General features: G+C 40.5%; 1 protein-coding gene and 1 pseudogene across 9 annotated transcripts; both read right to left on the minus strand.

The window, feature by feature from the left end:
- Window positions 1–1455: 1455 nt before the first annotated feature.
- On the minus strand, window positions 1456–119562 carry ABL2 (ABL proto-oncogene 2, non-receptor tyrosine kinase). Of its 9 annotated transcripts, none has more exons than XM_004761997.3 (13): window positions 119082–119560; window positions 30299–30361; window positions 28916–29086; window positions 23662–23957; window positions 20329–20601; window positions 19138–19222; window positions 17825–18002; window positions 17012–17196; window positions 15661–15813; window positions 14744–14833; window positions 11887–12060; window positions 11106–11339; window positions 1456–10796 (listed from the first exon to the last, which is right to left on the minus strand). In XM_004761997.3, the coding sequence occupies exons 1-13, from the start codon at window positions 119236–119238 to the stop codon at window positions 9616–9618; spliced, it is 3240 nt and encodes a 1079-aa protein (XP_004762054.1). In that variant the 5' UTR covers window positions 119239–119560; the 3' UTR covers window positions 1456–9615. The 9 variants fall into 9 exon arrangements, with proteins under 9 accessions (XP_004762054.1, XP_004762055.1, XP_004762050.1 ...); XM_004761998.3 differs by lacking the exon at window positions 119082–119560 and adding an exon at window positions 36017–36401; XM_004761993.3 differs by having other exon boundaries at window positions 1456–11339; window positions 119082–119562.
- On the minus strand, window positions 77213–80473 carry LOC106006744 (annotated as a pseudogene).
- Window positions 119563–119864: the final 302 nt, after the last annotated feature.

The raw sequence follows: 119864 nt of genomic DNA on the forward strand, positions 1-119864 counted from the left end.
TAAAACTGCTGTCAGCTGACACCACACTCCCAAGCCAAGGTGGGGCCCAGCCCCTGGCCCCACTAGTCCGCACAGCCCCAGCGGAAGTCTGCTGTTGGTAGCCAACACTTGAGGACCTCCCACGGGCCCCGCATGCCCTGTGCTGAGCACTTCATAGCCATTTCATATCATCGTTAACGCTGACTCTGGTGATGAGGAAATCGAGGCTCTGAGAGGGAAAAGATCATGCACGGAGTCTCAGAGCTAGTCAGTGGGCTGGAGGGGCTCAACCCAGGCATTCTGCCTCCAGCTCCCACGCTTTTGTGACTTGTTCCTACAACAGATTTCCTCAGCTGTGTGGGATGTTACAAATAATACAAAAGAGGAAGAAAATCACAAGGGAAGGTTCTCCTCCAGAAACTCTAAAACAAGATTTCCCAACTAAACCGAAACTGGGCAGGAGGAAAGGACTGCAGGGGGAGTGCGAGCGGGTATGCAAGGGGATGGTGAACAGCCCTTCCAACTGAACCTTACATGTGCGCTCCATGAATACAGCCTACTCCGACCTAATTACAGTGGTACTTCTAAAAGCAATGAATGTTTTTTAAAAAAAACATTAAGTCAAGCAAGAGTAGGATGTTCCGACATTCTATACGTGCTTTATTAATGCTACTTTGGCTCAAAACTTTTTCAGAAACAAGGTGCCTGGGAGACTCAGTTGGGTAAGTGCCTACCTTCAGCTTGGGTCATGATCCCAGGGTCTTGGAATGCTGCTCTGCCTCTTGTGATCTGTCAAATGAATAAATGAAAAAGCTTTTTAAAAAAATACCTTTCTGGGGCACCTGGGTGGCTCAGTGGGTTAAAGCCTCTGCCTTTGGCTCAGGTCATGATCCCAGGGTCCTGGGATCGAGCCCCGTGTCAGGCTCTCTGCTCAGTGGGGAGTCTGCTTCCTCCTCTCTCTCTCTGCCTGCCTCTCTGCCTACTTGTAATCTCTGCCTGTCAAATAAATAAATAAAATCTTTAAAAAAAAAAAAAACCTTTCTAAAAAACTAAAAATAAATAAAAATTTAAAAATACCTTTCTAATAACACAATTGGCACTTGGATAGAGTAATTAAAAACACACACACTTACACTTTTTCAGAACCTATTTGGAGTGTCCCCAGAATGGACTCAGAGAATTAAGTCTCCCTTCACAGTCACCGTATGTTAGATACCCACATGCACATACACACATTGCCCACCGTATGTACCTGTTGGGCTCCACTGATGCCTTTGGCCATTTCCAAAAGGTGTACTCCATCGAAGAATGAGCATTCACTCCCACAGAGGACAATCGAAACAATGTGCCAGAGGGCCATTGCTAAAACCAGCTTCTTTACCTTACAGACTTCTATTTTCCTGTGGGGAAAGATCCATCCTGCACAGATTCCCTCTCAGTTAAAACTGTAGGAGAAACACTCCAATTAGAAGCCACTTTGCCAATAAAATATTGCAACCTTTATTTAAAATAAAACACAAGTTGGCAAGCCTTGTGAGACAACAGGCAGACAGCATTCCCCTTTCAAGGGCCTCATTTATTTACATCAAGTTTAACACTGTTAGCAGTTCACAGTCAGACAACAGGGTGAGAGAATTAAATTAGAAAAACAAAACACCTGAAAATATATTACAAGAACAAACACCTGACAACACTGGTAGTGTGACCCATGATTGATGTGTTTTCAATGACATCCCGTATTGTCTCACTGTGTCCCCTCAGCGGTAGGCACAGTGCCAGGCCCTCCAGGCCTCACCCCCGTGCACCCACCACGCATACACCGGTGGAGTGTGACCTTTGGTATAAACGCTAAACAAGTTTTAAAGACTGAATCATGGGTTTTAGGATAAAGGTTTGTCAACAACCATAAAACGTTCAAACTTATTTTTGACAAGCATTAAAACTGGGTTTCTCCACTGATAGTCATTACAGAATCAGATTGCAAGAAGGGAAAGTGTGGGGTCTACCCAGGAGACGGGGGTTCTGAGGATGCATACACAGCTCAGTCAGCCTACTTGTGGCCAACACACCAAACCAGGGCACAGTTTCTGTTCACCGTGGGGAAAGATCTGAGTGACTCCCCTTTCACCGACTCCCCTCATTTTTCAGCACAACAATGGTGCAGGTACAGAATGTGGACAGAACACGTACCCTTCTACACAGATCTGAGAGATGAGCGTTTTCAAACATATACCCTAAAGAACTCTGAGTACCTCATTGTCTTTTCTAGTTTCTGAATACTAATTTCTCCCAAGGACAATTGCCCTAACCATGGTGATTTCTTAAGATCACAGAAAATCTCTCTCATAACGGAATTCCAACAGTGGCCACAGTGAAAAATGGCTTGTCAAAATGGAGGCAAGCTGGCTAACCTGGCCCTCGCCTACCAGAAAAATCTGTCTCCGGGCATTCTTGCCAACTCTCAATACATGGTATGGTGCTTCTTAATCATGCAGAACAGTATTTGGGATTCAACAGTGAGGACCCTTTATAAAGCCCTACATGATCCTGCAAGATCTTCTGAATCAAGAAGAAATTTATTTGGCATACCTGTGTTACTGTTGTGTCATGACTGATGAAAACTATCCTTACATGTGGAATCTTTATTAACCCATTCTCCAACTGAATTTTATGCTGCTTAATTACAGCATCTGAAATGCCTATCCTGAGGCTCAGAAAAAAAAAAAAAAAAAAAAACCAATAAGCAAGCTTCAACAATATGGACTATTTCCTTTCTTGAAGCCCACTGGTGTTGGACAGTTCATCGCCACCATGTCCTGAGGAACTGACTACAACCCTCCCAGACCTCAAGCCCTGTGTGTACAGCTCAGCAACTTGGAGGGATAGGCAGGACCCGGAAACTTGCTCTTCTGAGTAAAATGATGAACAAAGGTTTTCACAGAACACATACAGAGGGCACGTATGGGGTGTAGTCTGAGGACAAAGTGGAGGTTAGGCTTTCGACTTAAAGGAGACACACTTTCCTTCCGATGGGTTGCAGGTTAGATCTGTTCACATGCCATCTGTGACCTTGGGCCGTACACATACTGTGCTCAGTATGTGTACTCAACAATGGGAAAGTTAAAGGATGTAAGTTCTCTAACAGATGTAAACAGTTTCAGATTCCTAACTGTGCACAAGAGCAGAGATGTGCACTTGGAGGGAGGGAAGGGTGCATGGAGAGCAGCCTTCCCCCAGCTCACCAAGCGGGCTGGAGGAAAGTGCAGTCTGTCACATCAGCACCCTATGGCAGGGTGGAGGGGGGGTTGGTGACAGCTCAAGCAGGGACTCTCACTGACTGTGGCATTGAGCCACCACCACCCACCTAGCCCGTTCTAGCTCACTAATTGTACACCATCAACCCAGCTTACACGTCCCTCCTCCACAAAATGCACAAAACTCATCTTTGAAGGCACAATTCTCAGAGTGACCTTTACCACTCCAAGTCATCCTAGAATCAGGATGACCTGCCTTGGCCTCCTCACCCAGGGAGAAGCACGCGGTCTTCCTACCCTATCATAGGGTGGAGACTTCCCTAATGTCCTGCTCTTGGGCTCTAGGGTACAGAGTCAGAAATGAAGGAAATACCACTTAACACGTGTTATCTCAAGACAAAACCTACATCTTCTGTATGGCATGAGAAACAACAGCCCCAGAGCAGGTAAACTCTTTTTGGACACTGCAGTAAACTTCAAGTGAGACAGACTTGGATGCTGTCTTAGTCACCTGGGTAGACGCTCTGCACAGGTGGCCCATTGCACAGCCCGGAAATCCACCCACACTTCCTGGCAATACAGGAGGACAGGGAGCGGCAGCGAAGTTCTGGCAGTACCAGGGCAGGTAACAACAATCACTGCTACTCCGGCTGCTTGCCCAAAAAAGAAAGCCTTGCATTTGAATTTTTCAATTCTGGTAGTTGGAAAAGTGGAATTCTGTCCAAAGATTTAACTATCCTGACTATTAAGAGTGGGACAAGCTTGAGAACCAGCCCCAGACCCCTCCTCTCTGACTAGTGAAGCTAATGGCCAGTGGCAATTTCCTGGGTTGTCACACGGAAGGGACAGGCTTCTGTGGGGCTGCCTTGGCCTACCTTTGTCAGAAGGGTAGAGGCCCCCCTGAAGCTGTCTTTCCCTCTCTCTTTCCTGCTCCCACACATCCCAAACCAAAGCATTTACAAAAACCTGAGCTACTGGCTTGACAGAGCTGAGACAGAGCTGTAGATAGCTAAGGGGAGGGGGGTCCTATTAATTCATAAGAAGAAATATACATCCACCTACATAAGAAAACTGTCATAACAAATGCTTAGGACTAGAAATGGACCCAAATCCAGGTAGAACAAGTTAATGCCAAGCAAGATGATGAAACCCAAAAATCGTGATGAACAAAAACATAGACAACCCTGTCGGCCCAATGCAAACTCCTGTAGAGACAGAGCCTGATAGTAACAATGACATTAACAGCAAAACTGGAAGTGAGAGGTCAGAATGTAGTGTAGCTGTAACTCAAAAGTGGCCACCAATGCAATTTACTCTGGGGTATTTTATAATCTAATAGGCAAATTGTTTGGCTACTCATTTCAGAAACACACACACACAGATGATGAATGTCAAGCTCATTTCGAACTGGCAGGAAATCCTAGAAAACTAATTCCCAAAGTGCACTGGTTCTACAGCCATCTGATCCCACCCCTCTCTCCTCCCCTCCCAAAGCCCCCAACAAAATCACACTGGACATCAGTTTAAAAAGACACTGTCAACATCAACAGGTACGAGTTTGCGCCCACCTTGTTGGGATGCTGTCTGAACACGTTGTGGAAAAATGGTCAAGGAAGAGAGGGCCTCAATTCTTCCTGAGTCAAGATCCCTGGAAGAGCTGCTGTATTCCAGAGTACACATTACTACTTTTTAATGATTACAACTGAACCAGAAATTTGTGGGCACCTGGGTGGCTCTGTCAGTTAAGCAGCTGCCTTCGGCTCCGGTCCTGATCCCAGGGACCTGATCGAGTCCCTCATTGGGCTCCCTGCTCAGCGGGGAGTCTGCTTCTCCCTCAAACCCTCCCCCTGTTCTCTCTCTCTCAAATAAATAAATAAAATCTTTAAACCAGAAAGTTGGTCCGCAGTTTTCTGAAGTAATTCGGCTGAGCTACAATTTTAGCAAAACACTTACTATGCCTGCACATATTCATTTAATAGTTTCCTATTTACAAATGTGGTAAGTCATGGGGTGATTACTTATATATGTGCATTTTCTGGTCTCCCACAGGCAAAAGCCTATTAAGTCAATCAGCATCTAACCGACTGTTTGATCTTCTGAATATAGACAGTAATAATACAACCTTATAAATTACATTTGATACTTTTCTCAAAGTGCTTTCATATATATTACCTCATAGTCATTAAAATGATATGGAATAAAGTTTTATTTTAAGAAAAAGGAATGTAGGACTAGGTTTTTTAAAAATCAAGTTGGTATTTTTTTATTACAAAGTGCAGACTACTGCTGTGTTGCCAGGTCTGTCCAAAAGAATGACCCCACACATTTTTCTAAATACTGAGCTCTACTGAATGCCTGCTTCACTGGTGTTGCCATGACTCAACATTCAAGACCCGTAAGGTCAGAGAGTGCCAGGCGCATGTGCTTTAGAAAGTGTGCAGCACTGTGCAGACTGATTGTCTATCTGAGCCGCTTTGTTTTGTTTTGTTTTGCAGTATCTCACAAGGCAGCAGGAAAGGTGGAAAGACCCCACAACCAGAAAGTCCAGAGACCTGAACCCAATATAGCTTTGGCTCTGCCACTAACTAACTGAGACAGTGGGCAAGTAACTTCATCATGCTCTCTTCCAATTTCTGAAGCTGTGATGAAAAGGGCTGGAGTCCTGACAGTGTTCAGACAGTACAGGGTGTCTAAAACACCTGGAGGGGTTCTCAGCTGGGACCTTACCCCACTGGGAAGTCTGGTCTTGGGTAAGCCAATGCATCAGACTGTTTTAAATGCCAGGGATTTCATTGCCCATCCCTGGCCAAGACTCACCAGACTGAGTGTTAGTGACAGCAGGAGCTGCGCCCGCTTACGGAGTGCTCGTTAGTGCCAGGCACCAAGCTGAAAATCTCACATACATTATCTCACTGAATCCTTACAACAACCCTGAGGTAGTTACTATTATTATCCCTGTTTTCCAATGTGGAAACTAAGGCTCAGGAAGGTTAAATGACTTGCCTTCTAGACTGGCTTCAGAGTCTCAACTCTTAATCACTATCCTTTAAAACTCCAAAGCTCCATGACTTTAGTTAAATAAACATGGGCTATATGTTTTGTTAACAGGGCACTATCTTACTAGCCAAATTTCAATTGCATTGTAAGAAAATTCTAATTTAAACCCAAAATACAACTGGCAAAGGATCTCTAATGATATCAATGAACAGGGGTTCACTTGGAAAAACACCGAATGAATTTCTCAGGGCCAATCTTTTTTAAGGCTATTATCTCTGAAAATCACAATGGAAGTCTGTAGGAAAATATACACACTTCAATTTTACACAAAGCCTTTTAAGAAAATACTTCATTGTAAAGCATAATCAAGATGTATTCTACACAAAACACTGCGTTTTAAGGTAAGAAATCTACACTGAAACCCTGTTATCCAGAGCTGAAAGGACGTAGGCGGTGCCAGCCCGAAGGTGCGCACATGTATCAGCCACGTGAGAAAGTCGTCAAACTCTTGCAGAAGGCCTCGTGCTCCTGGCTTTGCTTTTAAAGACGACTACGTTTTAAGTCTTGGAGAAGCAGTTTTCTCTGCTGTGAATTCAAACTTTTAAATTTACATAAGGTTATTTTAAAAATCGAATCCTTTTCTATTAGAAAAAGGAGCAATCTAAATGATATTTTTAGAGTAAGTTGACAGTGCCTCTTTCACTTGACCCTGGAGTCCCACACAGTTCAAGCATCATGTGGCTGGGCTGTGCTACAATCGTTCATGCTGCTCTTGACAGTGTTGAGAAAAAGCAAATTCATTTCATGAACTTATTGAGCACCTACTACAGGCAAGACAGAGCCAGGTGCTGCCCCTGAGTAAGACACTGTCCCCGTCCTCAAGACTGTTCTGCCATGAGAAAACCAGGGAGCTTACACACACTCAGTAGTGTTCCTCCAAGGCTTATTTTCAGAGCTCTCAAGGAAAGATCCTTTGCTTTTAAAAAAAAAGTCCCCTGAAAAAACGCAATTATAATTAACCCATCAACTTGCATCCCACAATGACAGATAAACTTAAAAAGCAGCATAATACTCTATAAAGTTTTAGCTTTCCCTGTCCCACCCTTAAAAAAGGCTAATGGCTAAAACGATTTCAAGTTCACAGAAATGACTGCTGAAAGGGAGTGGCAGAGAGTGGGAGGACCACGGAGGACCACGGGCCCATGTTCAGATTAAAGGGAACTCGTCTCCTCATCCACCTACCACAGGAAGCTCTGCTGGATCGCTAGCGGCCTGTGCTGCCTGTTAACCTCTGGCCACGGCTCATCCACACCCTCCCAGGAAGGCCCGGGATTGTCTCCTCCCTTCTTACCCTGCTCCTGACCTGGGCCTCCTTCAGAGCAGCCACAGTAAGAATCAGGGTTTTCTGTCTAATGAAAACTGAATTTCCTCCTTGGTCAAAGATGACGAACTCTGTCCAAAACACAGTTTTTCCTCCTTAGTATTCTAGCCCAGTTAGGATCATCTCGGCACTTCAACATTTCCATGACTGCTACTGAGCAAAGAAGAGAATGCAAATCATTCAACGTAACAAGGCTGCACTGAAACAGCTCTCAAAGGGATAGAGCTATACACTTATTTGCAAATAGCCCTTAAGAAGATGAAGCATTACCTTCATTCAACAGATTAAGAGATGGGGCTGTGGCTTGACAGTGGATCGATGACAGAGCCAGGAAGAAAAATCACAGGCCATCAGTGTTCAATTCTTATCTTCCTAAGTTAATATTCCTTTGGGAAGAAAATAATGTATTTATTCTCTTGTATCAGGTTCTCCTTGGGCAGGTGTGGGAGGTGGTTGTAAAGCTTTAAAAAGAGAATGAAGTGTTAATTAAAATTAGACCTGATATCAAGGATATTAGTAATATCTAACTGATTAGGTTCAGTTCATATGATCTTAATTAGCTTCCATAACAGTAACTGAACAGAAAGGAAACGGCTCATTTTTCAAGGCAAAACACATTTGGGGATTAAGTCATTAGGTTTCTAGAATTTAATCAGTGTTTCCTGGAAATGACCTGCCCCCTCAATTACGCATTTTTCAAGGAGAGGTGAAATGACAAAATAAATATCAAAGAGTGTTCCCAATAAGATTATTTACAGATAAGCACAACAACAAGGGGGAGGAGGATATGTGAGATGAGAGAAGCATAGGAGAATAATTTGGGGTGATTCACTTGAAATCCACAGAGAGTGAGAGAATGTTTTTCCTTATCCTATACCTAGCCTGAGTCTAAGTTGATAAGGGAGGAGAAAGGTACAGAGAAATGGTGATTGGGACCAAGTTAGCCTCTCAAAAACTCTTGTCACAGACATCTGAACCTCGCTTTTGGATTCCAAGAAGGGACCTCCCTCCCTGGTATTTTAGCTGATTAAAAAAAATACAGAGCTGCTCAATTCCTTGGCCAGTATGTTGGTATGCAGGGACACCGTATCAGAAAAGGATTTCCAAGAGAACCTGTACATGACCACTATTTTCAAAATCAGCATTGGTGAATGCCCCGAATACTGCCAGAGATAAAGGAAGACAGCCTGCTCAGCGCAGAGCAGAGAGGAACCACGAAGGTCTACCCCCATGCCTATGATTTATAGATGGGCACCAGCAAGTAGAAACCCAATCCTGGTCCATCAGGAAATCACGAGACTGGGAGAAAGGACTTCTGCTCATCAGTGGAGAAGATGTGAGAAGGAGGTTTCAATCTCCCTGACTACTTCCTAGCATTCTTTCACTTCCTGCACCAACTAGCACACCATGGGGGAGAAGATGGGAGCACACCCAGCGATCTGATCTGCAGTTCCTACTACTGCAGGGAGCTCTGCAGAAACAGCTGCGCTCAGCAGCCTCAAAGAAAAGGTCCCTTGGTACATTCCCAGCTTTCCCTTCTTCTGTCCCACCCCATTCACTTGACGAGGTGGAGTGACATTACCAATAGTACCTAGTGGAGCCGCAAGTCAACCCTCCTGTGTGGCACAGCCAGTCCCCGAGCAGGCGCGGGCCTGCAGCCCTGCCGAGAGCAGCCCCACGACATCACCGCGCAGCATCCTGGGTAGGAGTGGCCTGCACTGGGTTCTTCGCGGCCTGACATACACACGTTCCCTGATGTCCCGGGGCACCTTCCAATCCTGTCCACGACTGCTCCGTCCCCATCTCATTTCCCTGTACTACGTGTTTTGTTTTTTGTTATTTTTGAGATGAACCTGTAAACGTGAGAACTCAGAGATCTGAGGTACTTCACATAAACACACTCAAGTATCAGTCTTTCATTTTTTGAAAACAAGAACACAGGAAAACAAGTCCCTCCCCCTCTCCCTCAGAACTGTGAGCATCTTCCCACGAGGCTCACAGTGGCTACCTCTGCACCACATCGCTGATCTCCTGCACACATGACAATAAGTTATTAAGGACAGGGTTGGCCCCGGGCACCCCAGCAGCGGCCGAAGACACCTGCAGCTCCTGCAGACTGAGTTCCAGTTTGCTCACAGCCTCTCGGAAGGCAAATTTGTTGCGCGTCTGAGGGATGCAGTCCACATAGCCTGAGCAGTAGTCAAGGAGCTGGTGGCCAGTGTCCACCAGCTGGCTGTTGGGCACAGGTTCTGTGATGGCACTGGACAGTAGGTCAGCACATTCCAGCAGGGCCTCTTTGCTGATTTTGTCTGCTGAGATTTTCTCAGCCGCCTGTTTGGTTTTTCTCAGGGCCACTTTAGTACCTGCTGTGCCATTAGCCATTTTGGCTGGCGAGATGGAAGATGTGGGCAGAGGCACTTGAGGCGGAGGCATCACTGGCCTCCCGGCTTTCCCACCGCCAGGTACTGCCCCCGGAGCGGCCTTTTTCCCTCCGTCCTGTGTTTCTAGTGCGGGCTGTCCTGCAGTAGAGGCGGTCGGCTCTTCCGTGGGGTCTGAGCACAAGGACGGATGCTGCAGTAGTCTCATCACTGGGGGTGGGGGTGGGGCACACTTTGGTTTTACCCGTCGGGGTCGGTCCTTGTCTCCAGAGGATGTGACCTGATGCTCAGATAAGAGTTTGAATTTATTGCCCTGAGAGTCTGTGCCAATGAGCTGCACGTCAGCAGGAGTGTGCTTCAGAGTGGGTGAGATAAGGACTGGCACTTTGTGGTTGTGAGTGGTTGGGAGGGCTGCTGCAGCCTTGGCCGGAGAAGACCAGCCTGTCTGATCGCCGTCCTCTGGGACTCCAGCCATGCCGAGTCGCGCCCCACCATTCCTCTCCTTGCTCTTTGGGGCAGCTGCCACTCCAGCCACCCCCGCCCCTGGAGAGTCCTTCTCTGTAATGGCTGGATCCCCAGAGGGGGTTCTGAGAGGAAGAGCCGCGGCTCCTCTGGGCAAAAGTTTGGCTTTTGGTCTCTCCCTGCTTGGAGCAGCACCTTCCTCTGATTTTTTTGGAAGCATGTCATTGGCCCTGTCCACATTCTCTTCTGGCTGAGAAGAGGTGGACACTGTCCTTTCCAGCTGGAGTTTGGACCTCTGGCAGTTCCTGGGAAGGGTCATTGCCATCCTATCCTGCTCTGGAAGCCCTGAGGACATGGAAGATGTAGAGTTTGACCTTGGAAAAGGCTTGGAAGTGTCATCAATGGCTGTGGGTTTCCCCGCTCGTAAGCCCAGTGTCTTTTTGATTAAGCGTGGTGTAAAGAAGCCTGTGATGCCAGACCACCCGCCCCCAGCGGTGCCACTGCCCCCGCCCCCACCGCCATCGTCATTACAGAGGTTCCTCTGCGCAAAGCTCCCCCCATAGCACTTGGGTGGCACCAGATTCGCCTCTTGCTGGGCAGGAGTGAAAGAGAACCCATCAGCATGCTGCAGAGAAGCAACAGATGAGAAGTTACCCGTGAGCTCATATTTCTTGTGGGGTTGATTCTCCATTTCTCGGAAGGAGCTGCTGCGTTTGGGGGGTGTGGGAGCATTTCTCTTTTTCATGAAGGAGCTGAAGAAGCCTCCCTTTCTGTCTCTGGTGAAGCATGTCTCTTTGGCATCTTCCAAGAGGCTGCTGGGTGACTTGTCTCTTTGTTTTCGAGGCAGTGCTGGGGACCCAGTGGGGGCCTGTGCACCTCTAAGGAACCCTGAAGAGAAACAGCCAGTCAGTAATGTGAAAGACAAACAGTGACTCCATTACACTTGAGTAAATAAGGTTACATTTTAAGAGTTTTTTCAGGATCTCTTAAATGTCAGGCATTAGCAGGACTCAGAGAAAACTAATAAATACAATATCACCGATAATACTATTTCACACCGATGAGTGTCCCAAATACAGCATGGGCTATAAATGCAAAGGAACAACCCGCTGATTTTCACCTCGGCATCTGTCTTTTCTCTAAAAATGACAGCACGCCCTGGCCTCATCTATCAGGCAGTTTTTGCCAGAACTGTAAGGACGGTAAGCGGCTGGGATTCGGGAGCTGAGGAAAGAGAGCAGGAGGCTGAGCTGAGCAGCGGACGGAGAGGTCAGGACTAATGCCAGCACTGGGGGGCTGAGCCCAAGAGCAGGATCTGTTTCAATGCCGGCCGCTCTCTCCTCAGGGAAGACGGGCAGCACAGTGGAGATAAAGCATCATCCCCAAGGTTCTGGAAACGAAGACAGTTTGCTGCTACCCGCCTAGCGACCAATACCTGGTGCTGAACTAGAAGCAGAATTTTCTGTGGCGTCCTGTGCCCCTTCGATGTTCTCCTTGTTCTCCACCTGTTTCTTCAGCGTCCGGGTCTTGGAAGGAAGTATAGGCAGTCGGGGCAGGTATGGAACAACAGATGAGGAGGAGGCGGCTCTCCCAAGCTCCTCAGCTACCTCTGTGAAGACAAGGGTACTGATAAAAAACCATTTTGTGACACAGAAAAGGTTTTCTTCTCAGAAAAGATATACAACGGAGAAAAAAACTGGAGAAAAGAGCACTCAAATATGTAATGGAATCACAGAGTACGGACTCTTCTACGCCAGGCTTCGGTGGTCCAACATTGAGCATAGCCTCATCCACGGTGTGATCTGTGGCGGGGGCTTTCTCTCAGGGTGCATCGTTCAAATGTGTGACTCAAACAAAATGAATCTATCTCTCTTTTACGGGTATTTAGGCTGCTTCCAGTTTGGGGCTACTGTAACTAGGCCACTAGGAACACCTGGCTACGTGTCTTTTGCTTCAGAATCATACGTGTATGTCTGCTGGGTACATCCCTAGGAGCGGGACTGGTGGGTTACAGGGCACACAACACTCAGCTTCGCTGGGTCCTGCCAAACTGTCTCCCAAGACAGCTGTACCAATCTATACTCCCACCGCATTGTGTAAAAGCTCTGGTTACTCTGCATGCTTGCCAGGGTTTGGTATTATCCGTTTTGGGGGCTCGATTTTAATTTTAGCCATTCTGGTATTGGTATATGGTGGCATCTCACTGTTCTATTTTGGACTTCTCTGATGAGGAGTAATGTTAAGTAAGCACGGTTTCACAGGCTTTCAAATCATTTGGCTAGCCTTGTTTACTGAGTGCTTGCTCAGAGGCTGAACAAAGGCGACAGATTTCTGGAGTTATTTTCATTTTTAGGTTGCATCTTACCCAAAGAAGGAGGGTAGATACATTTGATTTCATGCAAATGAAGCAAATGAGGCTTGTGAAGAAGTGTTCACCCTTTTGAACATGGCTATGTGTTTTGTGGCTCCTACTGGGGCAAAGGCATACTTTAGTATTCATTCCGGAACAAAAATGAACCAAATGAGAGCAATTAAATTTCTGGGTAACTATTTCAAAAATCGGCTCCCTCACAAGAATGGGTACATGGTACATAACCCAAGCCATGCCACCGAGACTCTTTTCCTACACTGCTATATACAGCAGCTGGCAGAGAGACATAAACTATGAGGATATGACCTCAAGGATGCTAGCAACTGTGCCCCACACCTCTTGGAAGATTCCAAGGATGACATCAATGCAGAGTCAAAAGAAAAGTGATACTGCGTGGGAGAGGCTGTGGAAGGAGGAAGTCCCAAAGCTACTTGAGTCTGTGGCTTCTACTGACTTTGAACCAAACCAGGGTTTGGTTATGAGCAAGTAAATCCTCCTTTTATTGCTTTAGAAAGCTTGAGTTAGGTTTTTTTCCACTCACAACCAACCAGTAAGTACATCCTTTTAAGGTAGGTACTGTGTCTTATCTCTGTTTCTTCAGTAATGTGCTTCCCACAGATTAAACGCTTAATAAAATGTGGGTTAAATAATCATATATTTGTTTAGCAATTTTGAATTGCAGTTACCTTTGAAAACGGTTTGAAAATGGTTGATTTTTTTAAAAGGATAGAACATTTTCAAGAGAAACAAATACTTAACTAAGGAGTCAAAAGAAGTTAAAAGTTGACACAGAAGCATCAAAGAAATGGAGCCTGTTATTTCTACCACTTGAATGCCACATGAAGTAAAGCACAAAGAGGAAAGAAGAAGGTCATGAGGGGCAGCTACTCAATCTGGCCCAAAGGCTGATGTGCACAAGTTTGAGCTAGCAAAGTACTAGGAAGAAAATACTTTTCATTCAACTTCAGGGTTGTACTTTTCCCTTTCTTCTTGTCCAAAATGATAAATAGCTAATGGAAGACAACAAAATTCAACTTGCCTGATTTCCTCTTCTTGTATTTTAAAACCTGAACTTAAGTCATAAGCTCTTATGCTCAATTAGGAAGTAAAGAAGAAATTGGAAAAATATGTGCAAAATTCTGGAGCTATACTAGAGAATCCAATCAGCACACATAACTAAGAATTCTGTTTTTAGCTCCTAGGAATAGGCTGTCTCTGTAACAAGTGTACTGTCTCACTTCAGCACATATAATTGTTAGAGGCACTGTGATACTGACGATGGAAGCTGCCTGTATGTGCCCATACATGCGTTTTTCGGATATGAAAAGGGTTCTCACTGTTCATAGCTTAACATGCTCGTTTTTAAACTATTTTCCATGTCAATATATCTAAGAGTATCATTTTAAATATTCAATTATATGAATATATCAATTAGCCCACTGGATTTTTAAATTGTTCATTTTTCAATATTAAAAACTACATGCTGATGTAACATCCTTGTAGCTAAATCTTTATTCACACCCTTAATTTTTTCCTTAAGATCTATTTCCAGAAATGAAATTTCTGGATATTGCTTTTATGATTTGATTCTGTCTTTGTAGGTATGGTTCACGGAGGCAGAATATTCTTCCTACTCATTTTTAATTCCCTTCCATATATGGTTAAGTGTTGGTGGTTTAAGAACTACCCAACTTCTCTATGATGAGATTGAATTTCTAATTAAAATACAATTTCAATATTAGAAATGAGCTTGAGACATAGAGACACATTTAAAAATAGCAAAACAGAGGGCAAAATAAGAATTAACGAAGGCCAAGAATTAATTCAGTCCTCTGAAATAGAGTCCCAAACTAGAGGAGTCTATCATTTTTGCTATGTTATTATGACCCCTGCCACCACCAATAACCTGCCAGAGTCCCACCTTCAGAAATGCTGGAGTCATGGAACATGGTTTCAAAAGCCTGATGTGTTTCAGCAAAAGACGGCCGGTCAGCAGGGCTCCACTTCCAGCCTGTGGAACAAAAGAAGGAAGTGCTGAAAGCTTCTTGCAGAAACTAAATACCCGGGGGCACACCTGCAAGGGAGGCTACTGAGGCGGAGGTACAGCAGGTTCACAGTGAGCAAGGCAGCTGCTTCTCAGTTCCAGACTCAGGTGTAATAAACCCACTTCCCAGGGCTGGTCCTTCTATGTAGCCCCAGCTTCTGTTTTTCTTCTATAGGGATAAAGAGGGGTAGAGAGATGGTTTATGAAATGAAAAGTTGTTTTCTACTGGGAAAATGAAGGGCATGATGAGACCTGTCTTCAAACTTCTTCTAACCTTACAATCAGCTGTCCATGTTCAGAAATATAACAGGATATCAAAAGGAGGAACTTAAGAGTTCACTTTGACAAAAACAGGAGTTTCTTATTAGCTTTATCATATAAGTGGGCTGGGGAAATTTAGTCAATATATGGGCCATGGATGACTGTGTCAGGATTCCAATTAAACTTGATGATTTATCATATATGCCAACTGGATGATCAATGATCAACCTTTTCTTTTCTTTTTTTAAAAGATTTTATTTATTTATTTGAGAGAGAAAGCATGAGTGAAGGTGGCGGTGGAGGGCAGAGGCAGAGAGAGAAGCACAGAGGCTTGATCCCAGGACCCTGAGATCATGACCTGAGCTAAAGGCAGAAGCTTAACTGACTAAGCCATTCAGTGCCTGACCAATCCTTTATATGTCAGGAGGCTGGAGTCAACCTCACACTGAGAGGAAAACGGTTTCTTATTTCTTTAATCATCCTGAATCACTGACTTAAGTCTTCAAAATTAAAATACGAAAGAAAACACTCACATGCTCTCATAAGTTCATAAACCTTAGGGGGGCATCCTTCAGGTTGTTCCATTCGATATCCTTTCTCCAGTAGATCATACACCTGAGACAGGTCAATGCCTGGATATGGTGACATTCCATATGTAGCAATTTCCCACAACAGTACCCCAAAAGCTGCAAAGGGGATATAAAAAAAGCTGAATGTTTCTTCTGATTTGTTATCTATTTTATACTATTAGGTGACTTCTCTTTCAAGTTTTGGATTAACATCCACACTGTTACAACATTAGTAAACTGTTCTAATTCTTAGTAACATTCTAATTTTTACAGCTGAACTTGTCCTAAGGTATCTGCCACAAAATGATTCAGATAGACTGTTTTCTATAAATTTCCCAATTTTTTTTTTAGGATTTTTTATTTGACAGAAAGAGCACGCTTGAGCACACAGTACAGGAACAGGGAGGGAGAGAGAATCCCAAGCAGATTCCGCACTGAGTGCGCGCAGGGCTTGATCCCACATCACTGACACACCAAAATCACAATCCAAGCCAAAACCAAAGAGTCCGACGCTCAACCAACCGAGTTACCCAGGTGCTCCATTAATTTCCCAATTTTTAGATTTAACTGTAGTGAGGGAGAATAAATTATGACCATAAAAAGTCTGGGACAGAACCAAACTACTCTTAGAACAATTGATGATCTATTTAATGAGTTCCAGGTATTAGATCAGCTAATACTGAAGGAGTAAAATAGAAAATGGACTCTTTTAAAGTCAGAGGGGGAAAAAAATCAAACTAGCAAAGAAAATTTGCTTGATTTTGTCACACATTATTTCTGAGTTTGAGATTTCTGTAAAAAGTGACTCGCCATCTTTCAACTATTTCTGTTGGCCTATAACCCAAATTTCTAGACTTGTTCAGTCCAAGAGCCTCTGCTATATTAGACTGCTTTCCAGGGTAACAGAAACAAGATGAGTTAGTTACAAGGACAAACTCTAGGTGCAATTCCATCACGCCTTCCTTGAAGAGAAGAGGCTACTCTGTGTCACAGCACTTCGAAAATGAGCAATAAATTTAATATAGAAAACAGGGACTTTACAAAGAGAAGATCAGTAAAATTCCAATGCAATCCAAGATCTAGACTGTGAGCTCTTTGAAAGTGAGGACTTCCCCCCCACACTTTCCTCTTTACACTTCTATGCTAAGTGCCTAACACAATGCCTGGCAGATAATAGGTATTTAATAAATCCTTCCTGAATTTAAAATGGGGGCCAAGGCAGAGTTTACTGATTGCATAAACGAGAAGCTCTAAAGAATTAAGAACATTAAAAACCTAAAATGACAGACACAGAAGAAGTTCCTTCCAACCTTACCCCAGACGTCAGATTTAATTGAGAAGGTATTGTAGGCAAGACTCTCTGGTGCTGTCCATTTAATAGGAAATTTGGCTCCAGCATGCGCAGTATAGGTGTCTCCCGTCATCAATCTACTTAAGCCAAAGTCGGCCACTTTCACCACATGGTTTTCTCCTACGAGGCAGTTACGGGCTGCGAGATCTCTGTGGAAAAGAGAACCCTAATGTGATTCCATTCAGATGTTGAGAAAAATGTCCATGAACAGTCTCTTCTTGGTCCTTTGTGCTGTAAACAGAGTTGGTTAAGTCCATGCTGACAGACACAGTAGCACCTGATGATAGCTGCTAACACAGGAGAAAGCCACTAATTATGTATCACTTGTAGAGTCATCTCCAAGAGGCAGCAGTCATCTGATACTAGAATAAAGCCCACTTCAGAACATGGGTTCCTATTTACCAGTACGCTGGGAGAGGTTTCAGAGGTGAGCAAAAGATGCTTTTCTACAAGGCTTTACTTTAAGTTCTTTACTAAGACAGCAAGCTATTTTTACAATTAAGCCATTAGGTAGAGCAAAAGGCTCTTGGAAATGGTCCTGGGCAAAATAAAGAGCATTCTGTTTTAAGAATCAGCAAAGGCCCATTAATACTTTAACCAAAATACTGTAGGTTTATAAACTGGAAATGACATTATAGTGGGTGGGTCCTGTAAAAGAGAAAACTGTTTTTTCTGGGTCATCTGGAAATTTCCAGTAAGATTCTCACATTCTTTTATTTGCACATCAAGCAAGGTAGCTTCATGGTTAGTCACAGGCCATAATCAGGCTTTACACACCTATGGATGAAATTCTTCTTCTCTAGATACTCCATTGCAGAGGAGATCTGAGTGGCCATGTACAGCAGGACCACCGCAGTCACCTCTTCTCGGCTGCATTCTCGGAGATAATCGAGCAAGTTGCCATACGGCATGTACTCAGTCACGATGTAAAATGGTGGCTCCAAAGTACACACACCTGATAGTGGAAGAACAGAGCTTGTTTTATTAGGATATTTCCAAAAATTCCCAAGCACTTGGACAAGATTAACAGACACATTTTAAAGTTTAGCTCAGCAGTAATCTTTTCCCTTCTTGCCACCACACTCTCCTAAAATAACAGAGCAAAGTTCAGATAAAAGTGGTTGATAAGGGAGTCCTGGCTTTCACTACATCATTCACTACATCTGAGTATCTGCCTGCTTGGGGAAAAGCATGAATTTCATAAGGGGTCAAGAAGACCAAAATGTCCTTAGTTCGATATATGCCCACGATTCCCATCCTCACCTGTACACTAACAATGTTTATCTTTAAGTAACAGCAATTTTGTGTTGAAGACCAGGTGAGCCCAGTCTGTATCATGCTTTGTAAAAAGAATGTTTCCACAGTCAAGGATTTTACTGATACATGGCAGACTCCTTGAAAAGATTCAAAATGAAACTGTCCCAAACTTCCTTTGGGACAGTATGGCTCAAGGTGAACAAAGAAACTGGTCCTCCTTTAAGAAGGGCCGAGAGTTCAGTCACTAGTTTCTCCGCGACCTGAATGGGTGAGAAGCTGTTCTGCAACAGGACAGCACCTGCTGCTGAGGAAGGTGAACCAATGTGTGTGGCCACAATTTGGAATCTGCTTCGTCTCAACAGTTCTTTGTTTCATGTCTATTTTGTAAAATATTTTTTGACAATGTTTGGTGTGGTATCATTCTGAGTATTCTTGAACCTTGATTCTGAGGCAATTACCATAAGTTGGCCAGTTTTATATATTATAATCAACCCAGGCCACTTTCCCGGGCAATTTTTATTAAAATTTTTTAAAATTAATTTATGTATGTATCTATGTGATCTCTACATTGAACTTGGGGCTCAAACTCATGGCCCCAAGATTAAGAATAAGATGCTCTACTGAATGAGCAAGCCAGGGACCCCGTTTCAGGGCAATTTTTAAACCGAGAGCCTGCTGATTAAAATTAAGTGTCATTAAAAATGACAACCACTAATTGAAGTAGATTTGTACTAGAGCTTCCACCATGGTGATACAAAAGCAGCATTTGGAAATAATGGGGTTGGGAGACAAGGACCTGTGAGGAAACCTATGGTTCAGGCAATCTTCCTCACCTAATAGTTGGACCAGATTAGGATGCTTGATTTCCTTCATCACTGCAGCTTCTTTCAGGAACTCTTCCACCTCCATGGTATCTTCCTGGAAAGAGGGAAAAGTAAGGAGGAAAAAAATAATAATAAATAAATAAATAAAACCCAGAACAGGGGACAAACCCCTATTTTAATCATTTGAGTCAACTTATAATCCTAAAACTACAGTTTTAAAAGGAGGTATCTTTTGAATATTCTAGCAGATTACTTACAGAAACTTTATCAGAACCTAATAATAGGCTCCAGAGACATCGGATTAAGAGAGTGTCTCTAAATTTATCCAATATTTGAAGTTGGAGTGAAAATTATCAGGGCAAGCATAATTCAGCCATCATATCCCATCACAACTGAGGCCTGGGAGACCTGGATGTATAACTCAGTTCTCTGACAGTTTACTTCCCTAGGTACCTCAGCCTTCCAAAGAGGAGACAGAAGAGTTAGCTGTTCATGCATTTGTCTTCCTGACAAGTTCCTTAAGGAGCAATACATGTGTGCAAAGCCATGTATACTGTCTCACACTCAAAATATGCTTAATAAATATCTGCTGACTGAAACTGATCACACTCAGGAAGCCGAAGAGCAGCCCTTACACGTGATTCGCCAGAGCTACGAGGCATATGGGAGATCTTCAGAGAATGGAATGAATGACAACTTTGTAATTAGATACTGGGACGCTTAAAGAAGGCAGTGGCATCAGAAAGAAGATTCCTTGACTATTAGGAGAAGAAGTGATCTAATCTCAGAGAGATGGGGGAGCACGAGGCAGAGAGCTCAAGGAGAAAAGAGAGAACACACAATTCTTGAGCACTGCATGAACAATGTCATCCAGCAGGGGTCATTCTCAGGAAGCAAAACAGCTTGTTTGGCTTTTATAACTTCTTTAATCCGCTCTAACCTTCCACTAAGACCTACATCAACACCCTCCAGAGACCAACCTTCCCCACATGTGGGTTTCACTGCGTCGCAATGAACAATCTGTCCCCGCACTGTCAGCAAGGGCACTGAGGTTACTCATCAATTTGCTGATGTGCTTGGCACCAGTGGGTGGAAAGTGCTCCAAAGTTAAAGAGGGGCGCGCTCATATTTCCCAGTGATTCAGCACAAAAGGGAAAAAAAAAAAAAAAGGCCTGGAAACTGTAATTCTCAGCAACCCACCTTCAACGTCTTCACAGCAACCGTAAGGCTGTATTTCTTCCAGACGCCAACATAAACTTCTCCGTACTGACCACCCCCAAGCTTGTGCTTCATGGTAATATCCGTTCGTTCCATTTCCCATTTGTCATGGATGGGGGACACACCATAGACTGTGGGCTTATTACACTTGGGCGCTGGGTAATGTAACGTTGTCACCAGCCCATCAGCCACCGTGGAGTGATGGTGCACAAGCTCTGCCAGGGTGCTAAAGCGGCTCTCCGCAGTGACGTAAACCTGGTGAGAAAGGCAGGAGAAAAGCTAGCAACTTAAAGAGAGGTCTGAAAACCTTTTTCAAAGCCCATTATTTCACTGGTCTGAAGATATGAAGATAAGAGGCTCTTTTACGGAGGTAAGTGAACGAATTAAGCGATGAGGAGAAAGGAAAACACAACTTCAGTTTAACCCTCTTTACACCACTCTTCCCAGGCAGAGTGGGGGAACGAGATTTCCAAGCTATCTTTCTGGATCATCAAGATCACTGGTCTTCGAGGGGTGCCTGGGTAGCTCAGTGGGTTAAATAAAGCCTCTGCCTTCGGCTCAGGTCATGATCCCAGGGTCCTGGGATGGAGCCCTACATCGGGCTCTCTGCTCAGCAGGGAGCCTGCTGTCTCCTCTCTCTCTCTGGCTACTTGTAATCTCTGTCTGTCAAATAAATAAAGAAAATCTTAAAAAAAAAAAAAAAGATCACTGGTCTTCGAATATGTTGAAGCAACAAGACTGTGAAACCCAAATTCATAAGATAAAGGCAGAAATTCTGATATAAGTGGAAAGGGGAGACCTGGTCTCTGAAAGGTCATGAAGTCTTGCACAGAACATAATTTGAAAACCACTGGCTTCCTTTTTTTTTGGGGGGGGGGGGGAAGGAGGAGAATATTTAAGGATCTTACAATTTTTACTTAATTAGGATGTGCTTTGAGTGGCTAGGCCATTAAAAAAAGAGCCACAATTTTATTTCAGGGTTGTTAGCAAAACAGTAGTTATTTTGTGGCAAGTAATTAAAGTATAAAAGATGAGCAGTCTTTGAACCCTATGTCCTGTGGGAGCTAACCTGTTTATTGTTTACCGAAAAAGAGATTGTGCTATATACAGATACATATTACATACAGAACTGATGATTTTTATACAGTGAACTCACCCACATAAACCTCTCCCACACCAAGAATTATAACACTACCAGCACCATCCCAGCTAAGCTATTCACTCCTTCAAAGGTAACCACTCTCCTGACTTCTCACAACTTACAATAGCTTTGCCTGCTTCTGAATTTACACAAATGGAATCATACCTCATGCACTGTTGTGCCTGCTTTCTTCCATTCCACTCTTCTTTATTGTGAAAGAATTCACATACCATAATGCCCACCATTTTTAAGTATACAATTCAGTGGGCTTCCCAAAGTTGTCCAACATCACCACTATGTAACTCCAGAACACTTACATCAGCCTTCATTATGAAGAAATCCCATATCCTCAGCAGCCCTTGCCACTCCCCTCACACCCATCCCAACAATGACTAACTCCTTTCACTCAACTTTACATAGGTGTGAGACTCACCTACGACATGGGTCAACTAACTTTTCTGCAGAGAGCCAGAGAGTAAATATTTCAGGTTTGTGGCCATGGTGCCTCTGTGCTAACTACTCAAAGCGGGTATAAGAATGAGAAGGCAGGGGGCACCTGGGTGGCTCAGTGGGTTGATACCTCTGCCTTTGGCTCGGGTCATGGTCCCAGGGTCCTGGGATCGAGCCCCACGTCGGGCTCTCTGTTCAGGAGGGAGCCTGCTTCCCTTCCTCTCTCTCTGCCTGCCTCTCTGCCTACTTGTGATCTCTGTCTGTCAAATAAATAAATAAAATCTTAAAAAAAAAAAAAAAAAAAGAATGAGAAGGCAGCCATAGACAATACATAAACAAGCGGATGTGGCTGTGTTCTAATAAAAATTTATTTACAAAAGCAGGAAACTAGGTGGGCCACAGATTTTCCTCAGAATGTACACAGCAGTATAACACTCATTTCTTGTTGCTGTATGAGATTCTATTTTATGAATATACCACAATTTATTAATTCATTCTGTTGTTAGACAATTAAGTGTTTCTAATCTGGGGCTATGACAAATAATGCAACTACAAACATCCTGGACATGTCTTCCGTACACACATGCACTCATTTCTGTTGGGTATGTAACCAGAAGTAGAGCTGCTAGGTCTCTCCTACATTATCACTTAATCTGATTCAATGTGGTTTCATCAGGGAACAGTTGTGTCTGTAGGATGATGCAAAAGAGAAAGAGAATAATTACTTCCTACTTTGTACCAGCTATTATGTTTTAAGGAAATCATTTCATTTAATCCTCATGACAATCCAATAAAGTGGGATGAGAAATTGAGGCTTATAGTAAGGTCACAAAGTTAACGAAGAGAAACGGTGGAGTTGTCCAGCAAACCAGGTCTGCTTGCTCTTGGCAAAGTCTGTGTGCTTTCCCCTACTATGCAGATCACACACAAGGAAAGAACAAATGATTCAATGTAAATTTACTGTTCCACAGAATGGACATAAATCTGTGCTTCACAGTTCAGAAAGTAAAACAGCTCCATTCTTACACTACCATTCTACAATGGTTGGTCTTTCTAACAGGTACATTGCTAAATATCCAAATTATCTATCTATACTACCCATCAATCCCAGTCTCAGAAGCCCAAATTCTTACTCTGCAAACTTTCTGGGAGAGATTACTATAAGTTTCAAAGATCCAAGGCTTATTAATTTGCCAATTCTGGGGCATGTGGGTGGCTCAGTGGGTTAAAGCTTCTGCCTTCGGCTCAAGTCATGATCTCAGGGTCCTGGGATCAAACCCCGCATAGGGCTCTCTGCTCAGCAGGGAGACTGCTTCCCCTCTCTCTCTCTCTGCCTGCCTCTCTGCCTACTTGTGATCGCTGTCAAATAAATAAAATCTTTTAAAAAAATAAAAAGGGTTAATTTGTCAATTCTGTACAACGTACTAGATGCACGTGTGTGTATGTATCTGTATATGATGATTAGAACCACTAACTTATATAGCAGTTCCCTTCACTCACCTTCAATTCTATTTCATCATTAAACTATTAATGTAGTACTGTTTTTAAATCCCATTACCATATTCTTTTGAAAAAAGTAAGGTTCCACATGCCAAATAACCCAAATTCACATCAGTGATTATTTCGTTTTATGTCTGACATAAAAACTATATTCTTTAGTCATTCTGAGTATTTTTTCTAAAAAACAACAGTCCACACCTAGAGGCAGAGCTGGCCCATCTTACCTTGCCATCTGTGGTCGTATTGATCCTGTAGTGATATACACGCCCCTCGTACCTGAGCGAGATGGACAGCTGCCCGGGGCTGCTCTCACTTTCTCGCACCAGGAAACTGCCATTGATTAGACTGCTGAGTAGATACTCTGCTGCACTGCGTGACACGGGTCCATGGTACCAGGAATGTTTCTCTAAGCTGTTCACTGGGGTGATGTAGTTGCTTGGCACCCAACCTTGTCCATTCTTGGAGCGAACTTCACTCCACTCACCATTCTGGTTATAACCAAGGACTCGAAGCTTTTCACCTAGCCATGAAGTCATCAGAGAAGAAAAGAGAAGGTGTTAGGACTTTATCTCAAGCAGTAGCAGTCTACTGTCAAACTCAGAGAAAAATCAATCAGTAACTCCTATGCCAACTTTTTTTTAAAAATTAATGAAAACAAACTTGGCTGTTCATCATATCCTGATCAACCTCTTTAGAGTGTAGCTTAAACAGAAGCAGCATAGTTAGAAATAGCCTGCTGGCATTGACTAATGGCTTTTACACCAACTAAAAATATGTCTTCATGCAACCCCATGTGTGGTATAGTACAGAGGCATACAAGGATAGAAAGGTTATGGACCTATAAATACAGAGTAGACACTGATGGTTGCCAGAGGGGAGAGGGAGGGGCAATGGGCAAAATGGGTTAAGAGGAGTAGAAGATACAGGCTTAAAGCCCTTTAGAGAATGAATAAATCACCAGGATAAAAGGTACAGCTGCATAGAGAATATAGCTGATAGTATTATACAGCACTGTGTGATAATAGATGGTAGCTACACTTGTGGTGCGCACAGCATAATGTTTAGAATAAATTACTATGTTGTATACCTGAAAGTAATGTAATATTATATGTCAACTGTACTTCAGTTAAAAAAGGAAAAAAAAAGACAGAAAGAAATGGAAAATGGAAAATGGCACAGCCTCACCCCTCAAAAATAATTCATTTTTTTTTCTCACATAACAGTCTGTCAAGGAATATATCTTATACATGGTTCAATGTTAGTAATAATCAAGGCTTTGGTATGAGAATCATGAAATACAAAGTTACTTCTAAATTTTGTTGCTTCCAGTTGGCACCGAGGCAACAAAACCATTTATGTAAAAAAACAAATAAGAAAACAAGACAAAACAGAAGCAGACCAAAGGGCTTTGGGCAATGCTTTCAGAACAAAAACTGCTGGGGGTGCTGGGCAGGTAGAACTCTCAAAGCACATTCCAGGACTCAAGTTTTAACAGTTATAGTTTCCCAACTTCCCTCCCATTTCCCAAGAATATGAGTCAGTCCTATTCATTCCTCCAAAATTAGTGTGTGGGAAGGGAAGCTGACACTGAAGCTGGAACCTAAGACAAGTTACTCAGAATGTCTTTGCTTGCTATCAACGTCAATGCCCTTGATTTCTGTTCAAGTTGTGAACTTTAAACTCACTAATATACATTTTGCCCCTGAATGTGCAACTCAGACAAAACAGGAAAGGTGATAGGTATCATTAGTAATAACTAATAACCTAAACCTTTTTTGCAGGGGGGTGGGGGGAGACTGTGGAAAAGGCCCTGGGCCCCTATCTCTGAGAGATGCACATCTTCCTACAGAGTTCACACCTACTTCTCAGTGTCGGCAGAAGAAAACCAAACCAATTAAAATCATATGGCCCACTAGCTGTCAGACATAGGCCACTGAGGAAAAGCTCAAAATCATTATTCTGGCAGTCATCAAATTTTTCCAGCAACCCACAGAAATGTTTACCATAGGATAACTTTATCACTCTCTCACCATTGACACCTGGACGTGAGACATTTAATGACAAAAACCTAGGAGTATGTACTCATACGATACACATATGTATAGAGGGACAGATAGGACTGTGTGTCCTGTGGCTGTGGAAATGCACCAGTATGCAGAGAAATACTCCCCAGCCATATCTGTAGGAAAACAAAAAACTCAATGCTACTAGAAAAGCTAAATAAAACTCGTTCCTGTGTAGCTTTCCTGTTGTACCACAAAAACCAGAAAATGTAAACATCAAGTATACCGTTGTTTCTGGTAACAGCAAGTCATCATAAGTAGGATACAGTAAAAAAAAATCCTAGGTGTTTGTTTTCCTCTCTTTTGGAAGTTAGGAGAATATCCTACTCTGGAAGTTTTGAGTACCATGGAAATTGATGAGTCTGACTAAGGGGGATGTACACATCAGCTCTACTGACAGGAATGTTGGGAGAACTCTTATTTTTTAATTCAAGCAAAAAAAAATCTTCAAAGAAGGAAGTAAAGTAGGAATCATCATTTTTCTTTTTTTTTTTTTTTAAAGATTTTATTTATTTATTTGACAGAGAGAAATCACAAGTAGGCAGAGAGGCAGGCAGAGAGAGAGAGAGAGGAGGAAGCAGGCTCCCTGCTGAGCAGTGAGCCCGATGCGGGACTCGATCCCAGGACCCTGAGATCATGACCTGAGCCGAAGGCAGCGGCCCAACCACTGAGCCACCCAGGCGCCCAGGAATCATTATTTTTCAAATATACTTTCTTGTCCTTTAAAATAGTAAGATAGCTTTAGCATGACATCACTTTATATCAATATGAACCTGACAGAAAAATCTGACATTTCAGGTTTGTTTTTTTTTTTTTAAGATTTTATTTATTTGACAGAGAGAGATCACAAGTAGGCATAGAGAGGTAGGCAGAGAGAGAGGAAGGGAAGCAGGCTCCCTGCCGAGCAAAGAGCCTGCTGTAGGGCTCGATCCCAGGACCCCAGGATCATGACCTGAGTTGAAGGCAGAGGCTTAACTGACTGAGCCACCCAGGCACCCCCATTTCAGGGGTTTTGAGACAAATCACTGTTCGCCATGAGAGAACAAGAATCCCAGCCCTTGAGCTGCACACCAGCAGCTGTCATAACTGGTAACTGAGGCAGCAACACAGTCTTGACTGGTATTTCCTTGGTGACAGAGCTATCTTGGAAAACAGTGACATGAAAAGTGTATCTAGGAAAGAATGTTCTGAGTCACTGCTTCACAAACTTCTCTCCTGAAGTATCAATAAAGGTAAAAGAGTGTGTTGTAGCCCAAAGAGACTACGCACAGTATAAAATTCTTTGAAATCCTTTGTTTTATCCTAAAACTTTGTGTAAAATTTTCCCCTGATACATAAACCTCACACACATACAAATACTATCACCATCCCGTCCCCCAAAACTACCCAAAGTTTTCAAGTAACTTGCAACTAGGAGATCACACATGTTTACTTTTCCTTCACCTCCGACACCTCCTGGCACAAGTATGTATGTATGTGCCTCCCACCCACTCTGGAACACATCTATACCACAGTTTGAGTTACAGGTTTCTGCTCTGGACTTAAAAAATAGAAGCACATAAAAATTTTATAAAAGGGTAACAATCCCTGAATGGAGGCCTATCTTAATCTGGTATATTCACCCCCATTTATTACCTCATTCTGAACCTTATAAATAAAAGGCATATGTCTGACAAATTATCACCTAAAGCACAATTTCATTTAAGTCAAAAATTATCCTGAGGGGCGCCTGGGTGGCTCAGTCCTTAAGTGTCTGCCTTCAGTTCAGGTCATGATCCCAGAGTCCTGGGATCATGTTCCATATTGGGCTTCTTGCTCAGCAGGGAACCTGCTTCTGCCTCTGCCTGCCACTCCCCCTGCTTGTGCTCCCTCTCTCTCTGCCAAATAAATAAACAAAATATTTAATAAAAAAAAAAAAAATTATCCTTGGGACGCCTGGGTGGCTCAGTTGGCTAAGCATCTGCCTTTGTTCGGCTGGGGTCATGATCCCAAAGTCTTGGGATCAAGCCCCGTATGGGGGGGGGGGGCAGTCCTTGCTCAGCAGGGAGCCTGCTTCTCCCTCTGCCTATCGTTCCTCCTGCTTGTGATCTCTCTCTCTCTCACTGACAAATAAATAAATAAAATCTTTTTAAAAAGTTATCCTGAAATATGTTCTTTCCAGGAGGAGGCTTTCATAGGTTCAAAAGAACAAACTTGGGCAGATTAGCATTCCAATCCAAGGACACAATGAGAATGGTCCATGCCTCTTTCTTTCTTTCATTCTTTTTTTTACGTTTTTAAGTTTTTATTTATTTATTTTTTAAAGATTTTACTTATTTATTCGACAGACAGAGATCACAAGTAGGCAGAGAGGCAGGCAGAGAGAGAGGAAGGGAAGCAGGCTCCCTGCTGAGCAGAGAGCCCGATGCGGGGCTCGATGCGGGGCTCGATCCCAGGACCCTGGGATTATGACCTGAGCCGAAGGCAGAGGCCTTAACCCACTGAGCCACCCAGGCGCCCCTCCTTTTTTTTTTTTTTTTTAAGTAATTTCTACACCCAATGAGGAGTTCAAACTCATGACCCCAAGATCAAGAGTCACACATTCTACCAACTGAGCCAGCCAGACGCTCTTTCTCATAGAAGTTCCACATTCTCTATCGTTGTTCAGAAACACTAATATTGAATGATTTTACTTGGTCATATTCTTAATCCTCCCTTTTATAAGAATTTTCTACCAAAATAAACTACTGCTCTCTTGAGAGTATTACTACAACAGAAACCTTTCCTATGATCCCTTTCAGTAAGGCACTTAAACAGAGATGAGAGATGGTCTCCGCCAGTGCTACTTGAAGCAGGTCCACAATGTGACAGGACACTTGCACTAGCATATGGAATCACTAGACTACTTTCTTCTTGTTGCAAGTCCTGCTCCCCCCAAAAAAAGAAAATGTCTCTAAACAAAATAAGTAGTATACCTAGTGATTAGTTCATTTACATATTGGGAACAAGTTCTATATCTTAACAATGAGGACTGGTAACGAAAGGTTCTCAGACAGGCAGTCAGCCCAGGGACAGCACTCCAAGTAGCAGCGGCTCTGGCAGAACGACTCATGTTAGCCATGGTTTCATTAGAAGGGATGTACAGTGAACCTTACCGCCATATAAGATGAATGCTGGCCTATTACAGAGAGAATTGAATCCTGAGAGTGAGAAAAGTTTAGTATAGACCGTGTGGTGCTTTTTCTAAAGTTCTTTATCTCCTCTTACCCTTAACAGGACAGATAAAGGAGACACAGGTTTTTTAAAAAACAAAACCAAACCAAGACAATGAACCCTAAAGTATTGGGGCCCAAATCACCTAATTTTGGTCAGAGGCAGAATCTAGAACAGACCCCTTTATTTCTTAACCACATGAAAACTGGAAAGTGAAGCTCACCTTTAGTGATGCTGAGTGTGTTATCACCACTGGCTACGAAATCGTAAAGTGCAACAAAGAGATTAGGGTCGCTCTCAGTGGCTCCAAGTAAGTTCTCCTTGGAGCTCCACCGGATGGCTTCATTCAGTGCCTGGGGTTCAACATCACAACTATAGGGGCGGTGCAAGGCTTCTGAAAGACAAACAGAGAAAGGAATTCACAGTAAGTTCAACGGTTAAATTAAGTTCATTTAATTCAGTACATACACAGTATTTTAGCTGCTGGCATGTGTATACTGATGGCTCCAGGCCGGAAAAGAACTGTATAATATGGAGCCATGAAGAATGAGCAAATGGCACCGTCTCCTAAACATGAGAGAAGTCTACTTGTTGAAAACGCAACAAGACAGAGAAGAGATCACAAAGGAGCATTCAGCTGTGATTCATATGCACTCAAACCAGAATCAGAAATAAACAGAAAAAGCAGGGTTTCTCAAAATGGAGGGGGGGAGAACCCCACACTCAAAAACATGGCAATTCATTTTATAAAACATATAGGCTACTTTGTGGTGGTGGTGATTTTAAATTGTTTTTAAAAATCCTCCCAAACTACCCTTCTTCACTGACTCTCTCCACACAAAACAAGTTGTGGAAAAGGTAACAGAAACTTTAAGAAATATGTACATATTTCATAAATCCGGATCCTCTGTGTACATACAGAAAAATTATAGAAACAGTGCTTCCAGAAAAAACCAAAAATACTAAAATTATCTGTTAAACAACAGAAAAATGTTTTGGCTTAATACAAATATTCTTGGCACTACAAAATACCTTTGCATTACTATGCACGGTGTATAATATAACAGCTTCCAACTGTTGTTTTTAAAAAGTTTTTACCTTATTTTCTTTTCCTAGGTGGTACATTTTTTAAAATATTTTGAGAACTTAATTGACAGCTCTAGAAAATATCACCAGCAATAGCCATTTGAGTATCTACAATGTGTAATGTTGAAGCCTTCTAAGACCTAATTCTTTTTTTACCTCGAGGCTTTATGGGTTCCTAAATTTAGTCACACTACACAAACAGGTGATCCCTATAAAGATCACCTGCTTTTTGCAGTTCAGGTCATTTACACAAAAAATACACCATGCCTTCAGCAATGATCTTCTTGATCACAGGAACTGTTTATAGTGGCTCTCTGCCACTCTCCAACTACCCACTGTGATGTAACACTTTACTATCATCTCTCTCTCTCCTCCCTGCACTCATTTTTAATTTAAAATTGACTTTACTACACCTGAAGAAGAAAAACCTTGAATCTGTGGTTTCACTTCTTTTCAAACCCACACCCTCCTCTCCATCTCTACTGCCAACACCGCAGATCAGACCCCCACCATCTCTCACCTGGACTACTGCCTCCAGTCTTGTCTCCCTCAAAGCCATCCTCCACACAGCTGGCAAAGTGATCTATTTAAAACAAAAATTTGACCAGGTCACTCTTTTTAAAATTCTTGAATAGTTCACCATCAAGCTAAAATCTCTTTAATTGCCTTCAAGGTCTTTTATGGTCAGGTCTCTACCTGCTTCTCCAGGTTACCTTCCCCCCTCCAAATTTCAAATTCTAAACTTTAACACACACCATGATGCTTCCTGCTTTTTTGTGCCTTTGCTCACGTAGTCCTGGCTACATGGAATGGGATCTCAACCCACCCGTCTTTTGACTGGCTCACATCTCCTCATTTTGTAACACTCAGATGTATTTTAATCTTAAAACAGAATTAACTTGTTTTAAAAATGGCTTCATAACAGTCTACAGACATTCCTGCGGTAGGATGGATCATAATTTTCCTAATCGGTTTAGAGGTCACTTCATCACATTCCTTCCTCCCCTTAAACAGAATGTATCTTTACAGTTTCAGAGCTAATTAAATTTTGTTTCACATTAAGAATATTATGACTGGGGCGCCTGGGTGGCTCAGTCGTTAAGCGCCTGCCTTTGGCTCAGGTCATGATCCCAGGGAACTGGGATCAAACCCTACATCAGGCTCCCTGCTCAGCGGAAAGCCTGCTTCTTCTCCCTCTCCCACTCCCCGTGCTTTTTCCCTGTCTTTGCCAAATAAACAAAATCTTTAAAAAAAAAATTATTAAAACAAATCTGAAGGTATGCCCAGATGCCCTGAAAAGCTAATGTGAATCAGATGCTCCTTGTTTAAATGCAGTTACAAGGAATGGAAACAGCTGTATTATGTATTAAGGTAACCAATTAGGCTTACCAAACAAAACACCATATTCTATGAAACAACCTCCAAACAAGTCACATGTACTGTTTTTCCTTATGCTTGAGAAAATATCCACTCTAGTAGCAAAATTTCCATGAGACTACAAAATGCCAATCTTTTATTAAAATGAAAAAAAAAGACTGCCAAAAAGTATAGAGAATATTTGTAATATATATTAGATTCTATACTGAGTATCACATGATCCTCATTAATAAATGTTTCTTGTCAATGATGGTGTTTAACATTATAATGTTTTGTGATTATTACCCTGTTTAATGATTATCAAACAGTTCAAGAACATTTTCCTCTTTTGCAACAGAAGTCCCCCTTGTTTAAGGCTATACAAGGAACAAAAATCAAGGGTAATAAGAACTTCTCTACTATCATTGACAAAGTTAGAAACAATAATTAAGCAGATACTGAAGCCAACTCTTAAATCCTAGCAGACCAAAACCAGCAACATCATACAATTATACCTTGTGAAACCCAATATATGAAAACTTTAAGGTTTACAAATCTAATAATTTTAGAGAACATCTACTATATGTCATCAATCTGAGTTTCCAAATATAAAAATTATAAATCACTAATAACACTATTTAGACTTAGAAAAAAACACTCTCTGTTCTGTCCCCAAATCTGCTTCTCTCCCACAATTCCCTATATCTCACTTAACAGCAATTTCCTCTTCTCAGCTGCTCAAGCCAAAAACCGTGAAGTTTAAATACAAACTTCTTGCTATAAGGGATGTCTGGATGGCCAGTTGGTTAAGCATCTGCCTTTGGCTGGGGTCATGGTCCCAAGGTCCTGGAATCGAGTCCCACACTGGGTTTCTTGCTCACAGGGAGCCTGTTTCTCCCTCTGTCTGCCTCTCTCTCTGAAAAATAAAATCTTAAAAAAAAAAACAAAAACAAACAAAAAAAAACTAATGGTGGCACCTGGGTGGCTCAGTGGGTTAAGCCTCTGCCTTCGGCTCAGTTCATGATCTAAGGGTCCTGGGATCGAGCCCTGCATCGGGCTCTCTGCTCAGCAGGGAGCCTGCTTCCCCCTCTCTCTCTGCCAGCCTTTCTGCCTACTTGTGATGTCTCTCTGTGTCAAATAAATAAAATTTAAAAAATTTTAAAACCTAATGATATATTTTATGTTAGCTAATTGAACATAATAAAATAATTTCTTAAGAAAAATAAATATACAATTTATTTTTTAAAAGCTAGCTATAAGATGAGTAAGTTCTGGGCATCTAACATATACCACAGTGATTATAGTTAATAATACTGTATTATCTACTTGGAAATTGGCAGAGTAGATATTAAATGTTCTTACCACAAAAAAAAGAAGTAATTATGTGATGTGATACAGGTATTAGCTAATGCTGCAGTGGTAATCATTATGAAATACCTAAGTATCAAATCAACACACTGTACACCTTAAACTTACGCAAAATGTCCATTATATCAATATAGCTGGGGGTGGGGACCAAAAGTAAAATCCTTAGAATCACTCAGGACTTTTTTTTTTTTTTTTAAGATTTTATTTATTTATCTGACAGAGATCACAAGTAGGCAGAGCGGCCGAAAGAGGGAAAGGGAGAAGCAGGCTCTCCACTGAGCAGAGTTTGACATAGGGCTCAATCCCAGGATCCTGGGATCATGACCTGAGCTGAAAGCAGCCACTTAACTGACTGAGCTACGCAGGTGCCCCTCAGGACTCCTTTTCTGCACTCACATACTACATCTAATCCGTAAGGAAACCTTATTGGCATTGCTTTCAAAAACATACCCAGGATCTATTCATTTCTCACGCCCTTCACCACTATTACCCTGTTACCACCATCATCTCTCTCCTGGGTTTCACCACACTCTTGATTTCCACACTTCTAGCCCTTGTTCTCTGTCTATTCTCAACACACCAGCCAATTTATAAAGCTTAAGTCAGATCATGTTACTCCTCTGCTCAAACTCTTTGATGGTTCCCTACCAGAGAGTAAAAAGCCGAAGGCTTGCGAGAGCCTGCAAGGCTCTTCACAACTTGTCTTGCCCATATTTGTCTATACTCCTCCGCGGGTTTACCTCATTCTGGATACTGGCCTCCCTGCTATTACCTGAACAAGGGAGGCACACTCCTGCCTCAAGACGTTTGTACTGGCTATTTCTTCTAAAACATTCCTTCCCCAAGACATTCACATGACACTTCACTCAAGTGTGTCCCTCCTGGTATAGCATTCTCTGACTACCCTATTTTAAAATGTGGCTATTCCTGACAACACTCCCACCTCCCCCCACGTCTCCTTCCCTATTTCTCTCCATAGCTCTTACTACAGCAAAGAATATAATTTACTTATTATATTCATGTATATTACCTAACTCCCCCCAACTAGAATATCGATTTTATGAAGACAAGGATTTTTGCCTGCTTTGTTCACTGATAAATTCCAAGCACCCAGAATAGTGCATGTATGTAAGAGTCTCTCAAAAAACATTTGTTGAATAATGAATCATGTGTAGTGTTATATTCACATGCTATGGTGCTATGAGAGAACAGGATAGAAAACAAAACTCTGGATCACAAAAGGTTTCAAAGAAGAGAAAGCATTTAAATTAGATGAGCAGGATCTGTGCACTGATGAGATAGCTGGCAGGCTGTCAACGCGTAAGGACATGTCTACAACATGTGACTCATCTGTACTGGAGACAAGCTCCATCAGCTCAAAGAAGGTTTGTTAAAGGCAAGTTCAGCTTAAAAACCACATTACTTGAAAAAAGGCAGGGGCACCTGGGTGGCTCAGTAGGTTAAACCTTTGGCTTGGGTCATGGTCTCAGGGTCCTAGGATCGAGCCCCACGTTGGGCTTTCTGCTCAGCAGGGAGCCTGCTTCCCCCACTCTCTCTCTACCTGCCTCTCTGCCTACTTGTGATTTCTCTCTGTGTCAAATAAGTAAATAAAATCTTAAAAAACAAACAAAAGGCAATGAGCACAATTTTATGTAAACATGAAAAGATTATTATAGGCCAAACAATACTGTGCATAGTACTTTGAAGCCAAAGTACTAAAAGAACCATGACTTGGAAAACAATCCTTTTCATTTCTCACTCCCCTTCTTCCCATCTCTGCTTCTGTGATCTTTTTGGTCAAGTCAAAAATCGTACTTCCTGGGGCGCCTGGGTGGCTCAGTGGGTTAAAGCCTCTGCTTTCGGCTCAGGTCATGATCCCAGGGTCCTGGGATCGAGCCCCACATCGGGCTCTCTGCTCAGCAGGGAGCCTGCTTCCTCCTCTCTCTGCCTGCCTCTCTGCCTACTTGTGATCTCTGTCAAATAAATAAATAAAATCTTTAAAAAAAAAATCTTACTTCCTTTCTTCTTTCTTCCCACTCATGCTTTTGTTCTCATAGAACTAAGGGTCAATTTCCTGTACAATCCGTCTGCACAGGATATCCACTTAAACACCATCCTATCCGCTAGCACCAAACAAAAGGAAAAATGTTCTGAAGACAAAAAACATCCTAACATTTTCCTAAGACCAAGAATGAACATGTATTAAATCATGAAGAGTTAAAGAACTAAATGCAGGAGAACAAGCTAAGGAATAAGGGCAAAAACAAACAAACAAAAAATCCATAGGAAAGGCAAGTAAATGTCACCATGTTATTCAGTGGGTCTAGTCTATGCCACTTTACTTGTCGGCTTAAAACAGACACAGCTGGAAGATTCAGATGCACTGTGCCCTCACAAATCCAAGCGGGAAAGCTGGGAATGGGTTTCTGGTTTTTTGTTTTTGTTTTTGTTTTTTTAAAAAACAATGTGAAGTGACTACTATATATTAGGTGCCTTAGCGGGTTGATCTTTCATTTAATCACTATTACCGAGGTAATCATGGACTTAAGATGAGACAATAGACTTGATTTTCACCGATGCAACACAGGACCCAGCTAGAAGAAATATGACTATTAAGTAAAGGTAATTTTATTACTTTTATCTGAAAGACTTGCTGAAGACAATAAAAATAAGGCAAAAACACAGAAAGAGCAGTTTGTACAAAGTAAATTATCAGGATTAAAGAAGTTAAAATCCAGAATAAGACTCAGACTCAAGGGGCACCTGGGTGGCTCAGTGGTTTGGGCTGCTGCCTTTGGCTCAGGTCATGATCTCAGGGTCCTGGGATCGAGCCCCCACATTGGGCTCTCTGCACTGCAGGAAGCCTGCTTCCCTCTCTCTCTCTCTCTCTGCCTGCCTCTCTGCCTACTTGTGATCTCTGTCTGTCAAATAAATAAATAAAATCTTTAAAGAAAAAAAACAAAGACTCAGACTCAAATTCAGAGACAATTCCTAAATTTAATGTTTAATTTTATTAAAAAACACTTTTACCAATTAGTCATTCAATAACTTTTATCATTTTAATTAGAAATTCATCAGGAAAGTAACTGGAGAATTAAATACAAACATTTTTCACTTGAGGCATTTATTTCCAAGCATTTACAAATCTGTATCTTGCCAGAATTCCACTTTATCTGATTGCTTATTCTCTAAGAAGCTACTACTTTTTAATATCTCTTTTAACAACTATGTAAGGTAGATGGATAAATCATTCAGCAGCTCTCAGTATAGCTTAAGTTCTTCATATCAAGCAAGACATATCTGAACATCACAAAATATTACATATTATTCACTATTCTTTCTTTCAGTAAGTACTTACTGAGACCCTACCTATGAAATACCAGAAACAAAGCACATAAAACTTCCCTGCCAATGAGGACAGTTAACAGTAGAGAGAATTTTTCTGAAATCTCCATTCACGCTTGATTACTGTGAATATTCACACCCCACCCAAGCTATCACCTCTGAACCATACCTGTCAAGTTGGGTACAGCAGTGTCTGAGGCCTCACTACTACACAGGCAGCAAAGCGAAGACGTGTCCTGATCCCTGCCATAACTATTAGGTGAAAGCAGGACTGTTCCAAGGACCATTCTTCTGACCAGAAGCACAAAAGTTAAACTGTTCTATGTAGAGGAACTCTTAGAATTCCACTCCCTGACAAGCCATACCACATGCATGTGGCATTTACTCATGTATTCAGTGGCCACAGGGAACCAATAGGAGGGTAGGCATTTACAAGTCCCAAAGTGGGTGGAGAGTAACCTAAAGGAAAATGTCTAGTAATCAGCAAAGACTGAGTCACAACAGGGTTATTCAGAAGAACCTCTGGGAATGTTTTGAAGGAAAAGAAAAAAATAAGTAAAATAAAAACCAACACACATAAGAGTAACAAATAATAAAATATGTAGGGATCAGTATATATAGATGGGATTTTGTTCCTAAATGGATGATGATGTAAGCTGTAGAGAAAAGTTTCCTTGGAGAAAACCTGTTTACAATAAAATACCAAATATACTTTTAAAAGAGGAAACGCCCTAAGGAGACTCATCTTTTGTGTCCCTTAAATTAGTTCAAGTAACCACAACTCCAAAGTCAAAGAAATAGTTACAATCTGATTCATGAGCACAGAAGCCAGGAAATAACTGCCTTCACTAACATTTTGGCTCTACAGCTTAATACAGTTAAAAATATGGCATAAAGGGGCACCTGGGTGGCTCAGTGGGTTAATAAGCCTCTGCCTCCGGCTCAGGTCATGATCTCAGGATCCTGCGATCAAGCCCTGCAGCGGGCTCTCTGCAAAGTGGGGGGCCTGCATCCCCACCCCCACCCCCGCCTGCTGCTCTGCCTACTTGTGATCTCTGGCAAATAAATTTTTAAAATCTTAAAAAAAAAAATACAGCATGATTGAGACAACACAGATAGACCTAGAGGGTATTACATTAAGTGAAATTTTCAGACTAAGACAAATATCATATGATTTCATTTAAATGTGGAATCTAAAAAAGGAAACAAACAAATAAAACAAAAAGCAGAAACAGACCCATAAATACAGAGAATGATGGCTGTCAGAAGAGAAGGGGGTTGGGGAGATGGGCGGCTGACAAAGGTTTCCAGTTATGGAATAAGTAAGTCACGGGGATGAAAGCTATAGTGTAGGGAATACAATCAATGGCACTGTGATAGCACTGTGTGGTGACAGATAACTACACTTGCGGGGAGCACAGCATAGCATATAAATTTGTTCAATCACTGAAACTAATGCAACATTGTGTGTCAATTATATCTCAATTTAAAAAATAAATAAAATTTTAGGGGCACCTGGCTGGCTCAGCTGGAAAAGCATGTGACTTTTTTTTTTTTTTTAAAAGATCTATTTATCCATTGGAGAAAGAGCGAGCATGAGCAGGAGGGGCAGAGGGAGAGGAAATCTCAAGCAGACTCCATGCTACTCGTGGAGTGTGGAGCTGGAGGCAGGGCTTTTATCTCATAACCCTGACTGACAGACAAGGTCCGAAGACCATGACCCGAGCTGAAACCAAGAGTCTGACACTAAACTGCCTATGCCGTCCAGGTGCCCCAAAAGAGCCATCTTGATTTCAGGTGGTGAGTTTGAACTCACACTGGATGTAGAGATTACTTAAATAAACTTAAACAAAATAAAATAAATAAACTTAAACAAAATAAAAATAAAATTTTTGAAAAATAAAAACATGTCATGACAGTGTTGAAAATTTCTGAATGTTAACACTTGAAAAAGCAAATCTTTACTAATATATAGGAACAAAGTTAAATAAAATGTAAAAATCTGAGATGAGAGTACTTTGTTGAGAATTAAACTAGTAAATCTGCAAATAGTACACTAAATTATTCAGTGGTATTATCTACAAAACTAACACAAGAATGCTTCTAACTTGGTGCCTGGGTGGCTCAGTCAGCTGAGCATCTGCCTTTGGCTCAGGTCATTACCGCATGGTCCTGGGATCAAGTCCCCCATCAGGCTCCCTGCTCAGCAGGAAGTCTGCTTCTCCTTCTCCCTCTGCCTCTCACCCCTGCTTTACTCTCTCTCAAAAAACAATAAAATCTTTTTATTAAAAAAAGTATTTCTAAGAACACTCATTGATCAATATTTAATAAGCACCTACTATGTACTAGCCACTGTGCTAGGTTTCAGGTCCATAATGGATGTTTCCATTGTATTGTAATATACCAGGACTGAAACAGTGTTTTATAAAGTTGAAACAAAATTACAACGTAACCTTAGAGAAAGACTGTCTCTGAATTACTAAGAGCTTAAAAAAAAACAAGGCTTATACTTTCAATGAAATTAAACTTTTATAAAGCCAGTATTGTTAACATCATGGGAAAAGCAAGAGTTAAATGACTAATAGTTACCTCAATTAATGACTCAAATACCAGGTGTTTCAAACACCAGGTTGAATTTCTCCTTCCCTAGATAATCTTTAAAAATATAACAGTAAGGGGCACCAGGGTGGCTCAGTGGGTTAAGCCTCTGCCTTCGGCTAGGGTCATGAACTCAGGGTCCTGGGGGAGAGCCCCGCATCAGGCTCTCTGCTCGGTGAGGAACCTGCTTCCCCCTCTCTCTCTGCCTGCCTATTTGTGATCTCTCTCTCTCTTCAAATAAATAAATAGTATCTTTAAAAATATATAACAGAAAGGAGCTCCATAATCCATATTCTATACACACCTATATTCCATACCACATAATTTACTATTTAGCCAGAAAATCTGCTCTTCAAATTACTAATAATAGCTACAACTCAGAAAACTAGAAAAATTAAGACACTACAAAAGTATAATATAAAGAAAATAAATACTTTTGTGATTCTATGCTGCTTTTAACTATCTAAACTATCTAATAACTTCTAAATATTTTAAATAAAATGAAAAAGAACACATGCAAAACTAATCACCAAAAAATAGTATATGAAACCTAAGGAAATTAAACTCAACAAAACCATTAGAAAGACAAGTTCTTCTTTTTAAAATTCTTTGTTTTCAGTTTATAAAAGTAACACATGCTTATTACAGAAAATTTGGAAACAATATATAAAAAGACAACAGCACATCACCCACTTCTACAGCCCCATTTGTTATATCATTAAAATAACATTGATACCTTTGCATTTGGCCCTTTTAATCTGCATGTTTCATTCATTCAGCCAATTATTTCTTGAGTGGGTACTATGTGCAAAGCACTTCACCTTAAATATCAGGTGCTAGGCAAGAAATGAAGTCCGTAACAGATGAAGATAATGGGTTGGAGAGGGGAGGAATTTCACTACTTTAAAGAAGGTGAGGGGTGCTTGGGTGGCTCAGTCAGTTAAGGGTCTGCCTTTGGCTCAGGTCATGATCCCAGGGATTAAAGCCCAATGTCATGCTCCCTGCTCAGGAGGAGTCTGCTTCTCTCTTTCCCTCTGCTCCTCTCTCTTTACTCCTTCCTGCTCCATTCTCAATCTCTCTCTCTCTCTCTCTCTAATAAATAAATAAAATCTTTATAAGAAGAAGAAGGGGGGAAGGAGGAGAGAAAGGAAGAGGGGGGGAGGATACAGACATACAGCATACAGTGTTAACGCCATCTGTAGGAACTTTTCAATGCATGTAGATATATGACGACTACATAACACAGTGAAAAGAAAAATCTGTATGATGGCAAGGTTCCCATATTTCACTTGAGGTGGCAAAATACTGAATTTAAGTAGTGTGAAAAGTTCAATATGTATACTGAAATCCCTATAGTAAGTACAGGAAAACCTATCCAAAGAGATAAATCCAGAAACTACAGGTAAGTGATATGGAATATTAAAAAGACATTAATAATCCAAGAGAAAGCAGAAAGGGGCAAAGAGATGAAGTAACAGAAAAAAAAATTGTAGACTGAAATCCAAACATATCAATGGTTAACATTAAATGAAAATGATCTAAATACAATTATAAGCTAGTTTGTCCTAATAGATACGTATGATAAAACTACAGGCTATCTAAAAGAAACTCACTTCAAATATAACCATGGAAGTAGGTAAAAATAAAAGGATGAAAACATATGTCCACAGAAAAACCTGTATATGAACCTTCATAGCATTATTAATAATAGCCCAAAGTAGAAACAACCGAAATGTCCCATCAGTTAATGAATAGATAAATAAAACAGCTCAGCAAAAATTTTTTTAAAAAAGGGGGGGGAATACTAATACATGCTGTAACATATATGAACCATAGAAACATGTCAAGTGAAAGAAGCCAGTCAAAATGAACGCATGTTGGTATGATTCCATTTAGATGAAAGGTCTAGAATTGGTAAATCCGTAAGACAGAAAGTAGCTTAGTGGTAGCCTAAGGTTGGGATGTGGGGAGGAATACAGAATGATTGCTAAAGGCTATGGGGTTTCTTTTTGGGGAGTTATGAAAAAAAATTTTTTAAAGATTTATTTATTTGACAGACAGAGATCACAAGTAGGCAGAGAGGCAGGCAGAGAGAGAGGAGGAAGCAGGCTCCCCACAGAGCAGAGAACCCGACGTGGGGCCTGATCCCAGAACCCTGGGATCACAACCGGAGCTGAAGGCAGAGGCTCTAACCCACTGAGCCACCCAGGCACCCCAGGGGTGATGAAAATATTATAAGAGTAAATTGTACTGATGGTTGAAGAACTTTGAATATACTAAAACCATTTTATCATACACTGTAAGAGGGTGGATCTGTATTTCAGAAAGCATTAAAAACATGATGCTATGGGAAAAAGGGCCAGATTTAAAGTCTACATGTTGCAGGGCGCCTGGGTGGCTCAGTTGGTTGGATGACTGCCTTCATCAGCTCAGGTCATGATCCTGGAGTCCCGGGATCGAGTCCCACATCGGGCTCCCAGCTCCATGGGGAGTCCTCTTCTCCCTCTGACCTCCTCGCTCATGTTCTCTCTCACTGTCTCTCTCTCAAATAAATAAATAAAATCTTTAATAAAAAAAAATAAGTCTACATGTTGCATGATTCCATTCATATGAAATACCCCAAAAAGAGCATGTATATATAGACAGAAAGGAAATTAGTGATTACCTGGGACTAGAGCAGGAATGCTGACTGACTATAAAATAGTACAAGGAACATTTTGGGTGATGGAAATATCCTAAAACTAGACTGTGGTGAGAGTTACAAAACTATGTACATTTTTCCAAAAAATCACTGAATTATATATCTTTTAAAACTTAAGTTTTATGAAATGTAAATCATAGCTCAATAATGCTATTTTTCTTAAAGCACAAAGGGTAAAAAACAAATTCAGACTTTTGTTCTCTGAAATGTATCATCAAATGATAAGCCACGGACAGGAGAAAATATTTGCAAGTTACATTTTCTGACAAAGGATGTATCAAGAACTCTCAAACTCAACAGTATGAAAACAAACCAACTTCCAGTGACCAGGAAGTTCAAAGGCATAGATTCTTCAAAAGACAAAACCACTGTGGTTGCCAGGGGCCAGGGGTCAGGCAACCTGGTCCCTGCGGACCAGGAAGTTCATGACCAACTGACTAGTTCAGTGCAAACAATGGTTATTGATGTCCTTTATCCTGGAAAGGCAACAGTACCTAAGACAGAAATTCAGGAAAAATTAGCCAAAATGTACAAGACCACACCAGATGTTATATTTGTATTTGGATTCAGAATCCATTTTGGTGGTGGTAGGGCAACTGGCTTTGGCATGATTTATGACTCCCTGGATTATGCAAAGAAAAATGAACCCAAAGACAGACGTGCAAGACATGGTCTCTATGAGAAGAAAAAGACCTCAAGGAAACAGCGAAAAAAAATGCCAAGAACAGAATGAATAAAGTCAGTGGACTGCAAAAGCCAATGTTAGTGCCGGCAAAAAGAAAAGAAGTGTCTAGCAGTAAGCTGGAGATTGAACAACTGAAGGAGTAAAGATGCTGCAGTGGCTTTATCTGTGGTGATTGTGCAGATTTTTCATGAGAGGATTAATAAACTAAGAATGTTAAAAACAAACAAATTTTCTAGTCCAAGGACCTTTTCAACTCATGTACCTATTTCCAAAAAAGTTTACCACTTTACACTAATAACAATGTATAGATGTTCATTTCACCAAGGTGTATATATGTATGTATGTATGTGTGTATATATAATTAAGATTTAAATAATCGACATTTAAATAAATATTTATTTATTAAAATAAAATTTAAATTATTTAATTAAATTTGAATTTAATTTAAATGTTTATTTATTAAAATAAAATCTAAATAATTTAATATTTAAATAAATAAATAATGTTTAAATAAAATAAATAATTTTTTTTTAAGGCAAACAAAAGTAACTTGCTTAAATTCACAATTTACTTCCCATTTCTTTGGCTAACTACACAGTAATTTATTCCTCGTGACATAAAATATTTTCTCGTTTCTTTTGCTATTTGTTTCCTATTTTTCAGCTGTTAAGAGGCACAAGCAATAAATCAAAATCAATAAACAGGAAATATACAAATATATAACTTCTAGTGGCACTCTTCCCTCTAGATATGACAAAGAAAAAAATCTGATTCTTCCCTATGTAGGCCCTCAATTTCAAACAGTTCATCACTGGAGCTGTCATTTCTTTTCTTTTCTTTCTTTTTTTTTTTTTTTTTTTTTGGAGCTGTCATTTCTATACCAGCATGTATTCTTAGAGTGGACAGCCACACCAGATGAACTATCCCCAACAGATCATCTATCCGTTTTTCCTATCAGCATCACACAGACAGCATTACAGCATCCAATGCACAGAAAGGTACTTTCTAAGACAGGGGTCTTTTCAAGTAATATTTTGGGATGGAATGGTAGACCTCAAAACATGTTCAATTCCATTATTACAGAGTGAAAAAACAAAGCCAGTGTCAGAACCAAATGATCTCTAGTGTGGCAGATGCCACAGCCCTGTCTGCTGCTAACCCTCACCCCTCAACCTCCCAACACGGCAGCTGACTAGAATTCTAAGAGAGCAGAGCACCAATTCCATGTCATGCTACTTCACTCTTGGTGTTCACCACCTTACCTTTCCTTTTGTGAATTCAAGGCTTCAGGAATAAAAACTGGCCTCTCATTACAAAAACCAATCCCTAATGTTAAGTTTTTTGTTTTTTGTTTTTGTAATCTAAGACCTCAGGCTCTGTTCTAAGTAGCCCTGGGCTCTGCCATTCAAAACGTGAGGTTTCAACTTGGTTAAGTTATTTACAATATCTGAGTGTCCAGTTTTCATACATAAGACAGAAAGAAAATGGTAAGTACTTTTATGTAGTCCTTAAATGAGATTAAATTGATGTAAAGTGTTTACGGGAAAACCTGACACCGTAAGTTAAAACTTTAGTACCTTCTGTTCTAAAAGTATACCTTCCTGCCTGGAAAATACATCTACTAAAAGATAAGAATACATTTGTTGAGCTCGAGTTAGACGATCTGTATAGCTAACAAGAAGTCAAAGATACAGAAATAAAAGTAAGCAACTCTAAACTTTTTTGCAAAAGTAACCCTCTTAAGGTCAGTTAGTAATAGTAGTTATAGATGATCTCCCAAGCTCTCATACACTCTCAATTTGAGTATATCACAAAAAGTCACAAGAATCAAAATGAGGACCATACTTATACTCCTCCTTTGTCTATTCAAATTCTGTATTATCTTTCCAAGTGTAGCTCAAGTTCATAGATTTCTCCCTGAACCCTACCTCTCTGACCATTTCTGATTAAGTACTCTCTGCCTTTGCCTAGAACAGCAACTATCATACTATATTGGGACATCTTCTATAGTGTATTTACTATAATTTACTACTTCCTTTTTTTGTCTTTTTTCATCCAGTATGATTAAGTTTCTACAGGTATAGAACCATTATGTTTCTCTGTCCTATGAAACCCAGCAAAGTACTTTACTAATAAATAATGACTGGTAAAAAGGATTAACTCATTTAAAAAATTCAGTGAGACTTATTGTTACAAAAATAAAACCTATTAAGAGCATCTTTTCCCTTTTTCTACACTAGTGTTTCTCAAACTTTTTTTTCATTACCACTACTCTAAGGACTAAAATTACATTTAACTTAAATTAACTAATAATTTAGCTTAATTCAATTTCTCCCTAACAAGAGAAAGTAAAAATTAAAAGGGTAAGATTTTATAAGGTAGCACTGAGATTTGGAGGGTCACAAACCACTGTAAATACCTAAGTTATTATCAGCCCTGTTGAGAATGCATGTTCTATACTTAACCAAATCCTCCAAACACTTGAAGGTCCGAACAGGACTCATTTGTTCTTATTAGAGTAAGAGTTTTCTCTAACTGCAAAACCAAAGATGTCAACACACTTCAGACTCAAAGTTTTCTGTTACAGAGAAAGGAAGAACACGTTTTCCTAAGCAGGGGGTAAGAACATAAACACACACGCACGCACACATGACAAAGGCAGAGAAGAAAAAGCATTGAGCATTTTAAGTTTTACAAGACCAGACCAAGACATGTGGGAACCTGGGTAGGCTATTAATACAGCTTCAAAACAACACTCCTTAAATGTATTCAACATTTACTCATCAAGAAGCCTGAAGTTTGTGCTAAGGGAGAAGGGAAAACAGAAACAAAGGAGTGATCCGGAATAACTCATCTCTAGCCCTAAACTCAGGAGTCCTGACTCAGCAAGAGACCCTGCAGTTAACCAGAATTACCCACCTCAGCAGGCACTTTCCCATGCCCTTTCGTGGTCTAAGGCTCTAGCCCAAACAGCTTATGAAAATATTCCCCAACACCACAGATAATACTCTTTATGAGAGGATTTTTAGAAGCCGATTTCTTCTCCTTGTTTCACTTCAGGTGAACCTTTAGAAACACAATCTGGAGAGGAGCCCAGCTGGCCCAATCCTTAATCCAGCTCAGTGATTCTGCTGCATGAGAAACTTGGCCTGATTAGAAGAGACAAGAAATCTATGTGTCTTTGTCAAGCAATGGGAGATATTTATGAGCCGAATGACACAGACAACCTTGACAACCAGACAAAAGAAGAATTAAGACTATACTGAGATACAGTAAGTAATCATTGTAGATTTGTGAGAAGTAGTAACACATTGACTGTGCTATTTAAAGAACACTGGTCTAAGACACCTGGGTGGTTCTGTCAATTAAGGTTCTGGTTCTTGATCTCAGGGTCATGAGTTCACGCCCTGGATTCAAACCAGACATGGGGCCTACTTCGGGCGAGGGATGAAATTGGGGAACCTAGATGGCTCGATCAGTTAAGTGCCCAACTCTTGGTTTGGCTCAGGTCATAATCTCATCGAACTGAACCTGGTGTCAGGGTTCACACACAGTGTGGAGTCTGCTTGAAGATGCTCTCCTCCTGCCCCTCCCCACACAGGCATACAGACTGAGTGAGTGAGTGAGTGTGTATGTCTTGCAAATAAATTAATCTTTTTTTTTAATATTTTATTTCTTTGACAGAGAGAGACACAGTGAGAGAGGGAACACAAGCAGGGGGAGTACGAGAGGGAGAAGCAGACTTCCCGCTGAGCAGAAAGCCTGATGCAGGGCTCAATCCCAGAACCTTGGGATCATGACCCGAGCCAAAAGCAGATGCTTAACACCTGAGCCACCCAGGGACCCTAAATAAATCTTTTTTTAAAAGAGTAAGGGAAAAAAATAAAAATAAAAAAAAATAAAAGAGTAAGGGAAGAGGACTGCTCTATAATGCTCCTGATGGACCCCCTGCATTCACAGAGACCAACTAAAAGTTTGCCTCAGAAAACTAAGCAGGGATAATAGCCCGTTCATGGCATAGACAATGACATATTCAAGAAATGTTTTGAAGAAGGGAGTTGACAATTATCTAGTAATAGAGGATATAGGAAAGGAAACTAATAAATCTATCTCTAGTTTGGAGCAAAATGATTTCAAAGCCAGAGTTGTAAGACAAGAAATATAAATGAGGTATATCCACTAAGGACATTACTTTAGGAATTGTCAACATGGTTCAACATTTAATACAAAAGGCAATGGAAAGCAGAATTTCATCAAGACATTTTTTAATCAACTAAAAAAGTGGCAATAATCACAAGGACCGGTATCACTGGGACAAAATGTAGTTAACAAGGCTTCGGCCCCCTTTAGACGCTCTGGGGAAGAATCCATCCCTGGCCCCTGTTAGTTTCTGGTTGCTACCAGCATCTCTTGGTTTGTGGTCACATCACTCCAATCTTCAAAATCAGCATCTTCAGAGCTCTCTGCTCCAGCTTCATATCATGTATGTGACGTTTCCCTCTGTCTCCCTCTTACAGAGATACTGACTGCATTTAGGGCTCACTCAGGTAACACAAGATAATCTCTCCATCTACAAAGACATCTCCTCTCCCCACTTTTTTGCCATGTAACATTTACAAATTCCAGGGATTAGGGCATGGGTATCTTTTGAGGGGGCACTTTTCACCCCACCATAGCTCCCAAATCTCACCAACCCCAAATCTCTCTCCTGGTCAGTTGACTCCAAGAGCCTCTAAGTACACTCAGATATCCTAAAAGAACCAAAACCCCATTTTGTTCTTACTTATGCTTTTATTTCTTTTTCAGTTTAGCATGTGTATGTGCATGTGTGTTCTTGCTAATGGCATACCCATTCACCCAAGTATTTAATCCGGACACCCCATCATCATTCTAGAATCCTCTTTCTTCCCTAATTCCCTCTAACACTATTATCCTACAGATTCCAGCTCCTAAATCTCTCTCAAATCCATTAACTCTACTCCCTTACCACCTGTCCTCATTTAGGCCCTCTTTATTTCCGTGCCTGAGCTGCTACAACATTCATCCACCTGATCTTCTTCAGTTTCACTCTGCTCCAATCTAATACCCACACTGCCTCTAAACTGAGTTTCAAAGGGCAAGACCACCTAGAGTTATGTTTATACTTAAATCCTTTAAGGTTGGGAGCCTGGATGGTTCAGTGGGTTAAAGCCGCTGACTTCAGCTCAGGTCATGATCCCGGAGTCCTGGGATCAAGCCCAGCATCAGGCTCTCTGCTCAGCAGGGCGCCTGTTTCCTCCTCTCTCTCTGCCTCTCTGCCTACTTGTGATCTCTGTCTGTCAAATAAATAAATAAAATCTTTAAAACAAACAAAAAAAACCTTTAAGGTTTAAGGGGCTGCTGGGGGGTGGGGGGCACAATCAGTTGAATGTCTGACACTTGGTTTCAACTCAGTTGGTGGTGAGAGTCCTAGGATCGAACCTCATGTCAGGCTCCACAGCAGAGTCTGCCTGGGCTTCTCTCTCGCTCTCTCTCCCTCTGCCCCTCTTCAGCCACACTCCTGTGCCTGTGCTCTCTCTCCAATAAATAAATCTTTAAAAAAAAAAAATCTCTAAGAAAAAAAAAATCTCTAAGGATTTGGGCTCTCTACTGCACAGAGTTAAATTCCAAATTTCTCACCATGAGAAAGATTAGCTATGATCTGGCACTTAGCCAGATCCTCAATCTTATGTTCATCTATATACAATTCTCCCAACAGTTCTCTGAATATATCAATTTGTTCAACCTTTGTTGCTAATTCTCTTCTCCCATAGTCTTCCTTTCCAGTTACCTAGTGAACTCATTTAACACAATTCATATTCCTTCTGTTCAATGTTCTCAAAAGAATTTTCCCTCTCCCCTAAAATAAAGTCTGTAACTCTACACTTCATCACATTCACACAGATTTTAATTAGTAGTAGTTATTTGTGGGGGTGAAATACTGCATAATACAGAAAAATGCAAAGTACTATTATTTACAATGTATGACTCCAGCCTTACCCCCATGTAAAGGAAGGGATTATGTTTTATCCATATCTATTTGCCTAGGACATGCATTCAATAAACACTTATTGACATATCATTTTTTCTCAATCACAGAACCAAGACTTGCTCTTTTTTTTTTAGAAACTAAAAGATAACAGTATGAAGACAATTAAAAGCAGCCATGATCCCAACACCCAGAAATAATTACTGACAACAATGTTCATACATTTTAATACAGTCTTTTCCTCATTTCCTTCCTAAAGATGTTCCCTTATATACTCTCACAGCAATTTTAGCCTTAAGGCTAACCTTAAGCCTAAATAATAACCTACCAATTCCTTTAGGTTAAGGTTTAGAACTTGGCAACAGAATGAATTTAGTCACAGATTTGTCTGGGAAATGTGCAAATTTGATTTATCTCATTTAAATTTCTAGATATTCAGATCCCTAAGATCTAAGATCTGTACAAGTGTTATGGTTTTAAGGAATTTCAAAGCAAACTTCAACATTAGGTAGTTTTTATACATTTATAAAACAATTTTAATTTTGAAAGATGAAAAAAATTTAAAATAAAACACAAGACGTGATCCATTCCTGAAGTAGTTTACCCATTTTATGGCCAAAATACCAAACGCGCAAAAGTATATAGTCCTTACAGACTGTCAAAATGAAACTGCAAAGTTTCCAAAGTGTTTCAGAGATTTGGTCTAATGAGCTTATAATTTTACTTTTAAATGGCATGCTTAATTATGTACTGGTCTTTGTGAAAGAGAAGTTGAAGGCTCCCCTCTCCCTTCCCAGATCTTCATTTTCTCACAAAGTTGAATCAGAAGCTTGGCTTCCAATTCAACCATCAAGGAGACGGAGGACTTGTGATTTACTATATTCGAGACAATGAGTAAGTCACACTTTTCCCCATCTCTTGTGTTCTCCTCTTTTTTCTTATTAGAAGGTATAGTCTTTTCATGCAGCTAGAGGTAAGATCTATTAATTTGATCCTACATAATTGTATTTCTTCAATGGGGTCCAAAGCCAAAACTCTTGCTAACAAAGTGTTATCCTGCCTTCCTGAGTTCCACATGCAAGCATCATTCTTGAAAGAGGATCTTGTATGAAGGGAGTGATATAATATGGACTTAGGAATTCTTGTGTTATAAAAGCATCTCTTAGAACATCTCCCTAACAACACCCACTTCTCATTATTTCTTACATTATCATTTGCCCTCTTTCTGAAGGTATAGTTTTTTTGGAGGTATAGTTGCCTTTAGATAATATGAGGATATAGGCATTTGGGAAAGAATCACCTAGCCACAGATCAGACTCTTTAAACAGCTGTTTGCATTTAACAATATGATCACTAATTTTCTTCTGTATTAATCACTGCATCTTGCACATTGTAGGCCTGCAAGTATTTTTAAATTAATGTTCACAAATCTCTACCAGCATGAAGTTTTTATGCAAACTAAAAATGACTCAAAACAATTCTAGCCCTCTACAGTAGGAATAGAATGACAGCTACCATTTATGGAGCACATACGTACAAGGCACTTCACACACTTTAACTGATGTATTATAATTTATAATATCATTACTTACAGCTCTGAAAGAGAGGCATTATTATTACCTCCCTACAGCATGAGTGTTAGAAGTAAGAAGAAAAAAAAATAGTTCAAATTACAAAATTCTTTTGGTTTAGTACTCATATTAATATATACTTTTTGTTCAAATAATCTATTAAAAAATGCCCAGGATTTAATCCCTATTGCAAAACTCTGTATTTATCTCCAACTTAAAATAAGACTATCATTGAATTACAAAATTATTGAAAAATTTTAATGATATCTCTTTGTTAATAAAGCTATTAAAGTTATTTTTATTTGAACATCTGTCAGCATCAAACTGTGAGTCCCTGGTATGCTAAGTGTGACGTGAATACTATGTATTCACATGACTGTGTACAATAACTCATAGTAGAGTTGACTATTATCACTGGCTTATTTTATGATGCAAGGTAAAAACCCCAGGACAGCAGAAAAGTCTGCGTTAAACACTCCTACAACTACCAATAATGTCTTCCCAGACTAATAGTCCAAATATCAGTTGAGAGCCATAGAGAATTAAAAAAGAAAGAAAGTGAATACTTTACAGGTATCTACAGATAAAAATACAGAATCCTTAAGAGCAGGAGTCAGCTAAGTTTCTTCACCAAGATAGCCAGGCCCAGGTCAAGAAAGAACTGGCTTCCCAAAGGTATGACTAATTTCAATTTTCCTTCTCAGTTTTGCTAGATTTCCACTGATTCTATACTGATGACAGAAGGGAAAATACTGTGCTCAGTAGCAACATCTATAGGACCTAGAAAGAACGTAAATCAGACATCAAAATTCTTCCTAAATGGTGAGCAGGATTGTGAGGAAAAGGGATAAAGGACAGAAAAAAATAGTAAGAATATGGGAGGGTGGGGAGAAGCAATGTTATACCAACCCTGTAAGAATAAAACTTGAAGTCTGGCTTTTTTTTTTTTTTTTATAGATTTTATTTGAGAGATAGAGCGTGTAAGCACAAGCAGGGGGAGCAGCAGGTAGAGGGAGAAGCAGGCTCCCCACTGAGCAGGAAGCCTGACATGGCGCTCCATCTCAGGACTCCCGGGAATTCTGACCTGAGTTGAAGTCAGACGCTTAACCGACTGAGCCACTTAAGCATTCAAAGTCTGGACTTTTGAGCACCATACCATCTAGTAGAGAATAGAAGACAGAGATAGAAAATTAAAATCTAACAACTGTTGAGTACTTGCTTATATAAGCCAGGGAATTTACCTATGTTATCACTAATTCTCATCTTAATACTGATAGGAGAATACTATTCCCCTTTCTCAGATGAATAGCCATGTGCTATAAAGCAGGGAGATAATTTAGTGGAATTTTTCAAAGATGTACTTAATTTATTTATTTAGAGAGTATGTGCACAAGTGGAGGGAGGGATAAAAAAAACAGGGAGGGAGAGAATCTCAAGCAGAGCTCAAACTCAACGATCCTGAGATTTTGACCGGAGCTGAAATCAACAGTTGGACACTTAACTGACTGAGCCACCCAGGTGCCCCTACAGAGACAATTCTGGAGTAAGAGCTGAAATTATGCTTCTAGCACATACGAGCCTTGAAACCTTAAATTACCACGGGCAATTAATAACTAAAAATATAGCCATCCTATTATCAGCAAAGCACAATAGAACCATAATAGTCTTGCAAAAGCATATGTGCCTTATTAAATATCCTCCTGTGCCAGGGATCACCTGCCCTGGGCTGCCAAAGCCAGAATGTTTTAAAGGGCCCCATAACTGCCTAATTATTTGGCTGTCTGGGCCTTATGCAGTGAAACTGACCTCTGACTTAAAACTAGAGATGGGTGAGTAAAATAAGCCTCTTCCATGATGGGGGCAAAGAGAGTAGAGAAGGACTTCAAGAAAAGATAAAGCTGGGGCACCTTGGTGGCTCAGTGGATTAAAGGCTCTGCCTTCGGCTCGGGTCATGATCCCAGGGTCTTGGGATAGAGTCCTGCATTGGGCTCTCTGCTCGGTGGGGAGCCTGCTTCCTCCTCTCTCTCTGCCTGCCTCTCTGCCTACTTGGGATCTGTCTGTCAAATAAATAAATAAAAATCTTTAAAAAAAAAAAAAAAGATAAAGCTGAAGATACCACAAAAAAAAACCAAACATATAGACCAATATTCGTTATAAACATAGATGCAAGGGACACCTGGGTGGCTCATTCAGTTAAACCACTGCCTTCAGCTCAGGTCATGATCCCTTTGCTCAGCAGGAAGCTTGCTTCTCTCTCTGTCTCTGCCTGCCACTCTGCCTGCTTGTGCATGCTCACTCTGACAAATAAATAAACAAATAAAATCTTTTAAAGGGGGGGGGCTGAGTGGCTCAGTGGGTTAAAGCCTCTGCCTTCAGCTTAGGTCATGATCCCAGGGTCCTGGGATCAAGCCCCGCACTGGGCTCTCTGTTCAGCAGGGAGCCTGTTTCCTCCTCTCTCTCTGCCTGTCTCCCTGCCTACTTGTGATCTCTGTCTGTCAAATAAATAAATAAAATCTTAAGAAAAAAATAGATGCAAAAGCCCTCAATAAATTACAAGCAAACAAATCTAGGAGTATATTAAAAGGATTATTCACCATACCATGTAGGATACATCCCAGGAATGCAAGGTTGGCTGAATACACAAAAATCAATCAGCTAATACCCCGCGTCAATAAAATAAAGGGGGGAAGCATATGGTTATCTTAATATAACTCTTATTTAAAAAAAAAAAATTTAGGACATCTGAGTGGCTCAGATCCTGATCTGAGGCTCCTGGAGGATCCTTTGGCTCAGGTCATGATCCTGGAATCCTGGGATCAAGTCCCACATCAGGCTCCCTGCTCAACGGGGAGTCTACTTCTCCCTCTAATCTCTCCCCATCATGCTTTCTCTCTCTCTCTCAAATAAATAAATAAATAAATAAATAAATATCTTTCTTTTTAAATTAAAGCATGAATTCTTGATTTAAATACATAATTTCTGCATTTTTTTGTAAAGAGATGTTTAAAAGTAATGCTTTGCGCATAACTCCCCCTAGTTGCGTTTAACAAAATATATATCATCATCTCTCAGTTATTGAGTACATAACACATGTGAAGTGTTAGGTACATGAAGTTTAATTACAACCATCCTGCAAGGCAGCTGTTACAGAAGAGGCAGAACAGCCAGAACACAGTCAATAATAACATAAACTGCAGAGCCAGATTCCCTGGGTCTGAATCCTAGTTCTACCACTTACTAACTACATGACCTTCAACAAATTAACATATCTGTGCCTCAGTTTCTTCATCCAAAGGAGTGTAATAGTAGCACTCCTCTAAAAATAAGAATTAAATGATGCTTGTATGTAAAGACCATAAAACAGTGTCTGATATGAAGAGTTGTATAAAATGTTTTTTAGTTGATGAAGATAAAAAAGCTAAATAGAAGAAATGTACACCGAGCATTACCTTCAAACCTTAACAATAAAATTTCCGTCTTTTCTAACAGACTGCACGGGATGCTTGGATGAAAGCTGGTTTCGATTTAATGTAGATAATATGCACACTCTAAGTACAGATAGTCTCTTTAATCTGGAATCCTTAGAACTTAATGTCCAAGGACAATTTTCTAGTTCACAGAGAGGGTTTATGCTAACCCCCTCATTTTTCACAAGGTAATACATGGTGAAACAGTCAAGAGGGTACATGACGATTATCACATCTTGCTGGTGAAGGAGTGGTCAGCAGTCCTAGACTGTATTGTGCTGATGGCTGTTTCATAAATTATCAGTAACAGACATCTATAATGGAATTTCTGGCTCAGGTGATATCTTGATTTTTCTGACCATATATTTAAGAGATTGCTCTGTTTCAGAAAGAGCTAGAAAATATAGTGTGAACAGTGCTTATCCTTTCAAAATTTGCTGATTCTGGTTGTTTTAACTTGCAGCCTTCCTGAAAATCTGATTAAAAGCTGTTAAATAGCTATACTTTTTTATACTTGACTAACACAGAATAGCACAGAATTACATTAATCTCTCAAATAATCTAGATTGGTATAATGTGTTTAAATGCAACTTCTCTAATGTTGCTTATATTGATACAAAATCATTTCTTATACAAGTACTCTACCTTCTGCACTGCTCCTATATGTCTACATATTACTTAAACCAAATGAGGGTTTGAAAAATGTATCAAGATACATGTAATTATCAGGGCACCTGGGTGGCTCAGTGGGTTAAATCCTCTGCCTTCGGCTCAGGTCATGATCCCACGGTCCTGGGATCGAGCCCCACATTGGGCTCTCTGCTGCAGAGAGCCTGCTTCCTCCTCTCTCTCTGCCTGCCTCTCTGCCTACTTGTGATCTCTCTGTCAAATAAATAAAATCTTTTAAAAAAAGAAAGAAAGAAAGATATATGTAATTATCCTATTAGTATGTATCTAATTGGTACATATCTAATTATCAAATTCTCATAATTCTGTCAGGTAAAGAACTTAACCAGATTATACAGGTCTGCTCCAATTTCCTTTATCTTCCTTATATGCTATATTTTATGATAAAAATTCATCTTTGAAAGATAATACTGAGACATAGGTCTTTTTAAAATACTTAGATATGGGGCACTTCAGTGGCTCAGCTGGTTAAGCGCACGACTCTTGATTTCAGCTCTGGTCATGACACAGGGCAGCGTGGGGCTCCAAGCCCAGCTTAGGGTGTGGATTCTCTCTCTCCCTCTCCCCACCTCCGCGCTTGCTCTCTCTCAAAAAATTAAAATTAAAAACTAAAGTACTTAAATATATTCTTTTTTTTTTTTTTTATTAAGACTATGTATTTATTTGAGAGAGAGAGAGAGAGAAAGCACCAGCCAGGGGAAGGGGCAGAGAAAGAGGGAGAAGCAGACTCCTCGCTGAGCAGGAGCCCAACACAGGCTGGATCACAACCAGAATCACAACCTGAGTCAAACAGACGCCCAACTGACTGAGCCACCCAGGCACCCCTTAAATATTTCTTAATAAAAAATATTATGGGGGCGCCTGGGTGGCTCAGTTGTTAAGCATTTGCCTTTGGCTAAGGTCCTGATTCCTGGGATCGACCCCCACATTGTGCTCCCTGCTGTGCGAGAAGCCTGCTTCTCCTTCTCCCATTCCCCCTACTTGTGTTTCCTCTCTTGCTCTCTCTCTGTCAAATAAACATATAAAATCTTTTTTTAAAAAAAATATTATGTACCTTATATGACAATTTGTAATTTTTCTAAATGTAATCATTTAATCCAGGGTTTCTCAACCACGACCCTACTGACATTTGAGCCAGACAGTTGTTTTGTGAAATGCTTAGCAGCATCCCTAGCCTCTCTACCCACTCAAAATCAGTAGCACCCTATCATCACTTGCAACAACCAAATACGTCTCCAAAGGTTATCTAGTCTCTTGGAGGGCAAGCTGAGAACCCCTGATTTTATCTTTATCTTTAATCCTATGATATACAAAGCTTTGATAAAAGCAATAACTGAGTGGTGTACAAGCTTTCAGACTCTGAATCCAGGGCTCCCTCCTCTACAACACATCTGCCTCCCCTTATATGCCCCCAAATCATAGCCACAGTAAAGAAAACATGTGATAGGGGTGCCTGGGTGGCTCAGTTGGTTGGACGACTGCCTTCAGCTCAGGTCATGATCCTGGAGTCCGGGATCAAGTCCCGTATCAGGCTCCCAGCTCCATGGGGAGTCTGCTTCTCCCTCTGACCTTCTCCTCACTCAAGCGCTCTCTCACTGTCTCTCTCTCAAATAAATAAATAAAGTCTTTAAAAAAAAAAAAGAAAGAAAAGAAAACATGTGATAGTGTGACACTCCATACCAACATGTGCAAGTGAAATAAACTCATAAAACATTTTTTAACACAGGTGACGCTCTCATGGTCTCCTTCCCTTCCCTCTATATATTCTCAACTGCTGGTGGCTTCCCAATGAAGTGATTTCACAACCTACAATTGGAAAACTACTATCCAAGGCAAGAAAATGAGACAATCTGATCTATTAGTAGTGTTCTAATGCATTTTACAAAGTTTTTCAACATTAAGAGATAATACAGTAAGGTATTCTAGTTAATCCAAGTCACACCTAGATGATCTCAATCTTCTCAGATTTTTATTTATTTATTTGTTTGTTTGTTTGTTTGACAGAGAGGGATCACAAGTAGGCAGAGAGGCAGGCAGAGGGAGAGGGGGAAGCAGGCTCCCTGCTGAGAGCCCTGAATCTTCTCAGATTTTGTTGCTCTGACAACAAAACCCTAAACTTAATGATTCCCTAGAGTGAGTTCTGCAATCACCTGAAGGACCTATTGGAAAACACAGATTATAAAGCATCATTCTAAGTTTCTGACTTGGTTGGCCTAGGGTAGGACCCAAAGAATATGCTTTCCAATCTCACCCAGAACTGATATTGAGGCTAAGGGTCTACAAATCAAACTTTCAATCCATTGCCCAGAACTTTCTCAAAAAGGGGATAGGACACATATGAACAGATGAAGGGGATTAAGATGAAGGGCACACTTACTGTGATGAGCATTGAGTCATGTACAGAACTGTTGAAATCACTATGTTGTTCACCTGAAACTAACATCATGTATTAATTATACTGGAATTTTTAAAAAAATAAATGAAGAAAAGGAATCATGAACAGAATATTTTAAAAAGAGGAAGATTATGTTAATCTATATAACCCATCCCAAAATAAGAGTTAATATATTTTTTAAAGATTTATTTATTTTAGAGAGAGCAAGAGAGCAGGAGGGGCAGAAGGAGAGGGAGAGAGAGAATCTAAACAGAGCTCGACCTTACAACCCTGAGAGCACATCCTCAGCCAAAACCAAGAGTTGGATGCTTACCCAACTGAGTCATCCAGGTACCCAAAGAGTTTATATATTTTTAAATGCTATTTCAAGACTTAAACTAAATGAATCGTGTGTGTGTGTGTGTGTGTGTGAATAATATTTATGTTACCACGTGCCACACTATTTGGGGTAACATGCTAAGTCAGTATTCCCCAAAGTGTGTTCCATACAAGCAGGTTAAGCACCTATGACATAGATGTCATAGGCCAAGTATTTCCACAGTTGAGTAAGATTGGAAAATGCTAAATAAAAGTAGTTCTACAACAAAAAAAAGTCTAACTTACTAGAGCCAGTAATATACTCATGTTCATAGCTAGCCCTCCAAAAAGCGGCTATATCAAGTAGCCTATCTCAGATTCATTGTCACTGAGCATTTTCAAAGACTAGTATTCCAGGGAATGCACTCTAAAATAGGAATTGAGGGGGGAAAGAAAGGCTTAGATAAAGCTATGTGCCAAGCACTTCATGTCTATCAATTAAAATTTTCTAATTTTTTTTAAAGATTTAATTATTTGACACACAGAGACTACAAGAGAGGGAATACAAGCAGGGGGAGAGGAAGAAACAGGTTTTCCACTGAGCAGGAAGCCCGATGCGGGGCTTGATCCCAGGATCATGACCTGAGCTGAAGGCAGACATTTAACAACTGAGTCCCCCAAGTGCCCCCAAATTTTCTAATTTTCATAATAATCCTGTCAGGTAAATAATTTGTCCCAGACCAGAAAGTGATTTACAGAGTAACCCACATTTAAAACCCAGCTGTTGGTTTGTCTCCAAAGTCCTGTCACACTGTCTTTTAATAAGAAAATAAGAAAACTGATGGGAACAAGAAACATTATTTACTGGGGCGCCTGTGTGGCTCAGTGGGTTAAGCCTCTACCTTCAGCTTGGGTCATGACCCAGCGTCCTGGGATCGAGCCCCACATTGGGCTCTCTGCTCGGCATGGAGCCTGCTTCCCCCTCTCTTTCTGACTGCCTCTCACCTACCTGTGATCTCTCTCTGTCAAATAAAGAAGAATCTTAAAAAAAAAAAAAAAAAAAAAAGGAAACATTTACTGAGGATATACAAAGGCCAAACAAAAATGGGTAAAGACACTAAGAAAACACATATATAATAACAACAACAACAATAACAAAACCAGGCAAAACTCTACCAAAGAGGTACATGAATGGCAAACAGGCACATGAAAAGATGAAGAGCAGCAGCCACTAAGGAAATGCAAATTAAAACTATGAAATACCACTACATGCCCATGAGAACAACTAATACAAAAACGACTGACTACATCAAGTACTGACAAGGATGCTGACCTACTGGCTCTCTCAGACTTCGTTAGGGAGGACATAAAACGATACAGGCACTCTGGAAAACAGCTGGGCAGTTTTACTCGTAAGTAAAACATACACTTACCACATGACCCAGCAATCCCACTGGTGGGTTATTTCACCACAGAGAAATGAAAATTTCTATTCACAAAAACCTGTACAGAAATGTTTATGGCAGAGCTATTTATGACTGCCCCAAAATGCAAACAACCTAACGTCCTTCAACAGATGAAGGGAACACACAGGGGAACACAAGCAGCACTAAAAAAGGAATGAACTATTGACACACACAGCAACTTAGATCTAAGTCTCAAAGATACCATGCTGAGTTTCCAACAGAAGCCAGTCTCAAGAAGTTAAATGCTGCATGGTTCTTTTTCAAGTGACATTCTGGAAAAGGCAAACCTACAGTGACAGAGAACAGGTCAGCAGTTGCCAGGAATGATGAGATAGAGAGAAGATGAGACTACAGAGGGAATGCACAATAAAGTTTTTAGGGATAATGTAATTACTTTGCTGCTGATTGTGGGTTTAAACAAATCTATAGGGGTTAAAATTCATAGAACTGTACAGATATAAAAATCAATTTTACTGTATGATAATCTGAAAAGTAGAGAAAAAAGGCAAAGAAATAAGTTGAAGCACATTTAACACCAGTTACATGAAAAAAATCAAAGCCATGTCATAAATATCAGATGAACAAAACACTAAAATTTAGCAATACCTACCTATAAGAATTTAAATAAGAATTTAAAATTTCCATACTTATTTTTAGATATAAATACCTTTCTGTTAAGAACTGTGACAGAAGTTTGGAGGAAGGATCCTTCCTAAACACATGAAATTTGTGGAATTTAGCATTCCAAGATCTTTGCATCTTAGCAGAAACACATCATTGCCTATGTTGTTATGGCCAAAGATAATGAAATATCTAAGGGATGAAAGGAATGTGCCAATCCTCTTTCCCTCATGGAATTCCCAAAGTCAATGTAGCTGGCAACTGGTATAATAACTTCAATGCAAGCTCAGAGCTGACATTCTAGGGAGGAACTCACAAATAAACCTAGATCATTCCTAAAGGTCTACAATACAATCCTCTGAAATCCAAGCGGTCAGCTGTTTGAAACTATGGAAGTATGTAACAACTGCATTTTTACACACACACACACACACACACACACTCTCTTTTCTATGCATGGAATGTTTATGAATGTGTCTGTATATCCAGAAAGAAATAAAATAACTCAATCCACAGGAAATAATGCAATGCCTAACTCTGAATAATTAATACACTGATGATTACTGAAATATTTACTGAATATCCACATTGAACCAAGCACTATTAACAAGCGCCAGGAATATATCAGTAAGTGGAAAGATGAAACCTGGCTCTCACATATCACCTCTGGTTTAAAGACAAGTATTCTGTATCAACCATCTGAAGCAGGTAAAGTGAATGAAGATAAAGACATTCCAAGTAAAGTATGATTAGTAATAATAAGCTGCACAGTATATTCTACAAACTGGGAAAGAGGAGAAAAAAAAAAGTGTGGGCCAAAGATTTGAGTGGGTGGAGAAGTGTGTATGCATGAAATGAAAGTGCTCAGAAAATTAAAGCAGGAGAAATAAGCAAGGACTAGTTCTTGGAGAACCTTGAATGCCACGCTAAGTTGTTCAGATTTATTTTGTTGGCAATTAGAAGCCATTAAAGAGCAGTAAGAATTTCAAGAGTTTTTCTCTCAAACAGATGCTTTGAATTTTCTGGATTATGGAAGAAGGGGAAAATATTTAAACCAAGGAAATAAAAAGCACACAATACACACTAGGTCAGAGATAATAGTGTTTCTCTATTTCAATAAAATAATATTCATTTATTAACTCTTTTCCCAAGAAATTAAAACAAAGAACATCCTGCACAATATTAACAGTTGGCATTGTAGTAAACGTTACTATTTATGAAACATTTTAAACATTGTTAATATTCACTGTTCTGTAAAATTAAAGACTGATGAAATGTAGTGAAAAGAAGGGCACATGCACCCCAATGTTCATAAGAGCAATATCCACAACAAACTGTGGAAGGAGCCGAGATGCCCTTCAACAGATGAATGGATAGAAGATATGGTCCGGATATACAACAGAATACTACTCAGCCATCAAAAAGGATGAATACCCACTATTTGCACTAACATGGGTGGGACCGGAGGGGATTATGCTATGTGAAATAAGTCAAGCAGAGAAAGACAATTATCATATGGTTTCACTCATATGTGCAGCATAAGGAATAGAGCAGAGGACCACAAGGGAAGAGAGGGAAAACTAGGAAAAAATCAGGGAGTGAGACAAACCATAAGAGATTCTGGACTCCAGAAACGAAACTGAGAGTTACAGAAGGGAGGAGGGTGGGAGGAATGTGGTAACCAGGTGAGGGTATTAAGGAGGGCACATGTTGTGATGAGCACTAAATGTTATATGCAATTAATTAATCACTGAACATTACATCAAAAACTAATGTACTATATGTTGGCTAACTAAACAGAATAAAAGAAATACTGATGACATGTATCAATTGAAAAAATGCCCTTGTTCTAATATTCAAATTATATATAAATGAGAAAATGTGACCAATATACTCCTTGGCTGAAAACAGTTCGAATTAGTTCTCTGTCGCTTAACATCATCTCTTTCCAGCCCTAATTCTACTCCCTTAGTTTCAGCCACCTTCATTCCTCACCTAACTTCCTGCAATGATCTAATCACTGGTCTCTCAGACTCTGGTCTTCCTTAACAACATTCTAATGTGCATAAACAGTCAAAATGATTCTTTTTTTTCCTTGAGCACAAGGAAGTCTGACCACATCGCTACTCTATTTAAAACATTCCAATGACTTCCCTACTGTATTGAAGTTAAAGTCTAATCTCCCTCACATGGCATAAAAGGCTCTTTTGCAGTAACCAAAGCCTTGGTCCTGCAAAATTCTTTTTGATAAACACCTGGCCTCTCACCCATGCTTTGGACATACTCAACTCTCTGGTTTCCCAAACTCTCTCTTATTTTGATAAATACTATTTCCTCAGCCCCAAATATTTTCTTCCCACTTATCTCCACTGCCATTTTGCCTGGCTTAACTCCTACTGCTTCAGATCTCAATGAAGAGTCTCATTCTAATAAACGGTATCCACAGACACAGAAAAAAATACCTCTTTAAAGATGCACAACATAGGGGCACCTGAGTGGCTCAGTGGGTTAAGCCTCAGCCTTCAGCTCAGGTCATGATCTCAGGGTCCTGGGATCGAGCCCCACATCGGGCTCTCTGCTGGCAGGGAGCCTGCTTCTCCCCACCCTTGCTTGCCTCTCTGCCTACTTGTGATCTCTCTTTCTCTGTCAAATAAATAAATAAAATATTTTAAAAACCAAAAAATTTAAAAAATAAAAAAAAATGCACAAAATAAGTTAAGATTTTTGTTCCCAATTTTTAAGTTCCTCACTGTTACAGAATTATACATGCGTATCTTTGGCCAAAAGACTTTACAGTTATGTACCACTGAAATGGGCAAAATATATTTCCCTTCCCCACTGATGCTGGGCTTGGCCCTGTGACTTCCTCTGCCCAAGAGTATGGGCAATGTCCAATTTTGAACTGGGGCTTTACCAGGCCTCATGTGTGTTTGTTTCTCACCCTTCCTGTGCTCCCGCTATCTCTAGGAGATGATTCTCCAGTGAGACATGCAGAGCAGACCTGTGGGTGTGGAGCCAAATCTAGCTGAAACTAGGCAAGCTAAGCTGGGATCAACCAAATCCCAGCTGACAGAGAGACTTATGAGGAAAAACAAGGAATGCTGTTTTAAGCTACTGAGATTCAGATTATTTATTACATAGCATTTTTGCACCAACGGCTGATATAATGCATTTCCAATAAAATTTTACTTTTAATTATCAAAATATATGCTTATATTGTCTTGATTATGTACTAATAGGTTAAAATCTTAAATCAATCATAAAAATTTTAAACAGAGATACTGAAAGAAAAATCTAACTTCAATTTACTTACCTATCTTAGGTGCAGAGAATTATGATATGGCATTTGGATAGTCAAAATACATTAGAATAAACTTCTCTGAAGGAAGTGGAATAGAAATACAAATCCAAAGAAAAACACGAACAACTTACAACTTTAGGCTGTTAAAAAAGAGCCTATTCATGTACTTTGTAAAATGGATTATGGTAATGATGAATTACTATAGTATTTAGATTCCTAGATACATTTTTTAAATGATGTCTTATTTTAAAATGTCATTATTTATAATACACCAATAATTACATAATTTGCAATTTTTGAAACTTATGATGAAAACTTTTGTTATCACCCAAAACATGTGCAAGACAGTAGACAGCTACTTTCTTTCTCTTAGTATACAGTTCTGTGAATTTCATGTAATCAATACCTATTTGTATAAGATACAGAACAATCATCCCTCTCATGCTGTCCCTTCACAGTATATCCCTGTCCCTGTCACATTCTCTTCTCACCTAGATCTGTTTGAAGATCTTTTAGGAAATATGTGAACAAAGAAGTTGAAGAACACTGCTATATGACACTAACGAGCATGATTTACTAGACTGGTTACAGAAGCTGCAAATTTTTAGCAGAATTCAAGTTCCTTGAGCAATATTAATAATGGAGCACAATGAGGGGTTCAATCCCAGGACCGTGGGATTATGACCTGAGCCAAAGGCAGCCCCTTAACCGACTGAGCCACCCAGCCACCCCAATTTTACTAACTTTAATTATATACCACATTTTTGGGGCTCCTGGGTGGCTCAGTCTGTTGGGTGTCTGCCTTCCGCTCAGGTCATAATCTCCAGGTTCTGGGATTGAGCCCCATGTCAGGCTCCTGGCTCAGCAGGGGGTGGGGCCTGCTTCTCCCTCTTCCTTTCCCCTCCTACTACTTGTGCTTTCTCTGCCCCCCTCTCTCAAATGAATAAAGAGAATTTTTAAAAAAGATATACCACATTTTGGACCCCACTTACAATAGGGTTCTGTTACTTAGTACTGGAAGGTACAAAGATGAAATATACGGACACTACACTCAAGAAGCTTGATGTCTGAGAGATTTGGTTAGAATAAATTCATTTTACACTTAGGAAATAAAGTACAACAGGTACTTAATTATTCTACACCTAACTACAATGAAACAGAAATACAATTCTATAAGGAGTTCCATGACACTTCAAAGAATGGGTTTTCATGTTCATGTTGTCATATGTCCAGAAAAGTCCTGCATAATTTATGTTCTCATTTCTTTAAAAAAGAATAAAAATCATCAAACCTAAGTACCAATGATCGCAAATATCCCTTATTTGTTGCTATGTTATCTTCCCCCCCCAAAAAAATCCCAGCAGAAACCACAAATACTTTTCTCCTTACTAAAATTGATCAGAGTTAGAACTTAAAAGAATTCATGACAAAATGAAAAAACAAATTAATTTACCTCAAAAGAAAAAATAGGCAATCATTTTCAAATGGCAGACTTGAATTAAAAGTTGGTGTATGCTCTACTTCGAGATACATACTCCTTAATTTATCCTAGAAAAGATGGTAAAGTTGGCCTTGACAGGCAGGTACCCTCCTTTCCTAACCTCTCTTTCTATTTTCCAAGGCCTTTAACCCCTCGAGATAAACACGCCTACCTGAATGCACATACAAACTGCCCCAAGTCAGTCTATCTAAAGAGCTGAAGCTATTTTATGTTTTTTTTTAAAGATTTTATTTATTTATTTGACAGACAGAGATCACAAGTAGGCAGAGAGGCAGGCAGAGAGAGAGGAGGAAGCAGGCTCCCTGCTGAGCAGAGAGCCTGACGTGGGGCTCCATCCCAGGACCCTGGGATCATGACCTGAGCCGAAGGCAGAGGCTTTAACCCACTGAGCCACCCAGGTGCCCCTATTTTATGGGGTGTTTTTGTTTGTTTGTTTTTGTTTTTGTTTTTAGCAGACCCCAATAGGGGCCTTGATCTCACAACCTTGAGATCAAGACCTAAGCTGAAATCAAAGATCTGCTCAACAGACCGAACGAACCACTGAAGCACTCCTAATTTATCTTTGACTGGAGGGTAGTAATGGGAGGAAGAGAGCAGATTCCACTTATCTTTTTTTTTTTTTAAAGATTTTATTTATTTATTTGACAGAGAGAGATCACAGGTAGGCAGAGAGACTGGCAGAGAGAGAGAGAGAGAGAGAGAGAGAGGGAGGGAGGGAAGCAGGCTCCCTGCCGAGCACAGAGAGCCCGATGCGGGACTCGATCCCAGGACCCTGAGATCATGACCTGAGCCCAAGGCAGCGGCTTAACCCACTGAGCCACCCAGGCGCCCCAGATTCCACTTATCTTAATAAAGATCTAAAGGTATTTACTCTTCTAAGGTCTCCAGAACAACTGTGCTCTAGAACCTTAGAATTGAAAGATAATCTATGAAATTTAAAGATAACTTCATAAGAAACATTTACAAAGTATAACGGTCCTGAATCCCCACCCCCCCCCGCCACAAAACCCCCACACAACCAGCCACTGCAGTAATATTTACACCGTAATAGGTTAGGCAGTTAAAAATAAAAGAAATTTCCCTAAAGAAATAATTTTAATCATTAACAAGTAGGCAGGGAGACACTGCTGGTGTTCCTCAAATCATGCCATAAAGCTTGTTCTATCCCTGTAGAAATACATATGGGCTAGCTCTGTTTTAACAAGGAAATCTCCACTGAAGATACTAAATTAACAGGGTCCAACAAATGCCCACCCAGAATATTATGAGGAAATTTATAATATAAAATATGAATATAATATGCCCCATCTGCATATTTAGAAGCAAAGTTTGTTTTTTTTTTTTAAGATTTTATTTATTAATTTGACAGAGAGAAATCACAAGTAGACAGAGAGGCAGCCAGAGAGAGAGAGAGAGGGAAGCAGACTCCCTGCTGAGCAGAGAGCCCGATGCGGGACTCGATCCCAGGACCCTGAGATCATGACCTGAGCCGAAGGCAGCGGCTTAACCCACTGAGCCACTCAGGCACCCCGAAGCAAAGTTTTATTTTAAGAAAAATTTCCGGGCGCCTGGATGGCTCAGTTGGTTAAGCGATTGCCTTCTGCTCAGGTCTTGATCCTGGAGTTCCAGGATCAAGTCCCAGGATCAAACAGCTCCATGGGGAGTCTGTTTCTCCCTCTGACCTTCTCCCCTCTCATACTCTCGCTCACTCTCTCTAATAAATAAATAAAATCTTAAAAAAGAAAGAAAGAAAGAAAATTTCCATACGCACTCTTCTAAAACCATTAATGAAATCTTTTGGAAGCATGTTCTAGGAAATAGCTGATATAATTAGAATAATGAACAACAAATTTTAAAGCTACAAAAGGCTTTAATGGCTTTTGGGTTTTTTAAAGATTTTATTTATTTATTTGACAGACAGAGATCACAAGTAGGCAGCAGGCAGCGAGGCAGGCAGAGAGAAAGGAGGAAGCAGGAAGCAGGCTCCCTGCTGAGGAGAGAGCCGGATTCGGGGCTTGATCCCCCAAGACCTGAGCTGAAGGCAAAGGCTTTAACCCACTGAGCCACCCAGGTGTCCCTCTTCAGTGGCTTTTTAAAGATTTATTTATCTATTTTTGCAAGAGAATGCAAGCACGGGGAGGGGCAGAGGAAGCAGCAGACTCCCCGCTAAGCAGGGAATGTGATGCGGCTCTAGGGGCTCAATCCCAGGGTCCTGGGATGATGACCTGAGCCAAAGGAAGACACTTAACCAACTCAGCCACCCAGGTGCCCCGCAAAAGGTTTTAACCGTTTTTTAGAAGTGACAACCCTTTAGTGCACAAGGAAGAATGACAGGCAGAGAACCTACAGAGCAGAGATCTGAGATACCTATGAATTGTATTAGATACATCATTAAATAATTCTATCAATTATTAAATATATCACTGTGACAAACAGGTCTTGTCTGGATAGTAATTCACATAACCTGAAAAACAATGACATCTGAACACTGATTATGGGACTATAACAAAACAAGTAAGCATTTTTTTAAAAAGTATAAATTACCATGGTGCCCTGTCAAAAAAAAAACCTTGAAGCATGATATTGTTATTTGCAAGAAAAAAAATTTTTCAAATGAACTGGCAAACCAGCATTATTATTACAGTTTTCCCTTATTACTGTGCTTGTATTCATATCAAATTTTATGTGAAGAAAAACATTTGCATTTTTTATATGCTGGCCCTAAAAGCAGCTACAGAGCCTCCCTCCTTTGCCCCATCAGGTTCTCTTGCTTTGTTTCCCTCTTAATGTTCCGCCACCCTCCCCTGCTTGTCCTGGCAACATATGATGCTCCCTTCTCCTATGTCCTCACTTTAGACTAGGAATAAGAAGCTTATCCTCCTACGGTCCTTACAGACGCGAAATGCAAAGCCTTTCTAGTTACTAGAGTTCCTCTTTGATATTGCCCACTGCAATTCCCACATCTGCATGTACACTTGAAAATAAGTCTGAAATACTTTAAATATATATGCGTATATACATATAAATGAATATTACTTCATTTAGTCCAGTGTAGTCTTTAAACCTTCTACAATTTCATACCTCTCAACTTTCCTACTGATTCCAAGCAAAAAGGAGAAGTCTTTTAAATATCAAAGGGAGACTATCCCCTGTTGTCCCTTTAGTGTCTTTACATTTTGTTACTCCCTGTGAAATTTCTTAGAGTATTTTCTTATCTCAGTAAGAGGAGAAAAGATAGGGGCACCTGGGTGGTTCAGTGGGTTGAGCCTCTGCCTTCGGCTTGGGTTGTGATCTCAGGGTCCTTGGATCAAGCCCCGGTTGGGCTCTCCGTTTGCGTTGGGCTCAGGTTGGAGCCTGCTTCCCGACACCCCCTGCCCCTGCCTGCCTCTCTGCCTACTTGTGATCTCTGTCAAATCAATAAATAAAATCTTTAAAAAAAAAAAAAAAAAAAGAGGAGAAAAAATAGAGGAGATGAATTTTTTTGTCGTTGTTTTTGGTTTTGTTTTTTAAAGATTTTATTTATTTATTTGACGGAGAGAGATCACAAGTAGGCAGAGAGGCTGGCAAAGAGAGAGAGAGGGAAGCAGACTCCCCGCTGAGCAGAGAGCCCGATTCGAGACTGGATCCCCAGACCCTGAGATCATGACCTGAGCCGAAGGCAGCGGCCTAACCGACTGAGCCACCCAGGCGCCCCTGTTTTTGTTTTTGTTTTTGGAGCAGACTGGCAAAGTAGAAAACCCACATGGCCATAGCAGCAAGAAAGCTAGGGGTACCAAAGCCAGGGACAGAAAATAAAGATGGACAGGATTGTTAGTCCAGGCTGAAAGATGTTCAGCTAGCTATTCCCTGGACCTGGTGAATTGGCCTTCTGTCCCCTGTCCAACTCAGAAAAGAAAAGCTATCACCAGTCACTGACAGAGACCGGACTCCTGCCAAGGCTGTTTCACAATAGTAGAAGCTTAATAAATATTTGGTGGTGTATTTAGAACATTAGAACAGACAAGTGTGAAGCACCTAAAAGAAATAAATTAGCTATTTGAGGAGTGGGGTAAGAAGGGGAGGAACCACTCTCCCTAAATGGATGTCCTTAAGGAATAAACATCTAGCTCTTAATTTTAGTCTCCTAGCAGACAGATATCCTAGGAAGTTTTACTACTGTCTGGCATGCCACTATCTTGTAAGTCCAATAAATGGGAATGTGAGCTCATGCCCTAGGCAGTAACACATAAACGCTGATGAAAGGGAATTATGAAGCAAATTAATACAGGAGATCACAGGCTAAACAAATTCCTACCACAGTCTCTATAATCAAAATTAGTTTTAACAAATTAATGAAAATCAATTATCACTCCTTTTAATTATATGCGTAAAAGAATTTTTACAGTTCTTAGAGTATTACACTTGAGAGATAAAGGCAAGTATCTAGGAGAGTGAAGTGCTATTCAAGAAAACAAAAATAGTAAGGCTATTATTAATAGCAGCTAGTTTTAATTTTTAGTGTTGTTACATTTTCCTATCCTAAGAAAAATAAAACAGAAGCAAGTGAGCATTTTTTAGTAGTAAAATGGATTTTGAGGATCCAAGTTTAGGAGTCAGTATGCCAACAGAAAGAATAAACTAGTTTCACATGCCAGCCCAGGTGGAAGAGATGGACTAATAAGGAGGCTCCTATTCAAGAAGAAAAGGATTAAAACCACGGTAATGAGATTAAAAACTAATCAATCAAACAAACACATAAGAGGGCTGAGCCCTGATTGCAAGCCCGGCTGCTACACTAAGCATGTTGATTATTCCAAAGATGCCCTGAGATCCAACCCAACCCTTCTGTCTTCTGCCGGAGAAGCACAGTTAACAGCCAAGTCAAGTTCCAAGAATAGTCATAACATACCATCCCCTTCTAACTAGTTTTCCTCAGGGAGACTGCTGGTCTTGGGAACTAGATTGTCCTGGGACTAATGGCACAATCACTGAAACTCAAATAAAGAGAAACCTTAAATTTAATAGCAATGCATGCATTTAACAGCAATTACCTCATGTAATTTACTGGGGGTGGAGAGAATAAGCTACAACTGTTACCTCTTTCACAAATCTTACTTTCAGGGGCTATCTGGAAAACAATTAACTACTAAAATCAACTCTGGGGCGCCTGGGTGGCTCAGTGGGTTAAGCCACTGCCTTCGGCTCAGGTCATGATATCAGAGTCCTAGGATCGAGTCCCGCATCGGGCTCTCTGCTCAGCAGAGAGCCTGCTTCCCTCTCTCTCTCTGCCTGCCTCTCCATCTACTTGTGATTTCTCTCTGTCAAATAAATAAATAAAATCTTTTTAAAAAATAAATAAATAAAAAATAAAATCAACTTTGAAAATACTTAAGTAACAAGGTGGCCCTTTCACTGCAATGTTGGGGTAGACAGTTACATATTAACAGGTTACATAACCAGTTTAAAAGTGGCTTTTAGGGAAGAAGGGCTATTCAGTGTTCTCCCAATTCAGGCATCATAGCCAAGGGAAAAATTTCTGCTAAAACTTCTTTTCCATAACCCATTAGGACCTACTGGGGCATCATGGCCTTCTAAAAGGATGCCTCTAACACAAGATACTAGATACACAAGACTTCCAGTCTCCCGACTCATTGTACCTATAATGTATTTTGGTATGTAATTTAGGTGCCATGCAAATATAGTTAGTTACATATCATCATCATATAATTACACAGAGTGGAATACAATTTTGGCAAAAAAAGATTCAAGTTCCAACATGCCACTGAAAGCAACAACTGTACTACCAAGCTGATACTGACTTAAGTTCTTGCTCATATGCCAACTAAATATACTTCTATTTCAAAATTTCCGGTTTTTTGTTTTGTTTTGTTTTGTTTTTACTTGATAGATCACAAGAAGGCAGAGAGGCAGGCAGAGAGAGAGAGTGGAGGAAGCAAGCTCCCTGCGATCCCAGAACCCTGGGATCATGGCCTGAGCCGAAGGCAGAGGCTTTAACCTACTGAGCCACCCAGGCGCCCCACAAAATTTCCATTTTTTATTATGAGAACTACTTTTCCTTCAGGTTTGAAATTTGCAGTTATCCTTGATTCCTTTCTCGCCTTTATTTCAAGTTTTCATTAAGCATCTAGAGACAATTCCCTTTACGCAAATTATTCTACACTCTTAAAAATAACCTTTCTTATAATTATTTTATTATACTATTCTAAATATATTATGTAACATCTATAATATATGTAGTTACATATATAAATCACATTAACATGATAACATAAATTATATATAAATACAGTACATATTTTCATATATATCACTAGTGTAGACTAGTGGATAGCAAAACTTTTTGTGACATAAATTGGGCAAAAAACAACTTTTCATCCAAGTTATGGTTTTTATATCGATACAGTGCACATTAATAAATCTTATGATATTTCAATGTAGATGTACCATAAAAAGTCTTTGATGAACTCTGTAAAGTGGCTCATATATAATAGAATAAAAATTAAAATGTAGGGGCACCTGGGTGGCTCAGTGGGTTGAAGCCTCTGCTTTCGGTTCAGGTCATGGTCTCAGGGTCCTGGGAACAAGCCCCGCATCGGGCTTTCTACTCAGCAGGGAGCCTGCTTCCTCCTCTCTCTCTCTTTGCCTGCCTCTCTGCCTACTTGTGATCTCTGTCAAATAAATAACATCTTTTAAAAAAAAATTAAAATTGGGCGCCTGGGTGGCTCAGTGGGTTAAGCTGATGCCTTTAGCTCAGGTCATCGTCTCGGGGTCCTCGGATCGAGTCCCGCATCGGGCTCTCCACTCAGCGGGGAGCCTGCTTCCCTCTCTCTCTCTCTGCCTGCCTCTCTGCCTACTTGTGATCTCTCTCTGTCAAATAAATAAATAAAATCTTAAAAAAAAAAAAAATTAAAATGTATTTGGAGATTTGCATACACTTGTATCACGAGGCATATAAGGGTGCTGCCTCCCACTATACAAGTCAAATTGCTCATTACAAAAGGGGGAGAGAAGAACTAAAGAACTGCAAATCAGGGGCACCTCAGTGGCTCAGTCGTTAAGCGTCTGCCTTCAGCTCAAGTCATGATCCCAGGGTCCTGGGATCGAGCCCTGCATTGGGCTCCCTGCTCTGCAGGAAGTCTGCTTCTCCCTCTCCCACTCCCCCTGCTCTGTTCCCTCTCTCACTGTGTCTCTCTCTGTAAAATAAATAAATAAAATCTTTTTAAAAAAGGGTGCCTGGGTGGCTCAGTGGGTTAAGCCGCTGCCTTCGGCCCAGGTCATGATCTCAGGGTACTGGGATCGAGTCCCGCATCGGGCTCTCTGCTCAGCAGGGAGCCTGTTTCCCTCTCTCTCTCTCTCTCTGCGCCTGCCTCTCTCTCCATCTACTTGTGATCTCTCTCTGTCAAATAAATAAATAAAATCTTTAAAAAAAAAAAAAAGAAAAGAAGAAGAACTGCAAATCATGGCAATTCATTATAGTAACAGAATTTTAGAGATAGAAGACATGATTATCTAATTCAAGCTCCAATTTTAACAATGAGGTAACTGAAATACAAAGCTAGGTTAAGAGAGATTCATCCAAGGTATACATAACTAGCTAAGGATGTTGTAGGCAGAATTCCCTTTAAAGAATCCCAGTATATTGCAGGTAGGAATGTAAAATGGTATATAGTCCTTGTGGAAAAGCTTGGTGATTTCTCAAAAACTAAACACAGAATTATCAAATGACCCAACAATTCCACTCCAAGATATATACTCAGAAGAATCCAGAACAGAGATCCAAACAGAAGCTAACATGCTAATGTTCACTGTAGCACTATTCCCAATAGTCAAAAGGTGGAAAAAACCCAAGTGTCCACGGAGAAATGAACAAACTGTTGTCTATGCATACAATAGAATATTATTCAGCCATAAAAAGGAATGGAAGTTCTAGGGCGCCTGACTGGTTCAGTCAGAAAAGCATGTGATGCTTGATCTCAGGGCTGTGAGCTGGAGCCCCACACTAGATGTAGAGATTACTTAAAATAAAACTTTAGGGGCACCTGGGTAGCTCAGTCAGTTATGGGTCTGCCTTTGGCTCAGGAGCCAGGGGTCAGGCTCCCTGCTCAGCAGGGAGTCTGCTTATCCCTATCCCTGTGCTGCTCCCCCTTGCTTGTGCACACTGGCTCGCTCTCTCTCCCTGTCAAATAAATAAATAAAAATCTTAAAAAAAAAAATAATAGGGGCACCTGGGTGGTTCAGTTAAAAGCCTCTGCCTTTGGCTCAGGTCATGATATCAGGGTCCTGAGATGGAGCCCTGCATCGGGCTCTCTGCTCAACGGGGAACCTGCTTCCCCTTCTGTCTGCCTCTCTGCCTATTTGTGATCTGTCAAATAAATAAAATCTTTTAAAAAAATAATAATAAAACTTTAAATTTTAAAAAGAAAGACAAAGTTCTGGTACATGCCATTACATAGTAACCCTTGAAAATTGTGCTAGTCAAATAAACTGAAGACATTTATGTGAAATATCGAGAATAGGCAAATTCTTAGAGACAGAAAGTAGATTCGAGGTTCCCAGGGACTGGGAAGAGAGACGAATGGGGACACATTTTGTTTGGATTGTCTGAAAAGGTTTGCAAATAGATAGTGGTAATGGTTGCATTACATTGTAAATGCCCTTAATGCCAGTCAATTGTATACTTAAAAATGATTAAAATGGAGAATTTTTTGTTATATATATTTTAAAACAATACAAAAATTTTTTAAAAGAGTAAGTCCCATAAAACCTTATCTGCTGTAGGCAGGTAGCTCTAGCACAGAAAAGTGAGCCTACACCAGGAAAAAAAGTTACCAGAAATGTCTTCAATGCCACATGCTAATTTTAATTTTAAGAAGTTATTTAAGTACATCTCAATAAATTGGGGGTTTCACACATTGCTATTTACATAATAAATCTCTTTTGTACTTAGGTTCATGACAAAAAAAAAAAAATCCAAGACATGTTTAGTATGCCTGTAGTTTCCTTGACTATTGTTTCACCTAAATGATTTCACACTAAAATTAGGAACAGAGAAAGTGAAACTTACGGTAAAATGACTAAGATTCTGAAAGCTAAACAGGAAGAACATCTAAAATAAAGCCTACTCGGGGCACCTGGGTGGCTCAGTGGGTTAAAGCCTCTGCTTTCGGCTCGGGTCATGATCCCAGGATCCTGGGATCGAGTCCCACATCAGGCTCTCTGCTCAGCAGGGAGCCTGCTTCCTCCTCTCTCTCTGCCTGCCTCTCTGCCTACTTGTGATCTCTGTCAAATAAATAAATAAAAATCTTTAAAAAAAATTTTTTTTTAATTTAAAAAAATAAATAAAAATAAAATAAAGCCTACTCATACAAACAAATAATGTGTCACCCACTATGTCATTAATTCTAAGGAATACACAAATCACACAACTTTTGATGTCAAGAGTAAGAAAAGGGGCACCTGTGTGGCTCAGTCAGTTCAGCGCCCAACTCTTGATTTCAGCTCAGGTCATGAGATCAAGTCCCACACCTCAGGCTCTGTGCTCGGCAGGGAGTCTGCTTAAGATTCTCTCTCCTGGGCGCCTGGGTGGCTCAGTGGGTTAAGCCGCTGCCTTCAGCTCAGGTCATGATCTCAGGGTCCTGGGATTGAGTCCCACATAGGGCTCTCTGCTCAGCAGGGGGCCTGCTTCCCTTCCCCTCTCTCTGCCTGCTTCTCTGCCTACCTGTGATCTCTCTCTGTCAAATAAATAAATAAAATCTTTAAAAAAAAAAAAAAAAAAGATTCTCTCTCCTTCTCCCACTCCCCCTGACTTGGACACTTAATTTTCTCTCTCTGAAATAAATAAATCTTGGGACACCTGGGTGGCTCAGTGGGTTAAGCCGCTGCCTTCGGCTCAGGTCATGATCTCAGGGTCCTGGGATCAAGTCCCGCATCAGGCTCTCTGCTCAGCAGGGAGCCTGCTTCCTCCTCTCTCTCTGCCTGCCTCTCTGCCTACTTGTGATCTCTCTCTGTCAAATAAATAAATAAAATCTTTAAAAAAAAACAAAATAAAATAAAATAAATCTTTAGAGTAAGAAAGAAAAGCAATAGTGATAAAAGAGAGTGGAAATTAGGAAACAGAAATGCATTAACAATAGTTACATCTTAAGTAGGAACAATTTAACAAGTCACCAACTTAAAATGTGCAAACTCACTTCAAGATAAAAACCTTTTTTTTTTTAAAGATTTTATTTATTTATTTGACAGAGATCACAAGTAGGCAGAGAGGCAGGCAGAGAGAGAGGAGGAAGCAGGCTCCCCGCTGAGCAGAGAGCTGGATGCGGGGCTCGATCTCAGCACCCTGGGATCACAACCTGAGCCAAAGGCAGAGCGCCCACCCAGGCGCTCCAAGATAAAAACCTTTTTGCACAGCAAAGGAAACAGTCAACAAAGCCAAAAGACAACGGACAGAATGGGAGAAGATACTTGCAAATGACATATCAGATAAAGGGCTAGTATTGAAAATCTATAAAGAACTTATCAGGGGCACTTGGGTGACTCAGTTGGTTAAGCCACTGCCTCTGGCTCGGGTCCTGATCAGGATAGAGTCCCGCATTGGGCTCCCAGCTCCATGGTAAGTCTGCCTCTCCCTCTGATCTTCTCATCTCTCATGCTCTCTCTCTCAAATAAATAAATAAAATCTTTTTAAAAATTAAAATAATAAAAAACTTATCAAACTCAACATCCAAAGAACAAATAATCCAATCAAGAAATGGGCAGATGACATGAACAGACATTTCTGCAAAGAAGACATATAAATGGCCAACGGACACATGAAAAAATGCTCAGTATCACTCAGCATCAGGGAAATCCAAATCAAAACCACAATGCCACATGTTAATACCAAGCAGTATGGCTAAATAAAGTCAGAATGGCTAAAATAATTAAGTCAGAAAATGAAAGATACGGTAAGGATGAGGAAAAAGGGGAACCCTCCTACACTGTTGGTGGGAATGCAACCTGGTGCAGCCACTGTGGAAAACAGTATGGAGGTTCCTCAAAAGTTGAAAATAGAGCTACCCTGTGCCCAGCAATTACACTACTGGGTATTTACCCCAAAGAAACAGATGTAGTGATCTGACAGGTTATCTGCACTCTAATGTTTATAGCAGCAATGTCCACAATAGCTAAACTATGGAAAGAGCTCACATGTCCACTGACAGATAAATGGATAAAGATGATGTGGTATGTACATACACGCGCACACATGCACGTAGGCGTGCAAGAATATTATGCAGCCATCAAAAAAATGAAATCTTGGGGTGCCTGGGTGTCTCAATGGGTTAAGCCTCTGCCTTCGGCTCAGGTCATGATCTCAGGGTCCTGGGATCCAGCCCTACACTGGGCTCTCTGCTCAGCAAGGCGCCTGCTTCCTCCTCTCACTCTGCCTGCCTCTCTGCCTACTTGTGATCTCTCTCTGTCAAATAAATAAATAAAATCTTAAAAATAAATAAATAAATAAAATCTTGCCATTTGCAACAACATGGATGGAATGGGGGGATTATGCTAAGTGCAATGAGTCAATCAGCAAAAGACAATTATCATATGATATCACTGATAGGCAGAATTTAAGAAATAGGGCAGAGGATCATAGGGGAAGAGAGGAAAAAAATGAAACAAGACAAAACCAGAGAGGGAGACATACCATAAGAGACCCTTAATCTTAGGAAACAAATAGAGTTGCTGGAGGGGAGCTGGGTGATGGACACTGGGGAGGGTATGTGTTGTGTGAGTACTGTGAATTGTGTAAGACTGACAAATCACAGACCTGGGCCCCTGAAACAAATAATACATTAAATATTAATAAAAAATAAAATATCAAAAAAGAAAAGAAAAGAAGAAAATGTGCAAACTCAAATGTACTGATCTAGAAGGGTATCTTGTCCAGCTATTTAAATGCTCAAATAATGGGGCGCCTGGGTGGCTCAGTGGGTTGAGCCGCTGCCTTCGGCTCGGGTCATGATCTCAGGGTCCTGGGATCGAGTCCCGCATTGGGCTCTCTGCTCAGCAGGGAGCCTGCTTCCTCCTCTCTCTCTCTCTCTCTCTGCCTGCCTCTCTGCCTACTTGTAATCTCTGTCTGTCAAATAAAATAAATAAAATCTTAAAAAAAAAATGCTCAAATAATTCCTCTATAGGAAATTAAGTGTGAAATTCTAATTTTTGTACCCAACATCCCAATCCCCCAATAAGCAAAACCATGATGTATGATGTACAATATATACTCATTAAAATACTGATTATTTCACAAGTTAAGTGTCCATGTAATTTTCACTTAGGAAGGCCAAAACAAAAAAAGAAAGAAAGAAAAAGGGCAGGAATACTGAACACATAACATTACATAATGTAAACATGAGGAAACAAAAACAACAGCTAACTTAAAGACTTATTTTAATAATAGAAGATGCCTATGAAGAACAGGGTAAGAGCTATGGGGTACTAAGGAAAATAACACATGGTACCTGGCCTTCAAGCATGTCATACACTTATGAGAGAAACAAAGAAGTCAATCAGCTATCATATACAGAGATGTGACCTGAATGTTTTGATATCATAGAACAAGAGTGCTTACAAAAGCAGAGAAGGGCTCTTGATAAAGGATTCTTGGCCTGAGTCTTAGCCATGGAATAAAAGTTATGTCAAAAACTACAGCTTCAAGATACAGACACAGAATAGACAGAGACAGAGAGAGATTCATTCTCTCCAGAAGGATTTCTGGACCATGTATGTGCCAGGCATACACCATACTGATGGAACTAAAAGGATTTTAGTGCCGCTGGGACCTAGAGAGCATGTACGAGACAAGGCAGGCACCAGATCATGAGAGCCTTGGATGGCGCTCTGCTAAGGAGTTTAGACATCATCCTTAAGATGATAAGAAATGAAAGCTTTTTTTTTTTTTTAAAGATCTTTATTTATTTGACACAGAGAGAGAGACCACGAGAGATGGAATACAAGCAGGAGGAGTGGGAGAGGAAGAAGCAGGCTCCCCGCTGAGCAAGGAGCCCAATGTGGGGCTCAATTCCAGGACCCTTAGATAACAACCCGAGCTGAAGGCAGATGCCTAACCACTGAGCCACCCAGGCGCCCCAGAAATGAAAGCTCTTAAGGAAGTAACAAGATCAAAGCCGTACCACTCAGACTCTGACTCGGGCTTTCTTATACATTCTCTCCAAGGAGCTGGCGCAAAGTCTCCAGGGAGAGGGAAGAAACAAGCAGATACAACCCCCATTTCACAGATATTGTAGGAGGGAGCATCAGCTACTAATAAGGTTTACCATTTCCCTAGCCTCCTGTTCTATCATCAGACTCCATTCTAGGGAGGTAAAAGGTTTCAGTACCAGTAGCAGGTAGGAGACAGAAAGTGGTAACAGATAAGGGGAGTTCTTCTGACCAAAGTGAATTTAAGGATCATCCATAGGAAACTATTCCTATTTTAAACAGGAAGAAAATATATATAATCTAAATATATAAATATAAATATATATAATCTAAATATATAAATCCTGTTATTACAGGAACAAAATATATATAATCTAAAGCATATTAGAACATTATCTGAGGAGATGAGGAGTTTGATGTCGTGTGTCTTTTACCACAATTAAATCAACTTTTAAAAAAAGAAAAAAAGGGGTGACTGGGTGGCTCAGTGGGTTAAAGCCTCTGCCTTCGGCTCAGGTCATGGTCCCGGGGTCCTGGGATCAAGCCCCACATCGGGCTCTCTGCTCAGTGGGAAGCCTGCTTCTCTTCCTCTCTCTCTGCCTCCTTGTGATCTCTGTCTGTCAAATAAATAAATAAAATCTTTAAAAAATAAAAAAAAGCCTCTCCTTCGGCTCAGGTCATGATCTCAGGGTCCTGGGATCGACCTCCCTCCCCTGCATGGCCTCTCTGCTCAGCAAGAAGCCTGCTTCCCTTCCTCTCCCTCTGCCTGCTCTCTACCTGCTTGTGATCTGTCTGTCAAATAAATAAATAAAATATTTTAAAATATATTTAAAAAAAAAGAAAAAGAAAAAAAGCCTAAAATTTAGGCAACCTATTTTCATACTCTGGCAAACATTAAAAATGGTAAGTTCATATTATATTTAATTACAATTCCTTCATTCCTCCTTCACATTTAAAGAACTGTTCAAAATCTATCCCAAACACAAAACTAAATGTGTAAGAACACAAAGAAAAAGAATAATTACTATCTTGCTGGGGGACAGAAGACAATCATATCCCAAACAGATGTTATCTAAGAGCCAACTAACTATCCGTTCCAAGAGATCTTGCAATGGTGCAAATTGCTTCCATAAAGAATGCACATGGATTTGGGCAGACACATTTGACAGCACAGCTGTCTGTCCAGGCACGCTGCTGAAAGAATAGTACACTCCTACTTGTCCTGTCCTCTACGCACCTTAAGTCTCCTTACAAAAGGAGGTTTAAACAAAACTGTCATACTTAAGCCTCTAATATGCACGCGCGAGTGTGTGTGTGTGTGTGTGTGTGTGTGTGTGTGTTCAGTAAGGTCAGTTAGATAATATCAGAAGCAATAAACCCTTTAACATCACCCTTACCCTAAAGTTAGTCTCTGAAGACTTCTGAACAAAATAAATTTTGTTCATGTACATTTATTAACTCTTGATTTGAGGTTGCCCTTCAGTTTCAAAGGGAAGGTAAAAAGCCACTAGCTTTCAGAAAATTGATACAGTACGGTAAAGGAGTGCATATTGAGAATCAGAGTAACAGAGTTAGGAGTCCTAACTTCGTTATCTTGGGGCAACTGTCCAACCTAAGTTTCAGTTTTTCATCAAACACGAATAATGATGCTTACACTAGTTACATTACAGAGTTGCTTGAAGATCAAAGAACTAAATGTAACCTTACCTTATCCACACACTGCAATGCACCCTTCTCAGCAATTTCAATTTCATGCAACCACTATTGAACACATCTTCTATCCTATTAGCTCATTCCTTCTCGTACAGGAGCTCCTGCCACCATCTGATCCCAGCAGAACCTCAAACCTATTGACCCAACCATCTTTTTACTCTCCCTCCCCGCTGAGTCCCCTCTTCTCTCCTTACCCAGTTTAAACTCCATGATGCATCATGATCATTCACACCTCTCTCACTTGGACATACTCACTTTGCAAAACCACAATCCTGCTTAAATTCAATTCTCTGTTCTCCTACTACTCAAGGAGAGTACTCGAGCAAAAAAGCACACAACCAAGCTGAATGGCCTCTTTTAACTCATGACCTTTAACCTCAAGTGAGCCCTGAGTTCTGCCTGGTAATCATAATCTATTTCCCTAGCCCATGCACTCTCCCACTTCTCTAAACACTTACATGCTCTCTCCTCTTCTCAAACTTCTAATATCTTCTTCCATGCCCTTTCCCACTCTCAGCTGATGACTTGCTTAGAAAATTAAAGCAGTCAGAAGAGGATTTACAGGAATTATCATCGCACCCACCCACCGCGTATCAGCATCTCTCTGCACCCATATGTTCTGCCTTCCTTCTTGTTATGATAAATGAACTACTATCTTTTCTCTATCTAACCCCTTCCCTCCTGTACAAGCTCCAATCCCGACCACCACCAATTCTCCTCCTCTTCTGTATCATCAGCTTTTTTCCTTCCCTTTTTTCCCTCTCTACCACATCACTTCCATAAGCATACAAAATACCTATGAAAATGCTGTAACTCCTATCACAAAAACAGTATGAGCAGAAACAATGCCAGGTAGAACTAAAAAGAAACACAAAGCAAAATGAAAACAGGCCTCTGGATCCCCACATCTCTGAGCAGGAAACTGGCTGAAAGAAAAAAAATGACTCCATTGCAAACATGGGCTTCCTTCAGGGAAGACTAAAAAGGACTGAACAAAGGAAGCTAAGAAGGGCTACTTAACTTTTACAATATCATACTAAATAAGTGGCAGGATTAGGATATGAACTCAGAAAGGCTACATTCTTTCCCCCTCCCAGGCTTTAATTCTCTTTTTCTTCTATAAAACTATAGTGGTGGCCACAGCAGGAGCCTGGGTCCTCTACACCCTCTAGTGTGGGTCCTTACAAGCTGGTTGGTGAATCCCCCGATAGGGAGATTTGGTGAACACAGTCTCTTTCAGAGGTTGGGACGGAGGGTGGGGAGGATGTGAGATATCTGTAGGTCTTGGAAATGGCATCCAAAGTGGCCTTGGCAAAATCGCCCAAAGTGACAGTGCAGCCCCTGGCCAAGGTGCAGGAGCTGTCAGTATTAGCCATCATCAGGAGTTCCTTGGGCGGCTGAGACAATGCCAGCGCCTTTGGAGGCAGGGATGAGGTGCACAAGGAGAGCCACAGTGGCCGGTCACCTTGTGAGGGACAGTGTGGGGCTGGCTGATCTTGTTCCCCTTGTAGTTTCACAGCACAGGGACAACGGAGAGTTTAGCCAGGATCATGGCCCCATGGATGGCAGTGGCTACCTCCCTGAAGCACTTAACACCCAGACCAACATGTCCACTGTACTCTTCGATGGCAACAAATGCCTAGAATCTGGTCCACAGGGCAGCAGGCAATTGCTTCTGCACAGGCATAATCTTCAAAACCTCATCCTTGAGGGATGCCCCAAGGAAAGAGTCAGTGATCTCAGACTCCCTGACGGGCTGGGAGAAGAGATCTCCAGAGACTTGATCTTCATGTCCTTGAACAGGTGGCCCAGCCTGGTGACCCGGAACCAGTCCTTGACTTCGGCTAGGCCTCAGCACCATCACACCCATAGCCAAGACTCATCCTGGATGCCGCTATGTCCGCCAGCCTCCCACTGTAGCCCCCACACCCACTCTGGGTCTCTGGGTCTCTGGGCCCTTCTGCAGCACCAGCATCATCCATACATTGGTGTTTTCTAGAAGAAAAGGTCTACATTCTTAACACACATTATCTCATTAAACCTTTACAATGCTGTGACATAAGCACTGTTATTACTCCCATTTTACAAAAGGGAAAACTGACTTAGTGATTTAATATACATTTAATACTCAGTGTTTTAATACACATCCAAAATGTATTTAACAACTACACTATATTCAGAATTGAAATAAAACTTTCAAAACAAAAAGATACACAGGATATATATTTACAGTCCTCTAAAGTATGCTTTTACAAAAAAATTACTCCATCAAAATGTTATTCTTAAGGGCCTCATTACCTCAAAGCTTTGGAAACCTAATACTTTATTGGGAGTTAAAATTTGTCTCTACAAATCTGTAAAAATTTGGCTTGCTAAATAATCATGTCAAAAAGAGTTTGGGCGGGGGGAGGCACCTGGGTGGCTCAGTGGGTTAAAGCCTCTACCTTCCACTCAGGTCATGATCCCAGGGTCCTAGGATCCAGCCCCGCATCAGGCTCTCTGCTCAGCGGGGAGCCTGCTTCCATTCCTCTCTCTGCCTGCCTCTCTGCCTACTTGTGATCTCTCTCTGTCAAATAAATAAATAAAATCTTAAATTTAAAAAAAAAAATGTTTAAGGATAAAGTTACTTAAAATTTTTAAAAGTTATTTGTAAAGACACTTTCTCTATTTAATTTAAACTATTAAATTAAAATGGTACTAAAAACATCCTTAGCTGTATGTTAAAATCAAGTGTCCCAAAGATTCTTACCAGCAAGACCATAATAATCTACTTTCAGTTATTTGTACCTCAAAAAATAGCAACAAATGCCCTAAAATTTTCCATAAATCAGATATCCTATAAAGCCAAACTGTTTCTTCATACTAAAATTAGTAAGGTTCGGGGGCACCTGGCTGGCTCAGTTGGTTAAGTTTCTGCCTTTTGCTCAGGTCCTGATCCCAGGATCCTGGGACTAATAAGCCAATTATGGCGCTCCTTAATCAGCGGGGGAGTCTGCTTTTCCCTCTGCCATTCCTCTTACCCACATGCACTCGTGCTGTGGGTAAAAATCTTTAAAAAATAAAAATAAAATTGGTAAGGTTCTAGAAGATTTTAACAGATAAGTTGCCACTTATACTTTTGCACACTTAACTCTTCTAAATAACTTTAACTATGAAAAATACTAATTCAAATAAAAATATTTAAGGAAGCAATAAACAGTCATAAAGCTGGCAATTAAGACTGAAAGTTTAGATAATGTATTCCTACAAAATACAGGTTCACTTTCACTAACAAGACTTACTTGTTTTGATAACAAGACTGTTAGTTCTTAGCAATTTAACAACAACAAAATTCCTGTCTTTGTTAATATACAACTAAAATTGTCAAAAAACTGTAACTCAAAAACAAACATAAGGCAAAATCTGTGGAAGAGCACTGAACTGGAAGTCAAGACCTGAGTTCTAATCCTTCCTCCATCGTAACCGGATATGAAAATTTACCATTGTGTTTCTACTTCTCCAACCTGTAAAAATAAGGGGCAGGGGAAGGTTATTTTCAGCTCAAAAATCTTTTGATTCCATGAACCAAACTGAGGGATATTTTTTTTTTTTTTCGTATTTTAGGAACTCTAGAGAAGTGATCAAATTAGCAGAAATCAAGAATAAATAATCGATGCCCTTTTAGACTGTAACTACAATTATGTAGTATGCCTAAGTTGTACAAGATAGCTTTGGTATTCATTCTCAGAGTTCTTTTGGAGTGTACACGTTAAGTCATTTTAACTCTCTCTGAACTTGACTGGATCCAGCAATTCCTTATTTAAAAGTTTTCCTAAACTCTGAATATGCTAGGCTCTCCCTTTAACTTTGATTTTCTATTCCTCTTCTCCTTCCAACACTATCTACATTTCAGTATGCTTCACAGTGACCATTTTGCTTATCTACTTCCTATACCTTTACCATGCCTGGTTTTTAATGCCTCCCTTATCCATGATTTCATTTTTCTTTTAAAGACACAATACACCTGAACACATACAAGGGAATGGGAGAGGGTCAGGGAGAAGGAGAGAGAGAATCCCAAGCAGGTGCCACACCTAGTGAGGAGGTGGGGCTCAATGTCAGGACCCTGAGATCATGCCCTGAGCCATAACGTGAGCCAAGATCAAGGGTCAAGTGAGCCACCAGGCAGCCCCATTTTTTTATTCAAAGTGTCCCTAAGTCTATGCCCCCCCAAAGGGGGGGGGCTCTGTTGACCCAGTTAGATATTAAGAGTTCTGAGATCCTCAAATTTCAGATTTATTCCCTATGATGCAACTCCTTTCCACATTATCAGACATTGCAGGTTTGCTAGCAAATTCAGACATATTATCCAATCATTCAGAAGTTTAAATTTTACATGTTGACATTTTTATATTCCATTTGTTTTCATCACTAGCAACCTGCTTGCTTAAAGTCTAAGAATTTTAACTTTTAAATACTTCTCAGCACATTGATACATGCTGGAGAAACCAAAGCAGTTTCAAATTTGAAATGTTACCTAGTAAAAATAGAGAGGAAAAAATAGCACCCAATATTTAATTTCTCAAAACTCTACTGCTCAGCCTTTTTTGGAAGGCCTAAGGAATAAAAATTTATTTCATGCTATAACTATAAAAGGTATTGAAGATTCTTTTAGGAATCTTACCACCTTTCTTCAAGATCCAAGTGATACATAGGGGATCTAATCAAATTTAAATCACTACAGAGTTTTGACTATAATTCCTAAAGTTACTATTTGAAAATATAAACACTTATTATGAATTCACTTTTATTTCATGCCCTGTCTTCAATGGTAGAAAGTCACATCCCAGAGAGAAATGACACCTAACTAAATTTGATAAAACCCACTTTACCTAGTACAGTGCTACATATTCGATGGCTATTTTAGAGTCATGTGTCTCTCTGCTTTCATCCCTGTCCCCAAGAATTTATTCTCCCCAAAGCAGTCAGACTGAAACTTTTAAATATAACCCCCATGGCCCAAGATTCCCATCCTACTCAGAATAAAGTCCTAATTCCTTACGATGATAAGCAAGCCTTCTGTAAACTGGCCCTCAGCAGTCTCCCTCATCCCACATGCAACTTTTACCTTCTTTCTCCTTCTACAGATTATCTCTCAGCATTTCTCCCACCAAGTCAGTCCTCTCTAGCCAGTCCTCCTCTACCACTCCAGAAGGATACCTCTGCCTTGAAAATGTTCTCCAGAGATGTCCTTGATGGTCCTCTCCCTGGAATACTTAACTCCTGAAAGCCCTAAGTCTCATTCCTTCAGATCATTCAGTTCTCTGCTGAAAAATCACCCTCTCAGCCAGAGGCTTTCTCTCACCATCCTATCATCAACAGTAGCACCCCTTGGGTCCGCTCTTTTACTCAGCAGTATTTTTCTCCTCGATCTCATCACCATAGTTATTTAGTGCCTGTCTCCAACCACTACCACTTACCACAAAGGCAGGAGTCTCATTTGCTCACTAACATACTCCCAGTGTCAAGAAAGTGTGTGGTAGGTGCTCAATAACAGTTAAATACAGGAAAATCTGAAATGCCTCACTCAGGAAGTCATGCTGTCATTATTATTCAAGCATACTAAAAAAGTCCTTTAAATAATATTTAAAGTGTTATTTAAACTAGGAATGTCACTTGCCTCTAAGGAAGAGAAACAGGTAGCTGAGGGCAGAGAGATGCAGGGCAATTAAATGTATATACCTCTCGGGCACCTGGGTGGCCCAGTAGGGTAAGCATCTGCCTTCGGCTCAGGTCATGATCCCAGGGTCCTGGATGAAGCCCTACATCGGGCTCCCTGCTCAGCGGGAAGTCTGCTTCTCTCTCTGCCTCTGCCTCTCCCCTGGCATGCTCTGACAAATAATATCTTAAAAAAAAAATTAAAAATAACTGTATACCTCTTATAATCTTGAACTGTCTTAATGTGTTAACACTATATTAATGTGCTAACTTCATTAACTATATTAATGTGTTAACTTAAATCTTGAACTGGACCAATGTGTGATTCGTCTTAATATTTATAAAATTTCAAATTTAATAGTAATATTATTGCTTGACTTATGTAAACACTCCAGTTCAATCCTGCATTTTCAAGATATGGAATACTGGGGCGCCTGTGAGGCTCAGTCATTAAGCATCTACCTTCTGCTAAGGTTATGATCCCAGGGTCCCAGGTCCAAGCCTCCCCCTGCTTGGCAGGCGGCCAGTTTCTCCCTCTCCCACTCCCCCCCTTGTGTTCCCTCTCTTGCTGTGTCTCTCTCTGCCAAATAAATAAAACCTTTAAGGAAACAAAAAAAAAAAAAAGATATGGAATACTACTTGCAAAAATACAGCATTCTTTATGTTGTTCTGGGATGTTTTAATATGATTCTTCAGGAATTTCTCAGAGCACAAGAAGTTTTATGCTCCTTCTTTAATGCTCCCTTTAGTCTTATATTTACTAGCAATCACCTGGTCACTAGGAATTTGTTAGCTACATTCACTAGTTCACTAGTAAACAAGATAAACAGTATGATAATACCTTTACTAATTATAGGGTTGTAAGCCAATGGTATTATCAGAAACTTGGTCATTAAAGAGAGCAATAACAAAGACTATTCCAAGGACAGGCTCTAGTGTATCAGGAAGGTAAAGTCTTAGGTCTGGTAATGGGATTGGGTGGGAAGAATGTTGGAAAAGGAGAAATGAAAGCAGCTACTGTCACTCCCCTTATCATCGCAGCTAATACATAGTTAACCAGAAAGTCCCTCCCAGTTCTCTTGAAAACAGTGTTCCTCTCACAGGATAGGAAGGACACAAAAAGGTTCCTTACAAAAGAGGAAACCCGGCAAGATAGGGATAAACTCCTTCAAGGACCAATATTAACTCTAACAACCTTCCAAGTACTTTCTACTTGTATTTTATCACAAAGGATCAGAATTATAAAACTAACTTGGAAAGAATAAACACTGATTTCTGCCAAGCATCCGCTAACAGATTATTATACTTCTTAGTTTTCAAATTCATATAGTACTGGATACTTATCCAACTCTTGTATATTAAGACATTAGGTATTACATGGTAGTATGACAAGCATAATCTTTCTGTATTTAATCACTTAAACTATATACACCTATTTTCCCATTATTTAAATAATCTCTACAATTATTACTAAAAAAAAAAATTCTCCCCTTGAAATTATTAAGAAACAGTCTACATAGTGTTACATGAAAGATGGAATCATTAATTACTCCCTAAACTGAAGTTAGAGAAAAAAGTTGAACAATCAACTGGAATCTGTCCTATAAAACTAAGTTCAACCGTAATTTAAATAAATAAATTAAGTTTGGACCTAAACAAAAGCACCATAAATGGTCTTTAGTTTCCTTTAAACACACACACATACATTTCACTGCAAACAAAAACATACAGAAACAAAAGAGCAACTGTAATACTCTGGACATTCTGCCTTTCCTCTATAGCCAAAATATAACAAAACATGAACCAGTGATAGTTCAAGTCACTGTATACAAGAGGGAGCTTACTAATCAGACTTAGTAGTTACAGAACTAATTAAGAAAAATGGCTCTAGGGCGCCTGGGTGGCTCAGTGGGTTGGGCCACTGCCTTCGGCTCAGGTCATGATCTCAGGGTCCTGGGATCGAGTCCCGCATCGGGCTCTCTGCTCGGCAGGGGGCCTGCTTCCCTTCCTCTCTATCTGCCTGCCTCTGTCTACTTGTGTTCTCTGTCTGTCAAATAAATAAATAAAATCTTTAAAAAAAAAAAAAAAAGAAAAATGGCTCTAGTTACAGAACTAATTAAGAAAAATGGCTCATAGGACTATTCTGGCTCTCATTATACCACAGGTATGTACAGCTAGCATCAAGGTCATGCCAGTCAATCTATCCAGAAGCACAACCAAAAAGCCATATTATCACATTCTCTAGCTCCTTCCCCATTTTGCTAGGGAAAAAGAGATAAAAAAAAAAATATATGGAATCAGAATGTCAAATAAAATGTTTCCACCCAATACTGTTACTTCTTTAATACCCTGTAAAGGTTATCACCCAACTCTAATCAAAACAAACTTACTGAATAATTCCTTCACTGCTTTATTTTCTGCGCAAGAATAAATAAACTTTTTCTTTTTTTTTTTTTAAGATTTTATTTATTTGTCAGAGAGAAAGGGAGAGAGCACAAGCAGGGATGTGGCAGGTATAGGGAGAAGCCGGCTCCCTGCTGAGCAAGAAGCCTGATGGGGGACTTGATCTCAGGATCCTGGGATCAGGACACAAGCCAAAGACAAATAAATGCTTGACTGACTGAGCCACCCAGGTGTCCCTAAATATACTTGTTCTTATCCCAGCCTGCCTTTCCATTTTCTAAATCATGCTGTCATGATGGCACATGATTTCACCCATTTGTTGGGTTTATAAATAGTAGAAATCAGGTAAACTGAAGAGTTAAATCAGAAAAGTCACTTAACCTAAAGATATTTGTGTGCACAGAAAAGTCATGTACATCCTATGCAGAAAATGTGTACAATCCTATAATAGACAAAAATTTTTAAATGAATCTAGAAAAGACAGTAAAATTTTGGTTAACTGAAGTACTTTCTGAAACATAAGTCTGATAACCTTTTCCTAATTCAAGAGACTAAATTTTTTGAGACTAAATTTCTTGAAACTTTGCTATTGTTTTTTATTTTTTATTAACATATAATGAATTATTAGCCCCAAGAGTACAGGTCTGTGAATCGCCAGTAAACTTTGCTATTTTAAAAACAGAACGCGGGGCGCCTGGGTGGCTCAGTAGTTTGGGCTGCTGCCTTCGGCTCGGGTCATGATCTCAGGGTCCTGGGATCGAGCCCCGCATCGGGCTCTCTGCTCCGCAGGAAGCCTGCTTCCCTCTCTCTCTCTCTCTCTCTCTGCCTGCCTCTCTGCCTACTTGTGATCTCTGTCTGTCAAATAAATAAATAAAATCTTTAAAAAAAAAAAAAAACAGAACTCAATTTTTTACATTTTTTGAGAGTATTAAATAATTGCACTGTGTCTACTTAAATTACCAGAGAGAAATCAAGATAATACTAAATTCTGTTGAATGCCTTTAATAGCAGCACCAACGGTCCTGTGTTACATGTAGCTAAGGTCATATTTCATTTCTAAGTTAAGAGATTCAAAGATCATATATCATACAATGGAGAAAATTTAACAAACTCAAACCAAATATCACCTTTTTTGCCTTCCCAAGGAAAAGCACAATTTGAAAATAAATGAGAAACCTTTCCTGTACTAAAAAATAAAAATAACCAGTTTTTTCTAAAGTGCTCAAAGAATTAAGTTTAAGGGACTACCATCAGAAAAACTGGCCAAGGAATCACACTGAGTTTCCACACTTTAAAAATGCAGCAAATTCCATTATCCCATTTATATGTGGACTCTAAAATAGTCAAATTCAGAAACAAAGAGTACAATGATGGTTGTTCTGGGGAAAGGAAGGGAATGAGAACATTCTGGTCAGAGGGTACAAAGTTTCAGTTATGCGAAATGAATAAATTCTGGAAAACTGTGGTCTAGTATGGTGACTATGCTTAATAAAATGGGTCACATACCCGAAATTTGCTGAGAGTAGGTCTTAAGAGTTCTCACCATACCAAAAAATAAAAAAAGAAAATGATTAGCTTGTGTTCACTTCACAAAATGTATGTATATCAGAACATCATGTTGTATCATCAACATACAACAAAATATAAACATGCAACTTGATATTTTTGAGAGCTAGCGAATGTGTGGGCATAGGAGCAGGGGGAGGGGAAGAGTGAGAGAGACAAGCAGACTCCCTGCTGAGCATCCATCCAAGATCCAGGGATCACTGCCTGAGCTGAAGGTAGACACTTAACCTACTGAGCCACCCAGACGCCCACAACTTGATGTTCTAATCAAATGTATACAATTCCTATTTGTTAATTATACCTTTAAAAAGTTAGGAAAATCCTGCAAATTCTTCCACAGGTAACTATTATTGTTAAATTAATAGCCCAAACCAAACCAAAAAGTCTTTTTTTTTTTCCATATAAGCAAATAGGAAAGTAGTAATTTTTATAAAGAATAGGTAATTTTTAAAGACTTGTTTTTTAATTTCTTTATTTGACAGAAAGAGACACAGGGAACACAAGCAGGGTCAGTGGGAGAGGGAGAAGCAGACTTCCTGCTGAACAGGGAGCCTGATGTGGGGCTCGACCCTAGAACCCCAGGATCATGACCTGAGCTGAAGGCAGATGCTTAATGACTGAGCCACCCAGGCACCCCAAACAGGAGATAATTTTCTTTTTTTTTTTCTTTTTTCTTTTTTTTTAAGATTTTATTTATTTATTTGACAGAGATCACAAGTAGGCAGAGAGGCAGACAGAGAGAGAGGAGGAAGCAGGCTCCCTGCTGAGCAGAGAGCCCCCTGTGGGGCTCGATCCCAGAACCCTGGGATCATGACCGGAGCCGAAAGCAGAGGCTTTAACCCACTGAGCCACCCAGGCGCCCGAGGTAATTTTTAAAACTTTGTAAAGTGGCAACTGGATTTTCTTTCTAAGTCCTGGAGTATCCCCTAGTGGACTGGTAAGGAACAGGTTTCTTTTGCTTATTAAGTTGAACTTCAAGTCTCTGATAGTAACAAATTCACTAACAGTACTAATCCCCAAAGCATGTATTTTTCCAATCTTCTATAATAATTTCCTAATAATTTAAAAGAAAGGAAATTATTTTGGAAATTACTCATACCATCTCACTGATCTGAAGGTCAATGAAATTATGAATATCAAGTAGAGTGTTTCCCAAAGAGCCAGAGGTTACCAGAAATGAATTTGAGAAACTATGAAAGGGGGTTGAAAATGATTCTTTTACATACTATGTAATTTCTGAAAACATGTGGGAATTTGAAGAACGACTAAAAAATAATTTTTAAGGCATCAAAAACCTATACACAAATAAAAACAACACAATGATTATTTCATGTTTTTGCAAGCAAGCAAAATCTACTGAAGAGTAGTACACAAAAAAAGTAACAAAATCTTTCAATCATACTTGAATGCACTGAAAAAATGCTATCCTCCTTCTTCCATCCACACCATCTTTACGCATTCTGTTCCCCCTATTTAAGACACTCTTCCCCACTCCGACCCATGGACCTAATTAATGGCTACCCACCCTTCAAACCTCAACTAAATCAACACTAACCTCCATGACTAGATACAATTCTATTACTGCTTCTCATAACATTATGTACCTCAACTTTTACAGATTTATTTAAGCAATGTCTGCTTGTTTTATTACAGGGTTATTTAGAGAGTCTATTATCTTACAGGGCTGTTGGGACAATTTAGTAACACCTCTGTAAACCACCTTTTAACAATGCCAGCCATCATGTAAACACTATTAGTACTGGCCCCATTAAACCTGTCAGAAATAGGGGCGCCTGGGTGGCTCAGTGGGTTAGGCCGCTGCCTTTGGCTCAGGTCATGATCTCAGGGTCCTGGGATCGAGTCCCGCATCAGGCTCTCTGCTCAGCGGGGAGCCTGCTTCCTCCTCTCTCTCTCTCTGCCTGCCTCTATGCCTACTTGTGATCTCTCTCCCTGTCAAATAAATAAATAAATAATCTTAAAAAAAAAAAAACCTGTCAGAAATAAAATGTGCTTCTGTCATTTAAGATTATTCCTTAGAGTTTTATTCTGTTGTTAAAAAACACTTTATTGGGGCACATGGGTGGCTCAGTCAGTTAAGCCCCTGCCTTCAGTTCAGGTCATGATCTCAGGGTCCTGGGATCAAGTCCCACATCGGGCTCTCTGCTCAGTGGACAGCCTGCTTCTCCCTCTACCTTGCTTGTACTCTTATGCTTTCTCTGGCTCTTGTGCTCTCTCTCTCTGGAAAATAAATAAATAAAATCTTTAAGAAAAAAACAAGAAAACAGTATGGCAGCTCCTCAAAAGATTAAAATACAATTACTATGCAATCCAACAATTCCACTCTGGATATGTAACCCAAAGAAATTAAAGCAGGGCTCAAAGAGACATTTGTATACATTATGTTCACAGCAGCATTATTCACAATAGTCAAAACGCGGAAGTAACCCAAATGGTCCACTGACAGATGAATAAATAAGATGTGGTACACGCATACAATGAAATATCATTCAGCCATAAAAAGGAAATTCTGAACATGCTACAACATGGATGAACATTGAGGACATCATGTTAAATGAAATAAGCCAATCACAAAGGGACTAATATTGTATAATTCCACTTTATGGTACTTAGTGTAGTCAAATTCATAGTTGTTGCCAAGGGCCAGAGGAAGAGGCAACAGGGAGTTATTTTGTTTAAAAGGTATAGAGTTTCAGTTTTGTAAGATGGAAAGAGTTTTGGGGATGGTTGGTGGTGATGGTTATACCATGTGAATATAATAATGCCCTCAAATGTATATTTTTAAATGGTTAAAATGGTAAATTTTATGTGTATTTCACAATTTTTTTAAAAAGCCAGATATTTTAAGGAAAATCAAATAGAACTTGCAGAAATGCAAAATATATTAACTAAAATGAGAAGTTAAATGGATAGATTAAACAGCAGATCAGACCAGCTAAAGGCCACTCTGAAGAAATACACAAAATGCAGCACAGTGATACAACAAATGAAAACACGGGACAGCAGTTAAGCAACATGAGGACAAAGCAAAAAATCCAACACAGCTCTAAACAATATTCAAGAAAAGAGTAGAGAAAATGGGAAGGAGGCAATATTTGAAGATATAATTGCCGAGACTTCTCCAGAATTGAAGTTTTAGGAAGTACAAATAACCACTAGTAGGATAAACAGTAAGAAATCTAAACCTAGTTACTTAGCAATGAAAATGCAGAATATTAAGGACAAAAAGATGTGTAAAACCACAGCATAGAAATGACACTGTCTCTAAGAAGGATAATTATACTGACAGCTAAATTCTCAACAGCAATAATGGAACCCAGAGGGTAATAACATACTGAAAAAGATGAACACTAAATCATCAGACAAGCTTCACAGTTGTGCAATTTAGCCTACGTGACTCTGAGAGCTCCTGTGGCCCAACAAAAAGAAAAGAAACTCTCATCACCATATTGTAATGAACTACAGACCTTCCTCAACTTACGATGGGGTTACAGCTCAACAAAACCATCGTAAGTGGAAATACTGTAAGATGAAAATGCACTTAATACACTTAACCTACCAAACATCACAGCTTAGCCTAGGCTACCTTAAACATCCTCAGAATACTTATGTTAGCCTACAGTTAGGAAAAATCATCCAACACAAAGTCTATTTTATAATGAAGTGTTGAGCAGCTCATGCAATTTATGGAATAATGAATGTACTCAAAGTGACGAACAGGCTATATGGGTACAGAATGGCTGTAAGGGTACCATCAACTGTTTACCCTCCTGATTACATCACTGACAGAACTCTGTGACTTAGCTCACTGCCACTGCCCAGCATTAAAAAGTATCATACCGCGTATCAAATTAAATTTTGCAGTATGGTCTCTACTGAATGGTATCATTTTCACACCATGGTGAAGTTGAAAATCGTAAGTCAAGCCATCATAAGTCAGGGATCATCTGTATTTCTTCACCTGATGTGCATATCCAAATCACAAGGGAGGTTGCTTTTTCTTCAGAATATACCTGTTTGGTTCAGTAGGAACTTTTTTTTAATATTCTAGAGGTGATTTTATCTACACTCCTCGTTAAGGAGTGAGAAGAGAAAGAGGAAAAGGAGAGAGAGGAAATATGATAAAAACAAATGAGACAAAGTATTTACAACTGGGGAATCTGGGCAAAGAGTAAATGAGGGTTCTTAATGTTTTTCTTGCAACTCTTCTATAATCTTGAAACTTTCAAAATAAGTTATTTTATTTTTTAAAAGTATTTTTAAGTAAGCTCCACACCCACCAATGTGGGGCTTGAACTCACAGCCCTAAGATCAAGAGTTGCATGCTATACCAACTGAGCCAGTGAAGCACCCATTAAAGTTATTTTAAAAAAACACAGATGCAGGGACGCCTGGGTGGCTCAGTTGGTTAAGAAGCTGCCTTCGGCTCAGGTCATGATCCCAGCGTCCTGGGATCGAGTCCCCCGTCCTCGTCAGGCTCCTTGCTCGGCAGGGAGCCTGCTTCTCCCTCTGCCTCTGCCTGCTATTCTGTCTGCCTGTGCTCTCTCTCCGCACCCCCTCTCTGATAAATAAATAAAAATCTTAAAAAAAAAAAAAAACACAGATGCAGTACCAGAATTATACAATTCTGGGTGGGGGTTTTTTTTCTGTTTTTTAAAGATTTTATTTATTTATTTGATAGAGATCACAAGTAGGCAGAGAGGCAGGCAGAGAGAGAGGAAGTGAAGCAGGCTCCCTGCTGAGCAAAGAGCCTGATGCAGGGCTTGATCCCAGGAGCCTGGGATCCTGACCTGAGCCAAAGGCAGAGGCTTAACCCACTGAGCCACCCAGGCACCCCTACAATTCGGTTTTAAAATGCCACTATCAGGGTGCCTGGGTGGCTCAGTAGGTTAAGCCTCTGCCTTCACCTCAGGTCATGATCTCAGGCGCCTGGAATCAAGCCCCGCATGAGGCTCTCTGCTGAGCAGGGAACCTGCTTCCCCCCTCTCTCTGCCTCTGCCTGTCTCTCTGCCTACTTGTAATCTCTGTCAAATAAATAAATAAAATCTTAAAAAAAAAAAGGGGGGGGGCAGGGGCACCTGAGTGGCTCAGTGGGTTAAGCCTCTGCCTTCAGCTCAGGTCATTATCTCAGGGTCCTGGGATTGAGCCCCACATCAAGCTCTCTGCTCAGCGGGGAGCCTGCTTTCCCCCTCTCTCTGCCTGCCTCTCTTGCCTACTAGTTCTCTCTCTCTCTCTTTCTGTCAAATAAATAAATAAAATCTTTTTTTAAAAAATGCTACTATCTTTGGAGCGCATGGGTGGCTCAGTAGGTTAAGACTCTGCCTTCGGCTCAGGTCATGGTCTCAGGTTCCTGGGACTGAGTCCCGCATCAGGCTCTCTGCTCAGCAGGGGGACTGCTCCCCCCGCCACACACTTCTGCCTGCCTCTCTGCCTACTTGTGATCTCTCTCTCACTCTCTCTCTTTCTGTCAAATTTAAAAAAAAAAAAAAGCCACCATCTTTATAAACACTGATTCTAAAAATTCTAATAAAGTAATATGCCCATAAATTAATCCGAATTGTCCTGGACGAATTCATGGTAAGAACATTACCTGGACGAATTCATGGTAAGAAAAGAGAGGTTTATGTGTTGAGTCAGTTATTAAAACACACGAACTTCTTTAAAAAAAAAGGGGGGGGGATGCCTGGGTAGCTCAGTCCGTTAAGCAGCTGCCTTTGGTTCAGGTCATCATCTCAAGGTCCTGGTATCGAGTCCCACATCGGGCTCCTTGCTCCACAGAGAGCCTGCTTCTCCCTCTGCCTCTACCTGCCACTCTGCCTGGCTGTACTCTATCTCTCTGACAAATAAATAAATAAATCTTTAAACACACACACACACATACACACAGCTGTCAACTAATTCATGACAACCTCACCTTAAAGGTATGGAGAACATTCATAATGTTTCTGTACTTCTCATCCCCTTCTTTATTTTGTACTTAAGATATTCTTAGTTTTTTTTTCAAGTTTTTAATTCCAGTTAGTTAACATACAGTGTTATATTAGTTTCAGGTGTACAATACAGTAATTCTACTGTTCCATACAATACTGTGCTCATCATCCGAAATTCTTAGTTCTTAAAATATTCATAGCTCTAAATATATATATATATATGTGCATATATATATATATATATTCATAGCTCTTAAAATAAACCAGGAAGGGCGCCTGGGTGGCTCAGTGGTTAAGCCGCTGCCTTCGGCTCAGGTCATGATCTCAGGGTCCTGGGATCGAGTCCCGCATCGGGCTCTCTGCTCAGCAGGGAGCCTGCTTCCTCCTCTCTCTCTCTCTGCTTGCCTCTCTACCTACTTGTGATTTCTCTCTGTCAAATAAATAAAGTCTTTAAAAAAAAAAAATAAATAAAATAAACCAGGAAAAGTTCCACTGGGCAATTTCAGAGATAAATTTAAAATGGATAGATTAATCTAAAATTTAATGTTCTAAACTTTAAACTTTTAGATGTCTAAAACTTCCTCTTTACTCACTAACCTTGCTACACAACCTCACATTAAACCAATTAAAAGAGAAACACAAACTTCAGCTTCTCTTTCTCCTGCTTAAAGTTCAATCTCTCCACATCTTGGAAGAGCAGAAAAAGAATACTAACTATCTGATCTACTGTTGTATCAAGGGAAGGGGGTCCCTTCAACCCCCAGCTTTTGATGATTCACTGGGAAGACTCAGAGAACTCAGCAGATTGTCATACTCAATAGTAAAGCAAAAGGAAACAAAGCAAAAGCAGCAAAAAGAAAAGGCAGATGGTATAGAAGAAATCAAACACAAGTTTCCAAGAGTCTTTTCCCATAAGAGTCATACCGGATACATTTAACTCCTCCAGAAATGTTAAGTATAACACGTATAAAATACTGTCTACAGGGTAAGTTCATTAGAGATTCAGCAAGGTTTTTCCTGGCTTTTCCTCTGTCTACCATGCACCAAAATTCTAGACTCCTAGATGGAAAGCAGGTGTTTCACATAAACCACACTGTACAGTTTAGGCACAGTGAGCCACTCTTCACAGTTCAGAACTGTGAATTTCTCTTAAAATCTAGCCAAGAGCCAGCCTTATTGTAAGCAGACCATTCTAAGGATAGTAGTCTCAAGTCCACCATGTTAACTCTTTTCTGCACAAATGAGATGTTCCCTTTAGAAATAACATTTAGTGGGATGCCTAGGTGGCTCAGTAGGTTAAGCGTCTGCCTTTGGATCAGGTTATGATCTCAGGGTCCTGGAATCGAGTCCCATATCAGGTTCTCCTGCCCGGTGGGGAGCCTGCTTCTTCCTCTGCCTGCTCTGTCGGCCACTCCCCCTGCTTCTGCATACTCTCTGACAAATAAATCTTTAAAAAAAAACAAACACACACGCATTTTGTTTTTAGCAGTCTTTTTTCTATATAATATGGGTCCCCATTTCCTGTCATTTTTCTGAGATTTGTATTTTTTTTCCTAATTTATCAGCTATTCATGCCCAAGTTTTAAAACTCTTTTATAAGCCATGGTATGATTAACTTTTGTATCTATCCTTGAGGAGAATACCTGTGAGGGGAAAAAATCCTTTTAAATTTTAAAGACAGGGGCGCCTGGGTGGCTCAGTGGGTTAAAACCTCTGCCTTCAGCTCGGGTCATGATCTCAGGGTCCTGGGATCGAGCCCCGCACTGGGCTCTCTGCTCAGTGAGGAGCCTGCTTCCATTTCTCTCTCTGCCTGCCTCTCTGCCTACTTGTGATCTCTCTCTGTCAAATAAAAAAAAATAAAAAAATTTTAAAAAACTAAAAAAATAGGGGCACCTGGGTGGCTCAGTGGGTTAAAGCCTCTGCCTTCAGCTCAGGTCATGATCCCAGGGTCCTGGGATCGAGCCCCGCACCGGGCTCTCTGCTCAGCAGGGAGCCTGCTTCCTCCTCTCTCTCTGCCTGTCTCTCTGCCTACTTGTGATCTCTGTCTGTCAAATAAATAAATAAAATCTTTTAAATAAATAAATTAAATTAAATTAAATAAGTTTTAAAGACAGTAAAAAAATTAATCTTAACCACTGGAATATATACATCATTCAATGCAACTTAATACATATTACTGATCATCTATACTGTAACAGAATCAGTAACCATAAGCGCTCTTTAAAAAAGGTTTTTATAGGGGGGTGGCGCCTGGGCGGCTCAGTGGGTTGAGCCTCTGCGTTCAGTTCAGGTCATGATCTCAGCATCCTGGGATAGAGCCCCGCGTCGGGCTCTCTGCCTACTAGTGATCCCTCACTCTAATGAATAAATAAAACCTTGAAAAAAAAATTTTTTTAAGTAGGCCTCAGCCCCAGGAGATTTTTACATATTACCAGTTAATATGTACATTTACAAATTACCTGTTAACACTGTGGGAGTGATATTCTTTTATAAATCACCACCTAAAAACTAGACAGTAAACCCACACTTTCCTCTTAAGAGATTAAACAACTCATGACATTTAAAAGAAATAAAAAATAACCTTACTACCCTCATTTTATTTTCAAAAGAGTTAATTCCTCAAACTAAGTATGTTCTGTTCAAAGGAGCATATTATAAAAAATTATAATCATAGGAATACTTTACTCTAGCTTTAAAAAAGGGAAGAATTTTAAATATATGTCTACAAATTTGTACTTAGTTTTTGGTTGTATCAGCAAATTGAACAATGCTGGACTGTAAGTGATTTAGTGATTGATCTATACCCTGAAATAACTGATAAAATGTCTTCTACTTGTTTCCCTACAATCTCTTCCATTAATGTACATCCTGTCCTTAAATTAACTTAACATGAGTCAGCAGAATGAAGAATACAGAAAACTCCAAGGAACTTAATCTAACTGAGGAAACAGGAATAACAATAAAAATTGCAAGGCAAAAGTATGGATATTAAACAGTGTGAGAAGTAAATACAGAAGTCCTAAAAAGAGGCCTCAAGGGGTGCCTGGGTGCCTCAGTTGTTAAGCGTCTGCCTTAGGCTCACGTCCTGGAATTGAGCCCCACATGGGGCTCGGTGCTTGGTGGGAAGCCTGCTTCTCCCTCTCCCACTCTCCCTGCCTGCATTCCCTTTCTTGCTATCTCTTTCTCTGCCAAATAAAGTCTTTAAAAAAAAAGAGGACCCCAAAAAAACCCTTCCTCCCTTAAGATTTCTAAGGTTCAAAATATACATAAGGTGCAAAATATATACAATGGGTGCACTTATACATGGATTCTTCTCAATAAATACAGTAAATTACTATGAAATCTATTTTCCGGGCACCTGGGTGGCTCAGTCGCTGGGTGTCTGTCTTCGGATCAGGTCATGATCCTGGAGACCCAGGATGAAGCCCCGCATCAGGCTCCCCCTCTCCCTCTCTCACTGCTTGTGTTCCCTCTCTCATTGTGTATCCCTCTGTTAAATAAAATCTTTTAAAAGTAAATTGTAGAATGTATTTTCCTTAGGATCTTAATTTTTTTAAGATAGTTGACACAAGGGGCACCTGGGTGGCTCAGTGGGTTAAACCTCTGCCTTTGGCTCAGGTCATGATCCCAGGGTCCTACGATCAAGCCCCACATTGGGCTCTCTGCTCAGTGGGGAGCCTGCTTCCTCCTCTCTCTCTGCCTGCCTCTCTGCCTACTTGTGATCTCTGTCAAATAAATAAAAATTTAAAAAAAAAGATAGTTGACACAAAATGTTAATTTGTTTCAGGTATACAACAGTGATTTAGAAACTCCATACACTATGCTGTGCTCACCACAATTAGCTACCACTTGTCACCATGTAACACTGTGACAGTATCACTGACTATATTCTCTATACTATGCCTTTTATTCCAGAGACTTATTCTATAACAGGAGCCTATACATTCACCCATTTTGCCCATCCTCCATTTCCCCTACACTCTGGCAATCATATGTTTATTCTCTGTATTTACAGGTCTGATTCTGCTTTTTGTTTATTCATTGCTTTTGGTTTTTAGAGTCCACATTAAGTGAAATCATATTTATCTTTCTTAAGCTAAGTGACCCTCTAGGTCCATCCACATTATCACAAATGGCAAGATGTCATCCTTTTTAATGACTGCATAATATTCCATTGTGTACATATACCACATCTTCCCTACCCATTCATCTTACATGGACATTTAGGTTGCTTCCATACCTTGGCTATTATAAATATGGTTTTCTTAACATTTTCTCTATTTTAAGTGTACAGTATGTAATATGTGTAACACACAAAATATGTATTAATTGACAGTTATGTCATTAGTAAGGCTTCTAGTCAACAGTAAGCTATTAGTAGTTAAGTTCTTGGGAAGTCAAAAGTTATATGTAGATTTTTAACTGCTGGGGAATTGGTACTCTTAATCCCCAAGGATCAAGTGTAAAGTGAAAAAAGTACCATGAGAGACTACGGACTCCAGGAAACAAATTGAAGGGTTTAGAAGAGAGAGGGGTGGGGGATGGGTGAGCCTGGTGATGGGTATTAAGGAGGGCACTGATTGCATGGAGCACTGGGTGTTATACAAAAACAATGTATCATGGAACACTACATCAAAAACTGATGATGTACTGTATGGTGACTAATATAACATACATTAAAAATTAAAAAAAAAAGTAATAAAAAATTACATGTTTTGTATGCACTTTGGTTAACAATACAAATTATATGCATGAAGAGGATTTCAAAGGATACATACCAAACTTTAATGATTGTTGTCTCTAAATAGGAAGGTGGATTTTGAGGTTTCATTTGCTTTTACTTTTTTTTTAATGTACTTTTTTTCCCATAATGAAATATATACTTTTGTAATAAGAAAAAGTTATTTCCCGGGGCACCTGGGTGGCTCAGTTGGTTAAAGCCTCTGTCTTCGGCTCAGATCATGATCCCAGGGTCCTGGGATCGAGCCCCACATCGGGCTCTCTGCTCAGCAGGGAGCCTGCTTCCTCCTCTCTCTGCCTGCCTCTCTGCCTACCTGTGATCTGTGTCTGTCAAATAATTAAAAAAAAAAGATAAAGTTACTTTCCTTTCTGTTTAAAGAAATAAAGAGTAGTAAATTAGCTCTTTCCCCTTTCTTCTAATTTAAAAGATGAAGCAAGGAATTTATAATCTTTTTAAAAAAGTTTATTTGAGAGAGAGAGAGAGCATGTGTGCATGTGGGGGGAAGAAGGAAAGGGAAAGGTAAAGAATCTCAAGCAGGGGCGCCTGGGTGGCTCAGTGGGTTAAGGCCTCTGCCTTCGGCTCAGGTCACGGTCCTGGGATGGAGCCCCACACCATGCTGTCTGCTCCGCAGGGAGCCTGCTTCCTTTCCTCTCTCTCTGCCTGCCTCTCTGCCTACTTGTGATCTCTCTCTGTCAAATAAATAAATAAAATCTTTATTTAAAAAAAAAAAACAGGGGCACCTGGGTGGCTCAGTGGTTTGGGCTGCTGCCTTCAGCTTGGGTCATGATCTCAGGGTCCTGGGATCGAGCCCCGCATCGGGCTCCCTGCTCCGCAGGAAGCCTGCTTCCCTCTCTCTCTCTCTCTGCCTGCCTCTCTGCCTACTTGTGATATCTGTCTTTCAAATAAATAAATAAAATCTTTTAAAAAAAAAAATTAAAAAAAAAAAAAAAAAAAAAGAATCTCAAGCAGACCCCAACGTGAGCGCAGTCCCCAGCCTGGGACTCAATCCCACAAAACCATGACCTGAGCAGAAACCAAGAGTTGAATGCTTAACCAACTAAGGCAGCAAGGTGCCCAACAAGGGATTTGTATTTAATAAACATGTTATACTTGGATAAATAACAATATAAAACACAAACATACTACACTTGGTCATTCTGCTGGCTTTCTAAACTGTCCCTTAAAACTCAGTCAAATATAAAACTAAATGCTCCAGGGAAGATCTTCAAGCCAGAAAACAGTTAATATGCACCATCATCCTCCCTGTTAGTACAGACTGCCCTCTCACTGAGGTCCTCAAGGTAACTTTCTTTAAATCATTCTTCACTTCACTTCTATTATTTTCCCAAAAATCATCTTCCTCAAAGTAAACAGTTTTCTATGTTCACTGCAAGTAACAAAAGCATCTACATTGTCTTTAGAAAGCTATACACAAAAGCCCATGCATTAAAAGAGGCATCTTGGGGCACCTGGGTGGGTCAGTGGGTTAAAGCCTCTGCCTTCAGCTCAGGTCATGATCTCAGGGTCCTGGGATCGAGCCCTGCATCGGGCTCTCTGCTCAGTGAGGAGCCTGCTTCCCTTCCTCTCTCTACCTGCCTGTCTGCCTACTTGTGATCTCTGTCTGTCAAATAAATAAATAAAATCTTTAAAAAATAAAAAAATAATAAAAGAGACATTTTGGTATACTAGAAAGTACAGTGGGGGCGCCTGGGTAGCTCAGTTGGTTAAGTCACTGCCTTCAGCTCAGGTCGTGATCCCAGAGTCCCAGGATCGAGTCACACATCGGGCTCCCAGCTCCGCAGGGAGTCTGCTTCTCCCTCTGACCTTCTCCCTTCTCATGCTCTCTCAAGTAAATAAATAAAATCTCAAAAAAAAAAAAAGGCACAGTGGGTCAGAACCTTATATTACATTCCAGTTCAGGTTGTACCACTTATTATACATTACTTAATTTAGTGTGAACAGGACATCAGACAATCCTTTGTGATAGGTTGTGTTAACATTTCTCTTCACACAACATATATTCACCATGAAAAAAGAAATTCAAATAATATAGATATATGCAGAGTTAAAAATGGAAGTTCCCTTTATATCTCCACTCCCACCACCCACCAAGGAGCCCAAGAAAATACTAATAAAATGTTGTTGTGGTGGTTAACAAACCAGCTAACTGACCTGTTTCATTCACAGCTATCTGGACCCAGACAAACCTCTGAATCTAACATCACTCAGAGATTCTAGAGTTTGAACTCGGCATAGTTACTAGATAGAAATTAGGGTTTTTTAAGTTTTGGGGGTTAGTGTGTTGCATATAACACAACAGTTACTCAATATTTAGCAAACAGGGGCGTCTGGGTGGCTCAGTGGGTTAAGCCGCTGCCTTCAGCTCAGGTCATGATCTCAGGGTTCTGGGATCGAGTCCCGCATCGGGCTCTCTGCTCAGGAGGGAGCCTGCTTCCTCCTCTCTCTCTCTGCCTGCCTCTCTGCCTACTTGTGATCTCCCTCTGTCAAATAAATAAATAAAATCTTTAAAAAAAAAATATTTAGCAAACAGTAAAGCAAACCAGGGTAATCATCACTGCTCTCCACTGCCTTTGCAGGCACAGGCAAAACTGCATCTTCCCCAACCCTGTGACATGATTTAAGGCCACACAATTTGCTCTGGCCAATGAAATAGAAGAAGTAGTGATGGGGGCACCTGGTGGCTCAGTCGTAGGTATCTGCTCTTGATCTCAGGGTCATGAGTTCAAACCCAGCCCTGGGTTCCACACTGGGTGAGAAGCCTACATTTTAAAAAAAAAAAAAAAAGGGGGGGGATATATGTCTCTTCCAACTTTTAAAGTTTCCACTAGTATTTGATTTCTCATTCCTCTTCCCCATGCAATGGCATCTGCCAACTTTCCAGCCTGGGTGTCTCGTTACAAAAGATGGGCACAGCCCCTCTCTTACCTCCCACCAAGCCCTTCCACCAACATACATGCAATGATCCACACTGAACATGTACTGTGAGTGACAAACTTTTGATGGGTTATTCCACTAAGATCGGCAGGGGAGCTATTGTTACCAACCCATAACCTAGTCTACCCTAACCAGACAGACCAACTGATTCTTAAGTTAATGTAAAAAAATAGGCAAGAAAGGAGACCCAGGAATATTCTGAACATGAAGAGCAATGAAGAACCAGCCCTACTAGTTAGCAGCAATAATAAACTGGTAAAATGGTAATACTAACTATATGCCAAACACTGTTCTAAGAACTTTATATACATGAACTCATTTATACCTTATAACAACCTAATCAAATAGGTATTATCATCTCCAATTTACAAATAAGGACACAAAACTACAGGGATGTTAAGTAACTTGGCAAAGGACACACAGCTAAGGAAGTGATAAAGACAAGATTTTAAAGCAAAGCAGTTTAGCACAAGTCCATATTCTTTTTTTTTTTTAAGAGTTTATTTATTTATTTGACAGAGAGAGATCACAAGCAGATGGAGAGGCAGGCAGAGAGAGAGAGAGAGAGAGAGAAAGCAGGCTCCCCACCGAGCAGAGAGCCTGATGCGGGACTCGATCCCAGGACCCTGAGATCATGACCTGAGCTGAAGGCAGTGGCTTAACCCACTGAGCCACCCAGGTGCCCCACAAGTCCATATTCTTAACCACCACGCTATCCCACACATTATAGAAAGTACCACAGTTAGGAGGCACCGGAGTGGCTCAGTCAATTGGAAAATCCAACCCTTGGTTTCGGCTCAGATCATGATCTCAGGGTCATGAGACTGAGTCCCACATGGGGCTCCATGTCTGCTTCAGATTCTTTCTCCTTCTCCTTCCCCTTTTGCCCCTACCTGCTTACGCATGCACTCTCTCTCAAATAAAATCTAAAAAAAAAAAAAAAAAAAGATACCAAAATTAAAACAGCATGTACTGGCACATAATTAGACAGGCAAATCATCAGAACAGAAAATCCAAAAATAGAATTAAATGTGCACAGGATTTTAGTATACAAAAAGGTGAATAAAAGATAGTTTATTTGGGGTGCCTGTGTGGCTCAGTTAATCTGTATTCAGCTCAGGTCATGATCCCAAGGTCCTAGGATTGAGCTCCACATCAGGTTCCCTGCTTTGCAGGGAGTCTGCTTCTCCCTCTGCCTGTCGCTCCCCTTGCTTGTGCTCTCTCTCTCACACTCTGCCAAATAAATAAGTAAAATCTTAAAAAAAAAAAAAAAAAGATAGTTTATTCAATAAGTGGTTATTATGAAATATCCATATCCTTTCTTTTTTTTTTTTTTAAGATTTTATTTATTTATTTATTTATTTGACAGAGAGAAATCACAGACGGAAAGGCAGGCAGAGAGAGAGAGGGAAGCAGGCTCCCCGCTGAGCAGAGAGCCCAATGCGGGACTCGATCCCAGGACGCTGAGATTATGACCTGAGCCGAAGGCAGTGGCTCAACCCACTGAGCCACCCAGGCGCCCATCCATATCCTTTCTTGTCATCAAGTTCAATTCAAGGCATTTATCCTAGAGCTACACTAATATGTTTGCAAAAAATAATAAGGCTTTTCACTGCAGCACTGTTTATAAAACAACCTAATTATATAATTTATCCCTATAATGAAATGCTATGCATGCATTAAAAAAAAAAGAAACAAGTTCTTTATTTACTAACATGAAAGAATCCCCAAGATAAATTAAGTTGAAAACGCCAAGGTGCAAAACAATGCATACATACATGTTTCCACTGGTCTTAAAAAAAAAAAAAAAAAAGGACTGGGGAGATACACAGGCATACACATACATATAAACTATATCTCTGGAAGTATACACAAGACGCTGGTGAATGGATTGCCAAAATTTGAGTGGCCAGAGGAAAGGAAGTGGCAGGAACATTTCCATACCATATGAATTTTAAACCATGTAAAGATACTGACCATTCAATAAATAGACAAATTATTTAAATTTTAAAAGAGTAAGGGGCGCCTTGGGGGCTCAGTGGTTTAAGCCTCTGCCTTCGGCTCAGGTCGTGATCTCAGGGTCCTGGGATGGAGCCCCGCGTCGGGCTCTCTGCTCAGCTTGGAGCCTGCTTTCCCCTCTCTCTCTGCCTGCCTCTCCGCCTACTTCTGATCTCTGTCTATAAAATAAATAAACAAAATCTTTAAAAAAAAAAAAATTTTAAAGAGTAAGACTGAGCCATTGAACAGCAAGGATTAATGCCAAAAGAATATATTGAGAATTTTCATGATAAAGAGAAGCTCACAGCCATTACACTTCATATACAAGCTAAAACGGAGAAAGCCAGCTGGAAGAAAAGGAAAACTGAACAGATGTATACAGCAAAAAAGATGCCAAAACCTTGTAGCCTCTGAAAGAGAATGATGGAGCTTGCAGTCTCAATTTCTAGTTGCTTACCGGCTCCAGTTTCCGAAAGGACCAGCTGCAGAAGGATTCCTATCTACGGAGTGTCATGATCCCCAGGGCACCCACATACAATTCTCCCTTCTACCACCTTCTGGAGTTAGCACCACTGGTTCGCCATTCCTTTTTACCTTAGAGCCCCTAGCTAGCTCTTCTACCTATATGAATGAGAAAGCACTTTAGGATGACTTCCAAGTGCCCCGTGTAGAGAAGAAAGATTATGATTTACCTAAGTGCTAGAGATAACTAATCAGAATGCTGATAATTGTGTCAAAACAGAATAAAACTACAAACTACACTTACCTATATATCCAGAAGCACTGAAATCTGATAACTAAACAGAGGCACATAACAAGTCTAAGTACAATATACTACCTTGTATTAAGGCCTCAACATGGTCATAATTGTTATTTAAATCATTTGGAACTTATAAAACTTAAGTATATTAACCAATAAAAATACCAGCCATTTTTGTTAAGTTGCTTTTCTACCACTTTTTTTTCTATCGCTTTGTTGCTTTTTTATCATTTTTTGAGCACTTTTATCATTCACCATGCACTCTCTGGGAATTTTATACATAATCATTTTCACAACTCTGTAAAGTAGGTACTATTAGCATGACTATCTTACAGATGAAAAAACAGAGAAAATAAGTAACTTGTCCAGAAATACTATTTCCAAGGTCTCCCAGGGTTCTAAATTTGTCATACCTTTGTCAAGATACCAAAGTCACAAATGTAATCCAGGCTTTAAACCCACACAGTCTAACACCAGAATCCTTGCTGTTAACAGCATGCTTAAAAATGGCTGCAACTCTGACTGATGTTTACAACTGAAAGCACTCAACTAGGGAACCCAAAGGCTTCAAGAATTCCAAGTGTAAAAAATCTGTTCACATCAAGATCAGAGAGCAAACAGTCATTCTTGGTAGATGAGTAATCTCATAAATTTACTATGTATATATTTTTTTAGATTTTATTTATTTATTTATTTGTTTGTTTGACTGACAGAAATCACAAGTAAGCAGAGAGGCAGGCAGAGAGAGAGAGGAGGAAGCAGGCTCTCCGCTGAGCAGGGAGCCCAATGTGGGGCTCGATCCCAGGACCCTGGAATCATGACCTGAGCTGAAGACAGAGGCTTTAACCCACTGAGCCACCCAGATGCCCCCGTAAGAGATTCTTAATCTCACAAAACGAACTCAGGGTTGTTGGGGAGGCGGGGTAGGGATAGGGTGGCTGGGTTATGGACACTGGGGAGGGTACGTGCCATGGTGAGTGCTGTGAAATGTGAAAGCCTGATGATTCACAGACCTGTACCCTGGGGTAAATAATATATTATATGTTAATATAAAAAAAAAATCTCTATACCCAAGGTGGGGCTCAAACTCACGACCCTGAGATCAAGAGTCACATGCTCTACTGACTGAGCCAACCAGGTGCCCCCTGGGGGGGAAATTTTTTTTTTTTTAAGTAAAAAATTTTTTTTTAAGTAAGCTCTATGCCCAGTTTGGAGCCCAACACTCACAACCCTGAAAGCAAGACCGGAGCTGACATCAAGAGCTGGACACTTAATTGACTGACCCACTTAAAAGGGATACCTAAAAATACTTAAAAAGTGCTAAATTTATAGTTGCTACCAAAACCCAAAAATATTTATCGAAAGTCTGGAGTACCTAGCTCACAATGACTCTCCTGAAAAGTCCTTCTCATACATGGTATGCCCACAGCAGCCAAACACATTCTAGGTCAGAAGTTTTCCACCAGAGGTAATTTTACCCCCAGAAAGACACTGGCAATATCTACAGACATTTTTTGGTCATCACAATTAGGTGAGTGCTATTGGCATTTAGTTATTAGGAGCCAGAGTTGCTGCTAAACATCCTACAATGTGTAGGATAGTGATAGTCCCCACTACCACCACAACAAAATCCAGCCCCAAGTGTCAATATTATGGAGACTAAGGAATCCTATTATGGGTGAACTCACCACCAATCACAGTGACTGTCCAAGGAGTTTAGAAATGAGGCTAAGAAATGAAAGTTTACTATAAACCATCCTCTTGATCAAAGAAATTTTAAAGAACTGGAAAGTGTGATATGAATTGAATGCCTAAGAGGGAAGAATCAAGTGAGTAAATAGTTAAAACAAAAGTCAACAAATAAATATTGCCTGAGTTTCTAGCAGCCTTTCACTTCCTGTTTCTGGACCAACCTAGCTGCATTATTGTACTTGAGCAGCCAATGTCCCCATATAAATTTTCTATAGATTACATAATCTAGAATTGGTCTCTATTACTTTTAACCAAGAGTCCTACTCACACATATCACCCAAAGAAAACTGCTAAGGTAGAGAAGACTTGACTATAGTACACAATAGTTCGACACTGTTAAATCAGAAATAAATAAGTGAATCAAATCAATTTGGTGAAATTTTTTTTTTTTTTTTTTTTAAAGATTTTATTTATTTATTTGAGAGAGAGACAGTGAGAGAGAGCATGAGCGAGGAGAAGGTCAGAGGGAGAAGCAGACTCCCCATGCAGCTGGGAGCCCGATGCGGGACTCGATCCCGGGACTCCGGGATCATGACCCGAGCCGAAGGCAGTCGTCCAACCAACTGAGCCACCCAGGCGTCCCTGGTGAAATTTTATAATAATGGAAACCAATGGTGAGATATAGAAAAAAGATCAATGACCACTAATCTATAAATATATATAAATATATGGATAGCAGAGGAAATAGGTTAGGCAAATAATGTGAAAACCAGGAAAACAGTCAAAACGTCCTAAACTAGCTAGGGAGGTGAGAGAGATGGGGTAGCTGGGTGATGGATATTGGGGAGGGTATGTGCTATGGTAAGTATTCTGAACTGATGAATCACAGACCTGTACCCCGGAAACAAATAATACATTATATGTTAATAATAAAAAAAAAAGTCCTAAATTAGCAAGACAACCAAAATCCAAATATATAGGTAGTACATTACATAAAGATTCAGAAATAATCCTTTAAGATAGATTTCTCAAAGATTTACCTATTACGCTCTTGAGCTTTAAAAGGAAAAATTTTATATAACTCAATAGCACAAAAATTCTATTAAAAAATGGGCAGAGGAGGGGCACCTGGGTGGCTCAGTGAGTTAAAGCCTCTACCTTCAGCTCAGGTCACAGGGGATCAAGCCCTGTATCGAGCCCTGTATCAGGCTCTCTGCTCAGCAGGAAGCCTGCTTCCTCTCTCTCTGCCTGTCTCTCTGCCTACTTGTGTCAAATACTGTCTGTCAAATAAATAAATAAATAATCTTTAAAAAAAATTTTTTTTAAACAGGCAGAGGAAATGAACATCTTTCCAAAGAGACACAAAGAGCCAACAAGGATATGTTTCATATCCTTGTGCTGAAAAATCACTAATCAGAAAAATGTCAGTCAAAAACCACAATAAGATATCATCTCACACCTGTTAGAATAGCTATAACCAAAAAAGATGAGATGACCAGTGTTATCACCCTTGTGCATTGTTGGTGGGCATGTGAACTGGTAGAGCCACTATGGAAAATAGTATGAAGGTTCCTCAAAAAAATTTAAAAAATAGAACTACCATATAAACCAGCAATTCCACTTCTAAGTCTGTACCCAAAAAATGACACTTAAAATTACAACAATTATAAAATGCCCACAAATAAGCCTAACAAGAAATATCCAAAACAGTAACTGAAAACTCTTTTTTACTTAAAGACATTTTTTACTTATAGGCAAAAGGATACCCTACTCTTCGAATTAAGTACACAATGATGCAACAGTGTCAATTTGCCTGCAAATTAACCAGTAATTTTACAGATTTTTTTTTTAAAGATTTTATTTATTTATTTGACAGAGAGAAATCACAAGTAGATGGAGAGGCAGGCAGAGAGAGAGAGAGGGAAGCAGGCTCTCTGCTGAGCAGAGAGCCCGATGCGGGACTCGATCCCAGGACTCTGAGATCACGACCCGAGCTGAAGGCAGCGGCTTAACCCACTGAGCCACCCAGGCGCCCAGTAATTTTACAGATTATCCAAATCCCATCAAAATCTAAATTTCTAAATCTTAACAATCTAAATCCTAGTGATCTTTGAAGGTCATAATAATAATATCCAAATATATTTTGAAAAAGAACACAATGATGGGGAGCTACCCAAATAAACACATATGCTTTAAGCTTATAATCAAATTATTATAAATAAAATAATATGTAAAACAATGTGTAGGAAGAGAAAGAGGAATGGAATCATGTAGATAATTTTTCAAAGGTGTGTACATTTAAGATTTTGACATATGAGAAATATGGCTCTTCAAAGCAGTGGGAACTGATAAGCTATTTTGTTAGTGCAATGGAAAAATATTAAGTTGGTTCCAACCATCAATGAATGAATGAATGGATGGATAGATGGATGGATAAATATTTCACATAAGTTCAAGTTGGTAATGTAAAGGGAAAAAATACCAGAAGAGAAAAACAGATCTTTGATAATCTTGTAAACAAATATTCATCAACTTAGAAAAATGGCTAATATCTAAACAAAATGGTTATTATATGTATCTAAATCGTGCAACACGATAAAGCTGTTGAAAAGAATGGCAGATTGACACATACGGCATAGAAAGGTCTTCCAGATACATTAAATACAAAAAAAACAAATCCGGGAGAAAAAAATTCATACAGTACAATACTATTTATGAAATGGCAAGAGAACTCTAAGTATGTACACTTTTATACATGTAAATATATACAACGTTCTGGGAAAATACAAATCAAACCACGAACAGTACTTACCTCTAACAACAGAACAGAATGGTGGGATTATCAAAGGTTAGTCTTGGTTTAGTCTTGGTTATATGCTTCTGTATTAATTTGGTCTTTTTATATTGCGATACCTCTTCATAGGTTTATATACAATTAAAACTACAATCTCAAAACAAAAAGGAAGCTATTTAACAAAAACCTTCATGTATCAACCTTTCTTTCCTGTAAGAAACACGTAAGTGGGTGTGCTTGGGTGGCTCTGTGGGTTAACCATTCAACTCTTGGTTTTAGCTGAGGTCAGGATCTCAGGGTTATGAGATCAAGCCCTGTGTCCGGCTCTGTGTTCAGCATGGAGTCTCCTTGTCCCTTTCCCTCTGCTCCTTCCTCTCTCTTAAATGAATAAAATCTTGAAAGAAACAAAGAAAGAAAGAAAAAGGGACTCCTAGGTGGCTCAGTCGGTTAAGATCTGCTCTCCACTCAGGTCTTGATCCTGGGGTCCTGGGATCAAGTCCTGCATCATCATGGGGCTATTTGCTCAGCAGGGAGCCTACTTCTCCCTGACTGCCGCTGTGCCTACTTGTGCTCTCTGACAAATGAATAAAATCTTAAAAAAGAAAGAAACAAACAGAGGGTGATACCAACTCTGCCTGTTAGTATGCTAGTTTTAGGAAAATGTTTTCTTAGTAATTATCTAGAACCACAAAATGCTAAGTGGCAATCTTTAGTCCTAACTCAGTATTGATATTTTAATTTGCTGGAATTACTATAGAGAGAGGAACAGGCTAACAGACAGTATGCATACATACTATATATTAGATGAAGCCACAGATCATTTTCTTTGACCCTGACCACATCAAGTGAAAGGTTTCTGAAACTCCCCTGTCTTTGGAAAGCAAACCAGAGAATATAAATTGCCTGGCTGGGCCTGTGGAGCTTTGTGTCCTACTAGATCAAAACCCCACACTGGCAGAGTTCACCATGGAGAAGCCAGCAATTCTACCACCACAGACTCAGCACATTTACAGCATGAAGCAAAAAGGCACAGGGGAGGCTTAACAGATTCCTAAGTTTTTAGCAATCATAATGAAATGTGGCACAGTATTATACTTAATGTGTATCAACCTATGTATTTGAGTGAAAGTTTAAGCAAAACAATACTGAGAAATTTTTCTAACTAGTGTAATAATCATAAATTTACACACTGAAATTATGCACTCAACTCAAAAAGGCAGGATTAGCAACCAAGGGTTATTGCATACAGTATCACACTTCCATACATGCAGACACACAAACCAGTAAGGATGTTCACCAACATCTATTTTAGCAGCATCAGTCTCTTGGACAGCTGTTCTAAATTACACCTGATCATGATCCCAGGGTCCTGGGATCAAGCCCACATAGGGCTCTCTGCTCAGCAGGGAGCCTGCTTCCACTCCTCCCTCTCTGCCTACTTGTGATCTCTGTCAAATGAATAAATAAAATCTTTAAAGAATAAATAAATAAATAACACCTGAAAAATTCTCTCAGAGGTATTAAAATAAGCAATTACCGGGGGCACCTGGGTGGCTAAGATGGTAAAGCATCTGCCATGGGCTCAGGTGATGATCTTGGGATCCTGGAATGGATCTCCACATCCGGTTCCCTACTCAGTGGGGAGTCTGCTTCTCCCTCTCCCTCTGCCCCCAATTTGTTCTAATAAATAAGTAAAAATCTTAAAAATCGTAATTTCTAAAAAGCAAAGAGTTGTAATCTGTAAGATGGAGAAAGTATAAAATTATATAAAATATGACATATATTAATATATTAATAGAAGTCCCATGTTAAATTATATAAAACATAAAATTTTAAGGGGTGCCTGTGTGGTTCAGCCGGTTAAGCATCTGCCTTCAACTCAGGTCATGATCCCAGGGTCCTGGGATCAAGCCCCATGTCAGGCTCTCTGTTCAGCAGGGAGTGTGCTTCTCCCTCCCCTTCTGCCTGCTATTTCACCTGCTTGTGCTCTCATTCTCCATCAAATACATAAAATCTTTAAATACATATATTTTTATATATAAATATATAAATGTACATACTACACAAACAAACATACACACACGGTTTTAAGTATGAAATACCAGTAACGCTAAGCCTAGAAGTTAGGACCATAGTTCCACATTACAGTGAGATTCCAAACAGCATCCTGAGTACTTACTGCTCCCTTTGTTATACCATAATATTGGGAGTCTCAATTCATAGCCACAGAATATACAGACCCAACTCTGGCCTACCATTCTGAAAACCTCATCACTGGTCTCAAGAGAGATTTTAAAAAACTAAAACTCACAGATACAGATGTACGTGGACACATCCTCCAAAAGGCCCAACATATACCAAAAATATAGTTACAAATAGGTATCCCAGTATCTTTGGGCTCTAATCTCTTTCAGCTGGCAAGCAGGGGTTTACGCTTTTAAATGAAAAAACATGCCTGACACATAGCAGTCAATAGGTGGCAATTCTTTCTTCACCACTTCTTCTAAAGGCCCACCCTAAATCTGTCAACAGAACCCCGTGTCCTACCTTCTTTCTCTCTAATACTCTAGATTCTTTCAAAGTATAAGTCTCTCAACAGACCTCCAAACATATGAACTTTCAGAGATCAAAAAAAGCTGAGGCTAAAGCAAAAAGACATCTCTCTTTGTGCCACCAAAAGATGGTTTAAGATGGTGGACGCTTGCATACAGACACACCCGACTTGGAACAAATGGACTTTTGAACCAGTTTTAAGTAGAACAGAATCAATACGTTAGATTTTCTGACACAAATGACAATCTCTGAATAATCCTGATTCATTACTATTCTTAATTTCACATCACTCAAAGTGTTCTCTTAGTTCTCAAACTGCTGCCCCCAACAAGAAGCATCAGCAATACCTGGAAATTTGTCAGAAATGCAAATCTTAAATCCCACCTCAGACCTGAATCAGAACCACTGGGGATGGGACCAGCAATCTGTATTTAACAAACTCCCCACAAAGTTTGAGAACTATTCTATAAAATCTGGTGAAGACTCTACAGTGAAACTCCAAATTCATCTATTCCAAAAGAAATCTGTTAACATTGACAAGGTTAACATTCTCAAGTATTCTGAAATCTATGTGTAGTATATGATAAAAAGCACATCTGACTCACAAAATCATTATAAAAGTCCTACTAAAACATGCTTTTAAAAAGAAACTTTACAATGAGAGGTAAAAATAATGCAGGGAAGCACAAAAAGGTCTCAAAGGATATCAGATGAAGGAAGTTTTATTATGAAGTCATTAAATATTAACCAGAAAACAAATGTGCCAGCTCAGAATGAGGTCTCTACCTAAACATTACATTTGCATTGGCCTGTGTTTCTGGTTCACCTTCTCCAAGGGGGTGGGGGGGAAACATTCCTATAAAAAGAGTCAGTGAGGGCGCCTGGGTGGCTCAGTGGGTTAAAGCCTCTGCCTTCGGCTCAGGTCATGATCCCAGGTCCTGGGATCGAGCCCCACATCGGGCTCTCTGCTCTGCAGGGAGCCTGCTTCCTCCCCTCTCTCTCTCTGCCTCCCTCTCTGCCTACTTGTGATTTTTCTCTCTCTGTCAAATAAATAAAATCTTTAAAAAAAAAAAAAAGAGTCAGTGAAAAAGAACCATGGGCTATGTGTCCTCTGACTGACACCCAGCCCCTAAGACAAATCATTCTAAGAGAATAACACTTAAATACACTAATTCAGGGGCGCCTGGGTGGCTCAGTGGGTTAGGGCCTCTGCCTTCGGCTCAGGTTGTGATCCCAGGGTTCTGGAATCGAGCCCTACATCGGGCCCTCTGACTGGCAGGGAGCCTTCCTCCTCTCTCTCTGCCTGCCTCTCTGCCTACTTGTGATTTCTGTCTGTCAAATAAATAAATAAAATCTTTTTAAAAAATAAAATAAAACACTAATTCAGGGGCGCCTGGGTGGGTTAAGCCTCTGCCTTCGGCCCAGATCATGATCTCAGGGTCCTGAGATCCAGCCCTGCATCAGGCTCCCTGTTCGGCGTGAAGTCTCCTCCCTCTCCCTCTGTTGCTCCCCCTGCTCATAGTCTCTCTCTCTCAAGTAAATAAATCAAATCTTAAAAAAATAAAAAATAAATATATGTGCACCCCTATATTTACTGCAGCATCATGTACAGTAGCCAAGATATGGAAGCAGCCCCAAGTGTCCAACCACAGATGAATGAATATGTGGTGTACACACACACACACACACATACACACACCCAATTAGAGTATTACTCAAGATGAGATCTTGCCATTTGCGACAACATGGATGGACCTGGAGGATATTATGTTGGTGAAAAACAAATACGATATGATTTCACTTACATATAGAATCTAAAAAACAAACGAATGAACAAGAAGAAGAATCAGACCTATAAACAGAAAACTGATGGTTGCCAGAGCAGAAGAAGTTGGGGGGGAAGGATGAGCAAAATAGGAGAAAGGGTGTGGGAGATACAGGCTTCCAGTTATGGACATTACAGGAATAAAAAGCACAGCATGGGGAATATATGCACTGGTCCTGTTATAGTGCTGTACGGTGACATATGGTAGTTACACGTGTGGTGAGCATAGCATAATGTATATCATTGTTGAATCTCTATTTTGTACTCCTGAAACTAATGTAACATTGTGTACTAACTATAATTCAAATTGGAAGAAAGGAAAAAAAGGGGGTAACATTTACTTTCAGAGAAAGTAAGGCCTAATGTGAATTCAGGTCCCAAAAATTTCCCTACCTTTTTTTTTTCTTTTTAAAGATTTTATTTATTTGACAAAGAGAGAGAAATCACAAGTAGGAAGAGAGGCAGGCAGAGAGAGAGTGGGGAGGAAGCAGGCTCCCTGCAGAGCAGAGAGCCCAACATGGGGCTCAATCCCAAGACCCTGGGATCATGACCTGAGCCGAAGGCAGAGGCTTTAACCTACTGAGCCACCCAGGCGCCCCTTCCCTACCTTTTTGATGCTTTCTCAAAGTCAAGAGTCACCTCAGAGGAAAAAAAAAAAACTCAGAGAAAATAGAGACTTAAAATGTAAGTGGTAAGACAATGCCACGCTTTAGCATGCCCTCAAAATGACAACAGCAGTGTTTTATTTACAAAACATGTTCACATACAACTGACACAATCTCTACAACCATCTCAAAATAAGTGACAACATTCCTACTTATTGAATACTTAGTACATAATTTTATGAAGCTGGAAGCTGTAACTCTTTAGCAATGTCAGAAGACGAGATGTGAATGCAATTCTACTTCTAAAACCCATGTTCTCTAAATCTCTTCACTGGAGCAAAATTTGGAGGCAAAGCCATGAGTTTCAGGTCCATAATTTAACAGTTATGTGACCTTAGGAAGTCATTTAATTCCTTTAACTCCTCACCATCTATAAAACGGGAAGATCAATACCTGCCCCTACCTATTTCAGAGTAAAGAGAATAGTTTTAAAGATCAAATGAAATAGGGACGCCTGGGTGGCTCAGTGGGTTAAGCCGCTGCCTTCGGCTCAGGTCATGATCCCAAGGTCCTGGGATCGAGTCCCGCATCGGGCTCTCTGCTCAGCAGGGAGCCTGCTTCCTCCTCTCTCTCTCTCTGCCTGCCTCTCTGCCTACTTGTGATCTCTGTCTGTCAAATAAATAAATAAATAATCTTAAAAAATAAAAAATAAAATAAAATAAAATGATGAAATTGATTTAAGAGGAGTTATTCAAAACTTCATAATTTAAGGTTCATTTTTAGTAGTACTTTCAGCAAATTAGAGAAGCTGAGGTGAAATCACTCAACTGTTGCAAGGTCTGTCGGTTATAAAAAAAAGAAGTATTAACCCCAGATTACTAGTGACAGAACAGGAACTCACCAAAAAGGTTCAATAGCTGAGTTCAGAGAAGTCATACAGCACTCACTCCTTTCATACCAAAGCCAGCCCTATTATTTTTATTCCTTCTCAATTATTTTCATAAAAATCACTTCTGGAGGGGCACCTGGGTGGCTCAGTGGATTAAGCCACTGCCTTCAGCTCAGGTCATGATTTCAGGGTCCTGTGATGGAGTCCTGCATCAGGCTCTCTGTTCAGCAGGGAGACTGCTTCCCCCTGCTCCCCGCCCCTGCCTCTCTGCCTACTGGTGCTCTCTCTCTCTGTGTCAAACAAATAAAATCTTTTAAAAAAAAAATCACTTCTGGGGGCGCCTGGGTGGCTCAGTGGATTAAGCCGCTGCCTTCAGCTCAGGTCATGATCTCAGGGTCCTGGGATCGAGTCCCGCGTCGGGCTCTCTGCTCAGCAGGAAGCCTGCTTCTCTCTCTCTCTGCCTGCCTCTCTGTCTGCTGTGATCTCTCTCTATCAAATAAATAAAATCTTTAAAAAAAAAAAAAAAAAATCACTTCTGGAGAGGCAAATTATTATAACTTTCCCATATATTAACAATAAAAAATACCATGTCTTTCTACAGAAGAAAAATCATGGACTCAAACCCACTTCTATAACATCTATACATTTTTACTGATTAACTACAAACAATTATTTGACCTATATCTAAACCCACATGTAAGCTCAAAAGTCTGCCAGACCTAATAATTTCCTATATGAAATTATGTGCTAATATCTCAATTCTGAAACTCAAGACCACTATTTGTACACTACTTCCAGGATTCAGATTTTTTATGTAAATGTCAAATGACAGGTTCAGAAGCTTTAGAATCTGACTCATTTAGTCATTCAATTCAGAATCTACCAGGTTTTTGTTGTTGTTGTTGTTTTAATTTTATTTATTTGAGAGAGAGTGAGCAAGAGACAAAGAGAGATCACAGGAACAGGGCAGAGGGCTGAGCAGGGAGTGGGACTCCCAGGACCACTGAGCCCATGACCTGAGCCCAAGGCAGACGCTTAACCAGCAGAGCCACCCAGGGACCCTTCTACATTTTCCTAAGCAGCAGTTCTCAACTAGGAGCAATTTTGCTAAATGTCCCCTGGAGCGAGGTGGGGGGCAATGTTTGTAAACATTTCTGGTTGTCACAACTGGAGGCAAGGGTTGCCAGAAGAGGTTCTACTGGCATCTAGTGAGTAGAGGCCAGGATGCTGCTAAACATCCTACAAACCATAGGATACCCCTTCCCCCCAACAAGGAACTATCCATCCCAAAATATCTACAGTGCCAAGGCGGAGACACTGATCTATAGAAAAGTTTATAAACACTTTGGAGCACCTGAGCAGCTCAGCCGGTTCAACATCTGCTTTCAGCTTAGATCATGAACCTGGAGCCCCAAGATCAAGCCCCTCAATAGGCTCTATGCTCAGCGGGGAGTCTGCTTCTCTCTCTGCTCCTCACCCTGCTTGTGCACCCACTCTCTCTCAAATAAAGTAAAATCTTAAAAAAAAAAAAAAGTACCAGAATATTTTTAAAGTTTATAAACACTCATCTGTCTAGAAGTAGTACTAGAAGTAAATAAAGTAACCTTTATTTCCTATATTATCTACTAATGACAGTCTTTTCTTACTAAACTTCAGCAACAAACTTACCCTGTCCCATCCTTTTGATCTGCTTCTGACTTCCAAAATTGCTTATTACTTAAGCCAATTTCAAAACTTCATAATCTCTGACTCACCCCTAAAAATATACTATTTTTATAATAGTAGTGGTAGTAATCGCAGCAGTTAACAATATCAGCTCTTACTATTGGTCAGGCAACTAGTGCCTTATGAATATTAACTAATTTAGTCTTGGTACTATTATTAATGGTGCTCTTATCCCCATTTTACCAATGGAGTCCAAGGTATAAAAAGTTAAATAACTTGCCCAGAATCACACAAATAAACAGGTGAGGCGGGTTTCAAATCCAGGCAGAATGGCCGCAGAGTACATGCCCTTAATACTCCAAAGTGATCTCTCTTTCATCCTCTATACTGAATCATGAAGTCCTTCAAGTTCTATAAGGGACAGCAACATTCCCAGAGCCCAGTTAGGTAACAGGTAGTCAAAAAAACTTTTGTTCATGGAATGAAATATCCCTCAAACTTACTCCTATTTCCTTTGCGTCCACTTAAGGCCAGTCTTTCAGCATTACACACCTGGGTTTGTTGATATATCCTATGAATTAGCCAATCATGTAAACTGATATAAACTCCTCTGCCACATTTTCCATCACCCAGGCCCAATCAAACATACCCAAAGCTTTTTTGCCATCACTTCAGTTAGAATCATAAAATCTTAGAGTCAGAAGGTACCTCAGGGATCATCCAATCCTACATTTTGCAGATAAAGAAACCCAAAGATGGCAAGTAACTAAGTCACACAGCCAGGTGGAGCCAGGACCAGAACTTGATTCCCGCAGTTTTTGCTCTAGGATTGACTCCTGCAGAACTTGCTTCATTCCCAACAGATGTCTCCTCACCACCCCACCAAGAAATCATGTTAATTCCCACTGTTTATACTCAAGTTGTCTCTCCTGCCCAGCCTGCCCTCTTTTCCTTGCTCCATAGATCCAAATCCTTCCATCCTTCAAAATCTCTTGCTTTTCTGTTCTTCATGACATTCCTCCTTCTCAGAAAAGTTTGTCTTCAATAAGGTGCTGGAGGAAGAAAATCACTGTTGCCTGCTGGGCCAAGTTTAATGCATTCTAACACTTACCATAAAGCTAGGCTACTTGGATGATCTTCCTTGAAAGCGTGCCATCCATTCCTCCATTGTTCTAGGAAGTCATTTTAATAAAGACTAACTCACATATAACACCTTCATAAAATGTGCATATATATGGAAGAGAAGCTCACTCACATCTTTAACAGTAGACATGTAACACCTAAATAGCCCCAAATCACTTGTTATCTTCTCCATATAGAAATAACTCAGCATATTCACAAAGTCCAAATCCAGAGCTCTTTGATACAACTCAGCTGGCAGCCACAGTTCCCTTGGGATCATGGCTCTCTGCATACTACCATCTATCATTACTTCCTCCCAAACTCCCATTTCTAACAAATAGTTCACACTTCTTTTTCTTCCTCCTCTTCTGTACATTGTGCAATTTGGACACCCTCTTTTATTCTTTATTATTAGTGAAACGTGTTTGCCACCCCTCATCCAACCTCAACTATCCAGTCCTTTGTATAATAAGTCATATCTATCTCTTCAGCCTAAGGTCGTATGGTATCCCAACCCCATGAAGGTCAATTTGTTCTTCCCCCTCCCCACTCTTCCTTCCTCTAGAAAACTGGTCCCAAAAGTAGTGTGGATGCAGCTCAGAGGAAGCACAAAAAGATCTACTTGACTGCAGGAAAAAAAAAATATTGGAAATCTCATTATAGGGGCACCTGGGTGGCTCAGTGGTTAAGCCTCTGCCTTCAGCTCAGGTCATGATCTCAGGGTCCTGGGATCGAGCCCCACATCGGTCTCTCTGCTCAGCAGGGAGCCTGCTTCCCCCTCTCCCCTCTCTGCCTGACTCTCTGCCTACTTGTGATCTCTTTCTCTTTGTCAAAAAAATGAATAAATAAAATCTTAAAAAAAAAACCTCTCATCATGTTTTCATCTCATCCCTTCCTAAATTCTGTTTCTGAGTGCATGTATAAGTTACATAACATATTGATACAACAGAACAAGTACATATATAATTAACGATAACAAATTCTTGGGAGTGTGTGCTCTTTTACCGATAAGAGGATATGATCAAAAGAGTTGGAAGACAACCATTCTAAAAACACCTTGATAATGAGGTCAAAGTAATAGGTCCCAAACTATACAGAAGATTTATGTACACATGCACACACTGTAGGAAGAAAACTCTTGTGCATATCCAAAGTCCTAACCATGCCCACCAACCTCTAACCGCTGCCGGGTTCTCAGAATCGCGTCCTACTCAAAAGAAAACGTAGGACAGTCTGGCAATGCCTTTCATTTCCAGTCTGGGCTGAGGGGTGGAAATCCCAAAGCGCTGAGATACTACCCTTATCTTTGCCTTATCAGAGTATTTCAAGTCACTGCTCACTATTCTGACACTGTTCACAGTCTGACTTATACGTGTGTATACTTTATACGCCACCAGCTCCAGAGATTCAGTTCCTATTTCCAAATCCCTCGAGGCACAACCGATTCCCTTCGCTAACGACCGATTTACACCTACTGGACTGAGCTCACACCTCCCAGCATCCTCGCCTCCCCAGCGGATACTACCCACCGTCTTCCCCGAGCCACACAGTGTGCCCCAGGGAAGAGGACAGTCCATCCACCGCCCCTCAGACCACTTCTCTTCCCTTCTCCGCCCCCAGGAGCTGCCAGCCAGGCTGGAGACGGGAGGGGGGAGGGGTGTGACTCGCCTCCCGCGACTGGCCCAGATGGCAGCGGATTCCGCCCCCACTCTCAGGCACCCCGCCACCCCTAGACCCCTTAGAGCTGCCTGTCTCCTTCCCACCCCGCCCCAACCCCACCCCCGGCCTCCCTCACGCCAGCTCCCACACACACTCACCATGCTGGGTGAAGATATTGAAGCCGGCCTCTGTGGTGCGCCCCGCCAGGTCCCGCCTGCGGCCGGAGGGCCTGGCTGCACTGCTGACCCGGATCCCGCGAGGTTGCGGCTGCTGAAGCCCCGGAGCCTCCCCAACGCGGCCCACCTGCTGCCCCATCCCTGCGCTCGCGTACTCCCGCGCCCCCGCCGACCCCCGGTCACATTCCTACTCGGCTTCGGCCTCAGGCTCCCGGCGCTGCTCCGGCCTCTCCTTCCCAGCCCAGGCCCCGGCCCCGAGCGGTAGGGCCGTCGGCGGTTCCGCACGCAGACTCCTCAAAGCAGCCGCCGCGCTGCCTCTCGACGACTCACAGATTCTCCTTCTCGTTCCTCCCGCGGCTCCGCGTCCCCAACACCGCCGCCGCCGCCGCCATCTTTAAACCACCGAGCGCTGGGAGAGCGTGGGACAGAGCGTCTCCCGCCCCCCACCCGACCAGTCACCTCCGCTACTCGGAGGGAGGGCTTCCCGGCGACCCCGCCCCGCCCCGGCCCCACCCCGCCCGCGCCGCCCCCGCCTCCTCGCGGGGTAGGTCCCCCCACTGCCCACCCCGTCGTCCAGTCCACCGCTCCTTCGGGTCTTTCGGTCTCTGGGTGTCTTCGCGCCACCTGGGCCTCCCAGGTCTGAGTTCGTCCTAGCCGACCCCTCCCAGCTCCGGCTCTACATTGCTACCTACCGCCTTTTGGAGCTGGACGGTCTAAAGCCTTCCTTGTCCCACCTCCACTTGTCAAATGAGTCCGTTGCGCTGA

This window comes from Mustela putorius, unplaced genomic scaffold (assembly GCF_011764305.1).
Source record: "Mustela putorius furo isolate JIRA1106 unplaced genomic scaffold, ASM1176430v1.1 tig00003942_pilon_pilon_pilon, whole genome shotgun sequence".
NCBI classification, from domain to species: Eukaryota; Metazoa; Chordata; class Mammalia; order Carnivora; family Mustelidae; genus Mustela; species Mustela putorius.

Excerpts from the sequence above, each read along its gene's own strand:
- ABL2 (XM_004761993.3), bottom strand. The coding sequence starts at position 119,238 with ATGGGGCAGCAGGTGGGCCGCGTTGGGGAGGCTCCGGGGCTTCAGCAG. Across the intron at positions 18,003-19,137 it reads TAATCTGGTCCAACTATTAG|GTGTGTGTACTTTGGAGCCA; the intron begins GTGAGGAAGATT and ends TTCCACTATCAG. Across the intron at positions 11,340-11,886 it reads TGCTTCTAGTTCAGCACCAG|GGTTCCTTAGAGGTGCACAG; the intron begins GTATTGGTCGCT and ends GTTTCTCTTCAG.